The sequence below is a fragment of the Odocoileus virginianus genome, chromosome 11 (assembly GCF_023699985.2).
Source record: "Odocoileus virginianus isolate 20LAN1187 ecotype Illinois chromosome 11, Ovbor_1.2, whole genome shotgun sequence".
NCBI lineage: Eukaryota > Metazoa > Chordata > Mammalia > Artiodactyla > Cervidae > Odocoileus > Odocoileus virginianus.
Window position 1 is genome coordinate 19,173,196 of NC_069684.1, and position 144,179 is coordinate 19,317,374.

Genomic DNA, 144,179 nt, shown 5'->3' on the forward strand with positions numbered 1-144,179 from the left:
TACCCAGGCAACATCTGAGTCATTGATCTCCGGCTGGGAAAGGCCAAAAACAAGAGGAAAGACTAGCCAGTGTGTGCCAGAAAGTACCGACAAGTGACTTGACCATGGTCAAGTGGGTAGAACCTTAGTGTAGAACCAGAACTCTTGGGAGAGAGTTGCATGGTGCCCACATGTGTGGGGTAGGTCTGGGTGTGTGGTGAAGAGCCAGGCCTGGCAGATTTGGGACTTGCTCACCAAACTTCCTAAGGTCCCTAAGACACTACCACCTCGGCTCCCTAGGGATGTGGAACACATCACCACTGAGACTGGGACACTGAGGAGTGTGATGAGGCCCATCCAGTCAGCACAGCTTTGTCTGAAGAGCTGAGCACAGAGCATCTGGTCTCCTTGTCGCAAGCACAAGAGCCTCACTGCAGAGAAATAGTAAGAGTTCCTCCCTCCATTCTGCTCAGGAGACCCCCTCAGGGTCATCTTGAGAAGGTACGGCAGTGTCTCAAGGATGACCTAAAATTTCTCACAAGTCAGCTATTGGGAAAGTGAAGATGCCCAGGACAACTTTCGGAAAGTTGTAGTGCAGAGGCCTTCTCTGTAGAGTACTTTTTTTTTAAACCACCAAATGTTCATTACACCTTCCTACCACCAGCCTGATTTCATCTGGGTATTTCCTCTCCCTGTACTGTGTTCCGTCTCAATGAAACAGAAGAGCCAGGTGTCCTTCCTTCCCTTTTAAGAAGCTAGAGAGATCCCTGACATCTCACCATCCCTGGTACATCCATGGGTGGTTTGTGACTACAAGGTGGCCTTTCTCCCTTGTAGGACTTTAAGAATAACATATGGATGGAAGAAATGACTGGAGTTCAATTGGTGATGGCAACTGGGTGAGATGGTGAAGCAATCTGTTCTTCTGATCTCAACTACCTGATCCTACCTTATTCTTAGCCTGGTTCTTTAAGACTTTCCTTCAGTCCTTCAATTTGAGCTCCCCAACATGCTTTCAATAAATTATTCTTTCATTTGGGGTTTGCAAGAATGGGTTTTTGCGACTCGCAACCAAGCCACCCCAACTAGGTACCCAACACCTCATTCTAATTGTAGTGGCATCCGGCATCACTCTGACCTTTAAGACAGCCTTCCACCTAATGGAGCTGACACATTCTGAGGGGCCAGACTCTTGTGTTCAGGCGTGGGGGCTGCTGATTTCTAGGAAAACGACCACTCATTCCTACAGAGCAGGGAATTAATTTTTTCAAGTGTTCTGAAATTTCACCAAAAAGCCCCCAATTTGCTAGAATCATTCAAGAATCTCTCTAGGAAAGCGAAAAGGTGGGGCTGGCTCTGCCCTACCAAGTGGTACCTGGAAGTGTGAGCCAGTAGCCTGATCTGTGGCTTTCAGGTGGACCATGAGCCTAGTCAATTGTCTGAAGAATTTCATGTTTTCTCTCCCCAGAATTAAGGAGTCATCCAGTAGGCCTAGATTGACACCAAGCAATTTTGAAACCCACCCCACAAACACTTTGGTATGTGTGGGTCAAGGCAGACCTGACCAGGGGTTGGGCTTAAACAGGGCTGAGGACTCTGCAGTCAAGAGGGTTTCTGAGGCATAAGGAACAGACAAAACCCTACAATTCCCAGAGATAAATTCAAAGGAACAGCAAAAATGTAGAACCAAAGCAGGTCAAGAGATCTCATAGGTATCTGGAGCCAGGGAGAGATAAAACAAACGCAAGAGAGCCCGGAGCAGTGAGGTAGGAGGGACCCCTGGTTGAGTGACCACCCAGATGTCCATTTGTTATTTGCAACATACTTTTGCAGCTTGGTCCATTCTCTAATACCAAGATGCATCCAGGGTCATGAACAGAGCAGACAAATGAGGCAATAAAAGTGAAAAATGGAGATTCTGGGTGAATCTTCAATAACTCTGACCCCTGTGAAGGACGCCATCTGAGCAAAGGCCTGGTGGCCCATCACCATCATCGGACAATCCACACAGAGCCAGCAAGCTGGGGTCTCTGACAGCAATTAGCTCTGAGGCCTTGGGGAGTTTTTGCCCATTTGGGGCCTCAATTTCATCTTCTGAGAAATGGGGATAAACAGTCTCTCTTCCACCTACTTTGCAGGGTTATTGTGAAGACCAGATAAATCTTAAGAATGCCTGGAGTAAGGGTCTCCCCTCCTGGCTCAGTGAAGAATCCGCCTGCCAATGCAGGAGAGACGGATTTGATCCCTAGTCTGGGAAGATCCCACATGCTGAGGAGCAACTAAGCCTGTGTACCACAACTATTTGAGCCTGTGCTCAGGAGTCCAGGAACCGCCAACCACTGAGCCCATACGCTGCAGCTACTGAAGCCCCCGCGCCCTACAGCCCTTGCCTCACAAGAGACGCCACAACAATGAGAAACCCATGCAACTCAAGAGTAGCCCCCACTCACCTCAAGTAGAGAACAGCCCACACAGCAACGAAGACCCAGCACAACCAAAAATAAACAAATAAAATCATTTAAAAAGAAGAAAGAGAAAAAAACCAATTATTCAAAAAGAAGAAGAAAATAATTTTAAAATAATTTTAAAAGAATTATTTCTTATTTTCTGATAATCTGAAAATGCTGCAGAAACCTGATAGTGTTATCAGGATCCCCTCCTTTAAATTAAAAAAAAAAATAATGCTTTGTATTTGCTACTCTCCTCTGCAGAGTTCAAAGTCCTAAGACAGCATAATTTTCTTGACAGAAGCTGACACTTTTCATAGACTTCTGCTGGGAAATCAACTGAAGAGGCTAGAAAACCTTTACACAAACCATTTTTAATTTTGGAAGTAAGCTAACTGACTGACTGCCTAGAGCCATCACTGTGACTTTTAAAGAGAAGATGTTCCTGAGTTGTCTGCTGCAAAGAAAGTCCCTCAGTTGGGCCACACTGTCAGTTCCAAAGTGCAGAGATATCTGGGATGGGTGTGGTGTGGTGTAGCCCAGCATCCTATGGTTGCTATTTAGGTTTTGTCTTGTATTTAGTCCGGAGTTTGGATTTAGAACCATCCTTGCGCTGTATCTCTGAAAAGACCAAAACAATTATTGTAGTAATAATACCTTATATTTATTAAAGACTTTTGATTTTACAAAGCATTTAAAAAATTCTGTCTGCATGCATGAGTAAGCCCCAAGCTACAAACCATGTGCCCAAAATTCGACTCCACATTTGTTACGGGGATTGTTCTCAAAGTTTAGAGGTAATGAGTAGAGAAGAGAAAGAAAAACATTTCTTCCTTCCTTCCTTCCAGTGCATACCCCAAACTCAGTAGGGAAAAATTTTTAAATAGAGCTGGTATCCAGAACCCTCCATATCCATGGCTGTACCCCTGTTGTGTCTGTTGGTCCCTGTTCCCTCCAGTCTCTCATGCACAGATCCCCCACAAGCCTGCTGTCTCTGATTGCTCCATGAAACGAAGCCTCTCAATTGTTTGGAATACTTCTGACTGGCTGCGGCCATCTTCCTCCTGCATTCAACGGTCCCCTTGTTCACACCCTGTCTTGTCCCCATTCCTCATCACAAGCCTCACTTTGATAAGAGACTAAGCCACATTCATCTTTGTAAACACCAAGCTCCATTCCTTTCTTCATCAATAACTCAGAACACAGTGATTCACTAACTGTTAAAAATAATGACATAAAAATAAATGTCTTCTGACTCCATCCAAATCTCCTTACTCAGCATTTACAAGGCTCCTTCCTTCACTGTATGATTTTCCATTCCTTCACTGAACAACAATTAGGAGAGAAGAGATCTCCCTGCACTAACTCATAAAATATGACCCAGTATGTTCCATATGCATGTCAGATTGCTCCAAGGTATCTGCATTTTTTTTTTTAAGGAGCTGCCTGCTAACTCTAAGGAATGTCTAACTTGTGGATTTTTTGGAGAAATGTTTAGGTCACTTGCATGGCATAGGGATTGCTTGCTTAGCCGCCTGTTCCCCTAAGCTTTGCAAGGCTTCTCATCCTGTACTTTTCAGTCCCTAGCAGTGACTCTGACTGGTGGCGGGGGGGGTGTGGAAAGGAGGGAGAAGAGGGCTTGTATCCTTGTTGAAAGGATACAAGGATCCTTGTTGTATAGGTTATTGTTTGTAGTCTGGGACCTAACTGAATAGTTATCCTCCAACTAAAATTATTAAAATGTTTCATTTTTGTATTTAAACTAATCCTCAAGAATTTTATGGAAATGGACGAAACTAAAGTCACTCATCCCATGTTGAGGTGACCTCTCCAGTTTAACATGAAGACCTTTTCTGTGATTTGCATAAAGTAATTTACACCATGGACAGAGGAACCTGATGGGCTACAGCCCATAGGGTCGCAAAGAGTCGGACACAACTTAGCGACAACAATCTAGGGAAAGTCTAGTTTCTAGATTATTGGGATAAAATCACACAACAAGAAAAGATAAATTTTTTTTTTAATTTATGAAAACTACCTCACATACATTCAGACCTAAGCTAAAGGATCTTCACACCTGGAATGATTAACATTTTACCAGTTCAGAGTTAACAGGATGAGAGAAAATGGAGTCAGATTCTTCCTACTCCAGTACTGACAGGATACACCACAGCTAGGCCAGAGACTGTGAGTGACTGGCCAACTTACTGCTTTTGCTGAAGGCAGAGGTAGAGTCAGGGGTGACAGAAAAAAATAGATAATAGACATCTGCCCAGCACAACCCCTGGCACCAGGACCTGTCCTGGGAACAGACTGCAGGTTGAAGATGAAAGCAAAAATCAAAAAATAGCCTCCGATATTGGGGATATTAAAAACTCTTCGAGGGAAGGTTACAGATTAATTAGAGATAAGAAAATGAAGAATGAAATTCCTTTTCTTGTTGAATAAAGATTATTTTCATTGTAGACAATCCAGTAAGTACTAAAAACTAAAAACAAAATTCCCCATAAACCTTTAGCAACCAGAGACAATGTGTATCAATGTTTAGGCACATTTGTTCTGGTCTTTTTTTTCTAGCTTTAAAAAAAATTGTGATTATTTCCTTTGACTAGATTCTCAAGAGTGAAATTATTAAGTCAAAATACATGTATATTTTTGAGGCCTACCCATACATACTCTCAAACTTCTTTCTGAAAGAGTTATACCTGTCTGCCCACCCACAAGTATTACTTGTAAAACTAACTACTTTGCCCACTCTGTCCACACTGTATTCTTTGTTTTTAAAAAGCTTTGCCAGTTTTATAAGTTAAAATTATATCTCATATTAGTTTATTAGTCACCATTGTTAGTCATTTGGATGTGTGTGTGTGTGTGTGTGTGTGTGTGTCTGCATTCCTAGGAGAAGTATGAACTAGTAGATCACCACTAAAAATATTAATGCTCTTCTGAAATATTTATGATCCAATCAAGTTTTCACTCGTAAGTCCTGCCCAAATTAAGCAAAAATGAGAAAGCAATTGGCTCACCTTTCTTTGGAGATTTTGAGGCTCTATCTAGTGGTCTGATTTCTTCTTCTTCTTTTTCTTCTTCTCTTTCTCCTTCATTTTCTTCTTCTTCTCCTTCAGACTCCTTCATTTTATACTTCATCAGTACTTCCTCTAATTCCTTCTCCAGTTCTTTGTTCCTTATAAGGGTGTAATGAAGCTTCTCATTCACATCGTCAAACCTCTCCTCAGCTTGCCTGGCTCTGCTTTCGACCTCTCTGACATTGACAAAGTCCAGAGAAACAAAATAAAACAGAAAGGTCTGAGAAAGTATCTTTCAGATCTAGAAACTCATTGTCCAAAAAAGGTAGTGGGATAAGAAGACTATATATGAACAGCACAAATAAGGACAGCAGCCGCATCAATGTTTAGCCAAGAATTGAGGGTCTAGGAGCTACTCTGGAAGGTAATGTCAGAGTTGCAGTCACGATGCGGTTGAAGAATATGTTTATAATTTCTTAATGAAAACTGACTTTTGGATATTTGGAATTCTCCATCAATAGCCAAGGAACCCTTTTCAGTGGTTAAGTTTGACTTCTCTATATTGATATTATCCAACAAGCAAATAAAATAGTGTCCCTTATTTTCCAGCACCTTTAAAACCAGATCTTACAATCACAAAAACCAGTTTGAAGTGTGCTTCTTAATAACTAGAACATGTAGGTCTATATATCATCTTCTCATAGTTTCTTAGCCATCTTAATTCTATTGTCCTTCCTACCATTTGGGTTATGTAACCTTCTTTCTTGCACACAATAGCTTCTAGTTCCATTTATTTCTCTAGTTCATCTCTTAAAACATACAGAGCTGGATCACTCCTCACACTGCTCCCAACACATACACACTGGACTTCCTCCATCTCCAATGTAGCTGAGGACAGCTGTCCCTACTGCAGCAGTTTAATTCACTGCCTCCAGATGATTTGATGGTACCCATCCTACTCGTAAGGAAAAAGGAAACAGGAGAACCGAAAATAAGCCAAGAAGTGTGCATTTCTCAGCTAGATCTCCTGGACAACAATCTTTGTCTTCTTACCATTGTGGTGTCTCATACTTACATTAACTTCTCCTGTGTGCGATCAAGTATAGCCATTGCTTCAAGATACTTTGGGGCCAATGTACCTTCATTAGCTGATTCTCTCTGACAAGAAAAGTATGTACTATGAATGAACTGAGGGTCCCAACAGTAAATAGCCTCCTTCTTCAGGATGTTCTGAACCAAACTATCTTTTTCTACCATTCATATTTATATAGTAGATGATTAAACACACTCTTAATATGAAAGAAGAACAGGGATTTACTGTGACCAAATACCATACCAGATTGCCAATTATTCATACTCAGGTGGATATAAACTTTATTAGAGTTGTAAAGAAAAAGCAGGGAAAACAATATTAACAAAAAGAAGCAGGGAAAGAAGAGAAAGTTTTAAAAAATGAAGAGAAGAGCAAACATGTTTCTCTAATCAAGTTAAATATCAAGGAAATCAACTATACTTCTCTCATTAATAATTTACTTCAGTAAGCACATAACATTGCATAATCCAATCAGATCTCTCAGTTTCTTAGGAAACTTCGTAAATATCAAAGTAGTGAAAATATATTTTTCAAAAAACCTCTTACTTATTTTGACTCTAAATATACTCCAGAAAATAAAATAAGAGGAAGACAAAAGAGAAAATTTAGAAGACAAAAATTATATGTTAAAATGAACATTATGAGGCATTTTTCCAGACCTGTATACTTTAAAAAAATCTCTTTTATCCACATTTCCCCAACAGAGACAAGTAAAAGTAAACCCCACCTTCTAGATGGAAAGAGGGGTATAAGAGGATAGGCAGCCTGCCATAATCACAGAATGATCTAGTGGTTAAAGCAAAACCTTCATCTTGGCCTCTCCGTCCTCAGTCAAACATGGCACTGTACTATGCTCACTTTTTCTAAAAGCAAACCAGCAAAAATAAACTATCAAACAAGTTCACTTTTCCTCTAGCTCTTTTATTCTTTTGCTATTGCCTCAGTAACATATTTTTCCTCTTTCTGTCTTGCTTCCCCTTTGGATAATAAATCTGTCCTTGTTCAGGCTGGACCAGCAATGTGTCACATGGCCTTGCTTATACAGCACATGCTACTAATTTATTTGTTCTCTGAATCCAAAAGGAAGGTTTTTCACAGCAGAAGCTTTTGGAACTGGAATTCCACACATGATTTGTACAGCTACATGAAGCAGTTTTAACTACAGGTGGAAACCAAAGTAGATCAGGACTATACTCTGTGAACTGTACCTTTCAGCCTTCTGACTGTCTCCTCATTCATTCAAAAGACAAATATTTAGTTACGATGTGCGAGGGAAGCATTCCTCTGTTTTGAAACCACCAAGTACAGATTAATGTTTTGTGGCCCTTTTCAAATCCTTCAATAGGAAATTCCCATGGTCCAAAATGCTGGACGGTTAGGTTTCTAGAATTATGGCCTCCTCTATGTATGCCAAGGGGCAAATTTCCCTGCATCAGCCATATATATGGATACAGACTGTTGTTGTTGTTTGGTTGCTAGGTCATGTCCAGCTCTTCTGCAACCCCATGGATTATGGCCTGCCAGGCTCCTCTGTCCATGGGATTTCCCAGGCAAGAATACTGGAGAGGGTTCCCATTTCCTTCCCCTGGGGTCTTCCCGACCCAGAGATTGAATTCACATCTCATGCTTGGCAGGTGAACTGGATTCTTTACCAATGAGCTTCCCAGGGGAAGCTCACTGGATATAGATGCCTCAAGGGAAATCACAGAGACTCTGCCTTGAGCCCTTTTTTCATATTTTGAAGCTTCCTCTGACTTTTATGCTCTTTCACCCACTGTATAATAGAGACAAACAAGGGCCACATGGCCTTGGAAGCAACTGCATTGGACCATCCTTGTTTGTGCCAACCTGCTGTAGCTTTCAGCGAGTCTCTCTGTCAGACTTCAATTATTCCTATGGCCTTTTTGGCTTGGTTTTCCTGAGGTCTGACTCTACTAGTGGGCTTAATTTAAAAAAATTTTCTTTTAAATTTCTTTTTGGCCATGCTGGGTCTCAGTTGCTGTGCAGGCTTTCTCTTGCTGCGGCGAGCAGGGGCTACTTTCGTTACAGCGCACGGGCTTCTCATTGTGATGGCTTCAGTAGCTGTGGCTCCCAGGCTGTAGGGCACAGGCTCAGAGTTGGGGCGCACAGGCCTAGCTGCTTGGCAGCATGTGGGACCTTCCCTTACCAGGGATCAAACTTGCGCCTTCTGTATTGGCAGGAGGATTCTTTAACACTGAGTCACCAGGGAAACCTACTAATGGGCTTTGGATTAGATCTGGCTACAGACCCAGTTCCTTGGAATCCAGCGCTCAGTACTGAATGCCTAGCCAGCACGTATAATTTGGTCACTGTTCTTAATACCTATGCCGGGGGTACATGATATTGTGAAAGGAAAACAAAGGTTTCTAAGCGCTTCCTTTAGCTCAGTGAAAAAAATATGGCTGATCCTCCAAGTCTGGCCCCTACTCTTTCTTTCAAAAGAGTTTAGAGGTAATCAGCAAAAATCTCCTATCTCCCTCATATTTACAACTCTTTACAAACAGCCAGAACCTGTGGTTTGAAGGCAGGCCTAAAAGAGACTGTTCCTAACATCTTGCTTATTAGGGTAGCTGAGCCCTAGGCAACCCAGCTCTTGCAGCTGGTGGAAGTGCCTGGGGTCAGCTGAAAGCTGCAGGAGTGTTTGCTGAATTTAGTCTTCCCACACCTCCACCCTTCAGCGAATTGTTACATAGTTCAGGCTGCTCCTCCTCCAGGGACAACTTTGAAATTATTCCCATTCAGAAGGGGCCACAAGGGGTGCCCTGCAGCAAGTTCTCAGACATGATTAAATCAGGCGGCACCCCAGGACATGCAGAGGCAGAGTCAGGGCTCCTTACTGGGGTCACCTGATTCACCAGTGAAATCAGGAAGTGCCAGACCAGATGGTGCCTGAAACAGGCATAGCAGGCCAAGTTTTGTGCACAGTTCCTGCTTTGAGTACAGTCTTCAGGAAGTCCCATAAAGTCCTAATTTCCAGCTAACTGAAGAGAGTTTTGAATAATTGATGGTCCATCCCTCTCCCTCTCCTAGTTACGGTGGATACTAGGGCATCAGGTAACAATATGAATAAGGCTCTGGTTTAAGGCCAAGCAATTAGCCTGTCCAAGCTGGTGGTGACTCACCACCACTACTCCTGTTGAGATATCAGTCATATCTCAGCCCCCAGAAAACCCTGTCCTGGAGTCATTTGAAGGAGGAGCTACGAGAAGTAACTGGAATTCTCCATGTTCAGGCTCCTAGCCTCTCAGGGGTCTGGAACTGCTTCTCACTGGAAACCCATGATGCAGTTATCTCTTTGACCTCTCCCGCTCTATAACTCAGCTCCTAGGGACATGACAAGCTATACCTACAAACCACAAGGTTTTTGCTTCTCTATCCCTTCCTTCCTTTTCTCTTTCCTTTCCCAGTGTCAATCAAACTGCCTCCTGGGAGCTGTGTTTGCAGACCAGAAAGAGAGAGCCACTGCCCAAAAGAACTAGTGCCTTGGATCTGTAGCCCTGCTAAATAAGTTGCTACGTTCTTAGGGCCAGAGGCTAAGTCTCTGTCAAAAAGAAAAAAAGAAAGACAGAGGGGAAAAAAAGGATAAAGGAAAAACAAGCGAACAAAGCAAAGGAAATTTTTGAAAGCTGTGGTACATACACACAATGGAATATTACTCAGCCATTAAAAAGAATACATTTGAATCAGTTCTAATGAGATGGATGAAACTGGAGCCCATTATACAGAGTGAAGTAAGATAAAGTGAAGCCAGAAAGATAAATACTAATACAGTATACTAACGCATATATATGGAATTTAGAAATATGGTAACGATAACCCTATATGCAAGACAGAAAAAGAGACACAGATGTATAGAACAGATTTTTGGACTCTATGGGAGAAGGTGAGGATGGGATGATGTGAGAGAACAGCATCGAAACATATATATTATCAAGTGTGAAACAGATCACCAGTCCAGGTTGGATGCATGAGACAAGTGCTCGGGGCTGGTGCACTGGGATGACCCAGAGGGATGGGATGGGGAGGGAGGTGGGAGGGGGGATCAGGATGGAGAACACATGTAAATCCATGGCTGATTCATGTCAATGTATGGCAAAAAACAAAAAAAAATAAGAAAGAAATTTTTACAGTGAAAGTTTTAAAATCTTAAACTGCCCTCAGGGAGCCCCACGTCTTTACGAATGGAAAGAGCACAGAGCCAAGGCCCCTCCTGCCCCACTGAGTCCACAGCGCAGTCCACATCAAGACCACACCCTTCCCCCAGGCTCCACCTCCCAGCCAGAATCTCTGACCTCCTCCAGGTCAGGGATCTTCATTCTCTGGGTACCTACATCCCCAAAGATCTACTTGTCTTCACTTGCCTAGCACACTTAGGCGCCTCTGAGCACCTGGTGATCCCTTTCTACCCTGTGCAGTGGTCTAGTCACCACCCCCTAGGATGAATGTGATTCTTCTTTACTTCAAGGAACTTGCAAGTATATCTGGATGGCATTTTAGTCCATTTTAGGCCTTATGGTCAATGAGAACCTGGACATTTGGGTTTTCAGGGATCTATAGTAGAACACAAGCAACTTTTCGGAGCCGAAAGATAGACTTTCTGGACCACATCATCCTCTGGTGGGCTCGCCACACAGCACCACACTGTATCAGATGGAACTGTGGCATCCTGCAGCAGGAGCCCAACGCTATCAAAGACAAGCACCACACCCTCCATTTTGCCCCAGGCTACAGGCTTCTATTTTCCTGACTGCTTCTCCCCACACTTTAGGCCAGAACCTGATGCCTCGCCAGGCTTCCCAGGTGGCACTAATGGTAAAGAACCCGACTGCCAATGCAGGAGACACAAGAGACGAGGGTTCGATCCCTGGGTCAGGAAGATCCCCTAGAGGAGGACATGGCAACCCACTCCAGTGTTCTTGCCTGGAGAATCCCATGGACAGAAGAGCCTGGCAGGCTACAGTCCATGGGGCCACAAAGGGTCGGACACGACTGAAGAGACTTAGCACGCACACTGATGTTTTGCCAGGATAGCAGAGCAAGGCTTTTACCTCAGGGGAGAAAATCTGGGGTAGGAAGGTTTTGGGTGGGACTGGTGGAGGGTTCTTATTATAGTGCTACCCTTTGTTTGCCTTTTTAGAAAATATGTCTTATGACATTGCATTTGCATTGCTTACCCTTACATCTTTGCCTCACAGTCTTATCACCTGACATGTGTCCATGTTCAGTTCAGTTGCATCAGACTCTTTGTGACCCCATGGACTATAGCCCACCAGGCTCTTCTGTTCCTGGGATTTCTCAGGCAAGAATACTGGAGCGGGTTGCCATTTCCTCCTCCAGGGGATCTCCCTGACCAAGGGATAGAATCTGTGTCTCCTGCATTGGCAAGCGGATTCTTTACCACTGAGCCACCTAGGAAGCCTATCAACTGAAATATTAACATATAATTTTAAAAAATTGTTTAAAAGGCATTACTCTGGAGTGTGACTGCAACCCCCCAAGCCCCATGCACCACTCTTTCTCTAATTTTGGCTGCTCCTTCCTAACTCTCCAAATGGTTTCACCCAGTTCTTCCTCCCAGAGTTGGAGCCTATTTCCTACAATCTCCCTTCACATACATCTCTGCAATATGCCTCTACTCTGGACCATGCAGCCACTTTAGTGATCTAGCTGCCATCCACCAGTACCCTTACCACAGCTCCCCACGCCTGTACACACCAGTTCCTACTCAGACGGGTCAGACTCCTAGCAATGAAATGGTTCTTAACTTTGAGGTTGAAAAATTTGATGATGTCTATGGATTTCCAGCACATCCCCTTGCTCTCCCAAGAAAATGCACAGTATGACTATGCAGACAGAATGCTGCATACCATTTCAGGGGGTCAGTGGGATGAAGCCCACCCAAAGATTCCTAAAGTCATGGCATCCTGTACAGAGAGATACAAATCTAGAGCTAACTTAAGTGTAAATGATCCTAGAACTTTTTATGAAGGAGTTTTAACTTTGTTTTCCTGATGAGTTTCCATAGCTACTGTCTAAAGGTTTCCAGTTCCCCAGTAATTCTTGTGGTTGGTGGTAGGTTCTTTTTTTTTTTTTCCATTTATTTTTATTCAGTTCAGTTCAGTTCAGTCGCTCAGCCGTGTCTGACTCTTTGTGACTCCATGAATTGCAGCACACCAGGCCTCCCTATCCACCAAAAACTCCAGGAGTTTACTCAAACTCATGCCCATCGAGTTGGTGATGCCATCCAGCCATCTCATCCTCTGTCATCCCCGTCTCCTCCTGCCCCCAATCCCTCCCAGCATCAGGGTCTTTTCCAATGAGTCAACTCTGCGCATGAGGTGGCCAAAGTATTGGAGTTTCAGCTTCAGCATCAGTCCTTCCAATGAACACCCAGGACTGATCTCCTTCAGGATGGACTGGTTGGATCTCCTTGTAGTCCAAGGGACTCTCAAGAGTCTTCTCCAACACCATAGTTCAAAAGCATCAATTTTTCAGTGCTCAGCTTTCTTCACAGTCCAACTCTCACATCCATACATGACCACTGGAAAAACCATAGCCTTGACTAGACGGACCTTTGTTGGCAAAGTAATGTCTCTGCTTTTTAATATGCTATCTAGGTTGTCATAACTTTCCTTCCAGGGAGTAAGCGTCTTTTAATTTCATGGCTGCAGTTACCATTAGTTGGAGGCTAATTACTTTACAATATTGTAGTGGTTTTTGCCATACATTGACATGAATCAGCCATGGATTTACATGTGTTCCCCATCCCGATCCCCCCTCCCGGTGGTATGTTCTTATCACAGTTATCAACAGAGTCTGCTAAACAAATATATTTTTAAAATTGATCAAATATTGACCATAATATTGTTAAGTTAAGGAAACAGATGAAATGCTGATTTGAAAATGAGTTTTAAGGAAGAGAATGAAAAGTTTTTGTGAACAAATAAGAGTTTTTCCAAGGATGATGCTGGGAGAAACATAAACCTGGAAAATATATTACTTAGGCGTTCTCTTAGAAATGCTAAAAGTTATGTTAGATCCATATAATTTTTACATAATGTTAAATTTTCTAGTTTTGAATTTCCTAGCTGAGTTGCAGATACATACCCAAGAAGACAATGCATCTGTTTCATAGAGAGCTTGGGAGTGAATATTTTCGTCTTCTCCAATGACTCGAATGATTTTTTCCTTCTCTGCAGATGTCGAAGGTTCCTAGGGCATAGAAATACCACAGACCTGTCAGTGAGCTGGTGTGTGACCCAGTGGCAGGGCAAGTTGCCCGGTATCATGTCTGAAGCTTTGGTTTTCCATTTGTTTTCATCATTTGGGAAGCATTTAGAAGACTTACAGGAAACACTGTGGGAAAAATGAGCAAGGATGGGGAAGTGGGGACAAAGGGAAGTAACTGTGAAACAAACAAAGAGGATTTCTTTCAGACCTCAGGAACTCATAGAACAGTAGGAGAGATAATCAATAAAATAATTATGGTCTGCATGATTACTACGATCATAAAGGTGAGTTCCAAGAGCTATGTGTACCCAGAAAAGGGCCCTGCATTTTGTCTAGACACCCCAGGTTTTTGTTGTTGTTGTTGTTTACTGTGAAATGATATTTGAAAGCTGAATAGGAGTTTGTAAAATAGGGAGGGAAGGGCCGGAACTCAGGCCTCAGAAGAAGGGAAGGAGGAGATTTAATAGGTATGACAGATTTAGTGGCCAAAAAATAATGTATTCCATATATTTTGCCTTTTATATGCCAAGTACTATACCAGAAGAAAAGTAGAAAATGCTGATCAAAAGAGGCATGGGTGTTATACAATATTTTTATTCTTTTGTACAGTAAGTAAAGTGAGTAAAGGATGTATGTCATGGTCTGGGGTCATGCCAACATCTAAACTATTCAGAGCAAAGAAACACCCCAGGGAAGTAAATTAAGACAAAATGGAGAGTGATCATGAATTCTGAAAGCCAAAGAAAATAGTAGTCCACCCAGGAATTACAAGGGCTCTTATGCCAGACTGAACTAGGTTTGAATGTTGGTTCTGCCCCTTAATAGCATATGGTTTTCAGTAAGTCAGTTAACCTTTTTGAGCTTCAGTTTTCTTATCTGTAAAATGGGAACAATAATATTTACCTTGAGGTTGTATTGTGTAAGTAAGAGATAACATGTGCAGGCCGTGGTAGGCACTCAATTATTGGTAGTTATCATTGTATTTTCATTATTATTATCACAAATGCTCCAATAAGGGTTATTTTTATTATTAATGCCACAGCAGGGGTGGAGACAGGATAAGGGGAAGAGAAGTGTGGATGGCCTCAGGGAAGTGAGAAAAGGCAGTTCAGAGTGGGAGCTGAAGAGTGGAGACAGGAGTTTAAACAACCATTCGAAAAACATGGCAATGAAAGGATAAAGAAACAGCATCAGAGTAAGAGGTAGATTGTGTAGTTATCAGTAGTATAGGTGAATGAGGCCAGTGGGAAATGGCTGAACTTAGAAAGGAAGAGGGACACCCTATCCTTGGAAAATAAAGACATAAGTGTGTGTGCAAGTATGGTTAAATCTAAATGAGGAAAGGAAGGAAGTTGAAGTGTTCGCTCCAGATGATCTATTTCTACCTTCAATTGTATATATACATATGTATATACACACACTGCATTTGTTGTTGTTTAGTCACGAAGTCGAGTCTGACTCCCATGGACTATATAGCCTGCCATTTCTTTCTCCAGGAGATCTTCCTGACTCAGGGATTGAACTCATGTCTCTGGCACTGGCAGGTGGATTCTTTACCACTAGCCGTCTTGGAGGCTCAAATATATATATATTTTTTCATTATATATTCATTCTTTAAATATATATATTCATTATATATTTTCTTTAAAATTATAAAGGAAAAGGAACTAATACTAAATAATCTTACTTCTTCTGCATTCTCTTCTTTCTTTTCCTTCTCAAGTTTCTTGTCCTCCATGTTTTCTTCAATTTCTTTATGAATCTTTCCTGCTTCAGGCCCACTTAATTTTTTTAGAATACCCTATTAGACACAACAATATTATATTGTAGCTTAGTGGACATATATATTTTTGCAGAAGATTAGCAATATTTCCATTCAAAAATATTTAATGAGCATTAATTTTGTAACTGGGCACTATGCTAGTGATAAGGATACAAGGTTAATAAGAACAGTCCCTGCCTTAAGCAGCTTACAATTTAGTGGACAAGAAAATACTATGGTTACATATAGTCAAAGAGTAGGAGCACCTAAACCAGATCTGGTATTGGGCAGGGGAGAAAGAGAGGGTTCATCAAGAAGGTTTCTTGGAGGACATAATGTCTGCATTTCCTCTGGAAGGATGGGCCAGGAGAAAAAAGATGGCTCAAGTGAGTTCCAGACAGAGAATGTTATTTGCACATGACTGGCACTAAGAACAAAAGGAGGTCAATAGAACAAAAACTCAGAAGCAGATGGACAGGAGCACAGTCACAGAGGAAGGACTAGAATATTACACCAGGGAGATTGGATTTTATCCTGAGTACCAATAATTTCATTGACCTGTTTTGCATTTCAAAACAATCACTCTAGCAACATGCTGCTGTTGTTCAGTCACTCACTCATGTCTGACTCTTTGTGACCCCCATGGACTGCAGCACACCAGGCTTCCCTGTCCTTGACTATTTTTTGGAGTTTGCTCAAACCCATGTCTATCGAGGTGATGATGCCATCCAACCATCTCACCCTCTGCCACCCGCTTCTCCTTTAGAATTCCGTATTTCCCAGCATCAGGGTCTTTTCCAATGAGTCGGCTCTTCACATCAGATGTCCAAAGCATTGAAGTTTCAGCTTCAGCATCAGTCTTTCCAGTGAATATTCAGGATTGATTTCCTTTAGGAATGACTGGTTGATCTCCTTGCCATCCAAAGGACTTTCAAGAGTCTTCTCCAGCACCACAAAACAAAAGCATCAGTCCTTCAGCGCTCAGCTTTCTTTATGGTCCAACTCATATCCTTACATAACTACTGGAAAAACTATGGCTTTGACTGTACAGATTTTTATTGGCAAAGTGATGTCTCTGTGTCTGTTAATTTTGTGGCTGCAGTCACTGTTGGCACTGATTTTGGAGCCCAAGAGAATATAATCTGTCACTGCTTCCACTTTTCCCCCTTCTATTTGCCATGAAGTGATGGAATCATGATCTTAGTTTTTTGAATGCTGAATTTTAAGCCAGTTTTTTCACTCTTGTCTTTAACCCTCATCAAAAGGCTATTTAGCTCCTTTTCACTTTCGGCCATAAGAGTGTTACCATTTGCATGTCTGAGGTTGTTGATATTTCTCCTGGCAATCTTGATTTCAGCTTGTCATTCATCTACCCTGGCATTACACATGATGTACTCTGCACAGAAGTTAAATAAGCAGGGTGACAATATATAGTCTTGTCATACTCCTTTCCCAACTTGGAAACAGTCAGTTGTTCCATGTCCGATTTTAACTGTTGCTTCTTGACCTGCATACAGATTTCTCAAGAGACAGTTAGATGGTCTGGTACGCCCATCTCTTAAAGAATTTTCCACACATTTGTTGTGATCCACACAGGCAAAGGCTTTAGCATAGTCAATGAAGCAGAAGTTTTTCTGGAACTTCCTTGCTTTCTCCATGATGCAACAGATGTTGGCAATTTGATCTCTGGTTCCTCTCTCTGCCTCTTTGAAACCTAGCATGTATATCTGGAATTTCCCAGTTCATATACTGCTGAAACCTAGCTTAAAGGATTTTCAGCATAACCTCGCTAGCATGTGAAATGAATGCAATTGTATGATAGTTTGAACATTCTTTGGCGTTGTTCTTCTTTGGGATTGGAATGAAAACTGACTTTTTCCAGTCCTGTGGCCACTGTTCAGTTTTTCAAATTTGCTGACATACTGAGTGCAGAACTTTCACAGCATTATCTTTTAGGATTTTAAACAGCTCAGCTGGAATTCTGTCACCTCCAATAGCTTCGTTCAGAGTAATGCTTCCTACTGCCCACTTGACTACACTCCAGGATGTCCAGCTCTAGTTGAGTGACCACATCATTGTAGTTATATGGGTCATTATGACCGTTCTTACATAGTTCTGTGTATTCTTACCATCTCTTCTTAATCTCTTCTGCTTCTATTAGGTCCTTACTGTTTCTGTCCTTTATCATGCCCATCCTTGCATGAAATGTTCCCTTGATATCTCCAATTTTCTTGACAAGATCTCTAGTATTTCCCATTCTAGTGTTTTCCTCTATTTCTTTGCATTGTTCATTTAAGAAGGCCTTTTTATCTCTCCTTGTTATTCTTTGGAACTCTACATTCAGCTGGATACATCTTTCCCTTTCTCCCTTGCTTTTCGCTTCTCTTCTTTCCTCAGCTATTTGTAAAGTCTCCTCAGACAACTACTTTGCCTTATTGCATTTCTTTTTCTTTGGGATGGTTTTGGTCACTGCCTCCTGTACAATTTTACAAACCTCCGTCCATAGTTCTTTAAGCACTCTATCAAATCTAATCCCGTGAGTCTATTCATCATCTCCACTGTATAATCATAAAGGATTTGATTTAGTTCATACCTGAATTACCTAGTTGTTTTCCCTACTTTCTTCAATTTAAGCCTTAATTTTGCTATAAGGAGTTCATGATCTGAGCCACAGTCAGCTCTCTAGGACTTGTTTTTGCTGACTGTATAGAGTTTCTCCATCCTTGGCTGCAATGAACATAATCAATCTGATTTCTGTACTGGCCATCTGGTGATGTCCATGTGTAGAACTGCCTCTTGGGTTGTTGGAAAAGGGTGTTTGCATGACCAGTGCATCCTCTTGACAAAACTCTGTTACCCTTTGCAATGCTTCATTTTGTACTCCAAGGCCAAACTTGCCTATTATTCCTGGTGTCTAGTGACTTCCTAGTTTTGCATTTCAATCCTCTATGATGAAAAGGACACCTCTTTTTTGGTTTTAGCCCTAGATAGTGTTGTAGGTCTTCATACAACTGGTCAACTTCAGCTTCTCCAGCATCAGCGGTTGGGACATAGACTTGGATTACTGTCATGTTGAATGGTTTGCCTTGGAAACAAACTGAGATCATTCTGTCATTTACAAGGTTCCACCTAAGTACTGTATTTCAGACTCTTTTGTTGACTATTAGGGCTATTCCATTTCTTCTAAGGGATTCTTGCCCACAGTATTAGCTATAATGGTCATCTGAATTAAATTTGCCCATTCCTGTCCATTTTCATTCACTGATTCCTAAGAGGTCAATGTTCACTCTTGCCATCTCCTGCTTGACCACATCCAGTTTACCTTGATTCACAGACCTAACATTCCAGTTCCTAATGCAATATTGTTCTTTATAGCATCAGACTTTACTTTCACCAGCAGACACATCCAGAACTGAGTGTCATTTCCGCTTTGGCCCAGCTGCTTCATTCTTTCTGGAGCTATTAGTAATTGCCCTTTGCTCTTCCCCCATAGGGCAATGAATGCCTTCAGACCTAGGGGATTCATCTTCCAGTGTCATATTTTTTTTGCCTCTTCATACTGTTCATGGGGTTCTCAAGGCAAAAATGCTGAAGTGGTTTGAAGTGGTTTCCCTTCTCCAGTGGATCACATTTTGTCAGCATTCTCCACCATGACCTGTCCATCTTGGGTGGCCCTACAAAGCGTGGATCACAGTTTCATTGAGTTACACAAGGCCGTGACCCATGAGGGGTGAAATAAGTAAGTAGCTGAATTTGTGGATCTGGAGTTTAGATTGGAAGGCTGTTGGTTATAGATAAATATTTAACAGTTACCTGCATTTATTTAAAGGCAAGAAAGTAAATTATATTGCCAAACGAGAACTTGTGAAATGACTAGGGGACAAGGCCTTATTTGGACAGGAACCTAGTCACAAAAAGGGTCAGGGAAGAAAGAGGAGACTGAGAAACAAACTGAGATCTGAGGCTAAAAGTTGCCTCAGAAGTGTGAAAGGGTCACAAGGAAAGCCAAAAGCGAAGAGAGAAGGAGTGTTGAATACCTCAGTGGACTCTGCACAAATATTGACTAAAGACTGTCCTTCAGAAGTTTATTGCAGCAATATTTATAAAACAAATTTATACATAAGTTCAATGCCCACAATAGGAAAATGCAATTAAAAAGCGTAATATAAACCATACAAGATATTTTATAGCAATTATAAATTATGCTATAGCATTATGCATATGGCATAGAAAAATAGTCACAGTATATTAGGATAATTTTCCAAAATGAAAATACTTTTCCTGATAACACACTATTGCTATAAAATATTTGAGCATTACAGAGAAATTAATAATCTCAACCCTCAGAGGTAACAACATGAATCACTTTGTTGAATATGCTAGTCTGCTTTATCCACATATAAACACATTCATACAGATGAAATAATAAATATATGTTCCTTCATCTGCTTTTATCAATAACATATCATGGGTGATTCTTATTTCACTATATAATCATCTATTTTATCTGTATGGAATTCTACTACTTGAACATACCATAATTTATAAAAGTAATTTTCTATTGCTCAGTATTTATATTGTCTCTTACATTTTGTTATAAATAATACTGTAATTAATATTCTTATATAGATATATGCTCAAATTATCAGATAGGCTACATAGTTATATTTAAACTTTAAAAGAAATAAGGGATTGAAACTATGAAAGATTACAAAAATAATCAGATTTGAAAAAGAACCAAATAGAACTTGAACAATTAAATTTCAAACAACAGAAAGCTTTAAGAGCAAATTAAACTCTGCTAAAGAGAAAATTAGTGAACTGGAAATTAAGTCAGAAGAAATCATCCAGGATTCAATGCAGGAAGGCAAAGAGATAGAAAATACGAAGAATTAAAAGACAGTGGGGACAGATTCCAATATATATCCATTCAGAGTTACAGAAGGAAAGGAAAGAGAAAATACAGTAGAGACAACAATTGAAGAGATGGTGACTGAGAATTTTCCAAATCCAGTGAAAGATACCCAGCCAAAGATTCAGAAAACCAAGAGAATCCCAAGTAGAATTTGAAAAGAAAAACTTCATCCACATTTATCAGAGTGAAACTGCAAAATGCCAAAGTAAAAAAGAATATCTTAAATGCAGCCAGAGAGAAGAGATTAACTTCAAAAGAATGGACAGCTGGATTTTTTTAATGCCTCTGCTGGGTCTTCCTTGCTACATGGGCTTTTCTCTAGTTGCAACGACTGGGGGCTACTCTTCACTGCAGTGCACAGACTCACTGCTGTGGCTTCTCTTGTTGCAGAGCACGGGCTCTAGGGTGCGCAGAGCACAGGCTCAGCAGCTGTGGCACAAAGGCTGAGCTGCTCCTTAGCACGTGGGATCTACCCATATGAGGGATCAAACCCACGTCTCCTGCATTGGCAGATGTATTATTTACCACTGAGCCACAAAGGAAGTCTGACAGCTGGATTTTCAATTGTCAGTTTGGTTAACAATAAAACCTGGAAAACAGTGGAAACAGTATCTTCTATGTGCAGAGAGAAAATCATCCTAGAATTGTATACACAACAAAAAAAATTTAAGAATGAAGGTGAAAAAAAGACATTTTCAGACAACCAAAAACTGAGTTTGCCTTCAGTAGGTCCTCACTAATGAAAATTCTAAAGATTAAGGGAGAAGGAAAGAGAAGAATAATTCAATGCAATTAGACAAGAAAAAGCAATTAAAGGCATAATAATTGGGGGGAAAAAGAGGTAAATCTATTTCTATGTGTAGGTGTTTTAATTGAATATCTGGAGAACCCAAAAGAATTTATTGAAAAACTATTTAAATAATAAGATAATTTAGTAGAGTCACCATACGAAAAATTAAAATACAGAAATCAGTAATATATACACAGTTACCAATTAGAAGGTATAGTGGAAAAGAAGATTCCATTTAAAATATCAAAAAATAAAATATTCAAGCCTACCTTACAAGAAAAGTGCAAAATGAGAAAACGATAAAACATTATTAAAAGGCATACAGGTGGACATCTTATCAGCCATATTCTTCACAGGATTACTCAACAGCATAAATGTGTGTTCTAAGTTAGTATATAAATTTAATATCACCTGAGTTTTAAAGAGTCATATATTTTCTAGAGGGAGATTATATAGAAGAATAAATAAACAAGAATAGCCATCAAACACCCCAAAAAGATTAGTGAAGAAGTGCTGGCCCTAGCAAATATAAAAATGTATCATAGGGTCTCAATAATTAAAAGACTGTGGTGATGACTAATGAATAGACAAATTAATATAAAACAATAGAAAACCTAGACATAGACTTAGGTTGAATATAGCTAGTTTCAAATGTTAGAAATACCATAATATAGAATAGTGGGAAATACTATAATGTGGAGGACATATCAGCCTTTTCATATAAACTCAAAGACTGAACTAGGACCAGAGGTAGGAAAAAAGCTACAAGGAAATGTCTTATCATTTTGTTCAATAAAAGAATAATGTTCTAATAGTCACTGCTCACCAAAAGCAAATGGACTAACTCTGAAAGTCCTCTATCACTTCAGGTACTCAAACATAGGCCTAATGATCAGCTGTGTAGGTGTCACACTAAGAGTCATGCATCTGAAGGTTGGTTGAATTCAACGACCTTTAAAATCCTTTCTGTTCTTAAGTCTTTGTGATTCTGTTTAGGTCTTGAATTTTTTCCTAGATCAGAAGTGCAGCCAAGATCATATCTATGGTACTTCATTAAGTTTCTAAAACTGTACTGTAATTTAAGATGTATAATGTTAATGAAATCATTCAGTGGTCAATTCAAAATAATTCTGGCCAAGATCTGGGCAGCAAAGAAAAAACGAGAATTTGTTAAGGATGTACAACTTAGAAAGGTGGTGTTTTTTTCAGTGTTTAAATGTAAAATAAGGAGATCCCTGGTAGTCCAGTGGTTACGATTCAGAGCTTTCATTGTTGTGGCCCAGGTTCAACCCCTGGTTGGGGAACTCCCACAAGCCACATAGTACAGCCAAAATTTAAAAAAAAAAAAAAAAATTTAAATAAATGTAAAACAGGAGTCCTGCAAGTGTATAGACAGAAACTTTCTTCTTAGATCCAAGAGCATTGACCATATGCCATCAGATCACACCTGTATAGTTTATGGATCCAACAGCAACAGGAGCTTCTTCAGGCTTTGCTGGGGATGAACTCCACCAAATGGACTGAAGTAAAAATAAACATTTGTGACTGCCATTGTGTGCTTAGTCACCCAGTTGTGTCTGACTCTTTGCAACCCGGTGGATGGAGCCCGCCAGGCTCCTCTGTCCATGGGGATTCTCCAGACAAGAATACTGGAGTGGGTTGCCATGCCCTCCTCCAGGGGCTCTTCCCAACCCAGGGATTGAACCCAGGTCTTCTGCATTGCAGGCGCATTGCAGGAATCATTGCAGGAGTCTTTCATTGCAGGATTCTTTGCCATCTGAGCCACCAGGGAAGCCATTAGGTACATGATATTCATTGACTTGGGATCCTCAGTTAACAGATGGTTAAATTTATAGGATTAACATAGCAATGTGGAGAGTGTTGAATGAGAGGGAAAATAAGCCAAGGAAAGAATATCAACATTTAAGAGGCAGGCAGAGGTGGAAGACTACAGGAAGGGGTATGAAAAGAAAGAAGTAAGAGAAAGATGGAATTTTTGTCTTGCAAAGAGAGATGACCAAAAAAGTGAATGGTTAACAGGATCAAATACTACAGAGAAGTCAGGTTAAATATGGGCTTGGAGACACCTGGATCTGACAATAAGATCACTGGGGGACTTTACATAGTTTTAAGAAAAGTGATTGTAAAAAAAGAAAAAAGAAAAGAAAAGAAAAGTGATTGTGCTAGGAAGGACGGAAAGAAGTAGTAAAGGAGGAGAAAAAAACCAAGGGACATATTTTTTCAGATGGGAGGGAGACCATGATTATAGATTGCTAACACATTGATAAAATGGAATTATTAGAGAGGAAGGTATTAAAGATACTACAGAAAGAAGACAATGCACATGAGATTAAGTACCCAAAGGAAGACATAACCTTGGATGGGAAGACAGAGACTCAATGAAGGAGGGGTGTGGGCAGAAGTAGAGAAGTCTGAGGATACGCCTCGGGAAGTGGCAGGGCAGCTCCCCTCTCTAATACGCTGTGCTGGGCTCAGTCCTGTCCCACTCTTTGTGACCTATATTCTGTCAGGCTCCTCAGTCCATGGGATTTTCCAGGCAAGAATACTGGACTGGGTTGCCATATCCTAGGAGGCAAAATCACCCTCCAAGAAAGTGAAGAGAGATGTTTGAGTGAGGACTGTCTTCTTTAGAAGAGAGAAGAGCAGCCAGTGCTCTTGGTTAGAACTCAAATTCTCATAGAGTAAGAATGAGGATTCAAAACATTGGTTGGAAAAAGTTAAGACACTCTTATCTACTGAAATACAGGAAGAGTGTGAATGATGACCAGTGCTAATGCATGGCAAATACCTCTTCTCCAAGTAGCTGCCGTTTTTCTTCATGTGTCAGTAACTTTATTTTTCTGCCTTTGAGGCCAGAAAGGAGGTAAGAGGACGTGGTGATCCAATCATAACATTCTTTCTGCGAAGAGACAAAAGATAATCACTAAACAGAAAAAATCAGATTATACCAATTCATTTATTCACTCACTCCTACTGAGGAACTGCTAAGAGTAATTCCTTTAAATATAACTCCATTCGATTAATTTTGTATCAGTTCAGTTAAAGATTTGTGAAGTGATTTTCTATTAATATAGACCTAAATCATATCATCTGTTATCAACAGGATTTGGGATCTGGGTTGAAATGGGACAAATAGTGAAGTGCTATAAAACTAGAGGCAGAAAGGCTGTTGGATTTACTAAGGTCTAATGACTTGTCCCAATAAATGTTATGCAACTGACCAGGGTCAATTACAATTATGTGACAATAACAGCAGCAAACACGTAGCACTCTGTTCTATGCATCGTACATTACTAACTCATTTGATCCTCATTATGAGACTATTACTATCCTCATTTTTCAAGATGAGGAAACTGAGGAACACAGCAGTTAAATATCTTACTCAAGGTCACATACACATTTACGTACTGTGTTTAGATTCTAATCCAGGTGGCCAGGGCTTTTAACCATTACAAAAATATTACTTCTCCTGCCCCCAGTAAAGTGAGTAAATAGAGTTGAAGCACTTTTTTAGAAAAGGAGCTCATCTCTTGTCAAGGTAACAGGATTGGTCCCCAGCAGGTCTTATTCCCTCAAAGGGAACAGAAAAACTACCTTTACTAAGATCTCCTACCAGCTAAGCTTTGGACTCAGTGTTTAAAAGATGCATTATTCCTTATTAGTGAGAAAAAGCAGAGGGAACTAGGAAGCATTTTCTCTGGGGGAGGGGATTTGGTCATTCACACCATCCAAAAAAAAAAAATATATTGTACCATGTGGGGAAATAATCACTCACTTTTTTTTTTTGAATTTTTTTTCCATTTATTTTTATTAGTTGGAGGCTAATTACTTTACATCATTGCAGTGGTTTTTGTCATACATTGAAATGAATTAGCCATGGATTTACATGTATTCCCCATCCCGGTCCCCCCTCCCACCTCCCTCTCCACCCGATCCCTCTGGGTCTTCCCAGTGCACCAGGCCCGAGCACTTGTCTCATGCACCCAACCTGGGCTGGTAATAATCACCCACTTTAGGTCCTTGAAGCAAACCATAAAAAGCGGTAATATGTCTCATATTTTTCTCATGATTAAATTTCTATTGTGGAATTATTGTGAAAAATCAGAGCCAGAAAGTTTTTAAAAATCTAATCCAAACCCTTGTGTTATAAATAAGGAATAGAAGCCTCTTCAGATAAATAAGTTTACCACAGCTCTGTTACCATCACTAAGTTTAAATTTTGCATTCAAAGAGTTAGGTCAATGTCTTACTGCATATCAGAAAAGAGGATCAAACAAGGGAGATGAAAGTATTGGGTTCTAATCCTTAGTTCTTCTAATTGGTTGTGGCTTCTTGAGTAAACTCTTAATAGTCTTCATCTATTAAAAACGGATGAAGCTGTTTGTTTACTCTAGAGGCCCCCTATGTACTGGGGAGCTGGTAAAACATTTATTGGTGGAGGGGGGATCCCTAATTTGTAGCACTTGTTGAATTCCAAAATATATACTCTCGTAGGGCAATTTCAATGGTAGTCATCAATTTAGTATGTTATCACTGAATGCGGAGTTGGGAAGAGGTCTGCACAGTCAGCTCTTGTGAGTCAGCCTGAGCCTCCATCATACCACTGCCCCTAAAGATCCTTCCAGCCACAAAATTTGATGCATATTTTAACTTTACCATACCTAGAACAAAAACATTTGTCAACTTTGAAAATAGTAATGACATTTTAAAAGTTTTAGTTCTTCAGAGTTAGTTCACCACCCATGAGAAATAAACTATTTTCAGCTGAATTGCATTCTATAAAGCAGATCCTAGTCATTTTCTTACAAACTTCTGAGACATTGAAAATACTACCATAGAAATCTGGTGGGAAAAATATCACCACGAGTCTTTAAAAAAAAAATTTACTATTTGGCTGCACAGGGCCTTAGTTGTGGCATGTGGGATCTTTCAATTGTAGCATGTGGAATCTAGTTCCCTGACCAGTGATCAAACCCAGGCCCCAGCATTGGCAGTGTGGAGTCTTAGTCACTGGACCATCAGGGAAGTCCCAATACGAATTTTTGATAAAAAGCTTCATGGCTATCTATAGAATCAAGGCTGTTTTCCTAAAAAACCTTTAACATCACCTTTGATGAGCTAGACGGAGATAGCTCGGTTGCCAATCAACACACGTGAATCTCCTTCCATCAATAAGCTGATTCTGATAACGTCTGATTCAGGGCTGTTAATTAATGCTTCTGATGTGAAAAGACTAAAATTCATGTCTGGGGAGAAGGAGAAGGTCCTAAATGTTAAGCCTATTGTAGAGGATCAAAAACAGAACAAAAGGCTACAGGAGATAGTCTAATAAGTGGTGGGTCTACAGTAGTAATGTAGTTATTAAGAATCCATCATCTCCAGGTCCCCCAGAAGGGTAGCAAAGCTGAGATCTCTGAGTTTACCTGCTGGAACACTGCAAGAGGCAACTCTCCAGCACCACTCTTCAAAGTCATACTCTTTTCAGAGGCCCAAATCCTGAAACTGGCAGTAGTATCTTGGGCAACATAAAGGTTACTGTAGCCCAAGGAGGATATCAGGGTCTTGATAGATTACACAGGGCAAGACAAGAAAGAATGGCATCAATTTCAGCCAGAAGTCAGTTTGAAGGGCACCAGCCAGAAGTCTTCTCATTTCTATCATGGTAGGTATTTCTTTGGCATTGAAAGGATTGTTCCTTCCCTCATGTTCTCAGAACTATCAGGTGCTGGTCAGTGTGTGTCTTTCACCAGTCTTGGCCTGCTGAAGTTTATCTCAGAAATCTTTTCAGGTAATCTGCTGATTGCTCAAATTATGAACAAACGCCAAGGCATCAGTGACTCTAAATCTAGACGCCTGGCACATGATAGATGATCAACCTAACACACTTGAAAAAAGACATCTATCTGGCTTATTCTAGGTTTTCAGCAGCTGCTTCAGCTGTAGTGGACCCAGTGTTGTACTCTGACTGGATGCCAGGACTCTCTGACATAGTGCTTCTAAACAGCGAATGAAAACATAAACAAGTCTCATTCCCAAGTGAAGAAGCTGATATGCACTGAGATCATCTTTTTTTCAGAAACAGGCATAGGGGTAAGAATCCCAAGAACTGAGTCCTCTTGGAAGATGGCAGCCCAGCTGGGTGAGGTCCGAATGAATACACCAGGATCAGATTGGAGGTAAATAGGGTCATTAGTTACTACACTGCCTTGATGGTCTTGGGGAACTAGATCATCCCCAAGACTTCATGAAGATTTCTCTAGGGGATTATTATGGTAGAGTGGAGTATGAACCATCAGTAAGAGTGATCAAACTCCAGAGGATGCTGACTTAAGGGGTCTTCTGCTCCAGAAACCAGTCCAGCATCATGCAACTCTCACATTTATCAGGAAGGAGCTCAAGAAATATCAGATTGTGGGAAACCATCATTAAGGTCAAATGTCAGTCCTTTGGGTTGCAAGATGTTCTTCTTCAGGTACTGGAATGTAGTTGGGGTGTGCTACAAGCCACACAGCATCATAGTATGCCCACACTAGAGAAAGCTTCTCTGGAGAACCATCTTCTACTCTTCACCTTGTAGGATATGCATAAGGCCATATAAGTTCCAGAGTCTGATGTCATAAAGATTCACCTACCACACAGGTTGTCCAGGAGACGAGGGGAAGACAGTTGTAGTCAGGATGGGGATGAATTTGAAATGAAGATAACCCTAATGAGAGGGGTTTGTTGCTGTTGCTAAGTCGCTTCAGTCGTGTCCAACTCTGCAACCCCATAGATGGCAGCCCACCAGGCTCCCCCATCCCTGGGATTCTCCAGGCAAGAACACAGGAGTGGGTTGCCAGTTCCTTCTCCAATGCATGAAAGTGAAAAGTGAAAGTGAAGTCACTTAGTTGTGTCTGACTCTTAGTCAGACCCCATGGACTGCAGCCTACCAGGCTCCTCTGTCCATGGGATTTTCCAGGCAAGAGTACTGGAGTGGGTTGCCATTTCCTTCTCCAGAAATAATTTATAATTCTATACAAATTGCTCTATAAAACAGAGGAGTAAAAAATACTTCCCAACTCATTTTAAGAGGCTAACATTACCCCTAATATCAGAACCAAAAATATTAGAAAACAAAGTAAACTATTAATATATAATCAGTATCTTTAAGAACATCAATGCAAAAATTCTACACAAAACTTCAACCAATTGAATTTAGTAATATATAAAAAGATAGTACACCATGATGAAGTAGGGTTTATCCCAGGAACATTAAGGTTCATTTAATACTCAATTCAAAAATCAATCAGGGACTTCTCTGGTGGCCCAGTGGTTAAGAATCTGCCTTCCAATGCAGGGAACACGAGTTTGATCTCTGGCCAGACAACTAAGATCCCACATGCCCATAGGGCAACTAAACCCATGCACCACAACTAGAGAACCCAAGCACTGCAACTACTGACCCTGTATGTCCTAAAGCCTGTGCTCCACAAAAAAAGCCTGTGCACTGCAACTAGAGAAAGTCCATGCAACACAATGAAGACCCAGCACAGTCATAAATAAATAAATAATAAAAAAATCAATCAATGTTAGTTGTCATGTTAAAAGACTAAAAAAGACAACTCATTGACCATCTTAGCAGAGTCAGAAAAAGGATTTGATAAAATCCAACATTCATTCCTGACTCTAAAAAGATTTTTAACAAACATGGAATAAAAATAAAGCTTCCTCAATATGATCAAGGACATATAGGAAAAGCCTACACCTTCCGTTATCCTTAAAGATGACAGAATAAATACTTTCCCCCTAAACTATAACAAGGATGTCTGTTCTCACCACTTTTACTCAATCTTGTACTGAAGACTCTAGTTAGTGCAAGAAGTCGAGAAAAAGAAATTAAAGGCATGAAGATTATAAAAAAAGAAATAAAACTGTCCTTATCTGCAGATGATATATTTATGTACATAGAAAATTCTAAGGAATCTGAAAAAAAAAACCAAACTTCTTAGCAGGGATAAGTGAGTTCAGTAAGGTCACAAGATATGAAATAAATATATTTAAAAAATCATGATACAATGCTCATTGTAGCACTGTGTTCAACAGCCTAGACATGGAAGCAAACTAAATGTCCATCAGCAGAGGAATAAAGATGTGATATGTATATATATATATATACATATAACAGAATAGTACTCAATCATAAAAAGAATGAATTACTGACATTTGCAACAACATGGATGGACCTAGAGATTATCATACTAAGTGAAGTCAGACAGAGAATGATAAATATCATATCACTCATATGTGGAATCTAATTAAAAAAATTTTTTAATCATTCTTTTTAAATGATACAAATGAACTTTTACAAAACAGAAAGTCTTACAAATATCAAAAACAAGGTTATTAAAAAAAAAAACAAGCTTATGATTACCAAAGGGGAAAACATGGGGGGAAGGGATAAATCAAGAGCTTGGGATGAACATACCCAAACTATTATATATAAGATAGATAATGAACAAGGACATCCTATGGAGCACAGGGAACTCTACTCAATATTTTGTGATCACTATAAGAAAAAAGAATCTAAAAAGGAATGAATAGGGACTTCCTGGTGGTCCAGTGGATAAGAATCTGCCTGCTAATGCAGGGGACATGGGTTCAGTTCCTGATCTGGGAAGATCTCATGTGTCATGGAGCAACTAAGTCCATGGTGCCACAATTACTGAATCCTGCATGCCTAGTATCTGAGCTCTGCAACAAGAGAAGCCACCACAATGAGAAGCCTGTGCGCCACAAGATAGAGTAGTTCTTGCTCTCCATGACTAGAGAAAGCTTGTGTGTGCAGCAACAAAGACCCAGCACAGCCAAAAATAAATAAATACCTAAAAAGAAGGAATACATGCATATATATAACTGAATCCCTTTGCTGTACACCTGAAACTAACACAACACTGTAAATCAACTATATGCCAATAAAATTAAAATTAAAATCAGTGATAATTCTGTTACCAAAGAATAATAACAAATTGAAATTACAGAACAATATAATTTACAACAGTACCAAAATATAAAATACATAGGAATAAACCTTACAAAGACCTAGATACTGAAAACTACAAAACGTTGCTGAAAGAAATAAAGAACTTAAGTAATGAAGAGATATACAATCTTCACAGGCCCAAAGACTCAATACTGTTGAGTCTCCACAAATTAATCAATAGATAAAATGTAATCAAAAATCCCAACAGGTTTCTTTGTAAACATTGATAAGCTAATTCTAAAAACTTCACATATGGAAAGCAAAGGACCTAGAATAGCCTGGGCAATCTTGAAAAAGGACAAATTTGGAGGATTTACATTGCTAATCTCAGAACATTATAAAACTATAGTAATCAAAACAGTTTGATAATGGTGACAATGTTGACACACAGACCAATAGAACATAGTAGAATATACAGAATAATAACCATATATATGATCAGTGTGCTGTGGTTAGTCTCTCAGTCGTGTCTGACTCTTTGGGACCCCATGGACTGTAGCCTGCCAGGCTCCTCTGTCCATGGGGATTCTCCAGGCAAGAATACTAGAGTGGGCTGCTGTGCCCTCCAGATTTTTAAAAAAGATGAAAAGGCTTCTGAATAGAGAGAGGGTAGTTTTTTCAACACATGGTGCTAAATAAACAACTGGATATCCAAATGCCAAAATGTGAACTTCAACCCATATCTGGCACCAGAAAAGAAAAAAATGGGTCACAGATCTGGACCCACAAAGCTTAAAACTATAAATCTTCAGATGTTACTATACAAAATTTTTCTTAGATAATAATACCAAAAGAAGACCCATAAAAGAAAAAAAAGTGATAGACTGAACTGCATCAGGTACGAAATTCCCTTTTTTGAAAGACATTGTTAAGAGAAGAAAAGGAAGTCACAGACTGAGAGAAAATATTTCTAAATCACACATCTGATAAAGGACTTTTATCCAGAATATATGAAGTACTTTCAAATTCAATGATAACAAAACAAACCAATAATAAAAGGCCAAAGATTTGAGCAGATACTTCGCCTTTTTTCCATGAACAGTTTATTAATTTTATTTCACTTGTAATGACTTAAACATATCAAGTAACCAGTAACCAAATTATAAAACAATTGTATTTCTTTTTTTAGTATTTTTCCAGTTTTACTGATATATAATTGATGTATAACACTGCATATGTTTCACATGTACAACATAATGATTTGATATATGTATGTATTGCAAAATGATTACCACAACAAATTCAGTTAACATCCATTACCTCACATAGTTACGTTTTTTTTTTCTTGTGATAACTTTTAGGATCTACCCTCTCAGCAACTTTGTATCTTTCACCAAAGGAAATGTAATGCCAAATAATCCCATGAAAAGATGTTCAACATCACTGATCATGAAGGAAATGCAAATTAAAACTACAATGGCATACCATGAGCCACTTACTGGAATGTCTAAAATTGAAATCACTGACTGAATCAAATTTTGGTGAGGGTGTGAAACAACTGGAACATTCATATACTGCTGGCAAGAACGTAGAAGACAGTTTCTCAAAAAGCTAAAAACACAAGCCATATGACCTAACCATCCCATTTCTAGATGTTTATTTAAGACAAATGAAAGCAATGCATATGTACATGTATGTCCATTAAAGCTTTACTTGTAATAATAAAAAAATGGAAATAATTCAAACAATCATCAACAAAGAATGGTTGATAAATGGTGTATTTCCATTCAATGAGATACTGCTCAGCACTAAAAAGCAATTTTGATAAAAGCAACAGTATGTGTGAATCTAAAAATAATTCTGCTTTGTCAAAGAAGTCAGACAAAGAAATGTATATATTCTGTATGATTCAACTTATATAAATTCTAAAACTTGAAAACTAATCTTTGCTGTTAGAAAGTGGATCAGACATTGCCTGGGACATGACAAGGCTGTAAGGAGAGATTATAAAGGGGTACAAGGAAACTTTGAGTTTGTTGGATATGCTCCTTTTTCAATCATAGTGATTATTTTACAAGTGTTATGTACATTTTAGAAATTATCAAATTGCACATTTAAATATGTTTAGTTTGTTGTAAAGCAATTATGCCTAAAAAGTCTACTTAAAACAAACAAAACAAAAGTAAGGGGAATATAGAGTTATTACCTTCATCTTCTCCAGTTCATTAAGTTCCTTATCAGGATTTTTTTCTAAGTGACTTGCTTTATTCACAGCCATAGCTACTACCAGCTCTTTGCAACAACTGCAAAAAAAAAAACACACATACAGGGCATCACCTTTTTATTGCTGGTTTCTCCTATAAGTCCAAATACAGTGGACGTTTACCATAAAAATTAAGCTACTCATTGACCGCATAATAATTTGTTTCTTGCTCAGTTTCTCGGTCCTATCCTCTCCCTCCCCTCCATTCAAGTCATGTTCAACCATTGGTAACACTAAATGGAAATGAAGGTGAAACTGGCTAAATTGTAAAAGCAACCTCCCAAATCTGAAGTAATCATAGTGACAGTATGCTTCCTAGTTAATAAAGTACAGTTTTATAGACATTTTTCTTTATTTGATGGGAATCTTCTAGCTTTTCAGATGTAAGGCTTTTTTCCTCTTTTTAAAAAAATTTATTTGTCTGCACTGGGTCTTAGTTGTGGCATGTGGGATTTAGTTTCCTGACCAGGGATCAAACCCAAGCCTCTGGCAATGAGAGCTCAGAGTCTTAGCCACTGGACCACCAGGAAAGTTCCTCACTTTTTGCTTTTTTAAAATATGTTTTGGTTGGTGTTTAGTGAAATATATAAAAGTATACATTCAATTTTGCATGGAATTACATATACAAATTATACTTACTCCCCCCACAGTAGGTGCAAAACTGCAATTTATTTATGCAAGTGGTTTGGTTTGGGCTTTTTTTGTTGTTTTACTTCTCACTCCCTCATACATATACACTTCCTATCCTGCTTACGCTAACACTGTTTTCAAAGGAATTCTAAAGTAATTAAGAAAACACCAAAATTTCACATTCCAACAGGACAGTGTTGAAGATAGTTTAAAAACTGAACTAGTATTTCTTTCAGGGTTTTAAAACAATCCCTTATTGCTACCACTAACTGCCCTTCTCGCCTCTGCTTTTTTAAAAAATTTTTATTGAAGTATAGTTGATTTTCAATGTTTTTCCTCTGCCTTATGTCACGTTTAATTTTCAACAGAAATAATAAAATAACCAGATAGTTTCACCTGCTCAAATAGCTGGAATATTGGGACAACTTTTTTGCCAGGGCAATTGCATCTAGCTCTAACTTGGCAATTCCTAGGTCATGTTTTTCAACACTATTCTCCAAATTTATGACAGTATCTGGATCAGGAAAGTCAGGTATCATTAAAATCAGCAAATTTACCATCCACTGGATCATGGGTATATGCAATTCATCCATCTGTTAAAAAAAAAAAAAAAGATTGTAATATAAACGACCCATTTAAAATAAATCAAACAGCAAAAACCATATAAAGTTTAAAATAAAACTGTTTTGCAACAAATCAATTATCACATCAATCCAGTCCAATCAATCCAATCCAATCAATTAAATCCTTAGTGAGATCAGAGTCAGGTCCTTGTGAGGAAGTGTCAGGCCTTAGTGAGGACCATAGGCTTTAGTGAGGAGCTAATACAAATTAAATCAGTCAAACCAAACTAATCAATCTAATTTACTCAATCCAATCCTTCAATCAAATCAAGCCCAGCAGGGATTTAGTGAGGACCAGAGTTAGGGGTGTTGTAGGTCTTCATAGAACCGTTCAACTTCAGCTTCTTCAGCGTTACTGGTTGGGGCATAGGCTTGGATTACCATGATACTGAATGGTTTGCCTTGGAAATGAACAGAGATCATTCTGTCATTTTTGAGATTGCATCCAAGTACTGCATTTCAGACTCTTTTGTTGACCATGATAGCTACTCCATTTCTTCTAAGGAGTATGGAATGAAGCAGGGCAGAGACTAATAGAGTTTTGTAAAGAGAACTCACTGGTCATAGCAAACACACTCTTCCAACAACACAAGAGAAGACTCTACACATGGACATCACCAGATGGTCAACACCGAAATCAGATTGATTATACTCTTTGCAGCCAAAGATGGAGAAGCTCTATACAGTCAGCAAAAACAAGACTGGGAGCTGACTGTGGCTCAGATCATGAACTCCTTATTGCCAAATTCAGACTTAAACTGAAGAAAGCAGGGAAAACCACTAGACCATTCAGGTATGACCTAAATCAAATCCCTTATGACTATACTGTGGAAGTGAGAAATAGATTTAAGGGACTGGATCTGATAGACAGAGAACCTGATGAACTATGGACGGAGGTTTGTGACATTGTACAGGAGACAGGGATCAAGACCAACCCCATGGGAAAGAAATGCAAAAAGGCAAAATGGCTGTCTGAGAAGGCCTTACAAATAGCTGTGAAAAGAAGAGAAGGGAAAAGCAAAGGTGAAAAGGAAAGATATTCCCATTTGAATGCAGAGTTCCAAAGAATAGCCAGGAGAGATAGAAAAGCCTTCCTCAGTGATCAATGCAAAAAAATAGAGGAAAACAGAATGGGAAAGACTAGAGATCTCTTCAAGAAAATTAGAGATACCAAGGGAACATTTCATGCAAAGAGGGGTTCGATAAAGGACAGAAATGGTATGGACTTACCAGAACCATAAGGTATTAAGAGGTGGCAAGAATACACAGAAGAACTGTACAAAAAATATCTTCACGACCCAGATAATCACAATGGTGTGATCACTCACCTAGAGCCAGACATCCTGGAATGTGAAGTCAGGTGGGCCTTAGAAAGCATCACTATGAACAAAGCTAGTGGATGTGATGGAATTCCAGTTGAGCTATTTCAAATCCTAAAAGATGATGCTGTGAAAGTGCTGCACTCAACATGCCAGCAAATTTGGAAAACTCAGCAGTGGCCACAGGACTGGAAAAGGTCAGTTTCCATTCCAATCCCAAAGAAAGGCAATCCCAAAGAATGCTCAGACCACTGCACAATTGCACTCATCTCACATGCTAGTAAAGTAATGCTCAAAATTCTCCAAGCCAGGCTTCAGCAATATGTGAACCGTGAACTTCCAGATGTTCAAGCTGGTTTTAGAAAAGGCAGAGGAACTAGCGATCAAATTGCCAACATCCACTGGATCATCGAAAAAGCAACAGAGTTCCAGAAAAACATCTATTTCTGCTTTATTGACTACGCCAAAGCCTTTGACTGTGTGGATCACAATAAACTGTGGAAAATTCTGAAAGAGATGGGAATACCAGACCACCTGACCTGCCTCTTGAGAAACCTGTATGCAGGTCAGGAAGCAACAGTTAGAACTGGACATGGAACAACAGATTGGTTCCAAATAGGAAAAGGAGTATGTCAAGGCTGTATATTGTCACCCTGCTTATTTAACTTATATGCAGAGTACATCATGAGAAACGCTGGGCTGGAAGAAGCAGAAGCTGGAATCAAGATTGCTGGAAGAAATATCAATAACCTCAGATATGCAGATGACACCACCCTTATGGCAGAAAGTGAAGAGGAACTAAAAAGCCTCTTGATGAAAGTGAAAGAGGAGAGTGAAAAAGTTGGCTTAAAGCTCAACATTCAGAAAACTAAGATCATGGCATCTGATCCCATCACTTCATGGGAAATAGATGGGGAGACAGTGGAAACAGTGTCAGACTTTATTTTTTGGGGCTCCAAAATCCCTGCAGATGGTGATTGCAGCCATGAAATTAAAAGACGCTTACTCCTTGGAAAGAAAGTTATGACCAACCTAGATAGCATATTAAAAAGCAGAGACATTACTTTGCCAACAAAGTTATGTCCAGTCAAGGCTATGGTTTTTCCAGTGGTCTCATATGGATGTGAGAGTTGGACTGTGAAGAAAGCTGAGTGCTGAAGAATTGATGCTTTTGAACTTTAGTGTTGGAGAAGACTCTTGAGAGTCCCTTGGACTGCAAGGAGATCCAACCAGTCCATCCTAAAGGAGATCAGCCCTGGGTGTTCATTCGAAGGACTGATGCTGAAGCTGAAACTCCAATACTTTGGCCACCTCATGCTAAGATTGACTCATTGGAAAAGAACCTGATGCTGGGAGGGACTGGGGGCAGGAGGCGAAGGGGACGACAGAGGATGACATGGCTGGATGGCATCACCGACTCAATGGGTATGAGTTTGAGTAAACTCTGGGAGTTGGTGATGGACAGGGAGGCCTGGTGTGCTGTGATTCATGGGGTCGCAAAGAGTCGGACACGACTGAGCGACTGAACTGAGCTGAACTGAACTGAGATGTAGGGGAAGGGCAACTCTTCCTGAGAAAGAGTTAAAATGACTACTACCTTACACAAGTCAAAGATATTTTCCCCACTAACTAAGACCCTGTTGCTTCTCAATTACACTAATTCTTCTTGGATAATTAATTCTCTAAACTGTTCTTTCATACATCAATGGCCTGGATGATACTGTCATTGAAAGAACTCATTTTTGTTTACATAAAATATTAATAAATCCTTAAACCATGCTTATGAAATAAACAGTCATATTTATTATCTTCATTTCAAACCTATATTAAAGAGATTAAATGACAGAAACAAGGTCATGCAATACTTCACAGATGAATTTAAAATTAGAATCAAATTAAACACAGAAGAATATCTTTTACTTTCACAAAGATATGGAATTTCTTTAATTAGATGAAGAGTGCAAATGATTTTTATAATAAACCAAACATTTACTGTGATTCAGATACCAAATTCTTAGGAGAAATTTTAAGATGAAGTGTTTTGTAAAAAGGCAGGCTTGTTTCAAATTTATTGATCTTTTCAGGGATGACAAGTGGCAAAACAGCCATCTCCTAGCTGATATTAAAAAAAAAAATCACCATTCAACCCTTCAAAATTTAATTGATGTTGGGATTTCCCTGGTCCAGTGGTTGAGACTCTATTCTTCCAAAGCAAGGGTCACAGGTTTGATCCCTGGTTGGGGAACTAAAATTCCCCATGCCTAATGGCATGGCCAAATTTTTTTTTAAATATATATAATATTGATGTTAACAATAAGTGAAAGAAATTTGGGCTTCCCAGGTGGCTCTAGTGGTAAAGAACCTGCCTGCCAAAGTAGGAGATGAGGGTTCAAGCCCTAGGTCAGGAAGATCCCCTGGAGGAGGGTATGGTAACCCACTCCAGTATTCTTGCCTGGAGAATCCCATGGACAAAGGAGCCTGGTGGGCTATAATCACAGCATCACAAAGAATATGACACAACTGAAGTGATTTAGCATGCAACCACACAAAAGAAATTTATGCTATAGAGCAGTCATTTTGAAAATGGACAGTTGGAAGGATTTCCATCTTGGTTTGATTTTGCTGCTGAAAATGAAATATGGATCACTTTTAAAAACTCTCAAATTCATATACTTGAAAATCTGGAAATAAGTTTCTAATCATTTTAAAATCTTACAAATAAAGTGTTTCAATTGATTGCCAATCTTTTGTTTAAAAAAAGAAATGCTGCATGCTCACTTCGGCAGCACATATACTAAAATTGGAACGATACAGAGAAGATTAGCATGGCCCCTGTGCAAGGATGACATGCAAATTCGTGAAGCGTTCCATATTTTTCACACGGAACCTTCTCCAGAATAGATCACATCCTGGACCATAAATCTAGTCTTGGTAAATTCAAAAAAACTGAAATCATTCCAGTCATCTTTTCTGACCACAGTGCAGTAAGATTAGATCTCAATTACAGGAAAAAATTATTAAAAATTCAAACATATGGAGGCTAAATAACATGCTTCTGAATAACCAACAAATCATAGAAGAAATAAAAAAAGAAATCAAAATATGAATAGAAATGAATGAAAATGAAAACACAACAACCCAAAACCTATGGGACACTGTAAAAGCAGTGCTAAGGGGAAGGTTCATAGCATTATAGGCTTACCTCAAGAAACAAGAAAAAAGTCAAATAAATAACCTAACTCTACACCTAAAGCAACTAGAGAAGGAAGAAATGAAGAACCCCAGGGTTAGTAGAAGGAAAGAAATCTTAAAAATTAGGGCAGAAATAAATGCAAAAGAAACTAAAGAGACCATAGCAAAAATCAACAAAGCTAAAAGATGGTTTTTTGAAAAAATAAACAAAATTGACAAACCATTAGCAAGACTCATTAAGAAACAAAGGGAGAAGAACCAAATTAACAAAATTAGAAATGAAAATGGAGCGATCACAACAGACAACACTGAAATACAAAGGATCATAAGAGACTACTACCAGCAGCTCTATGCCAATAAAATGGACAACTTGGAAGAAATGGACAAGTTCTTAGAAAAGTATAACTTTCCAAAACTGAACCAGAAAGAAATAGAAGATCTTAACAGACCTATCACAAGCAAGGAAATCGAAACTGTAATCAGAAATCTTCCAGCAAACAAAAGCCCAGGACCAGATGGCTTCACAGCTGAATTCTACCAAAAATTTAGAGAAGAGCTAACACCTATCTTACTCAAACTCTTCCAGAAAATTGCAGAAGAAGGTAAACTTCCAAACTCATTTTATGAGGCCACCATCACCCTAATTCCAAAACCAGACAAGGATGCCACAAAAAAAGAAAACTACAGGCCAATATCACTGATGAACATAAATGCAAAAATCCTTAACAAAATTCTAGCAAACAGAATCCAACAACATATTAAAAAAATCATACACCATGACCAAGTGGGCTTTATCCCAGGAATGCAAGGATTCTTTAATATCCGCAAATCAATGTAATACACCACATTAACAAATTGAAAGATAAAAACCATATGATTATCTCAATAGATGCAGAGAAAGCCTTTGACAAAATTCAATACCCATTTATGATTAAAACTCTCCAGAAAGCAGGAATAGAAGGAACATACCTCAACATAATAAAAGCTATATATGACAAACCCACAGCAAGCATTATCCTCAATGGTGAAAAATTGAAAGCATTTCCCCTAAAATCAGGAACAAGACAAGGGTGCCCACTCTCACCACTACTATTCAACATAGTTTTGGAAGTTTTGGCCACAGCAATCAGAGCAGAAAAAGAAGTAAAAGGAATCCAGATAGGAAAAGAAGAAGTAAAACTCTCTCTGTTTGCAGATGACATGATCCTCTATATAGAAAACCCTAAAGACTCTACCAGAAATTAACTAGAGCTAATCAACAAATACAATAGTGTTGCAGGATATAAAGTTAACACACAGAAATCCCTTGCATTCCTATATACTAACAATGAGAAAACAGAAAGAGAAATTAAGGAAACAATACCATTCACCATTGCAACAAAAAGAATAAAATACTTAGGAGTATATCTACCTAAAGAAACAAAAGACCTATACATAGAAAACTATAAAACACTGATGAAAGAAATCAAAGAGGACACAAACAGATGGAGAAATATACTGTGTTCATGGATTGTAAGTATCAATATTGTCAAAATGGCTATACTACCCAAACAATCTATAGATTCAATGCAATCCCTATTAAGCTACCAACGGTATTTTTCACAGAACTAGAACAAATAATTTCACAATTTGTATGGAAATACAAAACACCTCGAATAGCCAAAGTAATCTTGAGAAAGAAGAATGGAACTGGAGGAATCAACCTGCCTGACTTCAGACTATACTACAAAGCCACAGTCATCAAGACAGTATGGTACTGGCACAAAGACAGAAATATAGATCAATGGAACAGAATAGAAAGCCCAGAGATAAATCCACGAACCTATGGACACCTTATCTTCGACAAAGGAGGCAAGGATATACAATGGAAAAAAGACAACCTCTTTAACAAGTGATGCTGGGAAAACTGGTCAACCACCTGTAAAAGAATGAAACTAGAACACTTTCTAACACCATATACAAAAATAAACTCAAAATGGATTAAAGATCTAAATGTAAGACCAGAAACTATAAAACTCCTAGAGGAGAACATAGGCAAAACACTCTCCGACATAAATCACAGCAGGATCCTCTATGACCCACCTCCCAGAATATTGGAAATAAAAGCAAAAATAAACAAATGGGACCTAATGAAACTTAAAAGCTTTTGCACAACAAAGGAAACTATAAGCAAAGTGAAAAGACAGCCCTCAGATTGGGAGGAAATAATAGCAAATGAAGTAACAGACAAAGGATTAATCTCAAAATTATACAAGCAACTCCTGCAGCTCAATTCCAGAAAAATAAATGACCCAATCAAAAAATGGGCCAAAGAACTAAACAGACATTTCTCCAAAGAAGACATACAGATGGCTAACAAACACATGAAAAGATGTTCAACATCACTCATCATCAGAGAAATGCAAATCAAAACCACAATGAGGTACCATTACACGCCAGTCAGGATGGCTGCTATCCAAAAGTCTACAAGCAATAAATGCTGGAGAGGGTGTGGAGAAAAGGGAACCCTCTTACACTGTTGGTGGGAATGCAAACTAGTACAGCTTCTATGGAGAACAGTGTGGAGATTTCTTTAAAAACTGGAAGTAGAACTGCCATATGACCCAGCAATACCACTTCTGGGCATACCAAGGAAACCAGATCTGAAAGAGACACGTGCACCCCAATGTTCATCGCAGCACTGTTTATAATAGCCAGGACATGGAAGCAACCTAGATGCCCATCAGCAGACGAATGGATGAGAAAGCTGTGGTACATATACACCATAGAATATTACTCAGCCATTAAAAAGAATTCATTTGAATCAGTTCCAATGAGATGGATGAAACTGGAGCCCATTATACAGAGTGAAGTAAGCCAGAAAGATAAAGACCATTATAGTATACTAACACATATAAATGGAATTTAGAAAGATGGTAATGATAACCCTATATGCAAAACAGAAAAAGAGACACAGATGTACAGAACAGACTTTTGGACTCTGTGGGAGAAGGCAAGGGTGGGATGTTTTGAGAGAACAGCATTGAAACATGTATATTATCTAGGGTGAAACAGATCACCAGCCCAGGTTGGATGCATGAGACAAGTGCTCGGGCCTGGTGCACTGGGAAGACCCAGAGGGATCTGGTAGAGAGGGAGGTGGGAGGGGGGATCGGGATGGGAAATACATGTAAATCCATGGCTGATTCATGTCAATGTATGACAAAAACCACTACAATATTGTAAAGTAATTAGCCTCCAACTAATAAAAATAAATGAAAAAAAAAAGAAAGAAATGCTGCATTGCCTAATGTTTATAAAAACGACTGACATTATGGCAGATGGAAAATTTTACTATAATGAATTTCTTCAATTTGGATTGCTTCTTTGCAAGCTCTTATTTTAGCAATGACAGTCCTTTAAAAAAAGTAACAAAGTAAACTGAACTTAGCAGACCTTCAGATGGCTTTGTCACTAAGTATTAACCTGTGCATATAAAAAGAATTATGAAGCCTGTTTGATCAATTTTTTAAAAAATCATTACTAAAAATAATTTTAAAATATTATTCATCTCATCCCTTTTGACTAGTCATATATATTTTACAATGTAGAAAAAAAGTCAATAGAGTCTCACGTGTAAGTTAGAAATGAATTTTTCAATGATTTTTTGCTGATAGAGATATACAATAAAAAATCTTTGAAGATTGGTTTTACTGCCAAGCAGCACAAATTAGATGAAGTAAAGGTATAAAGAAAAAGACAAAAAGACATCTGGAAGAAAGTGGATCAGAAAGAAAAATGAAAGGTGAGTGAAATAAAGATAAATTTTTCCATTTTTAAATACTTATACCAGTTAATAGAGATTAATATGGATATATACAGTTCCTTGAGAAATATATAATCTTGCAAGCTTTATATTCAGTTTAACTACATTATAATCTTATAGCATCAAAATGGAGATGTATAGAGAAGTATATAAAGGTACTTTCTAAATAATCCTATATCATAAAAACTGAATTCCATAATATTGAAAATTGAGACTATAATTCCCCAGAGATAATCCCCAATAGTAAACTGAGTATCCTATCAAAGAAGGTGTTAATGTAGCAAGACCATAAAACATCAGCAATGTTGGAATATCCTTTCTTACTTCAAAGAAATATTTATTGAGTCTCACTATGTGACAGGCACTCTCCCACCCTTTTTCTTCTTACTTCTGGTTGTGTTTTAAATCAGAAATTTCTCATAGGTCTGGTGATCCCCTGTATCCATATTTCCAGTCTTAACATATTTGTTCCTCAACTCTTTGTGTTTCTATATTTACAACATGCTCACAGACTGATATAATGCTTCATAAGTAGCATTCCCATATAACACACTGATCTCTGCCTTTCAAATTCCTAATTTAAGCAATATTAAAATTAGCTAAATTCTTTCTATCAATTTTGTAACATCGAATATTTGCATATTACATTTACTTATAATAAGAGACTCCTGTGTAAATTTAGATCATAATTAAGACTAGGAAGTGGGAGTAAATATAATAAACTAAGACATCCATTGGAAATTATTACTTCATGTTGTGATAGTTAAGAAGTCCACAGGTTCAGTTCCTCAGAATGGGAGGGCAATTCCCTATTCTAATAACTATAAACCAATTGTATTGTAGCATTTTGTCTTTCTTCCTAGAAACACGTTTCTATCATCCCTTCAGCCAGTCAAGGGCACCAACATAAATCCTTAAAATGATTATCACTATTGAGGGAAAATTTTTTTCAGTATACTGAGTAAAGAGTAAAGATAGTAACTGGATCTCAAAAACTTCTGATCATTGCTGAAACTTCATTCCAAATGCAGTAACATACCTCATTTAAAAATCCACTGAAAATCATTTGAGTAATTATATGTCAGTTCCCATTTTGCCCTCCCAATCACCTACTTCAGTTGGATAGCCATGACATGGTTTTTTCCTTGAAGAAAACTCACAGCCAAGGCAAAAAACAATCTAATAAATTCCTGCAAGTACATACTTGGCGCTGAAGTTCCATGTTACCATTGTTAATCTCACTGCCTATCTTCAAAAGCCATTGTTGAATCATGTTAAATATATGTGTTTGTAGTTCCCTGAAGGGAAAAACAAGTAAGATAAAGGTAAGTGCCTTACTTAAGAGTATAAAAGTAAATATTAGATAAAAGAAAGGGTTTCATTTGGCTGGGCCTAGTAAACTTTGGTGTGGACAATTGTTGGAGAACTCAGAGAAAGGTGAATCAAAGCCTTGAGATATTTAGTAGAATGGCTACTCACTGACAACCTTCCTAGCCTCACCTCACATAGGTAGCCAGTCTTGAATAATGTAGACCTTACCTTCAGTTGTTAGCTCTCTACTGTAAAAACTCACACTCACACCCTTTACATTCACTTCTATACCTGTGAGACCACAAAGTAAGAAGTATGAATTTTAAAATCCTCTCAAGAGATCAACTTTCAACATGACAGTGTGAAGAGAAAAGGTGACCCACTCTCTGGTGAAATTAGTAAAATTACTAAAACAAAACAAAACATTGAAAGCCTCTGGAAATGGTTTTAAGGACAGACAGCAAGTGAAGAAATACTCAAGACAATTTATGAGGAGTCAGTTGGAAAGGCAAGAGTCCAGGGTATATGAACCAAAACTACACCTGTTCTTCCCCTTCTCAGCTCAGTGAGGCAGAAACTGCACTGTAGTTAAGAACCCAGGACTCACTCACCCTCCAGCCCCCAGTCAGATGGCTTTCTTCCTGAGAGGAACAGGATGTCAAGATTTCTCATTTGATCCCAAATACTCATTATTGAGGCTAAGTACTGAGAAGTGGGGACTCCTTTCTACCCAGCAGATAGCTATGAGAACCTACAGGCCAGAATCCAAATCTATGTACTGCGGAACAGTGCCAATAATGTATAATGATGAATCCAACTGAGACTTCATCTCATTAATTTTTTCATTAACTCCCTCCCATTCTTCAAGAAGCAGGTCAGGAAACTCCAGGAGGCTTTCCAACTTGAAAGAACAGAATTCAAAAGAACTAATCAAACTTGGAAGAATTTTAGAGGTACCTGGAAAAATGAGAAAATCATTAACTTTTGGAAGTAGTTATATAAGTCTACTATTTCAACAATAAATTATGAGATACTAATGGGTAGGGGCATATCTTCTTTTAGTTTCATATTACTCTACAGCTTGCCTAGCAGAGAATCTTGCAAAGAGTAGTTCCTAAACAAATATTTAGTGAATAAAAACTATCTAATCAGTGCTTTTCTAACTGATGGACTATTTTCACTGATGATAGTTTTTACTTTGTCTTTTTTTTTTTTTACATTGTCTTGGTGGACAATGAAATGCATTAAACACAGAAACCACGAACTACAGTTTCTGTTAAAGGCATTCACTGAGTTATCCTGTTAAGAAGACAATGATGAAAAACAGCTTCTTCATGATTACAGAATAGTTAAAACAGAAACAAGAACAGATAATAGTTCTTGAGTCATTTTTTAGGTCATTGTTCAGGTTTACATACAGTTTTGGTCTGCTGCTGCTGCTAAGTTGCTTCAGTCATGTCCAACTCTGTGCAACCCCATAGATGGCAGCCCACCAGGCTCCACCATCCCTGGGATTCTCCAGGCAAGAACACTGGAGTGGGTTGCCAATTCCTTCTCCAATGCATGAAAGTGAAAATTGAAAGTGAAGTTGCTCAGTCGTGTCTGACTCTTAGTGACCCCATGGACTGCAGCCTACCAGGCTCCTTCATCCACAGGATTTTCCAGGCAAGAGTATTGGAGGGGTTGCCATTGCCTTCTCCGAGTTTTGGTCTGAATAAGGACCAAGTCTAGATTATAATTTTTGATTGATTCACTGTGACATCACGGCAAAATACCCTCTCCAAACAAATGGTGGTGGTGGTGGTTTAGTCTCTAAGTTATGTCCGACTCTTGTAACTGCATGGACTATAGCCTACCAGGCTCCTCTGTCCACAAGATTTTTCCAGGCCAGAGTACTGGAATGGGTTGCCATTTCCTTCTCCAGGAGATCTTCCTGACCCAGGGAGCAAACCCCAGTCTCCTGCACTGCAGGTAGGTGCTTTACCGTCTGAGCCACATTAAACTCATCAAATGGTATATTTAAATAGATGCATTGTAATGAATTATATCTCAATAAAGTGATACTCAATGCTTTATTTTGCTTGATTTTTAAAACTAAATGTATTATTTTGATTTTCAATATTAATTGTATTGAAACTAATAATTAGTATTAAAATGCTTTATACTGTCAAACCACCTAATTATCATTACCATTGTTTTTTTCCTTACCATTATCCCCATTTATTCTTATTTCAAATTCTTTGTAGAGTCTTGCTATATTTTTCAAAATTTCCTCCATGAACTTCTGCTCTGGTGGTATATTTCCCTCCATACTTTTATGGCGACCAAATATCCCAAGCCCAATATCTGTCCAGTTTTCCTGTAACCGTTTAATAATCTTGATAGAATCATATTTTGACACTAGAAGATCCCCAGAAAATTTGTCTCTGTCTTCAGTCAACATCTGGAGAATGAAAGGGGGATGAGGAAATTAGTACATTATTCACTAATGATTTCATCAAAGTCTACTCAGGTGACTCCCAAATATTTTGGAGTTATACATCTTATTTGTCATATCATTTCCTCATGTGACATACATTCTATTTTCAAAGTTAAAATGAATTTAATTTTGATACTCTATAAGATAACCTATAGTTTAACAGGATGAAATAATTATATTCAGTTCTATGTAGGTAAAAATATTAGTGAGAAGCAATTAAGCCTCAGAGAGCTGAACATGTTTAATCATTATTTGCTTTGATAAGGATGTAATATTTCTGTTTATACGATCCCCACTACACTGGGAAAGTTCCTAGAATGTATAAGTTTTCATTTGTTTGTTTAACCCGAAGTACAAGTGATATACCTGACATATCAATAAGTATTTGTGGAAAAAATAAGTTACAATTTATATACAAAGCTTGCTATTATTTCAAGACTCAGATAATGTAAACAAATCACTCACACTTATTAGCAACCAGTACTGGAAAGCATTGTAGCAGAGCAATTAAGAGACAGACCCGGCCATTTACCATTTATAGGTAACTAAGGCAAGATACTTAACATTTCTAATCTTCAATTTCCACATCTGGAAGATGGGGGATTACAGAACCTGCATCAGGTGGATACTATGAAGAAAAAGTATAATAACATATGGAAAGCACCTTCAGCCTGACAAGTTAATGAATGAAAATCATTACTATTTCCACTAAAAAAAAAGCATGATTTTTTTCAATTTTATCTATGCAATGTCAAAGAGATAAACATTTTAAAAAAATAAGTCGCTAAACTAACTAAATTGTATGTATGACAACAAACATTTTCAATTCTGCTCAAATCATTCCAAAATAAAAGAAAATGGTTTCTTGGGATTGGATGAGATTTCATTAGGTCATGAGTTTGATGTTAACATTTGGAGGAATTCTTTGGCCACCTGATGCGAAGAACTGACTCATTTGAAAAGACCCTGATGCTGGGAAAGATTGAGGGCAGGAGGAGAAGGGGACGACAGAGGATAAGATGGCTGGATGACATCACTGACTCAATGGACATGGGTTTGGGTGGACTTCGGGAGTTGGTGATGGACAGGGAGGCCTGGCGTGCTGCGGTTCATGGGGTCACAAAGAGTTAGACACGACTGAGTGACTGAACTGAACTGAATGTTGTATTTTCCCTTACCAGACTACTGTAACAAGATAGCAATTTGACTAGCCAAATGAAACCTATTTTCAAAGTTTGAACCCTTTAAAAAGACGTTATTAATAAACAAAGTGTGTTCTATACATACAATGGAATATTATTCAACCTTAAGAAGGCAGCAAATTCTGATAAATGTTGCAATGTGGATAAACCTTGTGGGTATTAAGCTGGAGGGAATAAGTCAGTCACAGAAGGATTAATTCTACATGATTTCATTTATATGAGGTGCCTGAGTAGTCAATTTATAAAGACAAAGTAGAATGGCGGTTGCCAGGGGCTGGAGGGAGGAGGAAATGGGAAGTTACTGTTTAATAGGAAGAATTTCAGTTCAGGTAGATGAAAAAGTTCTGGACATGGATGGCTGTGATGGTTGCACAATAATGGGAATGTACTTAAGGCTACTGATTTGTACATAAAAATGATGTAAATGGTAAGGTTATGTTATGTATATTTTACCACAATTTTTAAAAAGATGTTATTAATTTTTAAAGTCCAATGTGTCCTTAAGACAAAAGCCAGGTACATGAGAGGCACAGATGTTGTTTATGGCTGATAGTTAGATGAGAGAATCAGAACTATCTTAATTGCCACCCAAGTGTCTTTTCCTAATCTTTTCACTGACAACCTAACTTTATTTGACCCAAAAATCTAAAAAATAGAACTGAGAACAGAATATTTAAGAGTATTTTTAAAAGCCTCTGTAGTTTTAATGTTTTCCTTGCCATTCATAAAACCTAGTATAGCATTGTTAAAGGATGAGATATGATTCAGTTGTAGGTAAGGAGTGACAAGTTTGCAAATAGCATTTTGATTACCAAGTTGTTTGCTAGAAAGTCTTACCATTAGCCACTGCTTGAAGTCTGGAACGACTAATTCAAGTGTCTTTCGTCTATGGGGGGATAAAATATCTCTTTCACTGAAAGAAAGAAAAAGAGCAAGAGTGTGGTCTCAGGACAAGATATAAACAAAGAAAATCATGAATCCACACATAATATAACAATTAATAATATACTTCTCTCTAATGGTTTTCCTAAATGCCTTCCAGGTTCAGCCTCTCCCTCACAAGCATTCATTTTTAACTTTACAAATACAATATAAATTCAGATCATAATCAGACCTGAGGAAGAAGGTTACAGGGTCAGAGGCCATGACAGTATTAAAAGGGTAGCCTCTGGGTCCTCAACATCCAAAATTAGGTCATTATAGGAACAATTCCTGCTGAACACAGTGGCCAAAGCAATATATAAAGAAAAGGAAGCCTAAAGAATAATTAAGACTCAACATTTAGGTCAGGAGCCCCAACTTCTGGAAATTAAAAAAAAAGGGGGGTGTTTCCTTTAGTATCTTTTGAAGCCTCACGAGAAGAGAGCTCTGGATAAAGTCGTCCCTGAGGAGAAAGGAGAAGAAAGCCACTGCCACCTGTGCTCCTCTCCCAGCTGAGTCAACAAGTATTAGAAGTTGCGCAAAGGCGGCAGCAGCCAGCTTGAATATATACCAGCTTCGGGGGCCACTTCCCAATCTACTAACCGGAACACCTCTTAGAGGATGTGAAAAACTGAAACTACTCTTCTCAGTCTGACCTGGAAATAGTACCTAAATGTGTTTCCTCAACAGACAAAGCATCTTAAAGTTAAAAAAAAAAAACACCAACTTTAGAAAACATTGAGTCCAGGCTGCATTTAAAGTATAGATTCCCACTAACCTTGGCTATGATTTAGCCAACCAGCCTCCACTTAACTACTTTAATAGGCAGCTTCTTCCATTGCCAAATTTCTGTTACAAAGTATGATAGCCAATCAAAACCAACCTCCTAATAGCTGCCAGTCATTGATTCCACTTCTCTCCACATGCACTATGCTACAGAATTTGCAGATGGATCCACATATGAAGTGTGCCAATAGACATTAAGTTGACTTGATTTTAAAAGGAGAGTAAAGAAAAGAAAAAGAGTTGGATTTCAATGGAAGCAGCAGCAGTTTGGTACAGGGATCAGTATGATCAATATGATGTAAGACCATTCAAGCTCCTAGCAGGATTGTGCCCTTGTAAGGGCAGCTGGTTACCTCACCAAAATCAATGTCAGAGTAGTTACAAGGTAAAAGAGAAATGAGATATAAAGAGAGAAAGATCTGGACTGAGTTATCAAACATGATGTCATATAATCAGAAAAACAAGATTCTTGAAGACCCACGTATTATTTCTGAAGAACTGCTGCCATTTGACAAGGCCATCCTTAATACTTTGCAATCTCTCCCTTGTAGCCTCTTCATTTCGCTCCACTTCCTGTTGAAATTTATTCACTAAATTTCTCCATTTCTGTGTCAACTTCTGCAATAGTGCAAGGTCTGAAGTGTCCTAGATAAAATGCATGGAATTGAACCACTTATTCATTTATCCATGTAACAAATACTTACTACCATGCACCAGGCCACTATTAATACTGTTAATACTAGAGACATTCATAGAAAATGGATCCAAAAACTGAACAGATATTCCCCTTTCAAAATATCAGTGACACTATTATATAGTCCCTTTGGTGGTGAATTTTTCCACAGTAAAAAAGAAATTAGAATCAAGATTTTTTTCCTTTGCAATATGAGCCCAGTTTCCTCACAGGACTTGGCAGGCCGGGCAGTACATTCAAAAGAACAGGAATTTCAAAGTTAAACAGAACCAAATGTAAATCCTAGTCATTTATTGGCTTGGGGGATATTATTTAATTTCAGATTAATTTTTCTTTTACAAAAAATAAAGACCCTAATATATATCTCACAGGATTGTTATAAGAATTAAACAAAATGACTAGTGTAAATGATCTGACTCTAGAAACATACTAAATGCCACTTCCTTTCTTTGCAACCTAATGTGCTCACTGAATTTGCCCATCAAATTGCATAGAATATATCAATAATCCAATTATTTCAATGAACATAGTTAAATTTTTGTTAAGCACTATAACTCTGTAAGTAACATCTGCAGTGTTGACATAGATACATTGCTCAAATTGCTCAAATCAGAAGACAAATAAAAAGAAGAGCCTTTATTCACTTTTTCTTAGGTTTTTCATTCTGCCCCCAATAAAGCACAAATATAAACTATATTTAAAATTTAGTCTATAAACTAACAAAGGCTTCTTGCAGTTTCACCCTCCATAGGTGAAGTCTCTTTTTCCATGACTCAAGTGAATTGAGCTTTACCTTAGATGATAGCAGTACGATGAAATGCTTAGTATAATTATTCCAGCTTTTTTCATTGAGGTAAAGTCTTTTAGCCAACAGGACTTTATTTCTTTCAATTACCTATTTTTAGAAAGTACTAAAATCAGGAACCTAAAACATTAACAAACCATTGTAATTTATTAAACCCAAATCAATTTCACATATCAATTTTTCATTGAATCATTAATTCGATCACAATTTTTTAAAAAAATCATGAACTAATTTGAATCAAAAATCCATGTTTTCTAAAACTACTGAACTGGAACCCAACTGAACATGGTATACAGCAGAGGCTTTCAAACAATTTTATCTCAAAACTCCTTTACACTTTTAAAAATTATTGAGAACACCAAAGAGCTTTTATTTACATGGATTATATATATTGCTATTTATTGCTTTGGAAATTAACTAAAATTATCTAAAATATACATTTGTTAATTCACATAAACATTAATAAACCCATTGTATTTTTAAGTTTTTTCTGAAAAATAACTGTTTTCTAAAACAAAACTTGAAAAGAACATACAGTTTCACATTTTACAAATCTCTTTAATGTTTTCTTAATAGAATAGGGCTGTACTTTCATTTGCTTTTGAATTCAATCTGTTGTAATATCCCATACCATGTAGCTTCAAGAAAAATCCACTGTACATTCATATGAGAACGAGTAAAAAAGGCAAATATCAACAGTGTTACAATGAAACTCGTTTTGACCTCATGAAGGGTCTTATGGACCCCCAAGGGGGTCTGTGGACCATACTTTGAGAACCACTGATATACTAAATCAATTATATAGTTATTCAGTGAATAACTGACTATTCAAGACACTGTGTGAACAAAAGAGACATAGTCCTTATTTTCAGGGAGTTGACATTATAGCTGTTATTTCCTATTGTTCTTGTTCAGTCGCTTAAGTTGTGTCTGACTCTGCAACCCCATGAACTGCAGCACACCATGCTTCTCTGTCCATCATTATTTCCCTGAGTTTGCTCAAACTCATGTCCATTGAGTCAGTGATGCCATCCAACCATCTCATCCTCTGTCGCTCCCTGCTCTCCTTTTGCCCTCAGTTTTTCCCAGCATCAGGGTCTTTTCCAATGAGTCAGTTTTTCACATCAGGCGGCCAAAGTACTGGAGCTTCAGTTTCAGCATCAGTCCTTCAGTGAACATTCAAGGTTGACTTCCTTTAGGATTGACTCTTTGGTTTGATCTCTTTGATCTCTTTGCTGTCCCAGGGACTCTCAAGAGTCTTCTCCAGTAGCACAGTTCAAAAGCGTCAATTCTTTGGCCCTCAGGCTTCTTTATGTTCCGACTCTCACATTCACATATGACTACTGGAAAAACCATTGCTTTGACTAGACAGACCTTTGTTGGCAAAGAGATGTCTCTGCTTTTTAATACACTGTCTAGGTTTGTCATACCTATTCTTCCAAGGAGCAAACATGATGATCTAATACAAAGCCCCACTAGTTCAAGGTATTCCTCTATAGAAATCTCTTACCAGTGGTCAGTTAGTTCTCTACTATTTAAATACTTCTAGATGAGGTAACTCGTTTTTTTTTCTCCTGCTGAACATGCTAGTTTCCAGATTTGTTTAATTTTTTTTAAAATTAAGGTATAATTGAGACCCTGATGCTGGGAAAGATTGAAGGCTGGAGGAGAAGGGGACAACAGAGGATGAGATGGTTGAATGGCATCACCGACTCAATGGATACGAGTTTGAGTAAACTCCAGGAGTTGGTGATGGACAGGGAGGCCTGGCGTGCTGCAGTCCATGGGGTCACAAAGAGTCGGACACAGTTGAGCGACTGAACTGAACTGATGTATAATATTACATGTTTCAGGTGTACAACATAGTGACTGACAATTTTTAAAGGTTATATTCCATTTGTAGTTATTATAAAATATTGACAATATTCTTTGTGCAGTATGATATATCCTTATGGCTCATTTTTTTTACACTTGATCTTAGCCAAAAGGCTGAGAAGCGATTGGCTTACTTTTTTATACATAGTAGTTCATACTTCAATTCCCTTCCCCTACCTTGCCCCTCCCCCTTTCCCTCTCCTGATTGGTAACCACTAGTTTATTCTATCTGTGAGTCTGTTTCTTTTACAGGTTTGTTTCTTATATATTTACCGTCACAATTGTTTCTCTGGACAGATCAACGTCTCTTTTAAAGTTCTGCATCAGAATAGAACTTTCATGTCATAGATGAGATCTGACTATTCTAGAGGAAAGTGGGACAGCATTTTGAATGTGTTTAGGGTCATAATTTTCTGTTAATATTGTAATTTCCAGATATGACATTAGGCAATCAACCAGGAAACACTGAATACTGTATTGTGGGACATTGCTATAATACCTGCCTAAAGCATCTTGTCATTGTCTACAGGCTGCCATATTTCAATTCAGTTGTCACCTTGGGTACCAAAGTATTAAATAATAGAACCAAAGTGACTTATCCAGTGATCGTAATACAGTTACATAATTAAAAAAAAAAAAGAACCACTTTCCCTAGTTTATTAATATCTAATTAAAGTTGAAAGTTTTAACACATTCACAAACAACAGAAATAGAATACCTGCTCATACTCATAGGTTCTGGTGAAAAAAAGAGCCCTTGATTGGGCAACTGGCAGGTACCCAATAGAGGAGAAACAAGAGAAAAAAATATAACTTCTTCTTTTCAAGGCTTATAATAGAATAGTTGCACTATTCATCAATTAAATATATATCTTCATTTCTAAAGATTGTGTCTACATGAAAACAACCTAAATGTCCAATGACGAATGGATAAAGAAGATGTGGTATACACACACACACACAAACACACATACGCACACTGGGATATTACTCAGCCATTAAAAAAAATGAAATGCCATTTGCAGCAACATGAATGGACCTAGAAATTGTCATACCAAGTGAAGCAAGTCTAACAAAGACAAGTATCATGTGACACTGTTCATATGTGGAATCTAAAAAAAAAAAAATTGTACAGAAGAACCAATCTACAAATAGAAATAGAGTCACAGGTATAGAAAACAAATATGGTTACCAAGGGGGAAAGAGGGGATGGGAGGGATAAATTGGGACACTGAGACTGACATATACACAGTAATATATATAAGACAGATAACTTGTAATGACCTGTATTGGAATAGGATTTTAAAAAAGAGTGGATATATGTATACATATAACTGATTCACTTTGCTGTACAGCAGAACTAACACAACATTGCAAATTAACTATATTCCAATACAAATTAATTTTTTAAAAATAAATAAAAATTTACAAAAATTTTTCTGAAGATGTGATGTGTATATATATAAATATGTATATAATATACATAATGAAATATTACTTAGTCATTAAAAAGAATGAAATAATGCCATTTGCAGCAACATGGAAGGACCTAGAGATTTTCAAAGGCTTCCCTGGTAGCTCAGCTGGTAAAAAATCCGCCTGCAATGCAGGAGACCCCAGTGTGATTCCTGGGTTGGGAAGATTCCCTGCAGAAGGGATAGGCTACACATTCCAGTATTCTTGGGTTTCCCCTGTGGCTCAGCTGGTAAAGAATCAGTCTGCAATGCAGGAGACCTGGGTTTGAACCCTGGGTTGGGAAGATCCCCTGGAGAAGGGAATAGCTACCCACTCCAGTATTCTGGCCTGGAGAATTACAACTGAGCGACTTTCACTTTCCCTTTCAGAGATAATAGTACTAAGTGAAGTCAGCAGCAAAGACAAGTAACATGATATCACTTACATGTGGAATTAAAATAAACACAAATAAACATATCTAAAAAACAAAAATATACTCAGAGATATAGAAAAAAGATCTGTGGTTGCCAAGGAAGAGGGTCAGGCAGGGAAGGACTGGGAGTTTGGAATTAGCAAACGTAAACTATTATATATATATAGGATGGATAAACAATAATGTCCTATACTGTATAGCATAGGGAGCTCTATTCAATATCCTGTGATAAACCATAATGGACAAGAAGACGAAAAAAGAATGCCTATATATGTATAACTTTGCTGTATAACAGAAATTAAATACAACAGTGTAAATCAAGTACACTTCAATAAAAATTTTAAAATAAAACAAAATTTTTGTCTAGATTATTGAAAATTATAAAATGAAACTTTATCTAGCCAAAAAAGAAGTTGATTTCAGAGGAAACAACCTTTACAGATAATTCATATGTAGCTGAGCTCCAGATATCTCTTTCCACCATTAACTGTTTAATATCACTCTCCATCCTTTCTCTTTGTAATGTATATAGGTCATGATATTCTTCTACAATTCTAAAAGAAAAATTAAGAACAGATACATAAATACATATCTCAAAAAAATAACTTTGTTCTAAAGTAGGCAAATTGTTCCTTTAAAACTCATCATAAGGTAATTATGGCATAATTTCTGGATATATTAGTAACATTAATATACAGGGAAATAGAAGAAAAAATATTTAAATTTCATGTATAAATCTTACACAGGTCTTAAGGAAAAATTTAATATATTGTTCTCTGCTCTAAACACTTTTCATCATATTCTTCTTTATTCTCTAGAATTTTCATACTGTGGTATTCCAGTGGTATAACAACATGACATTTAATGAAAAATTCTAAATAAATGTAGTAGTAATATAGCTGTTTTTAGCTTTTTTTTCTCATTGAATTTAGCATTCTTTACTAAGAAGATACAAAGGCACAAAACCCAATAATTGTGAGCTATATTTTAAAATTATATATAATTAGCATAAGATTTAAAGAAATTCTCTACCAATCAAAAGCTTAAGTTTAATTAAGTACCTTTATCTTAAATCTTTTTTCTTCATGTTTACCAAAATATATCTTTTCCTTCTAACTGAATTATAAGCCCTTCCAAGATTAAAAAGAAACACAGAAGTTATAAAGTGATTGGTAGCTTTTCACAAACCTTTCGAAACACTTCCTCCTAAAGAATATTAGGACTTCCCTGGTGGCTCAGTGGTGAAGAATCTGCCTGCCAATGTAGGAGACACAGATTCTATCCCTAGGTGGGGAAGATCCCCTAGAGAAGAAAATGGCAACCCACTCCAGTATTCTTGCCTGGAAAATTCCAAGGATAGAGAAGCCTGGCAGGTTACAGTTCATGGGGCCTCAAAAGAGTTGGACATGACTTAGCGACTAAAGACAACAACAAGGGCATTAACTTTTCTGAAAGAATAAAAAGCCAGTGACATAAAATTCTTCTGATTTCATTGAAAGCCATTAACCACCACCATCAGTTCCTAAAGCCTCCTTCTAGTTGGAGGCTTTGACTTGTTCAAACTGCAAAAAAATTAATCACCACAGATGTCATGCAGATGAATATACACATAAAAATTCAACAAGCTATATAACCTTAACAGCTACACACTAAAATTAATGCACTAGCTAGGCACTAAAATTAATGACCCTTGTTTATAACAACCAAAGAAAAAAAATGCAGAAATAACTTTAATGTCCAACAAGGGACTGGCCAAATAAAATACATAATGTAGCTCTCTGATGAAAATACTCTGTTCCTAATTAAAGATCATGTTCTTAATACTGTACTACATAGGAAAAATTTTTGTGTAAAACATATAACAAGAAAACCCAAATGATAATGGTCTATATTCAGCTTTATATGATTTTTTTAAAAATACATAGAAAAAAGAAAAACATATTGAAACAGTAATAGTAGTTAACTCTAAAAGAGTTCTTTTTTTTCTTTATTTTCTTATTTATGTGTGTCTGTATCTTCCAAATTTTCAACAAAATAATCATTATAAAAATATTACCCATAATTTCTAATCACACGCAAAACATGAACCATCCTACTTCAGAACTATCAATGTTTAAAGAAGGTGAGACCTTTTCCCTCTCTTTTCTTCCCCTTCTCTTTGATTTTAGATGTTTTGTTTTTATAATGGACATCAGCACAAAAGAAGGTCTAGCTTATTTTTTTAATTCATTCAACAAATATCTGTTTAGTGCCTGCTATATCCCAAGTAATATTCAAAACTAAACAAAAACTAAAAATTAACTTTGCCCTTATAAAGTTTATTTAGAAGAGCTAATGAGTAAATTAAAGTAAAACATACTATATTAAGTATACTTACTTAATATACTTAACTAAGTATATTAAGTAGTGATAGTGCTGTGGATAAAAATAAGTCAGATAAAGGGGATTAAGAATACGAAGTGTATTACAATTTTAAATAGAGGGGTCAGGAAAGACTGTACTGATAAGACATTTGAGCAAAGGTCCCAAAGAAGGAGGGAGGAAACCATATAGCTGTCTGGAGGAGAAGGAATCCAGGACCGAAAGCAGGCCACCCTAGTGTGTTTAAAGAACAGCACAAAGACAAGCAGGTTTAGAATAAAGTAGAAGTCAGAGGAATTCTGGTAGGATGAGTCCTGTGATTTTTTAAAAATGGTCTTTTACTGTAAGATAGAGGTACTGAAGAATTTTGAATGGAGAAATGACATCATTTGAGTCAAGTGTTAAGAGATCACGCTGGCTGGTGTATGGAGAACAGACTCACAAAGTGTAGAGGTAGAAGTAAAAGGCCATTTAGAAGCGTATTGTAATACCCCAGGCAAGAGAAGAAGATGGTAGTAGTTAAAGCAGTGATAATTCTGTCTATATAATGAAAGAAGAGCTGACAGAATTTGCTAATGGAGACATGTGAGATGTGAGAGAAAAAAGGGATCGAGGATAATGCCAGGACTCTTTGCTGGAGAAACTAGAAGGAGGGAGTTGCCGTTAACTCAAAGGGGAAGAGCATGTGGGAAGAGCAGATCTGAGGGGGAAGAACAGGAATTCAGTTTGGGAATGTTAAGCATCTCAGTAAAAATGTTAAGGCTGTTGAATACACGTCTGGGATTCAAAGAGAAGACTGAAGCTAGGGATACAAATTTGTGGACATGGCTGAAGCTGGAGATAGAAATTTGTGAATTGAGTGTATATTGATGATGGCATTTAAAGCCAGGAAACTGAATAGATTCACTTAGGAAATGAGTATAGAAAGAAGAAAGATTGAAGAATGAGCATGACAACACTTAGAAATTGGTGAGATGCAGACAAAACAAACTTATGGTTAACCAAAGGGAAAAGGGAATGGAGTAAGGATAAACTGGGACTTTGGGATTAGCAGATACAAACTCCTATATATAAAACAGATAAACAAGATCCTACTGTATTATACAGGGAACTATGTTTAATATCCTATAATAAACCATAATGGAAAGGAATATGAAAAAGTACATATATATATATTCTATCTCCAGCTTATATATATATATATATATATATAAACACACAAAGCTAGTGGAGGCGATAGAGTCCCAGTTGAGCTATTTCACATCCTAAAAGATGATGCTGTGAAAGTGCTGCACTCAACATGTCAGTAAATTTGGAAAACTCAGCAGTGGCCACGAGACTGGAAAAGGTCAGTTTTCATTTCAATCCCAAAGAAAGGCAATCCCAAAGAATGCTCAAACTACCACACAATTGCACTCATCTCACACGCTAGTAAAGTAATGCCCAAAATTCTCCAAGCCAGGCTTCAGCAATACATGAACTGTGAACTTCCAGATGTTCAAGATTGTTTTAGAAAAGGTAGAGCAACCAGAGATCAAATTGCCAACATCCACTGGATCATCGAAAAAGCAACAGAGTTCCAAAAAAGCATCTATTTCTGCTTTATTGACTATGCCAAAGCCTTTCACTGTGTGGATCACAATAAACTGTGGAAAATTCTGAAAGAGATGGGAATACCAGACCACCTGACCTGCCTCTTGAGAAATCTGTATGCAGGTCAGGAAGCAACAGTTAGAACTGGACATGGAACAACAGACTGGTTCCAAATAGGAAAAGGAGTACGTCAAGGCTGTATATTGTCACCCTGCTTATTTAACTTATATGTAGAGTGCATCATGAGAAATGCTGGGCTGAAAGAAGCACAAGCTGGAATCAAGATTGCGGGGAGAAATATCAATAACCTCAGATATGCAGATGACACCACCCTTATGGCAGAAAGTGAAGAAGAACTAAAGAGCCTCTTGATGAAAATGAAAGAGGAGAGTGAAAAAGTTGGCTTAAAGCTCAACATTCAGAAAACTAAGATCATGGCATCTGGTCCCATCACTTCATGGCAAATAGATGGGGAAACAGTGGAAACAGTGGCTGACTTTATTTTTTGGGGCTCCAAATCCCTGCAGATGGTGATTGCAGCCATGAAATTAAAAGACACTCACTTCTTGGAAGAAAAGTTATAACCAACCTAGATAGCATATTAAAAAGCAGAGACATTACTTTGCCAACAAAGGTATGTCTAGTCAAGGTTATGGTTTTTCCAGTAGTCATGTATGGATGTGAGAGTTGGACTATAAAGAAAACTGAGTGCTGAAGAATTGATGCTTTTGAACTGTGGTGTTGGAGAAGACTCTTGAGAGTCCCTTGGACTGCAAGGAGATCCAACCAGTCCATCCTAAAGGAGATCAGTCCTGGGTGTTCACTGGAAGGACTGATGTTGAAGCTGAAACTCCAATACTTTGGCTGCCTGATGCGAAGAGCTGACTCATTTGAAAAGACCCTGATGCTGGGAAAGATTAAGGGCAGGAGGAGAAGGGGATGACAGAGGATGAGATAGTTGGATGGCATCACTGACTCGATGGACATGGGTTTGGGGAGACTCTGGGAGTTGGTGATGGACAGGAAGGCCTGGCATGCTGAGGTTCATGAGGTCGCAAAGAGTCGGACACAACTGAGCAACTGAACTTAACTGAACTGATACACACACACACACACACATAAAACTGAATCACTTTGCTCTGCACCAGAAACTAACACAACACTGTAAATCAAGTACACTTCAATTCAGTTCAGTTCAGTTCAGAAAGAGGATAGAGAGGTAATATCAGAGATAAGAGGATAAAAGACAGAGTATAAGGTAGTTATTTACTAAGATAACAAGGATGACTCAGCTACAGAAAACAGTAGTACATTCAGTGGACAAAAAATGATCAAGATACCCCTCTCATTCTAGCAAGTGATAAAACAGAATACAAGTCAGAAAGTTATTTTTGAATTTATATTTTGTATAAATTTGTGTTTTTCTTGACATTTAGAAAATATGGTCACTCTTTTAACATGTTAAAAAAAAAAAGCAAAAGATAATGCTGGATTAAAAGACACATAGAATAAGATACAATGTGTGGTACTAGATTGGGTACTGGTTTGGACAACTCAATGTAAAATTTATTTTGGGAATAATTAGGAACATTCAAATAAGAATTGGGTTGGAACTTTTCTGGTGGTCCAGAGGTTAAGATTTCATGGTTTAAATGCAGGAGTCCCAAGTTCAATCTCTACTCAGGGAACTAAGATCCCACAAGCCACACAATGCAGCTGAATAAATAAAGTTTAAAAAAAAAAGAATTGGGTAAGTTATGAGGTAAAAATTTGCTGAAACAGGTATGGATTATTGACTGAAAAAACAGGCTCACAGTATGTACAACACAATTTTGGTTTAAAAAATGCACGTACACACATGTACATAGAAAAAAGATCCATAAGAATATACACTAAGGTATTTATGGTAATAATCTATAGGGAGTGAAGTTGTGATTTTTTTACAATTTATTTTTGATTGTATTTATTAATTTTCTTAAAAGGCGCATGTACTGTTTCTATGATAATATAATAATATTTTAAATCAACTAAATAAAAAATTAAAATGCAATCAGATGTATCTTTTGATACATACCCAAGAGCTTCCTAGTAATTAGAACTCTAACAGAAAATGAAATAGAAGTTAGAAAACTACAGCCTGTGGGTCAAACCTGGCCCATCGCTGTTTTAGTATACCCCATGAGCTAAGAACTTTACTTTTATATTTTTTTATGTATTTGATTTACTTTTTAATAGTTTTTAGTGGTTAAAAAACAATTGGAGAATAATATTCTGTAATAAATGGAAATGTTATAAATTCAGATTTCAGTGTCAGTAAATAAAATTTTATTGGAACACTGTGATGTTCTGGTATTGTCCTTGGCTGCTTCTGCACTACAGTGGCACACATTCACAAAGGCAGAGTTGTATTAGAAACCGTATCTCACCATCTGGCCCTTTATAGAAAAAGTCAGCTAAGTCCCTGAAATAGAATAACAACATTAGGACCTCAGTAGAGTCACTAACATCTAAAAGAGAACTAGACTCACATTACTAACTACTAACTTGGAAAATGCAAACAAAAACCAGATACATTTTCATATTTGTAAGACTATAAAGGATATGGGCAAAAGGGAAATCTCACACACTGATTAGAGGATACACCGGTACAACTACTTTGGGGAGTATTTGGTAACATCTAGCAAGACAAGGCTAGAATATGCTATGACCCAGTAATTCCACTTCTAGGTTTTACACCCTTGGAAAACTTTCATACAAGGAGACACAAGATGTGTATACAACAGTATGTAGAAGAGTTAATATATACAAAGAGCTTTATGTATATTAACTCCTTCAGAAACTGCTATAATTTACAAAAACTTCAAATTCTTCTAAAAATTTTATTTCTTGAAAGAAGGTGTGAAGCAAATATGACATAATGGCTAACATTTGGTAACTCACCTGGCATTCTTTTCAGCATCTAAAAGAGCTTGTGCCAAATCTCTGTGGGCCTTCTCTGCTTCCTTTGTTAATTTTATATCGTTTGCCCGAACCAGACACAGTTCCCTGAAATAGAGCAAGCCAATTTTATAGTCATAGCTGAAGATTTTGAAAAAGTTTCTGCCTAGGAAATCAGATTTATACTCAGGAATCTTCTCAGTTATCATGCATATATCTCTTCCCAGTTTTTACCCTATAAACCCAGGTAAGAAATCTAGTGTTCATTCAGATGAACTCTAACCAGGTTTAGCAATGGAATCAGACTGGCTAGAACAGGCAGAAAGAAGATGTGGAGAGCTCTAGAATGGAGTGAAGGCAGATGCTGGCAGCCAAGGCCTTAAGGCTGCTCTATCCTACCCTCTGGCATGTCTATTCTTTTGTCTTCATTCCTGCCACTAACATCTTGCCACAAGGTTAGCCAATCACAAAATGTGATAGCTATTATACATACTGCTTATTCTCTTCGGGATTTGTACCTTAACATCCATAATCATGGCACTGCTCTGTAAACCAGATTAAGAAAAGCACCTCTATTTTGGAAGGAAGAACAAGAGTCTTTTCCCTATTAAATATACACAGAGCCCTAGTTTTGTGTTAACCTATGTAACTCATGTCTCTACATCTCTATCTAGGCCTTTCTGTTCTCTTGCAAAAAATGAAATGAGAGTAAGAGAGTCCTTTAATCATTCTACTTTCCCTGAGTATCTTTTACTCTCTTTAGAGACAGGGCTTTCATAAGCACAGTTTTCACCTGGTCAGTTCCTCAATAACATTCTTAAAATTGTACAATTCTTCTAAAATGCGCTGGTCCATCACTCGCTGAGTTACCATGTCTTTGTAGAAGTCAATCATCTGCCGGGCAATTTGGTCAAGCATTTGTACATACCGCTCTCTGTATGAGAAAAAGGAAAACAAGACATCAGGCAGAAAGGAAAAGGAGCCAGAAAATACGTGAGAGAGAAAAGTAATTCTAAGGAAAGAAATAGTGAACAGACACTCATAAAAGCTATGCGAGAAGAACAAGCTAGAAAAAGACCTAGGCTGTGAATTCTTGCCATGCTCATGAATGAATTTTGAATGCCAAGTGAATGAACTGTGGAGAATTTTAACCAGAGTCATAATTATTTGGAACGTAATGACTAAGATGTAAAACAAAATAACAACTTCTTTTATTTCTTCTTCTAATTCAGAAACTCTATGAGGATAAAAACTATGTCTTACATATATATACATTTACAACATCTGACAGTATCTTGAATACTGTGGGACTTTATTTATAAACAGTTAAATTCATGAATAAAACCACTTTTCTCAAATTGACCGAAATGTTAAAGGACACCAACTGTAAATCCCTAAGTACAACAAGTAATTTCTCTTGCTTCTGAACAGCATCAAACAAAATATTTGGAAATGATTCTAGATGATAAACTATGAATACCATAACTGAGAAGTCTTCATTTTAAAAGAGATCTAGGTATTATATTCTAAAAACTGAGACCCCAGGATTATAATATCTTTGAGTCGAAATAATCATTTAGCTGAATCTCTCACCCACTGACAGAAAGAATTATCCAGCCCTTGCTTAAACACTTAAAGGGACAGGGAGTTCATCAGTCCAGTGTGTAGCTCATTCATCAGAAAGCATCAATTTTTAAAACACTTTCTTTAGGGTTTTCCCTCATGGCAATATAGGAACAACATACTCTGAAGGGCTTTCCCATTAAAACACAACTACAGGATGAACCTAGAGCCTATTATACAGAGTGAAGTAAGTTAGAAAGAGAAAGACAAATATCATATATTAATGTATACATATAGAATCTGAAAGACAGTACCAACAATCCTACGTGCAGGGCAGAAAAGGAGATGCAGACTTTTGGACACAGTAGGAGAAGGAGAGGATGGGATGATTTGAGAGAATAGCATTGAAACATATACATTACCATATGTAAAATAGACAGCCAGTGAGAGTTTGATGTATGACACAGGGGACCCAAAGCCAGTGCTCTGAGACAATCTGGAGGGACGGGGTGAGGAGGGAGGGGGAGGAGGGGTGAGGAGGGAGGGGGAGGAGGGTTCAGGAGGGGGGGGGAGGGTTCAGGAGGGAGGGGGAGGAGGGTTCAGGAGGGAGGGGGGAGGGTTCAGGAGGGAGGGGGAGGAGTGTTCAGGAGGGAGGGGGGAGGGTTCAGGAGGGAGGGGGGGAGGGTTCAGGAGGGAGGTGGGGAGGGTTCAGGAGGGAGGGGGAGGAGGGTTCAGGAGGGGGGGGAGGAGGGTTCAGGAGGGAGGGGGGGAGGGTTCAGGAGGGAGGGGGAGGAGGGTTCAGGAGGGGGGGAGGAGGGTTCAGGAGGGAGGGGTTACATGTGTGCCCATGTCTGATTCATGCTGATGTAGAGCAGAGGCCATCACAATATTGTAAAGTAATTAGCCTCCAATTAAAATAAATTAATTAGTTACAAAACACACACACAATTATATCCATGATAAAGCATACTTTCTGAAGTATTACTTGGCTCGCAGAAAGAAACACAAGCCTCTAGAGGTGGGAAAAACAACAACAACAACAACAGCAACAAACTAAATACAGTAAGCTAACAATGGAGTGGGAAGTGGCAACCAGTAAAAATTATTCACTAGGAAAACTCAAGATTAAAGGTGGCCCAGTAAAAGTGCTAACGTTGGGTCCCAGAGACTAAACCTTGGGCTTTCTTCAAAGTAGGCAACCTGGGTGTAGGAGGCAGCCAGGATTCCAGAAGAGAAAAAATGCAAATCATTTCTTCAGGAAGCATCCATCATTTATACCCTGAGGATTTCATGGTTAAGATTAGCTAAATTATTAGTCACACAAGCAAAGACTGGAAAACACTCATGCAATCAAATCATCATGAATGAGACTCAGAAGAAACAAAATGGCAAATAAATAATGAACTGATTGATGATACACATGCTGAAGTATCTAAGGGAAGTACACTGATGTCTGCCTTTTACTTTTAAGTACACAAAAGTGGTGGATAAATACCAGGATGGCTAGATGGACAGATAAGCGATAAAGCAAGAAAAGTAAATTAATGGCAGAATCTAGATGTATGTGTGCTCACACTAAAATTCTTTCCATTTTTATGTGTTTTGAAAATTCCCATAAAATATTGGAAAAAATAACAACCAGAAAAAAAGTCAGGTGCCTGCATCCAAAGATAAACATAATGTCAACCAAAAATAATTACTGTGGTAGCCCTATTTCTGTGAGTCTTACTCAGCTTATAACCAATCTGTCAGTTATTCTTCCCCTTATAAAAAATAGCTATTATGAACCTCTGTTTCATATGAATCCCTCCCTCTACAGCAACAGGCCTGGGAGACAGTTGCATGAAAAGCAGGCACACACACAAGCTGATCAGAAAGACATAAAGCAGAAGTGGACAAGCAAACAACTAGGGGCTGATACAGAGTATTTCTGGGGCATGCGAAATACTGGTGTTACCATTTGCTGGGGCTATCTATTGGATCCTCACAAAATCTTGTGAAACAGAGAGGACTCTGTAAGATACCAGCCTGAGGACAACAGATGTCTTCCTCATCGAAGGTGAGCCCTAGCTCTGCAAAAAACCTCCTACCACAACAAAATAGTGGACAGTAGATTACACTGAACCGACAGTGTTTCACTATTCCACAAACACATCATGAATGCTTCCAGCAATCATCCTGAAACCTCATTGTTTATCCCCACCTACTTTGTATTAACTCCAACTCTACCCTGTTCTAAATTCTCTAGGCTTCAGCCCTGTGTGCTGTTTAGTCGCTCAGCGTGTCCGACTCTTTGCAACCCCATGGACTGTTGCCCACCAGGCTCCTCTGTCCATGGGGATTCTCCAGGCAAGAATACTGGAGCGGGTTGCCATTCTCTTCTCCAGGGATTGTCCCAACCCAGGGATTGAACCCAGGTATCCCGCACTGCAGGATTCTTTACCACCTGAGCCAGCAGGGAAGCCCATTTGAAGCCCTATTTTGATCCTGTTGCTGGCACTTTGAAGTTAGTATTTTTGTCTCCCTAGTGTCTGACTCAAGTTTTGTTAAAGAATCCTGGCTTTGATTTCCCTATCTCTTTCTGTCTAGACTTTCTGGAACAGGGGCCCACCCTATTTTGGCCTGTAAAAGCTAACTCCTAAAATCAGCTGGAAGAGTTTCACTCCTATCAATTTCTCACTAAAGGAAACTTTGGACACACAGTCATCTAGTTCCTCTCCAATTGATTCCTCATCTGTCCTTCCTGACTTTGTTCTTAGAGTGACAACTCAACCTTTATGTGTCCCTATCCTCATTCTAATTTGGCATTCTGCAGCTCTTGATGGTGTTCCAACAACTTACTCCTTAGTATTCTAATCTTAATCAGTCTCCTATTAATGGCTTTGTTTCTAGTTAATGAGTACTGTCAGATAGGCACACTCTGTTTCCACAAATCAGACAGTGGACAAATAGCGCAAATGTATACTGTTAATTCCCATTCAGGAGATAGAGATAATCAGAGAGATCTAATCATTTGCCTATGGTTCCATGGAAAGTAAGCTGCAGATATGTAATCAGAACCCAGTATTCTACTATTCCTTTCAGTTTTTGGAAAGTACCATAGTCATAAGAAGAAGAATTATAGGACTAATAGTATTTATAATCATAATCTATAATAATCATTTGTATCGAACACCTACTTCTGTGCTCTTATTTAAACCTCACCACAATTCTATGAAGCATTTTAATGCCTGACCCATAGTAGACACTCAGTAAATATCATTTACAAGTGAACAAATAGACAAATGAAAATTTTCACATAGCTATTATCTTCATTTACAGATAAGAAAACTAAGGTATAGATTTTTACCAAGGTCATACACCTAGATGATGATTTAAAACCAGACTGGTCTGTCTTCAGAATCTATCTTTTTCCACTTTTGCACATAGCATTTCAATTTATTATAAAAGAAGAGGGTGTCAAACATCCCAACAGAAATCAACTTAAGGAAGTTCTCAAATGATATACTTTTACTATGTAAAATAGAATAGAAATACACTTGGGTCCCTTATTATCAATAGAATAGAGATGTGTATTTTTGTGATTTTCTGAAAAACAGATATAAATATAATTCTAATACAAAATTCAGGAGGAAACTGGGATACTCCAGTAACAGCTCAAACCTGATTTTAGACAGTAGTTCTCCTCTATCTGCACAGTCCACACTGACTTGTCGAATCAGTTCATGAAATACTGTGTTATAAATGGTCTGTTCCTTCTTCAGTATATGAAGCAGTTTGTGCATCTGGCAAAAGATAAGTAAGATAATCAATATTTATTATAGTCTTGCCAGTAAAAGACATCTTAGGGGGTAAGCACTCTGAAGTTTTAGTGTAAGTTTTTGAAATACCTAGATTAATTTGTTCACTTACATTTTTCTTTATAAATATATATAAAAATGATACATCAATAAACTGTCTAATCATGTACCTCTTTATATGATGCACTGAGAAAGTCACAATATTACTACTATGTTATACCTGCCAAAAATACAAAGCCTGAATTGAATAGTTACACATCAGACAAACCAAAATTGAGGAACATTCTGTAGATATCAAAGTTAAGAAAACCAAAGAACATGACAGGAACATGACAACTAAAAGTACTGTGTGACCTGGGATTCTGAAATAGAGGGGTAAATAGCTATAAAAGACATTACAGGTATAGTTAATAAAATTTGAAACTTGAAAATGAACTATATTACATATTATCATATCAACATTAAATTTCCTGATTCTGATAACTATATTATAGATATGTAAGAGAATGTCCTTATTCATAGGAAACATACCCCAAAATGTTGGGTGATAAAGATTCATGAAGTTGCCAGCTTACTCTAAAATGGTTCAGGAAAAAACCCATACACATAGAGGATGTATACAGAAAGAGAAAGAATGATAAAGCAAACAGGGCACAATGTAAACAATTAATGAATCTGGGTAAAGATTACATAGGAGTGCCTTATACAGAACTTGTCTATAAATTTCAAATTCTATAAAAATAAAACTTTATAAAAGAGAAATAGCCCCATAAAAAAAAAAAAAAATCTCACTATGTAAGACTAAAAAAACTCTTTCATTAGGTGCAAAATAAAAAACTACAAGTGGTAAGAAAGCGTGGTTTAATTTAGTGTTTTTTAGTGGTACATAAAATAACAGTTTTATAATCAATGGTGCCTTATATTTGATTAAATACAATAACAATAATAAAAAATTATACAGTGTTTGCCACATGTCAAGCACTGTCCTAAGCACTTTGCATGGTTTATGTCTTTAATCTCCACAACAACCTTATGAGGTAAATAGTATTATCTGTAATACACAGATGAGGAAATCAAAGCACAAATACATTAAATGACCTGCTCAAGGTCACCAGCTAATAAACGGCAGGGTCAGGATTTCAATCCAGGCATTTTACCTCCACAGCACATACTCTTAACCACTAGTTTTCACTGATGTTTGCAATTACCTTGGTTGGCCCTGTATATTCCTGATTTTCCACACCAGCCCTCTCCAGCATAGTGTCCATCACATCATTCAGTTGGACCACTTCTATTCTCTTATTAGGTTTCCTAAAAGATTAAGATGGCAGATTTTTATAATTAATGTTATAATAGGTCATGCTCAAAAGGCAAAAGGAACATAATATGTATAAAGAAAATGCACGTACTATGGAACATTAATGGCATTTTAAAGCATTATACCTGTATGTACTAATCTTGTGGGATATCAATAATACAGTAAACAAAACACAAAAACAAAATAAAAACCAAAAAAATACAAATAGTATGATCTTCTTTTTCATAAAAGAAAATAATGTTGTTCTCCTCCCTCAAAAAAAATTTTACATACCTATTGTGTAAGACTGTAACACAGAAAAATGTGGAGTGATAAACATCATGTTGTTAATATTGACTAACAAGGTGTTAATACCAGATACTTCACAATCAAAAAGAAAATGGACAAAGGATAGCGAAGGAAAAAAAGCCTATAACAAAATGGAGAAATGCTAATAGTTAAATGTAGAATATAAAGGTATTTTATATATATTCAGTAATCCCACTTAAGAGACTTGAAACCAAGATCTCAAAGAGAGGGACTTCCTGGTGGTCCAGTGAATCCACAGCTCCACTGCACAGGGCACAGGTGTGATTCCCAGTCAAGGAACTCAGATCCTGCCTGATGCATAGCGTGGGCCCCGACCCTCAAAAAAGGATCTCGGAGAGGGATTAGCACTCCCATGTTCATTGCAGCTCTATTCACAATAGCCAAGATGTGGAAACAACCTAAACATTCATCGATGAATGAATGGATAAAGAAGTATATACACTCACACAGAAATATTATTCAGCTTTAAAAAAAAAAGAGAATTCTGCACTATGCAACAACATGAATGTACCAAGAGGATGTTATGCTAAGTGAAATAAGCCAGTCACAGAAGAACAAGCACTGCTTGATTCCATTTACGTGAGGTACCCAAAATGGTCAAACTCATAGAATCAGAGAGTTTAATAGCGGTCTGCAAGGGCTGTGGGGAGAAGGAAATGAGAAGTTGCTAAGCAAGGGTATAATATTTCAGTAATGCAAGGTTCTAGAGTTTTGCTGTATAACATTGTGCCTATAATTAACAACACTGTATTTCACCCTTATGATTTTATTAAGAGGGTAGATCTCATGTTAAATATTCTTCCCACAATAAAATTTGAAGACAATAAAAAAAACATTTAAAATGGTAATTAAAAAAAAGTGTTTTCTAGCACTTTAATGTTATTGTAAATATGTAAAGAATCAATATGCAGTTGGACGAAGAAAGCATTGATTAAATGACAGAAATGTAGGAAAACACTGTCTTGGGTTTCTATGGTAATTTTATTATTTTTGTGTAATAAACTACCAGTAAAAAGGAAAGATATATATATAGTTATTCTTCCTTAGAAACATTCTCAAAATAAACTGTACTTACATGGATGGGAAGAGCAATAGCCTATTTTCGCTGTCTGTGAGGAGAGTAGTATATTTGCTGCAATAAATAAAACAGGTAAACGCTATTGTAAGAAAACCATTTGGCCTATTTATCACATAACAAAACATGAAAAACTTAAGATCTCACAGAATTGAGAAGCTTGGAGACAATCAGAAAGGTCCATTGTTTTACACACAAGATCATGCTCAAATGGCCTTAGACATCTACAGACACAGATACTTAGATTTAAAACATTTAAGTAAAAGAGCTTTAAACACATTTTCCAATATATCACAATACAAAAATTTCTTTGACTCATTAAAAAAAAAGACCTATCAAAGGTGGAAGAATGTTCTAAGAACACCAAAGTCAACAAAGTTAAGTGACTAAACAGGTTAAAAAATTAATAAGAAGCAGAGATGAACCCAAACCCAGTTTTCCTGATGCCCAACATACACATTTGTTGCCTGGAAGTACGTGCCTATAACTAAGTGGGTATCACAATGAGAACCACATGGTAACTCTTCAAATTCATTACTATTTATGTATCCTTTTTCTTCCTCCAGTTGAAAAACATTTACTTTGTTTCTGCCCCCAACTGGAACATAGTTGGTTAATAAGGTCCATTTTCAGAATTTAGATTCATGAAAAATATTCAGGGACTATAAAGGTTCAAAACAGTTTCAAAAGTGAGTGTGTGAGAGGGACTAGAAGCAATGATAAACTGGTACACCTAGCTTCCAGATCTTGGTTTCTGAGAACTCTTCTCCACTAAAAGGAAAACAGTACTTCTTGAAGAAGTGACCCATAGCTCATTTCAGAGCTGGAGTTGGGAAATCCAAGATGAACCTGAAAATCTTATTGAGCCTGAGAATAAGAGAACATTCAAAGAATGATGGGCACAGGCTTAAAGAACACAAGAGCCAGCTCAAAGGAGCTGGAATTAGCAAACCCAGGAAAAACTTGAACATCAATGATAACAAAGAAATATGACTCGCCAAAAAAATGGAGAAATCTATAAGTCTGTATTGTAAAACAGCAACTAGTACATACAAGAATGATGGAGCTAAAAAAATTATCAACAGGATCTATAACTAGTGTGTTGTAAGGAAACACACACTGAAGTATTTGGTGGTAAATGGTCATGAGGGCCTCCAACTTACTCTTGAAGAGTTTAAGAGTGTGTGTGTGTGTGTGTGTGTGTGTGTGTGTGTGTGTGTGTGTATTAAAGCAAATGAGGCAAAATGTAATTACTCAGTGAGTCAGGACAGAGTACATGGGAGTTCCTTGTCTTATTTTTGTAACACTTTTATAACTTTAAAATTATATAAAAAATTAAAAATCACCCCCCAAAATGAGTTGCATTTAGTTCCCTTTGGCAAAATACTGTTCTGAAAGCCACCATTATAAGGAAATGCCATATAACATATGTACTGGGTAAGGTGAAATGAATGACAGCTTCTGGATATTTTACTATAGAAACTAGTCCAAAGTTTTAGCTTTTCAAATTATGAAACATTCAAGTGTTTCGGAAAATAAAACCATTTTCAATCTCATAAAGTGGGAATCAAAGAAAACTGGAAATGACTAGTCTGAAGTCTGGAGTTAAGCCCTAGAGCATGCATTATGAGGTTTCAACTTATAGGGCTGCTTTCCTTTGTCATTGCTCAAACCCATTCCTAAAGAGGAAGCAAGCATTCAGAACAAAGATCTAATTTTTTTCATTCAAAATTAAACAACAGGAAAAAGACAGAGAACAATTTAATCACGAAAATCTCAAATTTTTAAAAATTGAAATATAACTGATTTACAATATTGTTACTTTTAGATGCAGAGCAAAGTGACTCAGTTATATGTATTTTTTTCAGATTATTTTTCATTATAGGTTATTACAAGATATTGAAGATATTACAGGATATTGAATATTTTATAATCATACAGTTCCCTGCACCATACAGTAAATTCTTGTTGCTTCAAACTCTTTTAAGTAAGACGTTTTTCATTAGTTTTTGATACCTTCCTTAAATTTTATTAGCATGGTAAGCCAAACGTTTACTCATTTCATTGTAGATATTGACTAGGAAAAGGCTTCCCTGGTGGTTCAGTGGTAGAGAATCTGCCCGCCAAATGCAGGAGACACAGGTTTGATCCCTGGGTTGGGAAGATCCCCTGGAGAAGGAAATGGCAACCCACTCCAGTATTCTTGCCTGGGAAATCCCATGGACAAAGGAGCCTGGCAGGCTACAGTTCACGGGGTCACAAAAAGAGTAAGACACAACTCAGCGACCAAACAACTGCCTAGGAACATGAGTGAATTGCTCAGGTTCCTCTGTGTGTGGGAAGTAGGAAACAGCTCAACTTGTCAGATATTCAGTATATATCCCAGTACTCACTCATCAAAACACTCTAAACCTGAAACTCCTGTATTTGACACAATATGAAATTCTTCAGGAATCAATGTATCTGTTAGTTTCTTTGGCTTAAAAAAAAAAGAACAAGAATAAAAAACATTAGATGAGTCATATAAATCCTAATTCCTATCCCAAAAGGACACTATTTATTAAGAGATTTTGATTAGAGAAATAACAACACTTAGTAATATGGGTCATGGCAAGGAATAATAAACTTTTAGCAGAAAACAGGTTAAAAAATTAACCATGAATTAAAGAACAATCTTGGTTTCAGTATTAGATAACAAAGAAATCTATTGACTTGAAAATTCAAGAGCTATTTAAACTTTTCCTTAGCAACCTGCCAAAAATAAGAATTCTACGACTTTTTTTTCCTGCATTTTCTTAAATTGAAATATAGCTGATTTACGATGTTGTGTTACTTTTAAGTACTCTACAACTTTAAACTGCGGGTTTCTTAAAAAAAAAAAAATCTAGGCTCCCATACTGTATTTTCAAGATTAAATAGCTGTAGTTTGGAAAACTGCTTAAGATACACTTGATCTTCTCCTAGCAAATTCCCTTTCCTAGAAAAAATTAGAAAGCGCCATGAAAAAATTTGAAAGCCTAGACAATGCAGGCCGTTAGAGTTTGACGTGGCTTTATATTCCGAGGATTTTTTTTTTAAGTAGAGAGAGGGAGAGGAAGTTGTCAAACAGTTTATTTACCTTATGAGGCACGATGACTCCATCACGTGACTGCAGTGCGCGGTCCGCTCGTGGGGGACAAACTGCACTCTCCCTCGTCTCTCCTTTAACATATTTCACATTGTACAGAAAAGAAATATCCCTAAGATTAAAAAAATAAAAATTTACAAAATAAGTTTTTTGTTTGGCTACTGGATAAAAGTGGGTAATGCCCACATACATCCTTCTAGTGGGTAAAAAGGGACACAAAACTGGTCTCCTTACCTCATACTTACTTAAAAGGCTGAGGCATTAGGGTTTTCCCCCACATCCTTCCTCTTCTCCATCTCAAATTTCCTTCTCCTTTCCTTCAGCCTCAGGTTAAGATGTATTCTATTCCCCAGGATTACTTCCTCCACTTCAGCCCTTCATTTCACCTATGCTCACATCCTTGGGGATCTCATTCCATCAATTATAATTTCTGTGTATTTCCTTTTTTCCTGGAATATTCCCTCCAGCCTATGACTCAGGTCGTTTCCTCTTCTAAAAATCATCCTTTGACTGTGTATTGTCGTCAAGTTACCTTGATCTACCTCGTACTCTCTGCTCAACATTAGACTTCTTAAAATCTCCCTGCAAATCTGACTTCATTCCCATCTCTCTGCTGAAATCATTCTCCAGAAAGCTGAGGATGACGTTCTACAGTTAAGTCACCAGTTCTCATCTTCCACTGTTCTTCTGGGTATTTCCCAGGGTTGATCACCTCACATTCTAAAAACACTCTCCTCTCTCCTGCCCTCTGGATGACTGGACTCCCTTGGTTCTTTCATCCCACCCACTCCTTCCTGGACATCTCTGTGACCTCCTGCCTACCAAATGGAAATTTTCCACAACATCCTATCCGCATTCCTCTGTGCTTTCCCTACACTTCCTCCCTTGGCCATGCTATCAAATCTCACCTTATCATACTTGTTACGTCTAGATACAACTAAATACTTCTCCCCCATTCTAACTTTTCATCCTTCTGTAATCACTAGTTCTAACCACCACTCTACTCATCAAAAATCTCAGCATCCATAATTGATTCTGTCCCATCCTTTGTCCTCAATATCTGTCACTAACACAGATTAATTTTATAGTCACTCTCCTCTTGTCTCTTGCCAATGCCAAATCAGGGTAACCTTTGCCATGTAAGGTATGTATGTATCCACAGGGTCCAAGGACTGGTGTGAGGACATTTCAGAGAGGCCACTATCCTGTCTTACCGTACTACAGATCTCCACATTTCTAAAAATTCCTACTAAGATGTCATTTGACATTAAAAGTTTAATGTCAGATTATTGCTGCACTCAGAGATAATAATTTTTCAAATTACTTCAAATATCTCATAACTACTTATTAAATGTTAATAATTAAAGTCATGGTCCACTGGCATAAAATAAAGTACCAATACTTATGACACCAAAGCCCCAGAACACAGAAGTCCGTAGCCTAAATTTCTGCCACTTTTTCTAGCACTGAGCCATAACTGAATTAAAAACACCTTACATTTACACAGCAGTAAGAGCAGTGTTCAGTTTTACAAGTGCTCTTGCATTCATTATCTCATTTGTGCTTTCTATATCTCTGGGAGGTACACAAAATGGAGTGAGACTACTATTCCCTTTTTACAAATAAGAAATTGAACTCAGGCTTTGGGCGGAAGCGGCTGTGAAGCCTAACAGGAGAAACATGGGGGTGAAGCTTGAGGTGTTTCAGATGACCATCTACCTCACCTTCCCTGTGGCTATGTTCTGGATTGCCAATCAGGCCGAGTGGTTTGAGGACTATGTCATACAGCGCAAGAGGGAGCTGTGGCCCCCTGAGAAGGAGGACCAGTGCCGAGAGCTAGAAGAATTCAAAGAGAGGATACGGAAGCAGTGGGAGGAGAGACTCCTTCGTGCTGCCCAGCAGAGCCCCTGAGGCCTCCACGAGCCGGAATTCCAGTCCTCCCCACAGAATAACACACACACGGTTCTTTGTTGCTCAAAAAAAAAAAAAAAGAAAAAAAAAAAAAAGAAATTGAACTCAGAAAGACTAAAAAAATCTACCCAAGTATAGTAACTGTAAACTCACTATTAAGTGGTATTTCAGCAAGGAGCATGGCAGGAGTAAGTGGTTTTTGGAGGGAGTAAACTGATAAATGAACCCATACACAGAAAATCAGATCACAATCTTCACAGGGAAAATGTTGACCCTTTGGATATTTTTAGGAATGATATAAAACAACAAATATAACTTGCTGATTTGATCACTTCCTTGATGGTGGTGCAGAGGTAGAGAATCTGCCTGCCAATGCAGGAGGCGCAAGACCTGGGTTCGATCCCTGGATCTGGAAGATCCCCTGGAGCAGGAAATGGCAACCCACTCCAGTATTCTTGCCTGGAAAAGTCCATGGACAGAGGAGCCTAGTGCACTACAGTCCATGGGGTGCTAAGAGTCAGACATAACTGAGCAACTGAGCACACACACGTGTAAAGTTTAAGGGTTTGCTCTGAGGGAAACCAGGGTTTAAGAACTTATTTTTCAAGTTTTTGCATGTCATGAAACTATGTTACCTAGCTCTTCTCAGAAGTGCAAATAAAAGAGGCCCTAAGACATTCTGCCTGATACTGTCCCTCCCACTAGAGTCCAGCAGGAATAGGAGAAGAAGGCGATAAGCACACAGAGAGACACCAAAGCAAATTTAAATGAGTGATTGTTTCCAGTTCTGCTCCTTCCAAGGAAATCATACAAAATGAGATAATGACTCTGTTCATCTGCATCTACCCCACTACCTTCCTTCTTTACCTTCCAGCTCCCGTTAGGGAAACTGGATGGTCAATCAGGTATTTGAACTTATTTCTTCGGATAGGGTTATGCCAGACGTGGTCAACAGGGCGAGGAAGAGTACCCTGGAAGAAAAAAAAAAACCATGAATATACAGCAGAGGGCGCTCTAGTCAAATGAAATCTATTCTTAATCATTTTTGAGTACATTAAAGGCATTTGGACACTATTCAGAAAAAGTATAATTTTTATTTGATAACAAGAAGAAAGACTGAAACTAGAACGACTTAATAGTGAAAGAAAAATATCAAGACTCCGGGCTTCCCTGATGGCACAGTAGTTAAGAACCTGCCTTGCAATGCAGGGCACAAGGACTTCTTCCCAGGCTGGGGAGGATCCCACAAGCCTCGGAGCAACCAAGTCCAGGCTCCACAGCTACTGAGTCCAGAGCTCGAGAGTCCAGGAACCACAACTAACGAGCCCACATCAGCAACGAGTGAAGCCCGGGCACCCTCGAGCCAGCGCTCGGCCATAACCGAGGGGCCACCGCAATGAGAAGCCTGTGTGCTCCAAGTACAGAGTAGGCCCCGCTCTCTGCAACTAGAGAAAGCCCACCTACAGCACCCAAGACCGAGTCAGCCAAATAAATAAATAACTTTTTTTTTAAAAAAGAAAAACATCAAGACTAAGAGTAGTAATGATCATTTAGGTAAATCACATAGAAACAGGTTAATGGATATATACTCAAGTATTTCCTTGAAAGTATTCATGCAAAATAATTTAGCTTTCAATCTAGGAAATTAATTTTAAAATATCCTTAAGACAATCTGGAATATAAAACACATTAAATAAATACTTAATGAACTGGATGTCAAGATAAATGTTCCCAAGTACTTTATATACACACATACACACACACACACACATACATACACACCTTTGGAGTTTTAATTTTCTTAGGAGGCAGTAAGTTTTCAGGACAAGGACCAGCATTGGCTGCATTGGTCAGAGAAAGCAGAACTTCCTCAGGGATGAACTCATTTTGAAGGGAAGTAGGAAGGGGTTTTGACCAATCCACCAAAATTTTTTTCTCCTTTAGTTCAGGAAGTCCTAAGAAAATAATGGGAAAGAAAAGCTTACTGTAGTTTTTTTTTTTTTTTTAGTTAGTTAAGAGATTCCCAGGCTGTCTCATCAATCCTATATATATGTTGCTGACAGAGAGAACCACTGCTTCTGGTTGCCAAGAATAGCAACAATATTTAAAACACTGAATTATCTAGTCAAGAAAAAAAAACAACTCATACTGTCTGCCCTCCTCATGTTACTGAAATCACAAATCCGTGTGCCCTAAGCACAGTGAGGCCTATCAATATTCGATGTGAATGTCTGAAACAGATTCACCTGAGGAGTGGGTGGCTCATCCCCTAAGAACCTCAAAGTTACGGAAAGCTTTCAGCAAGTCCTTTTAAAAGCAAAAGGTGAGGGATGGGCCTGGTTAGTTGTTGCAGACTTCTCAGTGTCAGATTCTTTGTTCTTGAGGTTCGGTCGTGGTCAGGTAATGATGTTCCTGTCTCTACCAGATGAATGGTATTCTCTGTCCTGACAAGAAAGAGCAAGGTTCCAAGATACAACTTTCACCCTCCAAGGTCCTAGTCCCGGCTAAGAGGAGACAGAGCTCAGTTGGCAGCTCCCTCAGGCCCAGGTTCCCACAGCCTGCCCAGCTGTCATGACTGAGGGAGCCGGGCATCCAACCCAACCGGCCTTCCGTCTCCTCAGGCCGCCCCAATCGGGGAGACCAGGTCTCCCAGATTGCGACCCAGGCAGACAGCCATTGCTCTTAGGTCGCAGAGACAGGGATGAGGGAGAATTTCACTGCTGCCTCAAGGCCTGGACCAAGGCTCGTGGAGGGCCTTAGTGAGGGCTCTGGAGCACCACAGGATGTAGTCTCCAGGCTGTTCCCCAGGCCCGCTAGCTCACCCGCTGGCCCAAAACTGGGCAAGCTGGAGGGCCTCCAGGAGAAGACCTGTATCTGTCTCTTACCTCACTCTCCACCTGATGACCTTGACTGAATCACTCCCCCAATGATGCCTCATTGACAGTTATCAGTGGGCCACTGCGGCGCTGACCAGTGACTGAGAACAGCTGACAATCCTTCATTAACAGCCGGTTGCTTGCAAGCAGGGTGCTCTAAGGCACCAAGCAATGGCTGAGGCAGGCCTGTTGCCTAGTAACAGGGCGCAGAGTCACGAGGCACGGTAATGGCTGGCTGCTAAGGGCGGTGCTCATTCTGCTCTGTTACACTCACATCAGACACGAGTTCAAAAACTCATGTACAGCGAGAAACCTCCATTACTCCAAATTCAAAACTGAAAACAACTCAGTTAACTTCATCAGTTAACCAAGGTAGCATGAAGATGATGGGAATGTCTATTTCCCCTTTGATGTGAAAATCACAAAAGAAATCTCTTCTCTTCAAAACTGTCGAATTACTTAGTAATTTTTTCTATCTAAGTTCAAAGGTGAAAATTCAATTGGAACATTTACAGAGTGGAAGGGATTCGAGTTGGATTTAACAGTAGAATTGCGATTGTTAGAAATGAAAAGAGTAGAATCAGTTCAGTGCAGTCGCCCAGTCATGTCCAACTCTTTGCAAGCCCATGAACTGCAGCACGCCAGGCTTCTCTGTCCATCACCCACTCCCAGAGCTTGCTCAAAAACAAACAGAGTAGAATAATCTGAGCAAATTAGTAAGGTAACACTCAGTACAAAGAATGTTCTGAACAGTTCAATGAAGGCAGATGAGTTATAAAGAGAAGGTGAACACCTAATATACGAAAAGTCTCCTATGTACTTAGTCAAGGAGGGCTGGACTGTCATTCTTCTTAAAGAACTCTTCACTAATCTGTGCTTCTCACATAGCATGGTTTATTTTAATTTTTGTAAGGATGTATCATGCTTTGATGACCATCAAAACACCTGAAGTTCACATTACCAAATCTCTATCTCTTGAGAGTTTGGGATGGAGTCAGAATATCAGAAGGAAAAAAAAAAAGGTAAGTGGATTTTAGCAGAGTCTCTCCTAAAAACAAGATGTAGGTGAGCTGGAGGAGCCTTTAACATAAGGAGGGGAGAAATGAGTCTGGCAGATTCTTATTCTAGAACAGATCTGCACATCTATATATGAACAAAAATCTTATATAAGTACCTTCATTCAAAGTAATTACTAAAACCTGATACAAACTAGTTCCTTAACAAAAACCCCCCAAAAGACCCCCAAAAGTACTGTTTCAAACCACCACTGGTACTTAAAATAGGTTGAATTTAGAACAATATAAAACTCATCAGCATTTGAAAAAAAAAACAACAATCCTTATGTTGAATAGGACTGCAAAATATTATAAAAGGCAAGGCTTTTGATTTTATTTAAACAAGTATATTGGTAAAACAAAACTAAAGTATCTGAAATCTCAGATTAAGGAAAAAAGTGAATGGCTGTGATTTCTGATTATGGTCATGATTACTTATGCCTTGAAGAACTTTACCTGTCTCTTCCTTGGATGCAGAGATTTTCAAGTTTTTGCCCTCAGGTGTTGACGTGGAGGGTGTTTTCGGGAATGACATTATAAGCAATGCCTAGCACTCTCTAATCAGTTGAAATACCCCTCCGGAAAGCTAATCTACAAACATATCAGCGGCATACAGTACTGGGATTTGGCAGGGCTGCAACACAGACCTGCAGGGAAAAAAGAGAGACACAGAAGGGAAGGGAGGGAGAGATACCCGTTTAGTGTTCACGTTAAATTTGGAGTTTACAATTCATCTACCTTGGGTTTTCTTTGGGGAGACTTCTGGGGTCTCCCAAGATATCTGATGCAAATAAAACACCTGGGCCCAGACCGGGAAGGACACGCTGGACCCACCCCTCCGACCACCGGCACAACCTAAGGGCGGCCCTGGCTCGAGGCGAGTCGGCTGGATCCCGGCTTCCCCACAGGCCGCCCTCGCGCTCGCAGCTTCACCGACTCGAGGTCGGGCAGAGCTCGACCTCGTTTCTGCCGTCAGAAGTGACAGGAAACGGACACTTGCAATCCGTACCCGTAAATTGTCTTTCCCGCCAGACATCTTGTCGCCACGCCTTTCCCCGGACGCCTTCGTGTCGTCATGGAAACCCAGGACCTTGCGCCTCGGCAACCCTTAAAGGGGCTGCCTTCGGCGGTGCCGGCGGACGACGGAGACGGCTAAGAAACAGTCTCTCGGGGATCGGATATGTTTTAAATCATAACATACTTTCAGTTGCATGAAGAATAAAAACGTTTAATCGAACCGTTCTCACAGAGTCAGAAACTGTCTGGATCCCGGGGCTTCCGAAGCAGGTGGGCTCCAGTGCGCAGGCGCTAGCCGGTGTCGCTCCCCGCCACCCCCTCGACCTCCCCACTCTCCCACCTTGGGACCAAAGGCGGCGTCCGACTTGAGCGAGTGTTTCGCATCCCTTCATTCCACTTTTTTGTTGTTTCCTGTGTTTTTCCACAAGCCAAGTTCAGGGGGAAATGGGGTGATCAAGTATTGAGTTCCCATCAATCCCATCAACTGAGGCATTATTGCGGATGCTGCCTCTGTCCTTGGCATTTCCATCGAGTCTTCCCTGGATACTTAAGAGCCACTTGCACCCGCGCCCCTCATACCCCAACCCCTACCCAGACCCCCACTTTCCCTGCGGGCGGAAGGCATTCCTTGGTACAGAATTTTTTGGCTGGAGGTCGGTGAGGAAATTGCACCTCAGGCAGAGACAACCCGATCAAATCGTTGGGTCTTACTGATTAAAAACCTGTTCAGAGGAAGTTATGTGATAAATACATTGGAACAGAGAAGCTGAAAACCCCCTCTCAACACCACCATGATCGGCTCTGCTCTACCCGACCCACAGCAAAGCCCATTGACTGACATTGATTATGATAAAGGAAAATACACCTTATCACAAGGTGCTAAGCAAGGAGAGCAGGCTCAAAAGACCAGAACTCCCTGAGGGCTCTCAGTGAGGCGTTTTAAAATGCAAGGTGAGAAACTGGCCACAGGCACCTGATCAGCTTGTAGACATTTTTCTGATTGTGGATTAGTGGTGAGTTAACCAGGTGTTATTTCAGGAGTCAACATCAACCTTACTGTTCCAGATGGTCTGGGGTCTATGTGCTTTCATGAGCATTCAGTCAATGTCTTCCGTCTGGTGGTGGGGTTACTATCTGTAAAACAACTGGAGGATATGGCTCAGAATATTTATCTATATACCCTTTGAGTAGGAACTAAGCGTCCTTGACGTGCTTAAACTGTTATTTTATCTTACTTGTTTTGTTTCTAAGTGTTCTCACTTCTCTGAATTTGCTCTTTGGAACTTGGGGAATGCCTAGAAGGCTAAAGCTTTTCTGCAAACAGGAGGCAGGGGATGTGAGGTGGGATGTCTGTCCCCTGGAAGGCCCTGGAGTTCTGCTGCTCAGATTCAGGATCATTTTGTATTAAGATGGAATCTTAATGCCAAGTAGTGCTGGTGGAATCCCTGCATTTAGATGAAGCCGTGGTGTCATTTCAGGGTCTCCGAAGAGGTGCAGTACCATAGACCTTTATGTCTCAGTGCAGAAAAGAATTTAACAAGAGGCAAAGTGTTGGAGAAGACTCTTGAGAGTCCCTTGGACTGCAAGGAGATCAAACCAATCAATTCTAAAGGAAATCAGTCCTGAATATTCACTGGGAAGACTGATACTGAAGCTGAAACTCTAATACTTTGGCCACCTGAATCAAAGAACTGACTCATTGGAAAAGACCCTGATGCTGGGAAAGACTGAAGGCAGGAGGAGAAGGGGACGACAGAGGATGAGATGGTTGGATGGCATCACCATCCAACTGGATGGACAGGAGCTTGGAAGTTGGTGATGGACAGGGAAGCCTGGCATGCTGCACTCCATAGGGTCACAGAGTTGGACACGACTGAAAGTGATAAATGTGGGACTTCACAGGTGGCCCAGTGGCAAAGAATCTACCTGCCAATGCAGGAGATACAAGGGACTCCAGTTTGATCTCTGGAGTAAGAACTAGCACCCCACTCCAGTATTCTTGCCTGGAGAATCCCGTGGACAGACTAGTCCAGGGAGTTACGGAGTGGGACACAACTGTGCACACAAATGATAAATAGGAAACGATTTATTAGAATAGGATACTTGTGAGGTTTACAAGTCGGTGGGAAATTTCACACCAGGAAAACTTGCTGGGCTACCATTTTATAGTCAAAGGAAAACTGGGGAGAACTTGTTTGACTTTCTTGAGTAGACATCATGCTTCCATCATCAGCTCCTCTTCCATGTTGAGCAGGGGAGTTTTCTTGCCCCCACGCAGTCAGGCTAGGCCTGCAAGTTATTGTGTATGTGTGCAGAGACCATGTCCTAGGGATTATTAACTTACTGAGCTCACTGGGCAGGGTGTGGGTCTCATACCACCATTAGTTTATTATTTGGGGCATGTCTCATGCTTTTGTTGCATGGTTTTGTTGCTAAGCAAACCTGCTCTATTGCATAATCATTAATTTACAGGGGCCTCCCACATTTCTTCCATTTACAACCTCCTGGTGGGATTAATTTTCATAACCTATTGTTCTTTAGTTGCGAAGTCATTTCCAACTCTTCTGCAACTCCATGGACTACATCCCACCAGGCTCCTCTGTCCATGGGATTTTCCAGGCAAGAATACCGGAGTGGGTTGCCATTTCCTTCTCCAGGAGATCGTCCCAACTCAAGGATCAAACCCACATCTTCTGATTGACAGGTAGATTCTTTACCACTGAGCCACCTGGAGAGACCATGTCCCTTTACTCTGTCCCTATCACACCCTCCTCCAGGTGTTTACCCTTTTATGCTTAAAAGTGGGTAAAGCGCAATGATTGATCAGTGGTTACTTCCACGTGAGAAGGGACATTGGCCTGCCTGGAGAAGGAGTAAAAACTTGGCTGAATGTCCATTCTCTATTGGAAGAACTGCAAGTTAATGTCATTCTGGTTAGCATTATCCTTTTAGCCCTCTTAGATGTTAAGTACTGGAGGACGAGTCTACAAAAAATTTAAATTAAGAGAAATACAGCAGTAAGCATTAGAAAGTCATTTCAAACTGTTTTACCCCAAGCAGTTTCCAAATCTGGAAGCGGATCACGTAAGGCCTCAATTTGTTTGTTTTTAGTTAGGCCTAGAATGTTTTATATTTGAGGGTCTATTGAGTCTTCTCAGTATAGATTTAATCTTTTTATTTTTTGTTAATATCCTTTGGTGATAAAAAATGGCTTCCTTGCCCCTCGAGGGACAGAATTGTTTTTTGGTGTTTGTTATATAGATGGCATCTCTAGGCAAAGCCACTTTTGGACTCGGACCCCAGTGGCCGTTTGATTGTGAAAGCATCAAAGGCTGGGGAGCCCCATCACTCCAGCGTCTGAGGCGTTTCCTCTTCCAGCGCCTGAGGCGTTTCCTTTTCCAGCGTCTGAGGCGTTTCCTCTTCCAGCGCCCTATGTGTGAGTCGCTCAGTTACCTACTCTTGTGGCCCCCTGGACTGCAGCCCACCGGGCTCCTGTCCATGGGATTCTCCAGGCAAGAATCCTGGGAGTGGGCAGCCATTTCCTTCTCCAGCGGATCTTCCCGACCCAGGGATTAAACCTGGGTCTCCTGCACTGCAGGCGGATTCTTTACCATCTGAGTCACCAGGGAAGCCCCTCCAATGCCCTGGCTGCTTGCAAAGGGCACATCGATCACACTCTTTCCTCCCGTGTCCCTTCTGTCCACATAGGGCACACTGATTTTGTCTGGGTACCCATGGGCCTTGTGGTCCACCATGGCCAGACTGGCACAGAAAGCCTGGTCTCCCTTTGGTTGTCCTGAGTGGACAAAGCCACTGTCACCATTTGGGCCTTTTGTTTCTCTCTGGGTGCGTTTCACCTTTTTGGTCACATCTCTGTTACTGAAAAACCAAATAAACCAGTTGGACCAAATTGCTCATAGGGGTCTGAGGACCAGCAATTTTTTTTTAAAATTTTGTGTCTGATGTCTGGGGCAGACTGGGGTATGAAATGCATAGCCAGTAAGTAGGGCCTGTTCCTTGGAGATGGGGGATCCACATTTGTATACTTTTTAAAAGCTTTCACTAATCTCCCTTGAAAAATGGCAGAATTTTCATCTGGTCCCCGTTGTACTTCTACTTTTTTCATAATTAGCAGCTTTCACTATTTTATCCCTTCTATTAAAAACAATCATATGGTCCCATCTATCCCTATCAGTAAATTTCGTGATTTCATTGTGGATCTGCCTTGGGGACAGCTTTGTTCCCCACCTGGTGTACTGAATGGCCCTCTTGGGCTTGGGCTGTCATTTCATCAGCATGGACTCTGGCTACCAGTATCATATGCTGTTCTTTCTCAGGGGTGTAGCAGTGAGATAAAAATCTGTAAATTACCCCTGGTGAAATCAAAAGATCTAATTAACCAGGTGAACTCCTGTGTGAAATGTTCAGGGTCCTCAGAAAAATCCCCCAATTTATCCGCCAGACTTAGATCACACACTGAAAAAAGCGCAGAACTTTGTTTCTTGATTTTTATCAGACATTTCTCTTGGAGGCAGAACCATAAGGGCAGTTAGTGACAACTTACATAGTTGCAGGTAATAGCTAGGCTGAAAATTACCCCCTTGGTTAACTTTGTACAAAGGAGGTGTCTCCTCATCCTTGGGTGTGTTTCCCCTGGGATAATAGCCTTGGATGGAGCAGCCATTTCCATAAATATAGCAGCTTTCACCAAAGCAATACTTAGCTACAGAAAAGTTTTCTTCTTATGTTAAAATCCACCATATAATTTAATTAAGAATTTAATGACTTTTCTAATGCTTATTGCTGTATTTCTTTTAAATATTTTTGTAGACTCATCCTCCAGTGCTTAACATCTAAAAGGGCTAAAAAGGATGATGCTACCAGAATGACATCAACTTACAGTTCTCCCAACAGAGAAGGGACAGCCAGATGGTACTCCTTCACTAGGCTGACCTACATCTCATCTCATCCAGAAGTAGCTAATGATCATCAATCGCCCTTTACCCACTTTTAAGCATAAAAGGTTAAACCACTGGAGGGGGGAAATAATAGGGACAGAGTAAAGGGACATGCAGGTGATTAAACAGTTAATCCCACTAGGGAGTTGTAAATAGAAAAAAAAAAAGTGGGGGGAGACCCCTTTGAGTTAATGATTACTCAATAGAGCAGGTTTGCTTAACCACAAAACCTGAAGCATGAGACATGCCCCCAAAATAATAAAACAATGGTGTCAAGAGACTGCCCAGTGAGCTCAGTAAGCCGACAGTCCCTAGGACATACTCTCTACACACATAAAAAACTAACTTGTAGATCTAGTTTGACCATGTAGGGACAAGAAAACTCCCCTGCTCAACCTGGAGGAGGAGCTGATGATGGAAGCATAATGTCTACTCAAGAAAGTAAAAAAAGTTCTTCTCCCCCTCCCCACTTTTCCTTTGACTATAAAACTATAGCCCCAGTAAGTTCTGGGATGCAGCCTTTCTCACCTGTCCACTTGTAAACCTCACAAGTGTCCTATTCTAATAAATCACTTCTCTCTCTTTGCCTCTTGCCAAATTCTTTACTGTGTTGAGACATAAAGGACTATGGTACCAGAGCTCTTCGGAGCCCCCCCAAATGACACCTAACAGTTTTGCACATGCCTCTAGTCTGAAAAACAAATGTCAGAAGGGGAGAAAACTTCTATTTTCAGTCCTCATACTCCTCAGTACCAAGCATAGTGCCTGGCACAAACACCTTCAATACAATGTTTCAAAATCAACTGGACAGTTCTATTGCTTCATTGCTTCTGTGTTTATATGCTTAGATCTCTTAGGTTTTGGGCTAACAGCTGATAGAAACATGAGCAAAGGGTTGAAAATAAAAACATTATAATCTCTATGGCCCCTTTTAATTATAAACACCTTGGGTGTTTAGGCTACCACTTCATTAAGATAAACTAAAAAGCACCACAAAGCATAGTGATGTATCTGCTAACATAAAGGCTGGCCTTCTGCTGGGAGGGGTATATTGAATGCAGAAGTGTGAAATGTAATAATGTAGAAATAAGGAAGAAAGCATTTAGAAAAAATGGAGTACAGAGATAGTTTTAGATTTTTTTTAAAAAAACTATCACTTCTGAAATTAGGCCTCTATTTTTCTCAAATCTAAATTAGCTATTTAGAATAAGTCTTTACAGGGAAGACAAAGAAACTTTATTAAGGATTTAATAGATTATACGGCTTGTACTAACGTAAAGCTTATGAATTTTAGCATCTATTGACTGTCACACTGGGCATTAAATTCCGGGTGGGAAAGAGCACCAGTGGACCAAGCAAGGAGGACACCTGTTTCAACCAGCGTAGCCGTATTCTACCTTCTTTAAAAACTGGGTTCCGGCACTCTGTGACCTGACAGAAGCTTCAGTGACGTTAGAAACTAATCCAATACTTACATAAGCTTCACTAATAATATTCATTTATTCTCCAGAACATTTATGTCCCAGTTCCTTCCATTTCTGAGCCATCAACATAAAAGCCCGGAGATGTTAAAGAATGTCCAAGACGAGCTTTCTTTGACAGTAAACGCGCGCGTACACACACACACACACAAACTACTATATAAATCATATAAGTTACAAGAAATTTTCCATTAGTAAATAAGTCACTTAAGCTTTATTAACAGAAGTATGAACTGTGCTCCATTTAGAGATTTATCCTACCTTCTAAGACTAGAAGTATTCTTATATTGGCATAAGTAAGGCCTTATTAGTCTCCTTTCTCTCCACAATTTCTAAGTGTTATACATACTAGCTCTAAACACTTAATACTTAGGTAAAAGCAGAAATACTTATATAATTCCACAGAAAACAAAAATTTTTTTTGCATAAAAGACCTCAACAATTCATAACTTGTATCTTTTTTAGGCTATGTAGCCCATGTGACCAACTTTTACAACAAAAAATGTTCCGTTATATTTCCTATGAAGACTTCAGGATTCCATTTTTCAGGCAAGTAAAATTTCCTTTTAGAAGTCTGCCACCCTACCCTAATACTAAACAGATAAATCTGAAAGTAATTTTGGAGCTGGCAACAGGAATGCTTTTAGCAATCTTGTTACCAATTCTATTACACAAGAGCCTATTATATCAAGGTGCAAAGTCAATGCAACATCATCCTGAGAGTCTGTTTAAAAGAAAAGTATATATTCTTGGGAGTGTGCAGGAAACATTCTCCATGCCCAGGTTTTTTTTTTTTAAGGATTCCATTGAAATAATAAGGATTTAGGTTTGAAATTTATGGAGAGTAAGAAAATAATGAGGCCCTATTTCCACCAGGGCTACTTGTTTGTAGTAACCCTGTGAGGTAGTTATTATCCCCATTTTACAGACAAGGAAAACTATGGCTCTGATAAATTCAGCAACTTTGGGTCACTGCTAGTAAGTATGAGGTTATCTTAATTACAAGTCTGTACATGGACTTTTTTGTTTTTGCCACACTGGTGGTTTACAAGCTAGGTATTCTGGGTAGGAGGAAATGGGTATAACCAAACAAGAAGGGCTCCAGCCCTATATCCCTATCTGAACCAGAAGCAGCTATAGTTTATCTGTTTTATATGCTGGGCTTAAGTCTAACAATTTAATTTTTCTTAAAAGGTTTCAAAACTAACATATTTAAACTACTACACTGTATTATGTATTAGGCTACCTACTTACCACAGTTATGCTAGTTATCTTCATCATTTTCCCCCAGAGAGAACAATGAACTTTATTCAAAATTACATAATTCTACACAAAAGTATTTTTGCATAAAAGACTTCAACAATCATAACTTACATCTTTTTAGCCTATGTAGCCCATGTAACCAACTTTTACAACATAAAATGTTCCGTTATGTTTCCTATAAAGAATTCAATTTTTCAGGCAAGTATAGTTTTTATATTACGATGAAAATTGCCCATACTAAATGAATTGCAGCCTTGGTTTTCTAATTAAGCTCTAACATGAGGAAGCAACTTTACCTAGGCAACTGCAGTGATTAATCCACCAAAAACCAATAAAAGCACCCTCCATTTTCCTTCCTTATCCAGAATTGAGAATAAAAGCATCTAACAAATGTATGACATTAGAGATATTAGTCTCTTAGATAACACACCCAAACTAATGATTATTAATTAATTAATACTTAAGAAATTTTAAACTCATTACTTTTCAAAAGGAAAAAAGTATCATTCCATAAGTGAAAATAATTTCCACCACTATTAGCAAGAGGGGAATGAAAACAAAAAACTCAATAAATCTTTCTGAAACACATTAATAAGAAGTTTTAGTTTAATTTATTTGTTTAAAGAGTGTAAGTAGTTCTTTAAAGGCAAGACTTTCGTTAAAAGCAGCTAGTAGTAAGACCATGGCTATCAAACTAATGTCTTTCACAGAGAGTGGCTTTCCCTTTTAAGTCTTTCTAAAAATATCTTAGGACAGTCGTATCATTCTAAAGAGTCTATCATTATATACATATTATTTGTTGTCACTTTAAAATTTTGGGCAGAAAAAAAAGCACTAATAAATAAAGGGAGGATGAGAGTTTAAAAACAAACAAACAAAACCCAGCCTTGATCAGTCTAATAAATACAGTATTCAGAATGAGTACACAATAACAAGTCCTCTCAATGAGAGTGTACATTCACAGTACTGAACAAAAAATACAGACCTAAGAATTCCATTCTCTCACTTCAACAGACTGGCTTATGCATAACCACATCTTAAACCAGTGTGCTTTTCTCAACTCCCTCTTTATATTTAAAATGTAGTTCTAAGTTCCAGTGATTGACTCATTTTAATTTTTTAAAAAATGCTGGAAATTGTGTTATATTAAAATCCCATTCCATTACAATTACAATACCACTGTACAGATAATTACTGCTTGGGAACATGTGGAGTACCTTTTGAAAATAACCTTCCTTGAGGCACGGTTCTGTCTGTTGAGGGAGGACTTGCCTAAGCTCAACTGCACCAAAGGCATGTGAAATAAAAGAGGGGACTTAGCGGTTACTTGCCGAACACATAAAGGTATGACTATTGAGAAATTTACTTACCTTTCTGTGAGATTCAAATTGACTTTAAATCAATTTGAAAAAGACTTCTCACAACTTTCTAACAGCAGTAGGGCTGCTAGAATACCAAGAGAATAGCTTCTCAAGTTGGCTCTTTGCCAGTTTTGAGTAATTAAGTCTCCCTTCTTTGGGGTGGACCTACATGGTCTCCAAAGTCCCTTCCAAAGCTCCATCTTTACAGACATAATCATACCTCATATAAACAACCAAAATAATTCCTACACACCACGTTGTATTATTAGCCCTAGGCATCTTATAGCATGGGGAACACCACACAATAGAGTACATTTTCTTGAAAATGATCACTTATTAAAAAAAAAAAGAAAACTTATTATTTACTGTACCTAAAGTATACTACCATTAAGAATAATTGAGCAAATGTAGAAGCCAGCTTCTCTGGATCTTTAGTATTCCCTTTAATATTAATGGTGGTGATTAATACTTATGATACAGACTCACTAGTCTGCAAAATAATGGAAGTCAGTATTCATTAGATAAAACAACTATACCAATGGTTACTTCTAAATAACTTCAAAGAAATTATTATCTGAAAGTTAAAACAACAAAAAGAAATTTATCTTCCACATAAGTTCTACTATAAAATAGTTTAAACACATGACTGATTCTGCAAGTTCTTTTTCAAAACTGCTTCATACATTAGAAAATACCTTTCTTTGTCCAGTCTCACTTCTTCTTCTCTTCCCACTTCTGTCCCCCTCGATATCTATTATTATGGATGCAAACTCAAGAATTCAAGGTGTAAGGGATAATTTTGCTTCACAGATATCATGACTACCCAATACAGCAAAAACAAGATAAAAATTGAATAGACCTGAACTTAAAAAAAAAAATACAAATTAGGATAATAAGATTATATTTGGAAAAATAGATATTTTCTCTACTAGAAACAGCAAAACATTCCACATTATTTTCTTTCCCAGTTGCATGGTTAATTAGCATACATTCCAATACTGCGCATGTAAAAATTTCTAAGTCACAGGTACTTAAGTGATTTCTTCATCAGTGTTCTGGCTAATTCAGTGGCCAAGAAAACATGATGTTCGGTCTCTAATTAGATGGAGTTAAGAAACAAAACCAAAGTTCTGAGAGTTAAGCTGATATGACTTAGCAAAAATCTGTCATTACATCAGCTACAAGTTTCCCTTCTCCCAAAAAGGAAAAAAAACTGACTGCTTATAAGTGTCCAAACTTCCAGTAAACTTCTAACAGCTCATTTTCAGGTGACCTAGGAATGGAGTGAGCCATCTGTAAAGGCTGAAGTGGTCCAAATAACACAGGTAACTTCCTGATGGCTGGAAACAGATGCTGGCCCCAAGTCAGGCAGAACACCCAATCTTCAGTGTCAAGGAAGGAAACAAACTCCAAACACTCCAAACTTCTAAAACACGTAACGACAAGTCCAGGAACGTGGCCGGATGTAATCCAGAAACGTGGGCTTCAAGGGGGAAAATAAAGGGAAGAATAGTTTATTTGTATGCTCCGTACATAGGAGGTATGGAGTAGATTAAGGGGGTGTTGTTACGTATTGTACTTTTTAAAAATTTTATTATGTATTTATTTATTTTTGGTTACACTGGGTCTTCGATGCTGCTTGGGCTTTTCTCTAGTTGCGGCGAGTGGGGGCTGCTCTCTAGTTAACGGTGTGCGGGCTTCTCATTGCGGTGGCTTCTCTTGCTGTGAAGCAGAGGCTCCAGGGTGCACGGGCTTCAGAAGCTGCCGCACACGAGCTCGGCAGCTGAGGCTCCCAGGCTCGGAGCACCGGCTCAGTGGCCGTGCGTGGCACACAGGCTTAGCTGCTCTGAAGCACGTGGAATCTCACCCGATTAGGGATCGGGCCCAAGTGTCTCCTGCACTGGCAGGCAGACTCTACCACTGAGCCACCAGAGAAGCCACATACTGTACATGCCTTACATGCCTTCCAGTAGTTAAGCCATAAGCAGCTCACTAATTCAAAGAGAGTTCATCATTTTTATCTACAGCACAGATTTACTTGATTTAGAAGGCTTTACATGAGGCTAAGTCCAGTAAAATTTACAAAACTGCATGGACTCCTGACGAAATTCAAAATAGGCATTACCCTTTTTCTGTATCTTGTGTTTTATTTTATAAGCACCACCCAAAATCTAAATGACGGTGGGTTAAGGATGATAATATACACAAATTACTATAATAATACAGTTTAAAATTACTGAAATTATGTAAATGAGGAAGAGGAGAAAGTTCAGAAATAGAGAGACTGGTGCAGGAATTGGAAAAAGCTTCATGGATGACACTGCACCCGGAATGGATTTTGATAAAATCTGACAGGTGAAATCTGACTGCAAAGAGCAGAATGACGAGAGACAAGAGTTCGGAGCAACTGGCTCAAATGCACAAAGGGGATTCACAGGAAATAAGGAGGGGGTCGAGAGCAGCATAGCAAAATCAGGGTTGACAGCAGAAGCTTTGGAAGGGAAACCAAATGATTTGATTTCAAGTATCTTTAGGTATGGGCTCCTCAGGTAGTGCAGTGGTAAAGAATCCACCTGCCAATACAGCAGACCCAAGAGACGCAGGTTCAATCCCTCGGTGGGGAAGATCCCCTGGAATAGGAAATGGCAACCTGCTCCAGTATTCGTGCCTGGAAGACTGCATGGAGCCTGGTGGGCTACAGCCCATGGGGTCACAGAGAGTCGTACACAACTGCGACACACACACCTTCAGATACAGGCGCCAGGAAGGAATGCCCGGGCAGGTGCGTCAAGAAGCCCCGCCCACCCCAATACTTGGGAGTTAGCCTATAAGCAGCTAAAAGCTAAAGTTCTACGAATGAGACTCTCACATAATTACAAAAAAGAAAACAAAAACAAAATAACAGGATTGAGAAAGTAGCGCTGACATAAACACACTACCATAAGTAAAACAGACAGTAAGAAGCTGCTGGATAACATAAGGAACTCGGCCTGGTGCTTTAGGACAACCTAGAGGGGTGGAATGCCAGTGGTGGGAGGGAGGCTCAAGAGGAAGGGAATATATATATATACACAGCTGGTTAAAGTTGTATGGCAGAAACCAACACAACACTGTAAAGCAATTATCTCCCAGTTAAAAAATAAAGGAAAATGGGCTCATGGGCATATGAGTCTAGCTGAACACTGTTACGAAGAGTCTATTACTTCAGAAAGGAAGAGGTGAAAGATAAATATTTGTGGGTTGGAATGGATACACATGCCACCAAGAAAACCTTGGAGAAGACCTGCACTTTTCAGGGCACAGGAAGAATATTAAAAGGAGCTAAAGAAAATCAGATGAGGAGGGAAAAAAGAGAGACAGAACCAAGAACTAGGAGAGTTCATGGGAAGAAAACAAAAGAAAAGAAAAAGTTCAAGGACAGTACAGTAAGATTAGATATGTTACTGCTTTTATTCCACATTTCCCTCCCCTTAACATTAATTCATCACCGTCTCCACTACCCCCTTCCCCTTAATCCTGCCCACAACTCTCATAATCAGAGGACAAATAGGTTACTTTTCTACTCCAGTCTGATTGAAGACTCACATTTTTCAGAGGGCAGTGCTGACGTGCATACCACTCTTGAGAATAAAAACACAGGAGGACTCCATTGCCCGCAAAAAGGGAAGTCCACATCAGAACATTCCAAATTGGTCTTTTCCGACTATCGTTGACAATAAAGTTGAAAGCCACTAAAGTTGTAAAAACAACAAAAGTTATATACAGTCCTCAAAACAATCTACCAGGAGTTTAGGAGAATCAGATATTTGCTATAATCATTCAGTTATCATAAACAGCTTCAAGTGTGTATATACAGTTCTATTCTGGTCAGTGGTCATAAAAGTAAAAACAAAGCTTCATTGTTAAAACTTAATCAGTGATTATTTGGAAATCAGTCAGTATTTCAAATAAGTGAAAATATATCTTCCATGAAAACATTCATATTCTAACTTGTCCCTCTCCACCCCACCCAAAAAAAGGGTTAGTTCTTTTTCAGAGGATGAACACTGTTAACAGAGTTTAAGAATGGCAAGGTTTTTTATAGTTTTTATGAGCTACCAAAGCAGTGTTATCAATAGTCTTCAACAGGTTATTGAGCTCATTTCCCAACATCAAAGTGTAAACATCTTGCAATAGAATTGTGTATAATTTTTTAAAAAAAATTGTATATAATTACTCAAAATTAATATTCTTACCATCTGACAAACACTGCCTTGATATGGTATGACTACTATCTAGCTTTCTACATCAATTTTCTGTTTTCTTTTCTAAGTTTCTCTTTTAGCATTATACTCAGTACTCACGAGATGCCAAGATACTCACTTCCAAAGAACATGAAGAGCACAAAGAGCACCGGATAGAAAAAGCTCAGGCAAACGGCCAGGGCATACTCGTGCACCACGGCAGACACAGCGAAGACGGCCAGCATGGCAGCTGTCTTGAACCTCTTTGTGAAAAACTGGAGTGAGAGGAAAATAGTAAAGGCACTTTTCAAAAAGTCAGTAATCAAACATGCACTGCATGAGACATGATGAAAATGTACTAAAGGCACCCATTTAATTATATCTGTATTTGATTTTCTAAGTTTACTCCTTGGAGTAATACAAATGTACTAAAATAATGACAAAAAATATCTAAGCTTAAAAATCCTTATTTCACTAAATGAGGCATTTCCAAAACTCATGTTGAAAGATTGAGCACACGTTCAAAAACATTAATAACTTATATCTGTAACTCACTATGGTTGACAAAACATACAAATGGAGAAAGTTAGGGGGAGATTGGAGATTATCTGTTGGCAATGAGACTCCTTAAAAAAAAAAAAAAAACCATTACTGGTGGATCATTTCAGCTTCTCCAAATGCCTCCATGCATTCTTATATTGTAGCCATGAAATCCAGAGCAAAGACAAGGTCTTAATCCTAGTAACTGTACACACTGGTCCTCTAAGCAGTACTACTCGAAGCAGAAGACTTCTGAGACCTTAAGGGCTCACAAGAAAATTGAAGACAACTGAGTATAATTTCTTCCAGCTGTACAGTACTAATACTTTCTGGAAAAGAATCTGTTTCTTCAACAATTTCAACTAAACCTTGCTGCTCACCCAGAGAAAGTCCTTGTAAGCATAGTAATATAGCCAGTCGTGGACCACCACATTCCAGGTCCTGTAATAGTTAGAGTATGATGTAGAGTTCCACCAATCCTGAGGAAAAAAGCAGGTGTGAACACATGAACAGAGCCAAAGAAAAGCCTCCTGAGTACTCCCAGAGAATCTATGCACATATGAGACATCCAGAGAGTGTTATGGTAAACTGTTAGTCCACACACTGATGCAGAAAAATCTTCAAAAGCATTTTGGTTGGTAGTGTTCAATGTGACATTAATCCTAATTCAATGGATGATTAAGTTCCCAGGTTCATTGTGTCTCATCATCATCAAACAAGTTATGATGGAAGATACACAACATAATCATTCAAGATAAATAATCTAAATAATCTAGTGTTCATCTAAGTAACAATCACTTACCTTGCTAAAACACAATGAGAGAATCTGAAGGTCACACAGACTTAGATAGTATGATAACCCTCAAGATCAGTTTGCTGGTATAATAAATAGCAAAATGTAAGCTGTACAAGTGAGATGGTAGCCACCTCCAAGTCCTAGTGCTCCTTTAGACGTATCTTGTTCCCTACTCTAAGATCAAACCCATGGAAGAAGACATCCAAAATTTACACCACACTCTCAGCTTTTTTGAGAGAAGAGTGGGGAAGGCTCAGAGTGTTACCAAAACATCAACAAACAAAACTCTAGAGGGCTTTGGGTAGGATTACAGAACACCATTGGGGGAGGAAATGGCAACCTACTCAGGTAATCTTGCCTGGAGAATTTCAAGGACAGAGTAGCCTGGCAGGCTACAGTCCATGGGGTTGAAAAGAGTCAGACACGACTGAAGCGACTTAGGACAAAACACTATGAACCAATCTGCCTCCAGCCTACAACTTAATACCAACTTTGGAAGCCTAAGAATACTATGTGAAGCAGAATTAAAGCCTTTCAAAACAAAGGAGTGAAACGTTACTTCCTTCATGGACTGTTGAACAATCTTACATAGAATAATTTGCTGAGATCGCTCCTACATCACCAGACAGCCAAGTTCAAATGAATAAAAAGTCAGCAAAGTCTCAGAATTTGCCCTCTGGACACATGATCTCCCACTATAATCACCAATATGGGATCCAGTAGAAACCAAATGTGGATCTAAGGGAGCAGATGTTAGAGGCAGCAGAAAAGACAAGACTATGCCACTTTTATCAGCAACAGAATTTGCTGATAAAAGGTAAAACCTGTGGGGGAAAATGACTTTACAACATTTATGTTAAAAAGCTAGTAGCCAACAATATTCAAATACTTAACAATGAGGACACAAAACATGAAAAGGAGAATGAGTCCAAGTATACGTTACCTTATAAAACATCCTGTCACCAAAGCGTAACATCTCAGCAAAGGCATTGAGCCAGCAGTGCAAAAAGGCAAAAAAAATAAGAAACAGTATCAGCACACCTAAAAATAAGATGAACAATATTAAGAGTCTTTCCAAATAGCTCATATACTAGTAAGTTAATTACATGTTGTCATTTGCTTAGCTAAATTACTTTGTAAAATTAAAGTTACTATTCCAGCTTATCCATTCCAGAAACAATATGGTGTTTTTTGAAAGCTATTATTTCAACCCAATAAAGAAATGACTTTCTTCCAAGTGGGTTTTATAGACGAAAATGACCCAGTTTGTTTTTAATGGAAATGCCTAAATGTATGGCTTAACTTGGTAGTAGACTTCTGTCATTCTAAAATATTCCATGCCTTTGAATCCATCCCACAACCTGGAAGCAACTTTCTAATACCTCTCTACCAGGCAAATGCCTGTTTATTTTTTAATACCAAACACTAAATGTCATCTCCACTATAAACAAAGTTCATCAGCACTTTATATACATTACACAATATTTTAAAATATCCATTTACATGCCCATCCCTTTCAAAACTATTAGTCTACTATGTAGAAGACTATATAGGAGAGACTATGACTGGCTGACCTGACTATAACACACAATCCTTGCTTATGGAATTTGCAGCCTACTGGGAAAGATATACGTAAGTAACACGTATTCTATCAGAAGGACAGGTAGATTTATTGGAGTAAATCTTGAAGGGCAATCAGGGATTGGTACTAGAAAATGTCTGGGGTGGAGGGAAAGGAAGAGAGAACATGACAGGAAACAACAACATTTAATGGGTAGAGAAAAGAGAAAGAGTAAGGAAAGGAAACTGTGAGCTGTTCACTGCTACATATGGCATGACCAGAAAGACAGGAGAGTAAGAGGGACAAGAGAGACTTTAATATGCGGTCAACAGCATTCAATGCTTCATGGAGATCAAACAGATTAAGGGCTAAACCAACTACTGGAGGAGATCAGCAATTTTAATAAAGGCCATTTCAATGGCCTGGTCCAATCAGGAGCAGGAGTACATGACTGAATAGTGAATGAGAAGATAAAGGATAAATATGGGCTGTGTGCATTCACTACAGTCAGAGAAAGCAAAACTTGAGTGAAAGTGAGATGACAAATGGAAAGAATAGCTAGAGATAGGAAGTACGCTTCATTTGTGGGATATATGGAAAGAGATCAAAGATGGGTACAGATGTGTAGATGAGTTTATAGTGAAAAGCAGGTCAATCAAAGGTGCTCATATGCAATAGCTTTCTGTTTTCCTTGCAACTTCATGAATGGCCATATTAACCAGTACCCACATTACCTGGCAAGATGGAGTTAAATATACATAAGATCAGAACACGAGCGCTAAAGGGCTCCTGTTTGATGTTCCGAAACAAGGGGGTGCAGAGCCTTTCAAAGATGTAGTACACATAAAAAAAGCAACCAAAAACCTGGAACATAACGAAGGTAATTACAATAATGGTGGCTTGATCAGGAAAGATAAAAAGCGATTTTTTTTCTCCAAAAGAAGATACATATGTGATCCATAAACTAATGTTTACACACACACACACACACACACACATCATTTAACATGAGTGTATAAGATTGCTGAACTTTAATCCTTCAGAGATAGTACTCAAGGCTAATACCTATCATACCCATTTTAAAGCCTTTACCAAATGGCATTTTTAAAAGATCAGATTTTGAAATCTGCTTTTCCTGTTACATGAAACCCGTAACAAAAAAAACCTATTTCATAAATGGGTATTTGATTGACACAAAATTTTAAAATTTGTTCTTCTGGGATTTATGATACAGATAAGGGGTTGGGAGACTGTCAAGACCACATCTACACATATATATCAATAATAAAATAAAAAACAGAAATGGAGGGGGAAATTAGTGTAGATGCAAACTGAAGTAACCACATAGAATTACTTTAATTACAATAAAAAGTTTTATTATAGGACATTACTTTTGATGTGTTGGCAAAGCAAATACCAGTTACTGTACTGGGAAGAGTTTCCACTTACACAAGATACCTAGAATAGTCAAATTCATAGAATCAGAAAAAACACTGGTAAATGCCAGGGGCTGGGGTAAGGAGGGGGGACGAGGAGTTAGTGTTTAATGGGGACAGAGTTTCAATTTAGGAAGGTGAAAAATTTCGGGAGATGGATGATGGTGAGAGTGGCACAATAATGTGAATGTACCTGGTGCCACTAACTGTACAGTTAAAAATGGTTAAAACAGTATGTTGTACACTCTGTGATTCTACCACAATATTAAAATATATATATACACACACACACATTTATATATGTAAGACTTTAGTAAGAGTTTCAGAGCTTCTGGTAGACATGAATTTACCAACATTTATTATTGTATTCAAATCCCCATCTCCCACCAACCAACAAACCTCAGGCACTTCAAAAAAATTTACCTGTGCAAACTGCATAGTCACATAACCCCATCTTACAGTGGGAGTCCTAAAACGGAAGAAACAAAACAACTTTCTCAATAAAGTAAATAACTGAACTTTAAAAAAGATCCTCACAGTATTTTCCCCACATGGAATATAATTTTTGATGTAGGAAATACGTGTGTAATTCTGTCAAGAATTATTGCAATCAAATCAGACTGCCAGAATCACCATTTGGGATTTCCCATGCCAGCAGAAGTCCTGCTCTGTACTCCTACATGAACTGGCCCACCTAACCGCCTCGCTCCTGGCACATTCTGGTGCTTTCCCATTTCTGCTTCCTAGTGTCATTACCTGGGATAGTTGTCACGGTAGATGAGGGTAGGAGCAAACAAGAAATACAAGTACTGGTTGACTGTGGGTACTGGAACAGTGCCTGGAAACAGGAAACTATGTTAGACCAGAGGCTCTTCATTTTCTTTCAGCAAAACTGAAAGGGGAATTTAGGCACAGAATAGGGAAGACAAAAACTACCTCTCCTTATCTGATGATGTTGCCTCTTGCTCTGTCAAAATGATGATGTCTTATCCCTAAATTAATTGAATATTACCCATCCCTCTGTGGGCTTCCCTGGGGTTCATAAGCTAAAGCGTCTGCCAGCAATGCAGGAGACCTGGTTTCAATCCCTGGGTTAGGAAGATTCTCTAGAGAAGTAAATAGCAACCCACTCCAGTACTCTTGCCTGGAAAATTACATGGACAGAGGAGACTGGTAGGCTATAGTCCATGGGGTCACAGAGAGTCGGACACAACTGAGTGACTTCACTTTTAATCCTTTTAAGTTAAGTTATTCCTGTGACTCCTTGATTTGGAAGGAGAAAGCACATGGGGCATAATGAATCTATTAACATTCTACATAGGCAGAACACTCTCTGACATAAATCACAGAAAAATCCTCTAAGACCCACCTCCCAGAGTAATGGAAATAGAAACAATAAACAAATGGGGCCTAATAAACTTAAAAGCTTTTGCACAATGAAGGAGACTATAAACAAGGTGAAAAGGCAGCCTTCCGAAAGGGAGAAAATAATAGTAAATGAAACAACAGGCAAAGAGTTAATCTCCAAAATATATAAGCAGCTGCATGCTGCTCAACACCAGAAAAACAAACAACGCAACCAAAAAGTGAGCCAAAGAACTAAACAGACATTTCTCCAAAGAAGACATAGAGATGGCTAACAAACACATGAAAAGATGCTCAACATCACTCATTATCAGAGAAATGCAAATCAAAACCACAATGAGGTACCATCTCACAGCAATCAGAAAAGCCACCATCAAAAAGTCTACAAACAATAAATGGTGGAGAGGGTGAGGAGAAAAGGGAACCCTCTTACATTGCTGGTGGGAATGCAAACTGGTATAGCCACTATGAAGAACAGTGTGTAGATTCCTTAAAAAACTGGAAATAGAACTGCCATATAACCCAGCAATCCCTCTGCAGGGCATACACACCGAGGAAACCAGAATTGAAAGGGATACATGTACCCTAATGTTCACTGCAGAACTGTTTACAATAGCTAGGACATGGAAGCAACCTAGATGTCCATCGCCAGATGAATGGATAAAGAAGTTGTGGTACATATACAATGGGATATTACTCATTTCCCACTGGAACGCATCTGAGTCAGTTCTAATGAGCTGGATGAACCTGGAGCCTATTATACAGAGTGAAGTAAGTCAGAAAGAGAAACACCAATATTGTATATTAAGGCATATGTATGAAATTTAGAAAGACAGTAACGATGACCCTATATGCAAGACAGCAGAAGAGACACAGATGTAAAGAACAGACTTTTGGACCCTGTGGGAGAAGGGGAGGGGGGCATGATTTGAAAGAACAGCAATGAAACCAGTATATTACCGTATGTAAAATAGATGACCAGGGCAAGTTTGATGCATGAAGCAGGGCTCCCAAAGCCAGGGCTCTGGGACAACCCAGAGGGCGAGGGTGAGGAAGCAAGTGGGAGTGGGGTTCAGGATGCAGGGCACACCTGTGTACCTGTGGCCAATTCATGCTGATGCACGGCAAAGATCATCACAATACTGTAGAGCAATTATCCTCCAGTTAAAATAAATAAATGAAAAAAAACATTCTGCACAAATAATGCAAAGTTGCAAGAGTTTAATAATCAGTGTTTTTAAATTTGGGTTGCTACAAAGGTAAAATGGAAACAGTCAGGAAATAGCAAGAAAGTCTTCCAAATCAATGCAGACCATATATACAGATAGATAGATAAGATAGATAGATAGATAGATATAGATATTATAGATATAGATACATATTCCTCCTTCCTAACAAGTTGGGTGTTTTGTTTTTTGGATCCTTGTATTTAAAACCAAACATAATATCTACAGAATGTAATATACAATCAATCCCAGTAAACACCCTAAGGTTGAAATACCCTATGAACAATCCTTTGACTTCTGGAATTACATACCTGATTTCTCCTTGGCTGAATTGAGTACCCGAGGCACATTCTCTCTGACAAATGAGTGGGCCTTCATTATAAAACGAATCTGCAAAGGAGAAGGAAGGAAAGATGACTTTTCTATCACTGTCTTGTCTCCTATAAGCAACCACTGAACAGCACAAGACTATAATCATATAAAGAGCTATTAATTTTGTATATGCCAACTCAAACTCACTTTAAAGGACTAAACAGTGAAGAACTCTAAAGAGGGATATATTATTACTCAAATTACTTTGCATCTAACACCTCTATTACATGTATATTATGAATTGAGAAATTAACAGCCTGTTCAAAGAAAGTCTCCTGAAATAGTCCTTTTCATCAAACAGAGCATTTCAGACAACCAAGCAGAGCACTGCTGTTACTGCTGATCAGTGGTGGTCATGCCCGACTGCCACTCCATGGACTGCAGTACGCCATGCTTCGCTGTCCTCTATCTCCTAAAGTTTGCTCAAACTAATGCCAACTGAATCGGTGATGCCAGACAACCATCTCAACCTCTGATGCCCTCTTCTTTCCTCAATCTTTCCCAGCATCAGGGCCTTCCCCAGTGAGTTGGCTCTTCACATCAGGTGGACAAAGTACTGAAGCATCAGCATCAGCCCTTCCCAATGAATAGTCAGGACTGATTTCCATTAGGATTGACTGGTTTCATCTCCTTGCAGTCCAAGGGACTCTCAAGTATCTTCTCCAGCACCACAGTTCAAAAGCATCAATTCTTTGGTGCTCAGCCTTCTTTACGGTCCAACTCTCACATCCGTACATAACTACTGAAAAAACCATAGCTTTGACTTGATGGACCTTTGTCAGCAGTGATGTCTCTGCTTTTTAACATGCTGTCTAGGTTTGTCATAGCTTTTCTTCCAAGGAGCAAGCACCTTTTAACTTCATGGCTGTACTCACCACCCACAGTGATTCTGGAGCTCAAGAAAAGAAAATCTGGTGTAAGGCTGGTAAGGGCTCCTGCGGCCGCTGTTTCAACCCCGGGGGTTAACAATCAAGATGGTACATGCTGAAACCTTTTCTCGTCCCTTGAGTTGGAATGAAGTTGTTGGTTTAATTTTCCATTTGACAATATTTGGTGCAGTAATATACTTTACAATTAAATGGATGGTAGATGCAATTGATCCAACCAGAAAGCAAAAGGTAGAAGCCCAGAAACAGGCAGAAAAATTAATGAAACAAATTGGTGTGGAAAATGTGAAGCTTTCAGAATATGAAATGAGTATTGCTGCTCATCTAGTAGACCCTCTTAACATGCATGTTACTTGGAGTGATATAGCAGGTTTGGATGATGTCATTACAGATCTGAAAGACACAGTCATCTTACCTATCAAAAAGAAGCATTTGTTTGAAAATTCCAGGCTTCTACAGCCTCCAAAGGGTGTGCTTCTCTACGGGCCTCCAGGCTGTGGTAAAATGTTGACTGCCAAGGCCACAGCCAAAGAAGCAGGTTGTCGATTTATCAACCTTCAGCCTTCAACACTGACGGATAAGTGGTATGGAGAATCTCAGAAACTGGCTGCTGCTGTTTTCTCCCTTGCCATAAAGCTACAGCCTTCCATCATCTTTATAGATGAGATAGACTCCTTTCTACGAAACCGTTCCAGTTCTGACCATAAGGCTACAGCCATGATGAAAGCTCAGTTTATGAGTCTCTGGGATGGATTGGATACTGATCATAGCTGCCAGGTCATAGTGATGGGAGCTACTAATCGTCCTCAAGATTTGGACTCAGCTATAATGAGGAGAATGCCCACGAGATTCCATATCAACCAGCCTGCTCTGAAACAAAGAGAAGCAATCCTGAAACTCATCTTGAAAAATGAAAATGTGGATAGGCATGTGGATCTGTTAGAAGTTGCCCAGGAAACTGATGGGTTTTCAGGCAGTGACCTAAAAGAAATGTGTCGAGATGCTGCCCTCCTCTGTGTCAGAGAATATGTTAATTCTACATCGGAAGAAAGCCATGATGAAGATGAAATTCGACCTGTGCAACAACAGGACCTGCATCGGGCAATTGAAAAGATGAAGAAGTCAAAGGATGCAGCATTTCAGAATGTTTTAACACATGTTTGTTTAGATTAAGAGTAAAGATTGTTTGTACAGTTCAACATGACTAGTTTGGTGTACCCTCTTATCATTAGTGGAAATAACTGAAAGAGGAGTGTTTTTTCAACAGTGAGAGAGTTTTATGTTCATGACACTGGTTTTATACTCTGAATTCTAAGTTATTGAGACATAGTTGTTATATAAATGGTATTACTACTTGTGAAAAATCATGAGGAGGAACAATTTAATCAGCCTGACTGTGGGCGCTTGTGTTTGACCTCTTTAGCCATATGTTGCAGCCTTATAGCGTCTAAGCTGGTCTTAAGGTAACAGATGATTTACTGAGTCATTAGTGAGAATTGGAGATGTGGTTAAGTGCTGGATATGTGATTTCTAGATATGTGAGAGTGTGTGTATGTGTGTGTGTGCGTGTGTGTATATTAAATGTATATATTCACACATTTTATATTGACATTCTGTAGATAGGTTTGAATACAGAAACTTTTTTTTTTATCCAACTAGTGAATCAAAAAGTACCAAATAGCATATAGCAAAACTAAGATTAATGGTTGTGTCTAAAAGGTACAATGATTCAGCCATTTCTAGTTGTCACTTATTTCAGGTTTTTTAAGTTGAGTGTTTCTCTGGAGTTGAATAGTTGAAGTCAGTGACATCAGAAACTTAGATGTGGCTCTATTATGGTTGTCGGGATAATTAAATAAAAATGCTTGTTCAGTGATCAGCACTGAATGGTTATCAGGCAGTTGTGTGATCAACACCAATTTCACCTCTTGCTGCAAGCATGCTGAGTAGAGACTTTTTTTATTGATATATGTAAAGGTGGGCTGAAAGCCTCACAAAAGAATGGCTTTGAAAAACCTCAGTGCCTTTCAGCCCATGTATGTGACTTTTCCTTTCTTTGTTTAATGTAATAGTTCTGTTATAACCATGGGTTTTCAATATTTTAAAAATATATGTTCCTTAATTATGTCAAATATAATTCGGTCATCAAAAATGAAATGATAGTTTAAAACTAGCTGTTACTAAATGTGCTAAAAATATCCATTTTGTAATCCTGACTTTTTGTTTTCTTAGCAGATTATAAATTATGCCCTGCTTAGTACAGATACACACATCAGAATCCCCCTATTGTATCTGTAGTCGTTTGATGCTGTGTGCACAAAAGATGACACGTTTTGTCCAAAATGTCACTAACCAGAATTCTGTTATAGGCACTTAAAACACAAGCATGAGGAAAATGGCACGATATGATCTTGAGCTGCCTTCTGAATTTTTGTTTTTATTGTATTTCTTTGAAAACTCTGTTGTTATTTATGAGTTATTCATTAATTTCTTTGATAATAAGTCTCTCACAAGAACCCATTGGATAGTTTGTTCATCATTTGTTCTTTGAATGATGGGTGGGGCAGAGGTTCAAATTTTGAAAAATTGTGAAGATGATTGAAAAATTGATGCAAAACACAAAATACCAAAAATAAAATATTTCATCCTCAAAAAAAAAAAAAAAAAAGAAAGAAAAGAAAATCTGTCACTGCTTCCACTTTTCCCCTTTCTATTTGCTATGAAATGATGGGACCAGATGCCATGAACTCAGTTTTCTGAATGCTGAGTTTTAAGACAGCTTTTCACCTCCCTCTTTCACCCTCATCAAGAGGCTCTGTAGTCCCTCCCTCTTCACTTTCTGCCATTAGAGTGGTATCATCTGCATATCTGAGGTTGTTGTTATTTTTCCCAGCAATCTGGATTTTAACTTGTGATTCACCCAGCCCGGCATTTTGCATAATGTACTCTGCATATAAGTTAAACAAGCAGGGCGACAATATACAGCCTTGATGTACTCCTTTTCCCATTTTGAACCAATCCATTGTTACATTACAGATAGCCAATGTAAGTCAGAAAATTCTGAAGGGTGTATAAGCAAAATAAATCTTTTAGATGGTTAAATGACAAAACAATCAATCTGACACTTTAAAAGTGGAGTTTTTAATGACAAAAAATATTTTCTAATTTAGACGGCTTCTAAAAAAAAATGTTCAAGAACTAAATTTGAATTCATCCAGAATAGTTCAATTTATTTAAATTATCAAGAATCAGACACTGAAGATAGAACGAATTTTAAAAGATGATCTAGTTAACACTTTAATTTTATAATTAAGAGCCTAAAGAACCAGATATGAAAATTTATCCAACTAATAAACAAAAGTAACTGAATTATTATTACTAACTAAGCCAATCATTGCACTAGGCATACTCAAAATCTTACCTGTTCAAGTATAACGATGCACCGGGAAGCTGGTGGTAGTGTATATGCTAACACAACATAAAGTGGTCCTATACCTAGAACTCCAGTCTGGAAGACCACAAAAAGGAAGCAGTGTATGAAAGAATAGACCACTGGATGAGCAGTCCTGTGATAGCCTCTGGCCCAGCGTTGAAACAGGAAATAAGGAACTGTAAGTGTACACATGAACATGGTGAGCCACGTCCACATAGCGATCGTAAGCTTCCCAAAAGCGTAAGACATGAGGTTGAACTCAAGCACCAGCCTGGGGAGAAAAACACAGAGAAAGAACACAGACGTGGGCTTTGTAAATACACGCCGATTCATAAAGTTAAAACTTTCAGACCCCAAACCCTCAACTGCAGGAAACAACACTAATGAACAGAAGTCATGGATGTAACATTTGTGCTCCTAAGCCTCCACTTCACAATTTATTTATTTTCTAAAAGCCACAGGATAATATGGTCTTGGAACATATGCTATCAAACATACTAAAATAAGACTCTGAATTTCCCAAAGAGTAGATTCTCACATTAATGTATTTTAAACTCTGAAATAGTCTATGGCAAAGTTAATATCTGAAATGTTCAAACAGCAATCAGTTATGTACAAACGATGGTTTTTTCAGAAAGAAATAATACAATCTGAAAATCTAATACACATCACATCATTATCTCAAATTTTACTAGTAAAGCACATAATTCAATGTATGATTATCATTGTCATTTTTAGTTATTTTTTACATTAAAATATCACATTTTTCAAACATTAAATTCCAATAAGCTACCCTATTTTTAGAAACAACCTATAATACATACCACAGTAGAAAAATTGATGTTATATATACAAAATTCTCTCTAAATTTTCAGGAAAATTTACCTAGAAACAACTAACATGGTCTATTAAAACAGACTATTTAAAAAATTAAAAGTAATAAAACTTCTAATATTCTTTTTGGTTGTACTTTTCAAGAGAGAGGGATCTCACTCTTGAACCAGCTCTTCTGGGATTTTCTGAAGCAATTTAACTGAATTATTTACCCCATGCATCCACTAAACAGGTATGCTGTCTTACCTTCCTTCATCAATATAATCTACTGCAAGTGTGCTGAGAATGAAGAGAATGAGGAGGGCAATGAACATGTGATATATTGTTCTGATGTGGTCCACCTCAAACAGCTCACTGTAATTTCAGTTCAAATAAAATTAATCAATATTTTAAAACATCAAATATTAAAGACTTTACTTCAAAGTAGTTCAGAAGATGCTTAATCCATGCTCCAAAAACTTCTCAACAGTAATCACGAAATATTACTAATGAGTATCAGTATTCTTATAAAGAAATGAATAATAATTACCTACTCACAGAGCATTTCAAAAGAAATGTTCATCACCTACTCAAAATGCACTTTTAATTTTCAGTTCACAAATGAGGTTGCCGCAATTAGTCTACATAGCCTATTTTCCCCCCATAAAATCTACATAACTGCTATGACTGATCTATATTGATACACGACAGAAATTAACACAATATTGTAATTATCCTTCAATTAAAAATAAACAAAATAAGGAAGCTTCCCTGGTGGTCCAGTGGCTAAGACTCCAAGGTTCCAATGCAGGGGGCCTGGGTATTGATCCCTGGTCAGGGAACTAGATCCCACATGCCGCAGCTGAGTTTGTACACTGCAACTAAAGATTCCATGTGCCTCAACTAAGACCCAGCAGAGCCAAATAAATAAATATTAATAATTAAGGGAAAAAATCTACACAACTAGGGTTCTAAAATAAGTAAATTTGAGGAAACTATCAAGTCTCAAAGCCTAGCCAAAGAGCAATGAAAAAAGCTTATGTGTCAAGAAGGCAGCCATACTCTCTCAAAAGTGGTTTACTCAATTGGGAAAGTTTTGTTCCAGCTCTTTGGGTAACCAATTCTCTGAAGCACAACTTTAAGGAACTTATCAGAGGACCAATAACCACTCTCATGTACAACTTCTCTTTTGAAACCAGACGCAGAACCAAAAAAACCAAAGGAGGAGCAAGAGATGGCAAATGTACAAAAAGAAGTATCAAAACTAATGGATTACATGAACACAGAACAAACATTCATAGACTACACAGTGATTCTAACAATCAGAATAGCCTGATTTTTAAAAATTCAAACAAATAACCAAAACAACTAAAAATACTTACTCTAAGACAGATCGCCTTATAACAAAAATCTTTCCATGTTCCGGAGGTGCTCTCAGATCTCTGGGAAGACCAAAAATTAAAATAAAATATGAGTACTTCAAGTATTACAAGAAATTTAAACCTATGGATAAAGAGAAGGAATAAATACTACCAACTATAGCTTGTAATATTAACTAACTGCCTTCTCACTATGATCCAGGTACTGTGTTAGGGTTTTATGCATGTTATCTCATTTGCTCCTTCTGAACAATGCTATGAGGTAGGTGCAGACACATCTGATTAGGAAGGAAGAGATGTTGGGCAAACCTAACCAGAACAGCACTTAAGCCTTCTGGAAATGCCTGGCCAGCCCCTATGGAGAGAGAGGCATTCCTGGAATGACAGGTTGACAACCACTTTTCCTTCTCCTAAATATTTCTAAGGACAAGACTGCAGCCATACTTTACTCAGTTCACATACTATTGTTGATCTGTCCTCCAAAATGGCACTGGTATTTATGATCCCTTGTGGCTCAGCTGGTAAAGACCAGGGTTCAATCCCTGGGTTGGGAAGATCCCCTGGAGAAGGGAAAGGTTACCCACTCCAGTATTCTGGCCTGGAGAATTCCATGGACTATATAGTCCATGGGGTCGCAAACAGTTGGACACAACTGAGTGACTTTCACAACAACAACCCCTAAGGTCTTCCAACAATCACCAACAGCCTCATGATTTAAAAAGGTGCCTCCAGTTACTAAAACCTCCCATTTTAACAGCTATCTCTATCATCCTCTTCAGGGTTTCTTGTAGTACCACTAGGACTTCTGGTGACTCTCCTGATCAAAACTCTTCTCCAGAACAGCAGACTGACAGAGACCAAAGAGGCATAAAATCAAGGAAAGCACAAAACGGTAAATTAGCACACACTGGCCTTTGACAGCCCTCCCTTCCCCCTATGGCTCTGCGTGACTGACCAATAAGAATAACTACTTGCATTTTATTATAAGTACTGTACAGAGTATAACAGGGAGGCAAGATAATGATATAGCGAAGAGCACTGATGCTGGAGACAAGACTCTGGGTTCAAATTCCCACTGTGTTATCTTGGACATTTAACTGCTCTCTGCTTCAGTTTCCCAAATTTGTAATATGCAGACAGTTATAGTATCTGCCTCATAGGGTCACTGTTTCGTTTAAAGGTAAAGAATTCAACAAGTGCTGGCCACGTTATGAGTCAGTATAGTCTTAAATGAGGTATGCGTGTGTTATAATCCACATAGTAAGATGAAGAAACCCACCCTTCAAGAGGTTAAAACAGCAATATACAGCCAAAAAAAGGTGATGCTAGGGTGTGAACCCAGGCATTTTCCCACTGAGCTGTACTAGAATCTACGTGTGCATTAAAAGAAACTATTATTTGTACTTACTTAGCTCTATGGTTGTTGTCTCCCTCAAAAATAGAAAAGGATGTGAGAGCACAACCACCATTGTCTAATGATGCGGATTTTTCAATGAGACTGGTTACAAAATCATCAAAGTGACTGCCAACTTCCTTCATAAAAAAGGGCTTCAATTCCTAGAAATTTAAGACAAAGAAAACCATTAAGAACTAACTAGTTTATGAGTTATTAACATTTTTTTAAAGGGTTCTCTGGTGGGTTTTTTTTTTTCTGGCTGTACGGGATGGGATGTGGGATCTTAGTTCTCCGACCCGGTTCCCTAAAGGGTACTCTTAAACAGAGCTGATGAAAAGAAATCCATGTTAAATTAATTCACAGGAGTAAAAACAGAAGAGTGATTTCTATATACATCTGAACTGTAGTTTCAGAAACAGCTACTGAAAAAGCAACATGATGATTTATGTCTACTAAATGAACTCCTCTGAATGACATATAAAACCAAAATGACAGAAATGCTAAAAATAACAGTATTTTCTTCTCTTCAAATTTTTATATGGAAAACAAAGTAAAACTTCAATATTATGTCACCATTATACAATTTTAAGTCCCCTTGCTTTTCAAGAAAACCCTTCAGTGCCAAGTACCCAGTGTTTATAAGTCATTACTGTATGAATCCAACATTTATACAGTATTTATTCCTACCTCCATAGCTATATATTTATCTACTCTATAACACATACATTTATAACAGAATTGTTATACATTTTAACACTTAAAAACTTACAAATTCAGAGTTTTCGAAAAGTATTGGCCAAAAAAATTTCTTCAAATTACAACAGGCCACCTACTGTGGATGCTCAAATTGTAAACTGTGGTATTTTTAAATTGGCAGGACTCATCTATACAAAGAAAAACAAAGTATTACTTACTAATTTCTCCAAGAAAAAAAAATGCTCTCTCTTCTATTAGTTAGGTTGAGCCTAAAATATCTGAAGTAGCCTTTTTTCTGGATTCTGTTTTTGCTTTCTGGATTGTTTTGTTTGATTTGGTTTTAATATTTATTTGGGGAGTACTCTTTTGCCCCCTTCTGATACCTATGTCAGAAGCTTTCTCTATCTCCTTTATACTTTAATAAAACTTTATTACACAAAAGCTCTGAGCGATCCAGCCTCGTCTCTGGCCCCGGATTGAATTCGTCTCCTCCGGAGGCCAAGAATCCCGCGTCTAAGCGTTCAGCAACAACCTTTCATCTTGGGGGCTCGTCCGGGATCCTTCAGGACAAGATGGGAGCTAGTAATTCCAGCCTCACTCCTTTGAACTGTATCCTGAAAAACTGGGATAGATTTGATCCCCAGGGCTTAAAGAAGAAACACCTGGTCTTCCTATGTGATACTGCATGGCCACGGTACCCACTGGAGGACGGCGAACGGTGGCCAGTTGGAGGGTCTCTTAAATGGGCCTGATAATCTATATGAGCCTACTTCTGCTGACTCCAGAAATCCTGAGTCTGCCATTTGATCCTCAAGACAATGCCTTCCTGTCCTGGGCTCACTCCTATGCTGCATTCCACAATCGGTCTAACTGCTGGGTCTGCGGAACACTCCCCACTTCATCAGTGGAAGGCTTCCTGTGGTGGACATCTCCACTTCAAGGAAAAGACTTTCTCCAAGTCTGCGAATACCTTCAACAACAATCACATGTGATGCCTCTTCTTCGTCTGGTAACATCTAACAACCCTAGAATGGACTGGTGTAATACTCTATACCTTAACTATGGACATAATGTGACTTTTAATTTTGATTATACAGTGTCTCTATTTTGCTGCACATTTTAATTATTTATTTGGCTGCATAGGATCCCAGTTGTAGCACCCAGGATCTTCTTCCTTGCATTGTGCAGGATCTATCGTTGTGGTGCATGGACTATCCGGTTGTGGCATGCGGGCTCAGCAGTTGAGGAGCACTGGCTTCGTTGCTCCATGGCATGTGGGATCCTAGTTCCCCAACCAGGGATCAAACTCAAGTCTCCTGCACGGCACCACTAGACCATCAGGAAAGTCCTGGACTCTTAACAGTTTGACCAAGTCCTTTAAAAGCAAAGCCTTAAAATATTAATGTATCTAATGGAACTATGTGAAAGCTTTTCAAACTACTTTCTCCCAGAGTTCTCAAATGTTTGGGGCGGGGGGTGGGGTGGGGAGAGGTCTTGGGCAGTGAGAATACACTGAAATCCCAGCCCTGAGGACAGTGAAACTGAGCAGGATCCTATGGGGCTCCTGAGTACAAAAGTCTGTCTGTTTCTTGTTTGCAGGAAACAGGTTTCATTCAGCCTCCTTGACCTTCCTTACAAAGGGTAGGTTCAAACAGTGGTAATCAGGGAAGGAATGGAATGCAAAAACAAGGGCGGAGCACTGAAGAAATCACAGTGCAGGGACTTCCCTGGAGTCCAGTGGTTAATACTCTGTTGCGCTGCAAGGGGCACGGGTTCAACTCCTGGTCATTCTTGGTCAGGGAACTAAGATCCCACAAGCCATGAGAAAGTGAATCTGCTCAGTCGTGTCTGACTCTTTGCAACCCCATGGATTGTAGCCTACCAGGCTCCTCTGGCCACGGAATTTTCCAGGCAAGAGTACTGGAGTGGGTTGCCATTTCCTTCTCCAGGGGATCTTACCCACCCAGGGATTGAAACCGGGTCGCCTGCATTGCTGACAGTCACTTGACCATCTGAGCCACCAGGGAAACCCATCAGAAGGAAGCCATAATCTGTAGCCCTCACCCCAAATTCTGCCTGTGAAAACTTGCCACAAACCATCACAAAGTTTGGGATTTTTGAGCACAAGCCACATGTTCTCCTTGTATGGCCCTGTAATAAATCTTTTTCTGCTTCAGACTCTAACGTTTCAGTTTATCTGGCCTCACTGTGCATCAGGCACACAAACTTTGCTCAGTAATAATAGCGGATGGAGATGGAAAATATGAGATATACACATATGAATGATACACAGTAGACTACCTGTCACCTGAGCAACATAACCATTAGTGAAAAGACTCAAAGAACATCCAAAAACTTAGCAAAGAAAGCAGAGCAGAGATGACTGGAAATGCCTTTTCTAGCAGAATGTTAAACTAAAACCTTTGAAGACCCCAGTGAGTAGGACTTAAGATTGACTGGAAAGTGAATGGAAGAGATAAGATGATGAAAAACAGAGAAAGAGGAAATATTAGACAAAACAGGAAATGTGAATGATGTTGGCTGGTTTTGTTAGGGGAAATACTGACTGAAACTGCCCACCTGGGTCAGGCAAGGTAGCAGTCACTTGCATGAGCTATCTTAACAACTGGAGATCCTGGAAAGGAATGTGGAACTGACAAGCTATTGAAAGTGAAGTCGCTCAGTCATGTCTGACTCTTTGTGGCCCCACGGAATGTAGTCTACCAAGCTTCTCTGTCCATGGGATTTTCCAGGCAAGAATACTGGAGTGGGTTACCATTTCCTTCTCCAGACAAGCTGTTAGGTTAGTGCAAAAGTAATTGTGGCTTCAGACCGTGACTTTTAAATCATTATAACTAGGCTCAATCATATATTTATCATCAAAATAGGAACCATTACAACCAACATATTTTTGCCAATGAGAAAAGTTTGTTGATTCCTGTAGCATAAAAATCTGTGCTTCAGGATTCGACGAACTCTTGGAAAGCATTTTCTGTCTCCTGCTGGATGTAGAAGTGTTTTCCCTGCAAAAAGTTGTCCAAATGCTTGAAGAAGTGGTAGTCAGTTGGTAAGAGGTCAGGTGAATATAGTGGATGAGACAAAACTTTGTAGCACAATTAGTTCAACTTTTGAAGTGTTGGCTGTGTGACATGCAGTTGGGCATTGCCATGGAGAAGAATCGGGCCCTTTCTGTTGACCAATACTGGCAGGAGGCATTACAGTTTTTTTGATGCATTTCATTGATCTGCTGAGCATACTTCTCAGATGTAATAGTTTTGCTGGAATTCAGAAAGCTGTAGTGAATCAGACCAGCAGCAGACCACAAAACAGTGACTATGACCTTTTCTGGTGCAAGTTTGGCTTTGGGAATTGCTTGGAAGCTTCTTCTGGTCCAATCACCAAGCCATCACTGCTGGCTGTCATATAAAATTCACTTTTTGTCCCACATCACAATCCAATCAAGAAACGGTTTGTTGTTGCTGCACAGAATAAGAGACAATGGAGCGATATTTTTGATTTATGGTCAGCTCATGAGGCAAAAACTTCTTGAGTTTTTTCACATCTCTCCAATTTGCTTCAAATGCTGGATGACCAAAGAATGGTTGAGGATGACGTTGAGTTCTTTGGCAACTTCTTGTATAGTTTTAAGACGATCAGCTTCAATGACAGCTCTCAATTGGTCATTTTCAACTTCCGATGGCCAGCCACTGCAATCTTCATCTTCAAGGCTCTCATCTTCTTTGCAAAACTTCTTGAACCACCACCACACTGTACATTCATTACATGTACACTGTACATTCCTGAGCTAAATGTGTTGTTGATGTTGTGAGTTGTCTCTGATTCTCATGACCCATTCTGAACTCGAGTAACAAAATCGCTCGAATTTGCTTTCTGTCTAAGATCATTTCCTAGTCTAAAATAAATATAAAATACACAGCAACTAGTAAGTCATTAGTTTAAAAAAAAGCAAGAAATGCACATTAAGAAGATGTATAACACAGCTACATTTATTTAAGAATGTATTCCAACATCAAATGGCAAAGTTCAACAATGCAAAACCACAACTACTTTTGCACCAATCTAATACTACCAACCAAAAGAATTCAGGAAAGGTCACAAAGAAAAAGGAGATGCCAGTCCATATGTCCTACCAACCTCCCAGAATGCCCACTCGAATCCATCTTGGCTGAGTGTTACATGTACCACCAGGAAGGACCCTAAGTCTTAGACAACCTGAAAACTAATCCCACCCACCATAAAACCTGAGTCGGTGAGCCACACGGCAGGGCAGTTCTCCTGGGTTCCCTCACCCTCCTGCTCTCCACCTGGGTGCTCCTTCCCAATAAAGTCTCTTGCTTTCTCAGCACGTGTGTCTTCTCAGACAATTCATCTCCCAGTGTTAGACAAGGGCCCATTCTCAGGCCCTAGAAAGGGTTCCCCTTCCTGCTACAGTTTTAAGGACAAAACATAGAGAACCTATGTCCCCTGGAAGAAATAAGGAGTTTTATAAAATTACTTGTTCACATTAAGGTTATTCAAATAGTATTTTTAGTTTCTTTTGCTTGTTTCATTTCAATTACATGCCCCTCTTCATTCTGAAATTTTTCAATAGGTACGATGCTTCCCCAACCAAAAACAAAACACTCAAAAAAGTGACACTCAAAAAAAAAAAAAAGTTTCTTTTCTCATTAAACCCTATTAATGCTTTTGCACTCGCACAGAGTCGGACACAACTGAAGCGACTGAGCAGCAGCAGCAAAAGAGCTGAACTGCTTAATAAATCAAGGGTTTTTTCCAACTACCAAAATGTTGTCCAACGCAGAAATATACTGAAAGAGAGGAAAGGAAAGAATTCATTCATTCCACTGAGTGCTAGGTACAGTTCTGGGCACTGTTGTGGTGCTGCTTGTAGCACTGGTGAGAGATGGCAGTGAACAAAGCCTAGTCCCTGTCCTCATGGAACTTAAAATTCCAACGAGGGTAAACAGGACATACAGTATGCCAGATGGTGTTAAGGCAAGAAATAAAGAGGGACTCAGGGAAAGAGGGTGTTACTTTTCATAGAGAGGTCAGGGAAAGCCTCAAAGATTAAGATGACATTTGAGACGATCTGTAGAAGGAAAAAGTGCATGTTAGTTGATTTGTATGTAGGAAAAGTACCAGAAAGAAAAAAGCATACATGTAAAAAGGCCTGAGGCAGGAACACCCTTGACATGTTTGAGAAATAGCAAGGAAACAGGATATCATAGTTGAAGCAAAAGAGTGATAAGAGGTGAAGTCAGAAAAGAAGGGGAGGATGGCAGGAGAGGGGCTAAACCATTTCTGGTCTTAACACTTTACCCCCTATTCATATCAGCTCACTGAAATCTTACTCAGCATTGCAAAAAGAAGCCTGGGATCTTGAGATGTGGTAATGAGTAATTAAGCCATTTCTTTTCACTGGATTCATCATACTCTGGAATCAGGACCCTTCTCAATTAAGTACTGGGTTAAGTAAGTCCAGAAGCATGGGCGGGGGGTACACATAATATGTGTTACAAAGGTATCAGTAATAGCTGCTGAAATCAGGTCTTAATCTACTTAACTCAACTTAAACTTACTCAGTCAGCTTCTCAAGGCACGAACTCTGTGCCTTAGTCACATCTTGCCCACAGATCAGCTGTTGCCACACATGCCAAAAAACTTGCAATTTCCAAAGACTACAGCAATCTCCTTATCATCACCCTCCTTGGCAATCAGACCATTCTCGTTCACATTCCTTTTCCCCTTATACTCCAAAACTTCTACTGTAAACAAAGAATGCTACCCACCATATTAGTTCTATAAGGATCAAGCCACAGGCAGTGCAGTCACCCTGTCCACAGCCCCCCGCTGCCCCCGGGAGAATTCAGAATGGAGAAAAACTCTGTGCTTTGGAAATACAGACTCCTAGACAGTAAGCTGATTGGCAGTAATCTTTCTATGCATGACTATATGTTTTTTCCAGGCAAAAATAACATACACACACACACACAGATCTCCTGATTTCTCTCCTGCTTCTTTTGAACACTCCCCTAACAGTCACTGAGAGACTATTTCCTGGGCTTCAGGGTCCCTGAATAAGGTTCCTGAAACAAACTTAACTCACTTTTACATTTTGAGTTACTCTTTCAGTGGAAGTGAAGCTAAGCAGGACCCTGTGGGACCCTTCCAGGTATAAAAGCCTTTCTGTGTTCCCTATTTCTTAGCTGCAGGAAAAAGGTTTGAGCCTCCTAAACCTTCCCTGCATCCCAAAGAATGGATTCATACTAATTAGATGTTACTAATGCAGAAACACGCAAATTAAAAGATGCTTGCTCCTTGGAAGAAAAGCTCTGATCAACCTAGACAGCATATTAAAAAGCAGAGACATTACTTTGCCAACAAAGGTCTGTACAGTCAAACTATGCTTTTTCCAGTAGTCATGTATGGATGTGAGAGTTGGACCACAGAGAAAGCTAAGCGTCGAAGAATTGATGCTTTTGAACTGTGGTGTTGGAGAAGACGCTTGAGAGTCCCTTGGACTGCAAGGAGATCAAACCAGTCAATTCTAAAGGAAATCAACCCTGAATATTCATAGAAGGGCTGATGCTGAAGCTTCAATACTTTGGCCACCTGATGCAAAGAGCCAACTCATTAGAAAAGACCTTGATGCTGGAAAAGACTGAAGGCAGGAGGAGAAGGGACAACAGAGGATGAGATGGTTGGATGGCATCACTTGACTCAGTGAACATGAGTTTGAGTAAGCTCTCTGGGACATAGTGGAGGACAGGGAAGCCTGGTGTGCTGCAATCCAAGGGGTCACAAAGAGTCAGACACGACTGAGCAACTGAACAACAGCAACAATGCAGAAACAAAGAAAAAGCAGTCAAGATACACAGTTCAACAGTAAAACAGAGTCCTGGTTCCTCCTCAAGGGATATAGTAAGGAGGAATATCATGGCTCAGATGGCAAACAATCTGCCTGCGATGTGGGAGACCTAGGTTTGATCCCTGGGTCGGGGAGATCCCTCAGAGAAGGGAATGGCTACTCACTCCAGTATTCTTGCCTGAAGAATTCCATGGACAGAGGAGCCTGGGAAGGCTACAGTCTGTGGTGTCACAAAGAGTCAGTCAGTCAACTACTTTTCAACTCATAACTAACTGATACATATCTTCAAACTGTTCTTCAGGAATAATTCCAGGTGGAAGATGGTAACTTCAGGCTCACACTGCAGACTGGTCCAACCATAAGGTTGCTGATTTGAGATTCCTGGAATAGCACCCTGTTACCTCTTTACCAGTCAATCAGAAGAAAGTTACCACTCTATCGTTATCTCCCCAAATGCTGCCCTGTCACCCCAAAAGTTGCCTTTAAAAATTCTTCCCTGAAAACCACCAGGAGTTCAGGTCTTTTGAGCATGAGCCATACATTCTCCTTGTGCAGGCAGGTAGGGTAGAGAGTCCCCAGAGAAAGAAAACTAGGCATGGTTTTCTTGACAAAAGAGAAGCCATTTTTGGCCTTAAGAAATTTTGTGATGTAAGTTTGGTCACAATGCTTGCCCTTGAACAGGTCTCCGTAATTAAAGATCTTAAGGGAAGTAAGGGAATGCATGGAACAAAGGAAAAAGACTCAAAAAACAATAGTTCAGCGATTAATCAATCCTAGTTCCTCCTCAAGGGATATACAATAAAACTTCCAGTTCAGCAGGAACTAAGGTCCTCACCAAGGTGGAAGCTGGAATAATGCTGACCTCTAATCAACTAAAGCTTCTGTTGACCTCTGGCCCAATTTTATGCTGAATTTTCTTCAGTTCAAGCCCCTTCATGAGTATGTATGTACCCTTAGGTTAAGACTTTCCAAATTTCGCTGCTGGAGAGACACTATTTTGGGAAAAACCCCCAGAGTTCTCCAAGTAATAAATCACTCTCCTGTTCTTTGCCCTAGTTGTCTTTTGGTTCAACAAACACCTACCAAGGAGAGAACCCAGTTTTTTGAGTAACACTTGCTTGGTCCTTGCAATAAACCTTTCTCTGCTCTAAACTCTGACATTTCGGTTTGTTTGGTTTCATAGTGCACCAGGCACACAAACTTGGGTTTGATAAAGGCATTTCTTAATGCTGATGACATAAAATGTACATTTTATGGGAAGACAAGATGGATCAAAGAAACTTTTTCTCTGCCTCTCCAAACCTCCTTCCCCTTTAGCATGTATTATGCACCTGCATTAACCTGACCTCCTTAGGAGATAACATACCTTCCTAATCTTCTCAAGGGTCACAACTCCTTCAGAGATAACCTTCCCCCTTAATCTTGGAAAGGGTCCCCATGACCCATAGTTCCCATGGGGGTTCTGTAAACTGTCAATAATGTCATTTAATGTACAGCCTCTGACTCAAAATGTAACTATCTATGACCTCTCATAGGTGGAACAGTTCTTAGAACTTTCTGAGAGGCTGTTCCCAGGTTATAATCCTCAATTTGGCTTGAATAAAAATTTTCACTTCTTTTTTAAAAGGACTTTCTAATTTTTTTCATCAACAATGCCTTTGTTCTCTTTCTCTGAGGAATTAAAGTTGATAGAAGCTGCTGCCACCGGGACATAAGGAAGAACTCTATTGTGGACACGATCAACTTTCTTAAGCCTCCTTCTTTCACATATCCAAGTACTGATGAAAAATAAAGAGTGACTTCTTATTACTGTCATTCCAGAAAAACAGTACAAGGAGTGCTCCACTTCTGCCTTCTTCTGAGTTCTTCTATTAGATGAAATTGGTTTTAATAGGAACTTCAAGACGTGACCACAATAAATCTGTCTAAAAATGTCTACCAATAATGTGAAAAGGAGGCTGAAGATTATAGGCTTTCTAATTTGTTTATCTTCTCAATCTCATCCCTATTAACACTCATTTCAGCCAGCCATGGACTATGATTGTTCCAGCACAACAGATGGACAGAAGGATGATGGAAGGAGGCAGACCATTAACTAGAAACTATCTAAGCACCCTGCTTTTCTAATTTACCAAAGAACTTTGTTTTTTAAAACAAGCAGCTGATGAAGACAAGCTCTGAGATCTTAAGCATCCAGAACCACCACCATGAAACAAAGACCCTACTGTCAGAACACAGTGAAGACGCGCACTAGTGATCAGAGATGAAGCTGGAGAAGCAAAAAGGGTCTCGTTCGTGACCGACCTTTAAGCCATTTTAAGATTTTATTTTTGGGCACACCACGAGGCTTGTAGTATCTTAGTTCCCCAACCAGGGCTCAAACCAGCACCCTCAGCAGTAAGAGGTGAGAGGCGCTAACCACTGGACTGCCAGAGAATTCACTCATCTTAAGGATTTTTTTCATTTTATCCTAAGGACAACTAGAAACTATAATAAACCATAATGTGTTTTAATAAGCACAAGGTTTACAAACATATTCACATTTGCACTTTAGAAGGAAAACGCGTCTACAATAAAAAGCCTTCCAACAGGGGTTACTTTGGACTGAATCTTAAAATGAGAAAAGAGTAGGGTTGTTTTTGGATAAAGTAACCCTTACAGAGGCATGAAAAAAAAAAAAGTAGGCTGAGAGAAAGAAACACCAAGTAAAAATATATACTCTGAGCACAGAGCACAAAATATTATATTCTTGAGCTTCCAGGCTGGTAAACACATGACGATGCTGGGAGGATGGCACCCTCAGAGGGCATGGAAGCTCTGCGTCCTTCCCCATAATTGCCTGTGCGTCTCTCCCACCTGGCTGTTCCTGAGTTGTTGTATCTTTTTCTAATAAAATGGTAACTTAGTAAGTAAAAAAGGAATTTAAAAATAAATTATACTCTAACTCCATAAGGTCATACCACTAGTTCATGAATTACTTGTTTCTCTGATTCACTGCCTGGCTTTACACAGAGAATCTTTTAACCTCACAGTGGTATGGAACCAGAAACCTGACCTTCAGGCAAAGTCAGTAACACAATAGAATTGGTTAATACAGTGTTTAAATTGACTGTCCGAGAGGTCTCCCCTGACAATTCACTCTAAAGTTACTGCATCTTATTCTTTTCCATCACTGCACTTAATACAATCTGAAATGCTATATAGTTCTTTTTTGGTGTCTTAATGTCTACCTTCCCCATTTGGCTTTAAAACTATGTATATTTGTTAACGACTGTACACAGCCAGCAAAGAGATTGCCAAGAAAATAGGTGATAAATACATTTCCTAACAGTTTTTGAAATCAACTCCTGCCACCAAATTCCTACTCATACAACTGCTCACTTTATTCAATGTCTATTATTAATATAAAGCAGAAAGTAGATATTAAAAAAAAAAAAAAAAACCATAGCCCTGACTTCTTTGTGGAAACTATTAAGTGGAGGGGAGTAAAAATCACTGTGGTTATTATTGTCTGCAATGACTGTTACTAATTAAATGACTGCTTTATGCTAGATACTCTCTAAGGGGCTTTTATGTATAATTTCTAGTCTTAAAACAATCTCTGAAGTATGTAACAGAATGCCTATTCTACACATCAGAGATCTAAGCCTGAACAAGTCAAGTGATGTGACTTACCCAAGGTCACCACTTGTAGGCTACAGAACTAGGATCAGAGTTCCAGTATATGACCTAAGTTCACATTACATTATATTGCTTTCCACCATACTTTACATAAAATATTTTCTATATGATTAACATAAGTCAAAAAAGTAAAACCTAAAAAGTCAATGATGTACGTACATGTAGCCTAAAAATGGCAGGTAATATAGTAAAAAGGTGTTGTTTAGCAGAAGTTTACAGTCCTAAGTAGTGCATTGTAATAAATTCCTCCTCCAAAGGAACAAAAATGTCTTGAGTATAACTATTACATAGTCCTTAATAAGGAAGCCAAAATTCAAGATAAGCCAAGAACTAATGAAATCAGAGCTCTGAATTTTAATCCCTCTTTGTTTAAAATAAAATTCATCCTGGGCTATCTCCCAACTTAAGTTAGACTCTAATATTTTTTTTTTCTAATATTCTTGATATCACATTGTTATCAGCCTAAACTGACCTGAAACACACTTTTTAACCTCAACCTACTTAGGTAGCTCTCTCATCTTAACTATCCAAATGGTATATTTTACTGCTTCTCAACATCACTGCCTATCTCCTGCACTTCATTAGCCATTATTAAATGTTAGAAAATAAAAAAGGAGTAAAACTACATTCCCAGTAGTTACCAAATGATGTATCCATATAAATGACTATCATGAAATCATTTTTTTTAATCACATTTTCAAAGAATATTTTAACACACACAAAAAAAGCCCACAAAATGATGTTAAGAAAAATACACAAACTGATTATATAAATTGATGCTGATTATTGCCATTGATTTGATCTATGACACAAATGCCTACATGTGTCTACTTGGATCTGCATGTATGATACAAGAAGGAAAACAAATTATTTGGAGGAAATAAACCAAAATATTATTTCCAAGTGATGGGTATATGGGTTGTGTTTCCTTTTTATACTTTATCTCGTATAAATTTTCTACACTGAGCCTATACTACTTCTACAACCAGAAAAACACTTACATTAAGAAAATATATTCCTCCTGTTCTTAAAACAATCCTCCTGTTGTGATATGGTATCACAACATTAAAATAAAATCTGTTAAACCTTGTGCTTTTTTTTTTTTTTGAAGAAAGTACTTAATCTAATACTCCACTGATTTTTGTTTGGCACTAAAAAAGAAAACAAATATTCAAAAAGAAAACAAATACTCAAAAAGAAAGTACCTCAATCAGTGATATGTAGAACATTACTAATTTTGATATTTTGGATTCTCATTAATTATAAAACAGAGAGTAACCACCTGTAATTTTTTCAATAGAGCTCTAAAATCACATAATTTCTTATCACAAATACCAACTAACAGTAACATCATTTTATAGCTTTCAATGAACACTTTGCTGCTGCTGCTGCTGCTGCGCTAAGTCACTCCAGGCGTGTCCGACTCTGTGCGACCCCATAGACGGCAGCCCACCAGGCTCCCCCGTCCCTGGGATTCTCGTGGCAAGAATATTGGAGTGGGTTGCCATTTCCTTCTCCAATGCATGAAAGTGAAAAGTGAAAGTGAAGTCGCTCAGTCGTGTCTGACTCTTAGCGACCCCGTGGACTGCAGCCTACCAGGCCCCTCCATCCACGTGATTTTCCAGGCAAGAGTACTGGAGTGGGTTGCCACTGCCTTCTCCAATGAACACTTTAAAGGTATCTAATTCAGTTGTTGCTCCTCTTACTTATCCATTTTATATGTAGTATTATCAGCTAGCATGAAAAATGACTTCTCCAAAATCTAAGCTCCTAACATAGTACCTGACAGAACAAGGGACCAAGTTAAGTGTTGTTCACAGAACTAAATTACTGAATACTCCCAAAGGCAGTATATGGGAGGGACATTTCTTCATTTTGTAAATAAGTGATGAAATCATAAAGAACAATGAACTTTCTCAAGGTTCCAAGTAGACTAGAGACTAACACATTTATGTATTTAAATAAGAAAAGGCAGAAAGGGAAATAGAAGAATGTAGTCACACTTACACAGCCAGAAGGTAAGAAATGATCAGAAGACCAGAGGTAGTCAACTACAATAGACAGTTGTTGCAGTGACTGTTACCAGTCAACCTATCATTTCCCACCCCGTTCCTCAGTATCAGGACCCTTAATTTGCTACCTGGGCACTTAAATCCCAGAATAAATAAATTTCCCAGTCTCCCTTTGCACCTTGCTGTAGCCAGGAGACTAAGTTCTTACCAATGAGATACAAGCAAAATTGGTTTGACCGAACCTCCAGAAAACTTCCTTAAATGACAGCTGGTACCTGTTCTTTGCCCCTGTTTCTTTCCCTATATCAATTCTGTTCTTTGAGTCTCAGATGAAATGGCTAGAGCCACTTGGACAATGAGAAAATGGGTCATGGCCTACAAATGGTGAGACAGGGAGGAGGAAGGAACCAGAGTTACCACACCAGCTGTGGACCTCTCACCTCCAGATCATTCCCACGAGAGGAAAATGTTCTTCTATCTTGTTTAAGTCACAATTATTTGGGTCCACTCTGTGTTACTCTTATAGCACAAGCTAACCTCAACTTATACAAATGATCAATGAATTTCTAGGCAGAAAACACTTAGAACTGTCTTTCTAGCGGTCTTCCAAAAAATCAATAAACAAGGATTATGCAAAAACTTCTTTAGTTTACTCAAACAAATCAAAGTGTGAAGAGGAGTGCTCATCTGCAGACATTCCATTTCAGTCACATTCATTATGGATTGCTCCTTTAATGGTCAGGCAGCTGCATTAGATACTGATGTGAAAAACAAGACTAGAAATGGTATACAAGAAACAAACAAAACATAAATGTATATTTTTAAGAAGTGGAAATAGAAAGTTTTCATTCCTTCCAATTTTCACATTAGACCTAACATTTCCCCTATAAAATCGTGTACATTGATAAAAGTTCTACAAATATATATAGTAAAGATATCCTCTTTCCTCTTCTCAATATACTCAATTTCCTCTGGAAATTGTCCTCAAACGTGAGAAGAGGCACCCCAAATCTAGGTTAGGGTGGTGCCATATGGCCCTGTCCTTCTGAACAAACTTCAATTCTCTCACTCGTAGACCTGAAACTCTGAGTTTAGAAAGTTTGACTGGAAAACTTATTAACTGAAAAATTCAGAAGTAGCTGAACTCTTGTCATTAAAATAAACACCCTTTCCAAAGTCTGAGTGTTCAACTTCTCCTAGGATTCTATGACATACATTAATCTTTCAAATATACTTCCTTTTATACTTAAATAAGGCAAAGTAGGTTTCTGTTATTTGCAACCAAAAAAAAAAAAAAAAAAAAAACACCATGTTAAAGATAGCTAATTTCTCTACTACTGCAGAGAATGTAGTTCTAATCTAATCATTTGAATCTCCCTTGGACTGCTCCAACAAAGGTCGGTCTAGTCAAGGCTATGGTTTTTCCAGTAGTCATGTGAGAGCTGGAATGTAAAAAGAATTGATGCTTTTGAACTGTGGTGTTGGAGAAGACTCTTGAGAGTCCCTTGGACTGCAAGGAGATCCAACCAGTCCATCCTAAAGGAGATCAGTCCTGGGTGTTCACTGGAAGGACTGATGTTGAAGCTGAAACTCCAATACTGTGGCCACCTGATGCAAATAGCTAGCTCACTGGAAAAGCCCCTGATGCTGGGAAAGATTGAAGGTGGGAGCAAAAGGGGACGACAGAGGATGAGATGGTTGGAAGACATCACTGACTCAATGGACAAGTTTGAGTAAACTCCGGGAGTTGGTGATGGACAGGGAGGCCTGGCTTGCTGCAGGCCATGGGGTCACAAAGAGTTGGACATGACCGAGTGACTGAACTGAACTGGACTGTTCCAAGATCTTTAAAGGCTTGTTACAACACAATTACGAGGCTTTTAAAAGGTCATGACTGAGAGTTACACAATGCCGTATGATCCCCCCAGCACCAGATTTTTTTTAATTGAGTATTTCAAAGTTTTTTATGATGGCATTTAGATCTAGAAGTGACTTTAAGAAATTCAATCAGTTCAACCCACTAATGCCATCATCTCTCTCATTTCTCTTCCCTTAGGTCTAAAGAGTTTGCTTGACAATCTTAACATCTTTACAACTTCAATTCCTGGGTTGGGAAGATCCCCAAAGAAGGAAATAGCAATCCACTCCAGTATTCCTGCCTGGGAAATCTCAGGGACAGAGGAGCCTGGCTACAGTCCTTGGGATTACAAAAGAGTCAGACACAATTTAGCAACTAAGCAATAAATTTGAATTTGATTAACAACTAGCTTTGAGACTAGGTTATGTCTCAAATATTGCATGATGATTAACAAACTATCTGTTGTTTGTCTGAAGTTCAAATTTAACTAGATATACTGTATTTATATCTGACAACTCTAGTTACATAGAGTACAAAGAGTTGCCCAATACAATCTATAGATTAACTATTCTGTTTACAATAGGAAGTAGAGAATTAGGAGCAAAAGTTTAAGTTAGCTACATACATAACAATGATGCATACTATTAGAGCTGAAGGGGAGCTTGCAGATAACTAGTCCAGTGTTCTCACTTTAAACATTAAGGGAAAAGTGTGCCAACCAGATTGGAACATGACAGCAAATAACAAATGACTAGGAAGATTGTTTCTTTTCATTTGTCTTTAAAATTATTTCTAAGACCCACATGGGAAAAGAACAAGTAAATTTCAAGACTGAAAAATATTCACATACCTGCCATCTCAATGGTCATTTCACATTAGTGAGTGTAACCAATAAAAGAAAACAACAAAAAAATATAACCAGTTAGACATTGTTATGAAAGGGAGAATTTAAGTAAATAAGGTTACATATATAAATTACCTAGTTTAAGGCCTAGCACCCAACAGGACTTCTTTTTTTTTTACAACAGGACTTCTAAATGTGGTTTCCTTCTCCTCCTTGCCCCTGTTTAGTCACTAGACTATTAAAAATATTACAGGAGCTTCCAATGTGGTCTCATCTTCAAACTCGATAGTTTCTTCAATCAGTATAGCATTCCTAATACATCTCCCTCAGAAACATTCTAATTCATTAATAATGGCAAGATGTTCAATCTCATTTGATACCAAATTGCCAATCAAAACACTCCTAAGTTAAATTGTCTGTAAGTTCACCAGAGGAATTTTGGTGATTCATTCAGAACAAAGCAGTGTATAACAATTATAGAGTATATGCTAACGGCATAAACGAAGAACTTAGACGTATAAAGTAGGATGGATAACATTTCAAGCTGGGGTTTCCGAAAACTTCAGAAGCACCAGCATTTGAGTGAGAATTTAAAGAATATATAGGATCTTGATTGGTGAAGGTAGAAAGTTAAAGAAAATTTCACGCAGAAAGAGCTTCATGAATAAGGGCATGAAGGCAGAGGAAAAAAATGCCTTACAATCTAGCCCAAATTTTATTTTATCATACTCCACCAGGGGCACAGATGTCAATCAAGTGTCATTTCCAAGATACAGTTTAAGTTGCTTACCTCCATACCTCTGCTCAAGCTATGCCCTGCATATCTTACGTATCTGTTTTTATCTTAGATATATACTATTTTACAAAATAAGATAAAAATCTAAAGTATTCTATATAAACGCATGTAAGTGAAAAAAGTTAAAGTGTTAGTTGCTCAGTCGTGTCTGACTTTTTTGCGACCCTATGGACTATAGGCAGTCAGTCTCTGTCCATGGAATTTTCCAGGCAAGAATACTAGAGTGGGTAGCCATTTCCTTCTTCAGGGGATCTTCCCAACCCAGGGATCAAACCTACAGGCAGATTCTTTACTGTCTGAGCCACCAGGGAAGGCCAAATGCATGCAAGTTGACTTCAAATTCAAGGCAGAGCCCCGCCGCCCCCCCCCACCTTGTAGGGGGCTTCTCTAGTTGCTCAGTGGTAAAGAATCTACCTGCCAACGTAGGAAGTGCGAGTTTGATCCCTGGGTTGGGAAGATCCACTGGAGTAGGGAATGGAAACTCACTCCAGTATTCCTGACTGGGAAACCCTATGGCCAGAGGAGGCAGCAGGCTATAGTTCACGGGATCGCAAAGATACAATTTAGTAACTAAACAACAATATAAATGTGTTTATGTGCGCATGCACATGTGACTAATTAATAAATGAAAACAGGGCTATTTCATCTACATCACTGGACATTTATATATTCAGGTTGGCTAATCAATTTGGAAGTAATCTTACTGGGAGAAAGGGAGTCTGTCTGCCTTGCATTTGAAGCCAACTTACATTCAGGCACACATAGTAGTTGATTTTTTTTAATGAATTATTATTTTTGGCTGCACTGGGTTATTGTTGATATAGGCAGGCTTTTTCTAGCCGCCACGAGCCGGGGCTACTCGTCATTGCAGAGCAGAGGCTCCAGGCTCACAGGCTTCAGGAGTTGCAACACATGAGCTCAACAGTTGTGGCGCATGGGCTGAGTTGCTCTGCGGCATGTGGCATCTTCCTGGACCAGGGACTGAACCATGTCCTCTGCACTGGCAGGCGGATTCTTCTCCACTGTACCACCACCCGTCCTTCATTTTTTTCAGTGTTCTTTGTCCTCCAGATTTCCTGAGGGCTCTGGTGAAATCAAACTTGTAGAACTGTTTCCCTTGCCTGAAAGGTCTTTGTTTGTTTACTTACTTATTTATCGGTTGTACTGAGCAGCTTGCAGAATCTTAGTTCCCTGATCAGGGAGTGAACCCAGGTCACAGCAGCAAAAGCATTGAGTCCTAACCACTGGACCACTGAGGAATTCCCTGAAATCTCTTAATGTTGTTTGCAAATTGATATTACTATTTGTTCTACATTCCTAACAGGGAATCTCTAGTTTCAGATTTAATGTTTATTGAAGGCCCATTATTTACTATGAACCATGACAGATACTTTCATAAAGTACCTACACAAGCACTTATATAAGCATCAACTGTACCATGTTCACAAAAACTGAGTTTTACTGGTAAAAGCCAGATACTGTGACAGATGGATGGTAGCAGAGGAAAAAAATGATAATCTGGTTCTTAGGCAGAATGACAAGATGGTAGATCTTATTTTCCTGTTCATCACAGGATGTCAACTGATAAGAAAAGTAAATAGTTCTTTGAACAGTTTAGCATTAAAAACTGCACCAAATAAAACCCTTTACTCTAAAACTCTACATTTTTGTTTCTGGAAGAGAGAATTACTTACCTCTGCCTCTGCTGTCAACTGTATCTTCTTTGATATCAACTGTTTTAAATCAACCCGACCTAAGGAAAGAAAAAATGTAGTTTTTAGACACGAGAGCTACCTATCAGCATTATTTAAATCATGAACTTAAAAAACAAGCAAAAAATGACAAGTACAAACTTTAGTAAAACCACAGAATATAACACAACTTTTAAAAAGGAAGCATGGGCAATATAAATAGAAGAAAATTTATACATAAAAATGGTAAGCTGACAAAAAAAAAAACTACTGTAGGTACACACCATGCTTACAACTGTATTAATCATAAGATGCTACAAGATCCAATTCTGACAATAACAGGTTATTAGATTGTCTGAATGGATCCTTTAACTATCACTAGTAAAATGTACAAGCAACAACAGAAAAATTAGATAAGTTGGATTTCACTAAAAATTTTTTTAAAAATCTTTTCTGCTTCAAGGGACATTATCAAGAAAGTTAAAAGACACAAAATAGGGGAAATACTTGCAAATCTGATCAGGAACCTGCATACAGAATACGTAAACAACTCTCACAATTCAATGGAAGAGACAAACAGTCCAATTTAAGTGTCTGAACAGACATGTCTCCAAAAAAGATACACAAACGGTTGATACCATCTGAAAAGATGCTCAACCTAACTGCCATCAAGAAAATGCAAATCAAAACCACAAACAAATATTCCTTTACACCCAGCAGGATGGCTCTAAGTGCTGGTCACTGTACACCGTAAGCTTACACAATGTTATGTGTCAATTATCTCAGTAAAGCTAGAAGGAGCTATACCAGCACGAAATTTTGAGAAGAGAGCTATTTCAGGGACTGGATGTAACAGCTGTTCCATCATACAGTTAGAGAAGTGTTAATACATACTTGTAAAAATGAAGTTTGTAAGAGTGGAACTACTTGGTACAAATAAAACAGTTTAAGTGAGGAGGAAAAATTTTGACCAGGATATAGAGAAATTAAAACCCTCCCACACTGCTGCTGAGAATGTAGTGCTTTTGAAAAACTCTGGAACGTCCTCAAAAAGTAAACACTGAGTTATTATCGTATGAGCCAGAAATTCCACCTCCTAGGTAATACACAAGAGAAATGAAAACAGACTCCCTGTTCCCATTTATAGAAAATTTTTAAAAATCCAAACCCCCTGCCCCCCAAAAAATCTAACAAAATCACCACTACCCTATGGTGTTTGAGTAACTAATATTTTGGTAAATATCATCTGTTCTTTTACTTTGGTAAAATCAAATAATAATATGAAACATTATAAATATACATATCATAAAAATGGGGTCATTATGCATACTGTTTTCATGTTATATTGTTAATATTTGCATGTCATTACATAGTCTTCTACATCAATTTTACTGGTCTACTATTCTATTTTTATGGCTGAAATAAAACTTATTTAATCCCCTATTTATTTATATCTTTTCACAATAATCAACTTGGGAAAAAAGGCATGCAGAATGTGAAGGTCCAAAATATATCTAATAAAAGCCCTAAAATTAGAGAAAAAACTTGAAGCAATAATGGCTAAAAACTTTCCAGAAGTGTTAAAAAAATGCCAGAGCTCAAAGGAAGATTAAAGAATCCCAAGCTGAGTAAAGATTTATGATAGTAAAACTGTATAATACAGAGGTTTTTTAAATGTATCTTTTACACAGAGGTTTATTTTAAAGCAAACTACAAAAGGCTTTTGAAAGCAACAAGAAAGAAAATATCACCTTCAAGAAAACTGCAATTATGCTGAGTATTGACTCATCAATACCAACAACAGAAGAAGCCAGAAGACTGTGCAGTAATACCTTTAATTGTTGAAAATGGTAGAATTTATGACTGGGAAGGAGGCTGGAGGTCATACTGTGAAGGGTCTGTATCACAACAGCTCTGAGGAAATTAAGAATTTTAAGCAAAAGAGTAACTGATCTGATACTAGAAAAGTCCACTCTCTGGCAAGAGAGAAAGAAAGAGTCACAGAAGTGAAATGCTATAAATCCTGACAAGAAATAATACTGCCTGCCAATGGCGCTGGGAGTGAACAGATGATAAATTTGGAAGATATTCTCAAACTGGTAACTTATTAGGTAAGAAATATGAAGGTAAAACAAATATTCACTTGATTTTTCCAGCGGTAGTAAAAAATACTTTTATTTAGCTCTCTACTATCTATGATCAGACCATGGATTCCTAAATAAATGAATACAGAAGCTTCTTCCCTTCAACTAACGACCACAGGGAGATGAGGAAGAAAACACCAGAGACTAATTCTCACTACTTGCGCATCACTTCCAAAAGGAATATGTCTATCCATAAATAACATCACCACCATTTCAAATTGGTTTTGATGAGTCAGGGACTGGAAAGCTGGGAAAGTTTTTCCCAGTTAAACTAGAATCTCTGAAGGCCCCACTCCAAGTGACAATAAAGTTATATAAAGTCAGAGAAAAATACATTAACAATTCATTTTCTTTCACCTCAAATTAACCTCATATAACATTCAGAAGAAAATTGCTTTCCTGCTATCCACCAAAACTGAAATGTCATAAAAATCAAAAGAATAACGCCATAAAAGTGAATATCCAATGATTTAAAGACCTATATAACCTATATAACCACCTGAATAAACTCAAGGCTTCTAAATTTCTAAAATGTTGACTTTGAAGTAGTGATAAACAAGGACTGAGTGTCTTGCAGTGTCTGAAATATCTAAATCATTAATATTACTGTTAACTGATCATAAACTGTTAATACCTACTAGTAGACCCAAAGATAAATCCTTACAGAAAGCTATTCTAGATTTTTTTTTTCCTAACCTACTGATTTCTAAGAAATCAGGCTTGTGACATTTATCTTCATGAATACTACCCCACACTTGTAGAATCTATAACACTGAACTGAATATTTAAAAACGCACTTCCTAAAGTATCAAAAGTCTAATTTGAACCAGTTTGATGAAGCCCCTCCTAAAATTAGCACCTTTAAAAACAAAGAGACTGCACTATAATCTTTATGTTTAAAAAAAGATCATTTATTGTACCATGCTATTATAATACTTTTATTGATATTAAAATGGAAATGAGAGCACTGGAGCCTACACTAAACAGCTCCAGAAAGTTCTGCTTTTCTACCTGGGCTGCTTCTTCACGACTTTTCACTAAATCTGACTCGTAAAATCTTATGCTTACATGACTAGGCCAAATTAATTGCCAGTGTTACCCAGAAGGAAAAGACAAATAACCAAACTTATTAAATTAGTAACTCATTTATTCACTCAATTATATATTCACTCACTATGTAAAAATCCTCTAAGAATCCAATACATACAGTACTAGGCATGTATTTCAACCGCCCCCTCCTTTAGGATCTCAGGAGAAATATGCAAACACAGATAACTACAATACACAGAAGGACTGTGGAACTGTCAGGGTGGAGTGAGCTTTTGCAGAGGAAGTCAATATTTGATATTTGAACTGAGTCTCAAACGATAAGGAAAAATCACAGTGAACAGGTACTAGGAAAGATTATCTCAGGCAATGGAAACAGCATGAAGACTTGTAAGGACTTGGGTCTTCTGGGACTTGACCGTGAGTCAAATGCCTCTAGGTGCCAAGCTCTCTCAGCTTTACATACTATACTTCCTGTACTTATGGCTCCCGCACTGGCAGGTGGGTTCTTTATCACTAGCATCACCTAGGAAGCCTATTGTACTTAACAGAGGCTTTTACTAAAGGGCAGCTTTTAATTCCTTACTTTCTAGGTTACCAGTTACTTTCTAGATCAAAGCTGTCCAACAGATATATAAATGTGAACCACATATGTACTTTAAAATTTCCTAGGAGCCACATGAAAAAGTAAACACAGGTGCAAGTGAGTCTTTGAAACGTGGTATGTATTTTACAACTATAGAAGTATATCAGTTCGGACTAGCAACGGTTCAAGTGTTCAACTGGACCATACTGAACAGTATAGTTCTCAATCGGGGATCAGCAATTTTTTTCTGTAATGGGCCAGAGAGAAATTTAGGCTGTGGGGGCCATATAGTCCAGAAGCACTACAGGCATAAATGAATGAAAGTGGTTGTGTATAACAACTTCTGTTCTAGAGGGCTAAATTTACTGTGTCCAGCTAACAGATATGCAGTTACTTTTTATAATCTCATGTGACTATGGTGAACAAGGTTGGTGCTTCCCTCACAAGGGCATGTGTTTCAGTCACCTTGCCAAAGACTGATTCAAGAATGGGCATGAGTACTCAGAGATGGCCCACTTACATTTACTGAGAAGAGTCTAGAAGGAACTTTTTTATAAATGTGTCAACAAATTTAAGAAAAACAATGAAAGATGGCGTAGATTTTAGGGCTAGGAACACACAACCAGAAAGCTGTTCAGTCAGTTCAGTTCAGTCGCTCATCCTGAAAAGCCAAGGAAAGCCAAAGAGAACACTCTGGAAAGAACTGAACAGAAGTGATGGTTACCCAGCCCAAAGGGAACTGACGTTACAAAAACACTTCTTACTCTCTGCCCTTGGATCTCCTATCAGTGCTGCCCAACCCAACCATGACCAAACTCTACCATGAACAAGAGGGCACAGGAGCCACTGGATTGTGCCCTGGGAGGCTGATGCTATGGACTCTAAATAGGGTAGAAAAGAGTAAAGAGGCAAAGGGAAGACAGCATAATTTATAACCTAGTTCTGGCCAATGAGGCATGAGACGTCTGTTGGACAATTTCTAGAAAAGATTTCATTGCTCTAAAGAGAAACAAGGAAACAGATTTTCTTCTGATGGAAATTACTCTCTTGCTTTCCCAGTTTTCTTACCCAGTCGAGAGTTACTAACCCTCTGTCATTATTTCCATCCTTTCCTTATCACCACCACCAATTTCCTGGACCTGCCAAGCCATATCCCAATCCCAGATATTGTCTATCTGCTTTTTCTGATTTTAAATTGCCACACCTTGCAGAAATAATACATAAAATAGGTCCACTATATAAACTGATGCTGTGAAGTCTTAACCAGGCCTGTAATAAAAAATGTAGTATCTGTCTTTGCCTCTTGATGAATTTCTGTAACATTCATCACAAGCATAGATCCAAACATTTTCCACCTTTTTCAAGTCCCAACCTTACCAGGCAGCCTTATCTTCAATTGATCTTCTTAGGTACCAACTCCTGAAATGTCTTGTATTTTAATGTTCACTATCTTTAATCCTCTTCTCCACTACTCCTGAGTCAGAGAAAAGGGCAGCCCATCTCTTTTTCAAGACTAACCCTTTAAACTATTGCCTTGATCCTTTTTATAAGTCTTGTGAGAAACTATTCAAATCATTCAACACATTGACTCATTTATACCACCCACATTACACTCAGAGCCAATGTAGTCTTTAAAAATTTGCTGAAATTATGATATGGATGTCATCAGTGGTACTCAAAATCAAATCTGTGAATTTTTGTCAAGTAGTACATGTTTACTTAACATTTTAGAAACAAATATGTAACTGAAACAAGCCTATGCCTTCACAGAATTTATTGCTTAGGAGGAGGACTTTTCAGTGAAATTTTCTTTTTCTTTTTTTTAATTTTTATTAGTTGGAGGCTAATTACTTTACATCATTACAGTAGTTTTTGTTATACATTGATATGAATTAGCCATGGATTTACATGTACTCCCCATCCCAGTCCCCCCTCCCACCTCCCTCTCCACCCGATCCCTCTGGGTCTTCCCAGTGCACCAGGCCCGAGCACTTGTCTCATGTACCCAACCTGAGCTGGTTATCCGTTTCACCCTAGATAATATACATGTTTCAATGCTGTTCTCCTGAAACATCCCACCCTCGCCTTCTCCCAGAGTCCACAAGTCTGTTCCATACATCTGAGTCTCTTTTTCTGTTTTGCATATAGGGTTATCGTTACCATCTTTCTAAAGTCCATATATATGTGTTAGTATACTGTAATGGTTTTTATCTTTCTGGCTTACTTCGCTCTGTATAATGGGCTCCAGTTTCATCCATCTCATTAGAACTGATTCAAATGAATTCTTTTTAATGGCTGAGTAATATTCCATGGTGTATATGTACCACAGCTTCCTCATCCATTCGTCTGCTGATGGGCATCTGGGTTGCTTCCATGTCCTGGCTATTATAAACAGTGCTGCGATGAACATTGGGGTGCATGTGTCTCTTTCAGATCTGGTTTCCTTGGTGTGTATGCCCAGAAGTGGGATTGCTGGGTCATACGGCAGTTCTATTTCCAGTTTTTTAAGAAATCTCCACACTGTTTTCCATAGTGGCTGTACTAATTTGCATTCCCACCAACAGTGTAAGAGGGTTCCCTTTTCTCCACACCCTCTCCAGCATTTATTGCTTGTAGACTTTTGGATAGCAGCCATCCTGACTGGCGTATAATGGTACCTCATTGTGGTTTTGATTTGCATTTCTCTGATAATGAGTGATGTTGAGCATCTTTTCATGTGTTTGTTAGCCATCTGTATGTCTTCCTTGGAGAAATGTCTGTTTAGTTCTTTGGCCCATTTTTTGATTGGGTCATTTATTTTTCTGGAGTTGAGCTGGAGGAGTTGCTTGTATATTTTTGAGATTAATCCTTTGTCTGTTGCTTCGTTTGCTATTATTTTCTCCCAATCTGAGGGCTGTCTTTTCACCTTGCTTATAGTTTCCTTTGTTGTGCAAAAGCTTTAAGTTTCATTAGGTCCCATTTGTTTATTTTTGCTTTTATTTCTGAAATTCTGGGATGTGGGTCATAGAGGATCCTGCTGTGATTTATGTCGGAGAGTGTTTTGCCTATGTTCTCCTCTAGGAGTTTGATAGTTTCTGGTCTTACATTTAGATCTTTAATCCATTTTGAGTTTATTTTTGTGTATGGTGTTAGAAAGTGTTCTAGTTTCATTCTTTTACAGGTGGTTGACCAGTTTTCCCAGCACCACTTGTTAAAGAGGTTATCTTTTTTCCATTGTATATCCTTGCCTCCTTTGTTGAAGATAAGGTGACCATAGGTTCGTGGACTTATCTCTGGGCTTTCTATTCTGTTCCATTGATCTATATTTCTGTCTTTGTGCCAGTACCATACTGTCTTGATGACTGTGGCTTTGTAGTAGAGTCCTTTTCAGTGAAATTTTCTAACAGTAAATACAGTACAGAGATAATGCCAAAATTAAAAATAACTGAAATTTTGGAAACAATGCCCTTTGGAAACAAATGGCAGCTCTTTCCAATGAACCTCATCTTTTGTGACCCAACCATGCTATTCTTTTCAATAAATGTCCTAGAAAAGTTATGTATACTTTCTACCTTCACTTTCTCACTAGTAACTCATCCCCAATCTGTTTTTGTAACTCCTCCTTTTCTGGAGTCACTATGGTCTCCAAATTTCCAAATCCTCATCCTCATTAAACTTGCTGCCAGGAGTTCCCTGGAGGCCTAGTGGTTAGGATTCTGGATTTTCACTGACAAGCCCCGGGTTCAACTCCCACTTGGGGAACAGATATCCTGCAAGTCATGTGGTAGGGCCAAAAAAAAAAAAAAAAAACTTGCTGCAAAATTTCAATATTTATAAAATATTGATCATACCTCATTACATTTATTATTTCTAACAACCCAGTGAGATAAGAAGATAGCTAGGGGCTTCCCTGGTGGCTCAGTGGTGAAGAATCCATCTGCCAATGCAGGAGGCATGGTTTGATCTCTGATCTGGGAAGATCCCACGTGCAGAGGCACACCTGAGCCCACGCGCCATGGCTGCTGAGTCTGTGCTCTGGAGCCCAGAAGCTGCAACAAGAGAAGCCACCGTATAGAGGCCCACGCACCGCCACTGGAGAGTAGCCCCTGCTCACCGGAACTGGACAAAAGCCCGTGCAGCAACCAGGACCCAGCACAGCCAGAAACAAACAAGTAAATAAAGGACAGTTGGTGTCATTTCTATTCTCAAAACAAAGAAATAAGGTTCAAAGACACTACCATCTTGCCCACAGTCCCATGGCCAGTAAATAAATGAGCTTGAAGTAAAACCCATCTTCTGATCTCTAGCTGTAGAGATCAGGAAAAAAAAAATTGATCAGTCATAAAAAAGAATGAAATTATCCCATTTGCAGCAACATGATTGGACCTAGAGCTTATCATACTAAGTCAGAAAGATAAACAGCCTATGATATCACTGGTATGTAGAATCTAAAACGTGATACAGATGAACTTACTTACAAAACAGAAACAGACTCACAAACTTACAGAGAACTAACTTTCGGTTGCCGGGGGAAATTTCAATCAGGAGAAGGGATAGTTTGGGAGTTTGGAAAGGACATGTACACACTGCTATACTTAGAATGGATAACCAACAAGGACCTACTGTATGGCACTTGGAACTTGGCTCAATGTTATGTGGCAGCTGGATGGGAGGAGTGCCTGGGGAAGAATGGATACATGTATGTACATATGTGTGTGTGTGTATATATATATATATGGCTGAATCCCTTCCCTGTTCACCTGAAACTACCACAGCAATGTTGATGGACTATACCTCAATACAAAGTAAAAAGTTTTTAAAAATTAATTAGTTACAATTTAAAAAATCAGGTGCTGCTTATAGTGACTAAATTCTTAAAGATGACTAAAGAGTACAAGGTAGTGACTAATAACCATTTTTCAAGTTTCACTTCTTTTAGCTAGTGTTTTCTTTGTATCCTTGTGGCAAAGTACAGAATTAGCTAAAGCGTAGGCACTGACAGCAGGTTTTTACTTCTTAGAGAAGTTCAAACTCACTTTAAAATCCTGGTTGTTTTCTAAAAACTTCTCATTGACTATACCACAGAAGACCTTCATCCCAACTTCACCTTGCTCTCCACAGAGATATATATAATCTAAAACCATGATGGGAAAGCCATCTCTATGTGCACAGGATGGATGGGTTTAGGAACAGTCCTTGAAAGAATCAATCATTTATCAATCTCAGAAGCAAAGGGAGAGATTAAAAAAAAAAAAAGTATAATTCATCTAAATCCTCTATTGCTCCACTGACCTCAAAAAACCTTTCAAAATTCTCTACTAGTCACATCTATACTACTGCAGAGAAATGGAAGCTGAACTAGAAATGAGGGTGATAGGTATTATACAGAAAAGGAGATTTAATAAATAATGTTCAAACAATTGGGTAACCATTTCAAAAAACTGTAAAATTAGATCCCAGCTCACTTATTATTAAAAATAAATTCCAGATGGATCAAGTATTTGAATCTTAAGAAACCCATAAAGGTAAAAAAAAAAAAAAAAAAATCATCCATTTTCCTTTTTCATAATCTTGGATGATTTCTAAGCATGACAAGATATCTAAAAGCAATACAAGAATTATGTGATTACATAAAAACTAAACATGCACACTATCAGCAAAGTCAAAAGATAAACAGTTAAAATACTCATAGTACCTGACAGTCAAAGGGAGTAACTTCCTTAATATAGAGAGAACTCTTCACAAAAATAAAAGAAAAATAACAGCCATCTGATAGGGAATAAAAATGGGCAAAAAATAACGGACAGTGCTTTTGAAGAAAAAATATAGTAAATATACGGAAAAAGTTTTCTGCCTCATAAGTCTTAAGAACAAATTTATGCTATATATGATACTGTTTTTCACCCCTCAAATTATCAAGCTTAAAAAAAGATTAGCAAGACATATTAACAAGAGTACAGGGAAACAATATAGATGGCAGTATAAACAGGTATAACATTTTTAAGAAAGACAGTAATACCTAAGTTTTAAAAGAAAAAACTCTTTGATCCTGCAATTTCACTTTAAAGAATGTATCCTACAAGTATAAGTAAGCAAGGGCATGGTTGCAAGGATGTTCTCTGCAGCACTTTTTATAATCTAAATTCATGGAAGCAACCCAGATGTCCACCCAAAAGGGACAAGTCAAATTACTAAGCACTTGTGCAACAGGGCTCTTTGGTAGCTCAGACGGTAAAGAACCTGACAGCAATGCAGGAGACCCTGTTCGATCCCTGGATCGGGAAGATCCCCTGGAGAAGGGAACAGCAACCCCTTCCAGTACTCCTGCCTGGAGAATTCCATGGACAGAGGAGCCTGGCAGGCCACAGTCCATGGGGCTGCAAAATGTCGGACTGAGCAATTTTCAATGTGCAACAGAAATGCTACACACACACTTTTAAGACAATTTCACTTACGTATATTGAATTAAAAAGACTAAGTTTAGAAAGCAAATTGCAGAAAAGATCCCAAATATGATCCCACAAGTAGGAAAAAACAGAAAAGCAAAACATGATTACTTAAGGGAAGAATTATTACTTTATAACTTTCTATATTTGATTTTTTAAAAAAGAGCATATATTACTTCAAATTTTAAAATTAATAAACACAGTTTAGCAATTTGTTTCTTAATTAAATCAAACTGTCTTTTACTTCTTTAACAAGGACAATTGAAGAGGAAATAGCCCCAATCTATCATGAGGACAACAGACTGAAATCTTAAAGGTATATTATAGGTAAACTGCAAAGGCAATAAGTGGACATACCAATCTCATCTGGTCTATAATTTTTAAGCTATAAACAGATTTCTATCCTATAACTGAAATAACCCTGAACTATACTACTCAACCAGAGCTAACTTTGGTTTATTTTTTGTCACCACACCTGTATCAACTGTATGGGTTGCCCATATACACAATGAGAGAATTGGTCCTATTACCATTAAACTTTTACCATATCATACATATAACGTTATTTTAAAATCAACAGAGATAACTTTTAATAGAAATGTTAGAAGGTTTGACATAGATTAAAAAATTCCCAGCTGATGTATTATATAGCAGGGAGTTCCTAAATCTACTTTAGGATCTGCGACAGAAGAGCTGCCAGCACCATCAGCAAGAAGATAAACGAATACCTTCCTGAACTGAATGAAAGAATACTTTAACAGTTGCTCTCCTTGGTTCTGCCTAAGAAAAAAAAAATCTAAGTATGTCTGACGGCTGTAAGTCACCCACATAGGTACTGGGTTGACCAAGAAGTTTGTTCGGTTTTAAGTAAAAGTAACACATATTTTTCATTTTCACCAAGAACTTTATTGAACAATCTATTCACTGACCGAACCAACCCAGTCAGTCAATCAATGACCGCATATACAGTCAGTTAGACTCCAACCCCCATCCTCTGACTTCCTTCTGCCTTCCCAATTTTGTCCTCCTGTCTGTAAAAGAAAAATAAAAACACCACAAAGCCATCTCTGAACTACGTTCTCACCCCACAATCCTCTCCAAAAGCGAACAAAACACCACACACGTAACACTGTAGAGTCTTAACTCTATACCTTTGAAACCCATTCCTTTCTAGCTGGCTTTCTTAAAAGCCCCTTCCCAGTTTCCTCCTCAAAGATCAAGATGAAATTGTACTTCCTCTGTGAGATACTCCCCTCCATTCGAAAGCAATGTTCCCCCTACTCCCACTGCAGGTGGTCTCCTATACCATTTAGTCACTGTATTTATTTAATTCCTTTTTTTAACATAGGACTGTTAACTATTCTTTTGACCTTAAAAGCTATAAAAAGTACTAATTCATATTCAATAACTTGATTGCTGCTGGTAATTATGCCTCATTGTACAAAGCCTTTTTTCAGTAAAGTGGAATCTGTCATTTCTCAAATGCCAGAGTTTATTCAAAAGGTTATAACATCCATGACTGAAGAAAGGCTGAAGCAATAAGCCTCTCATATTGCTACTTCGAGTGCAATACTTCCGGAGGGCCATTTAGCAACACTCAGCCCAAAAATCTTATGAGCATGTATTCCCACTGACCTAAAAACAATTTCTAGGGACTTCTCTGGCAGTGTAGTGGTTAAGACTCTGTGCTTTCACTGCAGAGGGAATAGGTTCAATCCCTGGTCAGGGAACTAGGACCCTGCATAAATAAATAAATAAATAAATAAGAACAATTTCTAGGAATACATCCAAGGAAAAAAATTACAGACACTTGAACTTCTGTTCATCTGCACTTTCTAAAACAAACATGTTTTGGTTTTACCCTAAGAGGAAAAGATGTGTTCTCAATCTACTTAGTTGATCAAAGCTCTACCTAGACCAGTCAGTTTTATGATTAGATGCATAAACTGAATGAAGTTGCCAAATTACACAGTAACAATGATATTCACCTTTTTTCATATATTTTTGCCAAGAGACTCAATTTTTACATAAGGCAGGTTGTTCTCTCTGTTCAAACATTTACACATGTATCGCAAAGAACCCTAAAATCAAATAAAACTAGAAGTCTACTAACCAAGTTAATATTTGTTAAACACTTAAAATAGTGCCTGATATATGATAAACTATCAGTAGCTATTATTAATGTATGCTCAAGTCACTGAGTCATGTCCAACTCTTCCCAACTCCATGGACTGTAGCCTGCCAGGCTCCTCTGTCCATAGAATATTCCAGGCAAGAATACTGGAGTGGGTTGCCATTTCCTCCTCCAGGGGATCTTCCAGACCCAAGGACTGAACCTGCATTTCCTGCATTGGCAGGCAGATTCTTTACCAATGAACCACCTTGGAAGCCCCAGTTATCATATTACCTTTACTCATTAACCAGCTATCAAATGAACAATGTAGCAAAATAAAAGGCAGTGAAGAATAGGTACTATCTATAAATTAATAGAAAGATAGAGAATGTTCTCAACTTGATAAAGGGTACCTGCAGGAACCCACAGCTAACGCTAAGTATCGGAAAAACTAAAAGCTTTCTTCCTAAGATCAGAAACAACCCAAGAATGCCCAATGTGCACTCCTGCCAAGTCTATTCAGGATTTTACTGGAAATTCTAGCAAGTGCATTTAGGTAAGAAAATGAAACAAAAGGCATGTAGATTGAAAATTAAGAAATAAAACTAACTCTTATGTCCAGATGCCATGATCTTGTATATAGAAAATAGCATAAAACACACAAAAAATCCTCACAGCTAATAAATGAGTTCAGTAAGGTTGAAGGATACAGTATCAATATACAAAAACAAGCTGTATTTTTACATTAGCAACAAATGATTGGAAAATGAAATTAAGAAAATTCTGCTTACAATAGCAGCAAAAGGAACAAAATATTCAGAAATAACTTAAAAGTGTAAAACTTCCAAACTGAAAACTATAAAACATTGTTGAAAGACATTAAAGAAGACCCAAATACAAATATACTTCATTTTACTGTGCTTTGCAGATATCACAGGGTTTCGGTTTTGTTTTTATAAATTGAAGGTTTGCAGCAACTGTACACTGAGCAAAGATATCAACACTATTTTTTCCAACAGCATCTGCTCACTTCATGCCTCTGTCATATTCTGGCAACTCTCGCAATATTTCAAATTTTCCACTATTAATACAATAGTTATGGTTATTGTTATATGTTATGGTGCTCTGTGATCAGTGATCTTTCATGTTACTGCTGGAAGAAGAAAACTTGAGAAAAACAGATGATGGTTAGCATTTTTTTTTAATAAGGTTTTTTTAAGATTCCTTTTTTCTTTGATGTGGACCATTTTTAAAGTCTTCATTGAATTTGTTACAATACTGCTTCTGTTTGGCTTTCTGCCGACAGGCATGTGGGATCCTATCTCCCTGACCAGGGATAAAACATGCACCCACTGCATTGCAAGAAGTCTTCAGCACTATGTCTAGCGCTTTTTAAATTAAAGGCTTTTTAAATTAATGTATGTACCTTGTCTTTTTTTAAGACATAATGCACATTTACTAGTTTACAGTACAGTGTAGGTCCGGGAAGACTCCACATGCCATGCGGCAACTAAGCCTATGTGCCACAACTACCAAGCCTGCGGGCTCTAAAGCTGCAACAAGAGAAGCCACCACAATGAGACGCCCATGCACTGCAATTAAAGAGTAGTCCCTGCTCGCTGCAACTAGAGAAAACTCACACACAGCAATGAACACCCAGCGTAGCCAAAAAAATAAATTAAAAAACAAAAAAAAGTTTTAATGGCCAAAGGGTATGGATAGTTCTCCAAGGAAGATCCACACATGGCCAACAGATACATAAAAAAGTGCTCAATACTACTAAATGAGAAAAAGGCATATCAAAACCACAGTGAGCTATCATCCTATACTTATTAGGATGGCTACTACTAAAAAGACAAACCAGGGCTTTACTGGGCGCTCAGTGGTAAAAAATCTGCCTGCCCATGCAGGAGCCATGAGTTTCATTCCTGGTCCGGAAGATCCCACATGCCGCAGAGCAACTATTGAGCAACTATTGGCGACCATGCGCCACAACTACTGAGTCTGTGCTCTAGAGCCCAGGAGCTGCAACTACTGAAGCCTGCGCACCCCAGCGCCCATGTTCCACAACAACAGAAGCCACCACGAAAAGAAGCCCAGACACAGCAACTAGAGAGTAGCCCGTGCTGGCCGCAACTAGAGAAAAGCCCTTGCAGCGACGAAGACCCAGCACAGACAAACCAACCAAAAACGAAACAAGTAAGCACAGGTGGATGTGATGAAACTGGAACCCTTGTGTGCCACTGGTGGAACTGCAAAATGTGCAGCTGCCAGGGGAAACAGTATGCCAGTTCCTCTAAATATTAAAAATAGAGCTACCACAGAATCCAGCAATCCTACGTCTGGGTAGCACAGCCTCCATCTGAGCCAGTCTCTTGTAATAACTCTAAGTGTTTGTGTATATATCCTATTGATTCTGCTTCTCTGGAGAACTCTGACTAATAACACATCCCAACTGAGAACTGCTACTCTTAAGAGCTGTCTCTCAGACTTTAACCTACACAGGAATCACCTGGGGATCTTAGTAAAACGAAATTTTTATTCAGTTAAGTGTGCAATGGGGATTTCTAACAGGCTCCCAGGTGATGCAAATACCCCTGGTCCCAGCTGGCAGGCCACAGTGACAGGCACGGCATGGTGTTCAAGCCCTCACTATTCACAAGCCACATTTTACCCATCTGCTTGCTCCCCAAAGTGAATCAATGTTAAAGTAAATGGAGAAACACTATTTTCAGATCGGCATTACTTACATTAAAACAGGGAGGAGCTCAGACTTCTTGCTTCAGGCTAAATAATTCAATTTTCATTATCTGCACTAAAATCTGAACCAATTAAAACTTAATCGAACTAAGACAATAAGGTGTGCTGAAAACATGTAGAAGTTATACATGTTTAAACACATTATTTAAAAAAAAAGGGGGGGGGGGAGACACAGAGAGAAAATCATCTGATAGCAGAAAGTTTCAAAAAAACAAAGTGAATTAGCACCCAGTCCCTAAATCATTAAAGGGGAAGGTTTCTATCCAATGTTGGCTTACCATTTTGCACAATTTTCACATTTTATAATCACACTAAAACTAGCTCATGTACCAATATAAGTATGTCATAAAAAGCTAATTTAAAAAATAAATAAATAAAAAATAAATAAATAAAAAATAAATAAATAGCTAATTAAGAGTCCAACAACCAATAAACTTCATTATGCAAACTTAAGCAACAACATTTATATTCCTGATCCAGTGACTGTATTTAATTTACAATTAAATTTGAACAGGAAAAGCAAAAGCTTTTCTTTATGAAAGAAGTCTCAGGATGCCAAAGATAACCCATCTCAAAAAGTTCCACACTTATTTGTTAACCAAACAAGCTTCAAATTTCAAATCCTCACTGAAATCAAACCTATACAAATGTCACAGCAAAAATAGCCTGATGCAATAGATAACAACAAGTGAAGTTGTGTTTACCAGTCTGTCAGTCTTAAGCATAAACCTTGACCTTAACAGACAAGTACTGTGTTAGTCTTCTTTGTATTCATGCTAAGCAAACCTGGACATGAGAACTAACAAAATTCCCTCATCTGTCTCTCCCCCAAGATTTTTACCTAGGTTATGTACCCTGCTAATTACGCTCATTATGCTAATTACAACTATTAAAAGAGTAATTAGTAGCACTTATTTCTAATAATCTAATTATGTTAAAGCGGGGAGAGGGGTTCTCATTCACTTAACTTGGAGCTCCACAAGGGCAAGCACATCTGTACCCATCACTGCTGAAGCTGCAACACTTAGCAGAACACCAGTAAATACTGATAGGAATTAGGTAGCTGAAGAAATGAATAAAATGAATGAATGATGTCTAAAACATAACAGATACCCCAAAAATGTTCAATGAATCACTTTAAAAGGGCTTATTTTCTAGTTTCTTTGTTACCAAATAAATAAAACTAAACCATACACTGCAAACTCCACTTTCACCAGTAAAGCTCACCTCTATTATGAGAGGGGCAGCAATTCACACACCAGTGTCGCAAGCAGCATCGAAAGCGGCTCTGACTGGCAACTAAACCAAAGTGTTCCTTTGTATCTCCTTAATTTCTTTCTCCCCTCTGCACTTAACAGTACCCACCAGCATATCCATTTTTAAGAGCTTAAGAGGGACTTTCCTGGTGGTCCAGTGGTTAGGATTCCAAGCTTCTACTGCAGGAGATGCAGGTTTGATCCCTAGTTGGGGAACTAAGATCCCGCATGCCTCACAGCACAGCCAGTTAAGAGCTAAGGAGAAGGTAACCCTTATTTGGGAACACTGAATTTCCTCCCTATTTCATGAATTCACCTCAGAAAAAGTAAAAGCTAATTACTCACCATTACTAGGTGTCTCTTGTGACTCCTCTGTACAGTCTCTCTGGCCTTCTTCCTCTTCCTCAGCATGGTTACTGGACTTCAACAGCCGTTTTCTTAGAGACATCTCTTCACCCACTACCGTGCTGTCTAGGAAAGAAAATATAAAAAGCTTTAAATTAAGGGTATGGCATAGGTAAATTTCATAATATCACCAAATTTAATGGGAAGTGACAAATGATATATTTTCTTCCTTTTGTTATACTTTTAATCACATTTAAACATTTTCTGAGTACATGATACTGTAACAGATATGAAGAAATCAGTCTTGGTAAAATCATTGGCTGGTTTCAAAACAGAGCCCCCATTCTTAAAAAAAAAAAACATTGAAAAAACAAGGCATAAGTACATAAAAAATTAAGAATTAAGTAAAGGGTAAGTTAAAAGATGTCACAGGATAGAACACAATAAACAATCAAGTCAGTGGTAAGAATGATACATACCTGAAGTGCAGAGACAGAAGAGATCATTAAGAGGTGCAAAGGTTTCATAGGAAAGAAGGTATGTGACCTGAGTCTTGAAGGAGGAGAACGGAGCACTCCACGGGTGAGAAAGGGTGAAAGCAAGGTCCTTGTAAGCCCTGCTCAGGGGCCCATGACTGATCAGACTACTTTGCTAGAGGACAAGAAACAAACTTCTGTTGACTTTTACTAATTACCAGGACTCTGCTAGGTGCTTTAAGTTTTCTGTCTAATCTTCAAAATTCTGTCAAAAAAAAAAAAAAAAAGATCCTATTATTACTCCTGGTTCACATATGAGAAAAAATAAGGTTCCAGGTAGTTATGGCCAATGCCTTCCACGCATACACTAGGAACATACCAACGGCTGGACGAGTTTATTAGGAATGTGTGTCATGGGAAACTGTGGGGCATCTCAGGGAGAGAATATTCAAAATGACTTATTTAGGGCTTGGGATCTGACTAAGTGATTTTGGGCAGAGTCCAAAGAAGCAGGAGTTCACTCTGGCTTGAGGGTTATCAGAAAGTTAGGACAGTTTGATGATTGGGTATACCAACAAATCTTCTCTACAAGGAGGCAGACTAGAGGGTGGCTAAAGCTGTGACTAGCAAAACAGCAACAATCATTCCCAGTAGACTGGGGAGGGAGATGTTGGATTCTTTGTGACTTGGGCAACCATGATGATTACATGGTCTTATTCCTGTCTTGATCCATCATGTTGACAGAATGGTCTTGTCTAAAGCTGATGTTCAGTGAAACCATTTATGTTAAACAGAATACCCTGAAGACCTAGCTGTCAAGGGCCAGGCTCGCCCACAGAAACTCCAAAGCCTAGCCGATTGCACCAGAGCAGCTCCAGGACTATTTGCTTCTTCTCCTGACAGTAACTTGTCCAAGACCACAAAGCTACTGGCAGGATCAGATCTGAACCTGGATCAGATCCAAACTACAAACATCACCTGCTGTTTGGATTTTTTTCCTTAACTTGATAATAGAAAAAGACTTGAAAAAAGAGCTGGGGTCAAACTGTAAAGACTTAACAAATTAGGACTTTTTTAAGGCAGTAGTGGGCCA

General features: G+C 38.5%; 4 protein-coding genes and 1 non-coding gene across 11 annotated transcripts in view; 3 read left to right on the forward strand and 2 right to left on the reverse strand.

Annotated features, from left to right (window-relative positions):
* Positions 1-2,780: 2,780 nt before the first annotated feature.
* AXDND1 (axonemal dynein light chain domain containing 1) lies at positions 2,781-79,061 on the reverse strand. 4 transcript variants are annotated; one of them, XM_020868781.2, is made up of 26 exons: positions 78,970-79,061; positions 78,417-78,607; positions 75,812-75,984; positions 74,897-75,000; positions 72,110-72,230; positions 71,385-71,470; positions 68,992-69,048; positions 67,498-67,600; positions 66,153-66,274; positions 61,720-61,860; positions 60,930-61,034; positions 54,469-54,589; positions 50,262-50,363; positions 49,256-49,419; positions 47,905-47,980; positions 45,595-45,829; positions 44,142-44,343; positions 43,280-43,373; positions 33,533-33,729; positions 32,450-32,546; positions 24,073-24,183; positions 15,484-15,597; positions 13,674-13,778; positions 6,528-6,610; positions 5,453-5,688; positions 2,781-3,047 (listed from the first exon to the last, which is right to left on the reverse strand). In XM_020868781.2, exons 2-26 carry the CDS (start codon positions 78,493-78,495, stop codon positions 2,983-2,985), a joined length of 3,093 nt encoding a protein of 1,030 aa, XP_020724440.2. In that variant the 5' UTR covers positions 78,496-78,607; positions 78,970-79,061; the 3' UTR covers positions 2,781-2,982. The 4 variants fall into 4 exon arrangements, with proteins under 4 accessions (XP_020724440.2, XP_020724442.2, XP_020724439.2 ...); XM_020868783.2 differs by lacking the exon at positions 78,970-79,061 and adding an exon at positions 78,795-78,873; XM_020868780.2 differs by lacking the exon at positions 78,970-79,061 and adding an exon at positions 78,699-78,872.
* Positions 37,849-37,955, forward strand: LOC139037629 (U6 spliceosomal RNA). Its single transcript, XR_011490504.1, has one exon. It is a non-coding gene; the product is annotated as a U6 spliceosomal RNA (small nuclear RNA).
* LOC110121575 (protein PET100 homolog, mitochondrial-like) lies at positions 73,765-74,128 on the forward strand. Its single transcript, XM_020868789.2, has one exon. It carries the CDS (start codon positions 73,799-73,801, stop codon positions 74,027-74,029), a length of 231 nt encoding a protein of 76 aa, XP_020724448.2. The 5' UTR covers positions 73,765-73,798; the 3' UTR covers positions 74,030-74,128.
* An 8,210-nt stretch (positions 79,062-87,271) lies between the features above and the next one.
* The window catches only part of SOAT1 (sterol O-acyltransferase 1), a 66,976-nt gene continuing 10,068 nt past the window's right edge, over positions 87,272-144,179 (reverse strand). For 2 of the 4 annotated variants that reach the window (XM_070474008.1, XM_070474010.1), the window contains 16 exons: positions 143,090-143,351; positions 142,611-142,736; positions 125,938-125,996; positions 107,480-107,628; positions 106,075-106,134; positions 104,960-105,067; positions 103,868-104,150; positions 99,499-99,577; positions 97,353-97,434; positions 97,020-97,065; positions 95,895-96,024; positions 94,543-94,640; positions 93,184-93,282; positions 92,403-92,538; positions 91,626-91,771; positions 87,272-89,523 (listed from right to left, as the gene is read on the reverse strand). In XM_070474008.1, coding sequence (XP_070330109.1) covers positions 89,467-89,523; positions 91,626-91,771; positions 92,403-92,538; positions 93,184-93,282; positions 94,543-94,640; positions 95,895-96,024; positions 97,020-97,065; positions 97,353-97,434; positions 99,499-99,577; positions 103,868-104,150; positions 104,960-105,067; positions 106,075-106,134; positions 107,480-107,628; positions 125,938-125,996; positions 142,611-142,713 — 1,635 coding nt within the window. In that variant the 5' untranslated portion in view covers positions 142,714-142,736; positions 143,090-143,351 and the 3' untranslated portion in view covers positions 87,272-89,466. The remainder of the gene's footprint in view (positions 89,524-91,625; positions 91,772-92,402; positions 92,539-93,183; positions 93,283-94,542; positions 94,641-95,894; positions 96,025-97,019; positions 97,066-97,352; positions 97,435-99,498; positions 99,578-103,867; positions 104,151-104,959; positions 105,068-106,074; positions 106,135-107,479; positions 107,629-125,937; positions 125,997-142,610; positions 142,737-143,089; positions 143,352-144,179) is intronic. The other 2 variants (XM_020868787.2, XM_070474011.1) reach the window with 2 other exon arrangements.
* LOC110121574 (outer mitochondrial transmembrane helix translocase-like) lies at positions 100,481-101,810 on the forward strand. The gene has a single exon (XM_020868788.2). It carries the CDS (start codon positions 100,534-100,536, stop codon positions 101,617-101,619), a length of 1,086 nt encoding a protein of 361 aa, XP_020724447.2. The 5' UTR covers positions 100,481-100,533; the 3' UTR covers positions 101,620-101,810.

Coding starts and splice junctions, on each gene's coding strand:
- LOC110121574 (XM_020868788.2), top strand. CDS start 100,534: ATGGTACATGCTGAAACCTTTTCTCGTCCCTTGAGTTGGAATGAAGTT.
- LOC110121575 (XM_020868789.2), top strand. CDS start 73,799: ATGGGGGTGAAGCTTGAGGTGTTTCAGATGACCATCTACCTCACCTTC.
- AXDND1 (XM_020868781.2), bottom strand. CDS start 78,495: ATGTCATTCCCGAAAACACCCTCCACGTCAACACCTGAGGGCAAAAAC. Junction 49,420..50,261: donor TCGTACTGCTATCATCTAAG/GTAAAGCTCAAT, acceptor CATTTTATCTAG/GACACTTCAGACCTTGCACT. Junction 3,048..5,452: donor CTCAAAATCTCCAAAGAAAG/GTGAGCCAATTG, acceptor TGGTCTTTTCAG/AGATACAGCGCAAGGATGGT.